The 114,657-nt window shown below is 38.6% G+C and overlaps 3 protein-coding genes across 17 annotated transcripts; 2 read left to right on the top strand and 1 right to left on the bottom strand.

Annotated features, from left to right (window-relative positions):
• The first annotated feature begins 2,235 nt into the window (after positions 1-2,235).
• Positions 2,236-28,435, top strand: ide (insulin-degrading enzyme). Of its 4 annotated transcripts, none has more exons than XM_083538311.1 (25): positions 2,236-2,383; positions 4,450-4,628; positions 5,164-5,371; positions 8,871-9,040; positions 9,613-9,735; positions 11,282-11,394; positions 11,625-11,787; positions 11,983-12,075; positions 12,277-12,368; positions 13,052-13,132; positions 13,758-13,861; positions 17,542-17,644; positions 18,017-18,139; positions 18,346-18,428; positions 19,702-19,846; positions 21,602-21,712; positions 22,266-22,386; positions 23,255-23,346; positions 24,230-24,341; positions 24,728-24,895; positions 25,153-25,425; positions 25,537-25,598; positions 26,881-26,953; positions 27,059-27,126; positions 27,222-28,435. In XM_083538311.1, exons 2-25 carry the CDS (start codon positions 4,469-4,471, stop codon positions 27,315-27,317), a joined length of 2,937 nt encoding a protein of 978 aa, XP_083394437.1. In that variant the 5' UTR covers positions 2,236-2,383; positions 4,450-4,468; the 3' UTR covers positions 27,318-28,435. The 4 variants fall into 4 exon arrangements, with proteins under 4 accessions (XP_083394437.1, XP_083394436.1, XP_083394434.1 ...); XM_083538310.1 differs by lacking the exon at positions 19,702-19,846 and adding an exon at positions 18,912-19,056; XM_083538308.1 differs by lacking the exon at positions 19,702-19,846 and adding an exon at positions 18,912-19,056 and having other exon boundaries at positions 2,350-2,504.
• A 1,508-nt stretch (positions 28,436-29,943) lies between these two features.
• On the bottom strand, positions 29,944-63,858 carry marchf5 (membrane-associated ring finger (C3HC4) 5). Of its 2 annotated transcripts, none has more exons than XM_083538465.1 (6): positions 63,404-63,858; positions 45,960-46,162; positions 35,217-35,347; positions 34,938-35,121; positions 32,777-32,928; positions 29,944-31,878 (listed from the first exon to the last, which is right to left on the bottom strand). In XM_083538465.1, the coding sequence occupies exons 1-6, from the start codon at positions 63,439-63,441 to the stop codon at positions 31,762-31,764; spliced, it is 825 nt and encodes a 274-aa protein (XP_083394591.1). In that variant the 5' UTR covers positions 63,442-63,858; the 3' UTR covers positions 29,944-31,761. The 2 variants fall into 2 exon arrangements, with proteins under 2 accessions (XP_083394591.1, XP_083394590.1); XM_083538464.1 differs by having other exon boundaries at positions 32,777-32,943; positions 63,404-63,839.
• A 647-nt stretch (positions 63,859-64,505) lies between these two features.
• Positions 64,506-109,988, top strand: cpeb3 (cytoplasmic polyadenylation element binding protein 3). Of its 11 annotated transcripts, XM_083538356.1 has the most exons (12): positions 64,506-64,737; positions 66,511-66,730; positions 67,033-67,859; positions 73,930-74,083; positions 86,362-86,415; positions 90,091-90,114; positions 93,734-93,901; positions 95,226-95,315; positions 103,269-103,387; positions 105,344-105,458; positions 105,599-105,780; positions 109,319-109,988. In XM_083538356.1, exons 3-12 carry the CDS (start codon positions 67,044-67,046, stop codon positions 109,544-109,546), a joined length of 1,950 nt encoding a protein of 649 aa, XP_083394482.1. In that variant the 5' UTR covers positions 64,506-64,737; positions 66,511-66,730; positions 67,033-67,043; the 3' UTR covers positions 109,547-109,988. The 11 variants fall into 11 exon arrangements, with proteins under 11 accessions (XP_083394482.1, XP_083394483.1, XP_083394477.1 ...); XM_083538357.1 differs by lacking the exon at positions 66,511-66,730; XM_083538351.1 differs by lacking the exon at positions 90,091-90,114 and having other exon boundaries at positions 73,930-74,014.
• The last annotated feature ends 4,669 nt before the right edge of the window (positions 109,989-114,657 follow it).

Here is a 114,657-nt window from a genome sequence, read left to right as displayed (position 1 = left end):
TATACAGTTTATATATGGTTTGAGGCACCAACCAGGAAATAGTGGAAGAGGACTATCCAGGACCCCAGGTTGAATGGGGACCTGAACAGACATGGACTAGAGGATCGGTATTTTTAATATTTTATGAAGAGATCCTATAGAGAATGCATTTGCACAAAGCCTAGACGTTGGTAAAACAGCCTGTATGTGATGTTGAGTAATTACTCATTCAGTAAATAATTAAAAGGGCGTATTGATGACGATGTTGTTCAAGTACATGGCTAAAGTATTTTTCAGCAGTCTGGTGATAACTGTGATGATTAGCAGTGTTAAATCGGTTTATTTTTAAGTTTAGTTTGTACAATCAGCATATATTTTTTATAACACAGTTATTTTAGCACCAGCTGTGTAGAAATGTCACAAACAAAAGAACATTCCCAAGTACTAAAAGCTTACTGGAGAAAAAACAAAACATGCTGTGATACTATAATGCTCCATGGCTGGGTCATGTGACTCGGCGTGACTCTGTTGCGATCCTTAATTAGATTATTTATATGGTTTAAACCGATGATTTAAATTGCAGCTCATCATTTATTATACAACCACATGCTAGACATTTTATTTGTGGTACACTAGCATAGATATTTTAATGTTGATGTCATTTTGGTAGAGCATATATGCTAAATACATCAGTTATAACAGATATTAACAGTCTTTAGAAACCACTCTTTTTTCATTTGTGAGTTTATAAGACAAAAAAATGCATCTTGACTAAAAAAACAGACATACATTTTATATATTTTATATGGAGTTTCCACTATACAGGTTTCTCTGTAAGTTGATAATTTAAACACAGTGACATTTGTAAGACACCGTCATCCACAGGGTCTTTTAATTGTCTCATTTATCCACTGAGCAGTTGAGAGTTCAGGGTCTTGCTCAAGGGTCAGGAGTAGCAGCTTGGTGGTGTTCGAATTTGATCTCACAACCTTCCAAGCAGAAGTCCAAAATCATTAGACACTGATCCACCACTTCCCCAAACACACTGAACTACTGCCAGAGCACTCTCCAAAATCCCCTATATATTAAATGCTATTTGCTTGGGATTTTGGTTTTGTTTGCTTATTACACATATTGCTATTGTTCTCTAACTTGTCTTCTAATGCATATATGGAGACAGGCTTCCTTTCTCTGTCCAGCTATTTGAACACCTGTGAGCGTGTTTGCTTTGGATTTACAATACAATAATGAGTTTTGGCTCGTCAGTCCAATAAGCCGTGTTATTATAGCTCATGATAATGTCACGGCAGGTGAGTTTAGTCTACTGTCAGCTACCTGCTCTGTGGAGACAGAAATGAAAGCACATGTCCTTTGTCTCGATTTGGTTTTAGATCAGTTTATAGTAGGAAATGCTATTGATTATATAAAGAATAAACACACAGGACATGATACTACAGCAAAATAATAAATTTTAGGCATTATTTTAATGTTTGTGTGTAATAGACCACTGAGTAACACAAAGCTGCAGTTTAAACAATATATTTATTTTGCTTTTACAGGAAAATATTTGTCTTATTTATTTATTTATTTATTTATTTATTTATTTATTTATTTATTAATCGTATATTTTGATTCTATTTAACTGTTTTTATTGTAACTATTTATTTTAATTATGCTTGTTTTAATTTTATTGTGCGAGTTAAAAACATCTCTTCTTTCTTTCTTTCTTTCTTTCTTTCTTTCTTTCTTTCTTTCTTTCTTTCTTTCTTTCTTTCTTTCTTTCTTTCTTTCTTTCTTTCTTGTGTTTTCTTTCTTTCTTTCTTTCTTTCTTTCTTTATTTCTTTCTTTCTTTCTTTCTTTTTTCTTCTGTTTTCTTTTATTTATTTATTTCTTTTGTTTTCTTTCATTTCTTCCATTTTCTTACTTTCTTCCGTTTTCTTTCTTTTTTTCATTCTTCCATTTTCTTACTTTCTTCCGTTTTCTTTCATTTATTTAATGTCTTTCTTTCTTTCTTTCTTTCTTTCTTTCTTTCTTTCTTTCTTTCTTTCTTTCTTTCTTTCTTTCTTTCTATTTCAATAATACAGCAAAAGCTCAGTTATACATTTATCTCAACCAAAAAAGAAAGTGAAATGATGAGTTCAGTTAATGCACTTTGAATGGAAATAATAAATTTAGTATCAAATTGACTGATAATTGATTTTTTAATAATAACAGATAAGTAAAACTCTGTTGCTCCGCTCTGCACCTGGGCGACACCTTCAGCCACCCGGTCTGATTGGTTAAAAAGGTGGACGCCCAAATGAAGTCCAAAGTGCACTTTGTCTAACACCCTACGTAGTGGCCTCGGCTCGGGAGCGGACACCTATTTGGGATTGAGCAGACACAATATGGCGGCTGGACGGTGGTACGTATGCGTTTTTGTTATCGGGTGCTGCAGATATGCTACGATGTATTAGCGAGGCGACACGCGTAACTACACGCCTCGCGGTTTTAACAGACGTTTTAGATTCTCACACGCGGTCCAGGTGAGTCGGGAATCCTCGTAGTCTGGTTTTATTTCTATTTTCCGCCTCGGTAGCGTTGTGACAGTCGCTGTACTCGGACCGGCTGCTAAGCTGCTCTCTTGACTGCGCGAGCACGCTAAAACCGGCTAGGCTTGTTTGCTAGCTCGCTAGTTCATTTTGTTTCGAGCGTTCGCTGTATATAATTATTTAGCTGATTTATATAAAACACACACAAGAGTACGCCTTTAAATACTAATAACTGTATTTTGGTAATCATCTATGAAAGTTTTGTTCGTTAGTTGTTGCTCGGTCGGTTAGCTAGTTACATGACTTAGCTATTAGACTGAGCCGAATGCTGAATACCGGCTTCAGACGCGGCCGTGAAACGCTTCTGAATCTCTGAGTCCTTCAAAAACGTGAACATGGATACCCCAACATTTTTAGACACTGATAAATCTTCCCGTAGTCAGACATTTTGAATGAAAATATAAGCCAACGTGGTTCTACAGTGATTTTACAGTGAAATTATTGTTAAGTTCTGTGCCATTGAGAGGGGGGCCAAAACTTTTGCTTAAAATTTCAGCTGGCCGCACACATTGCTTTTAGATTGTAGAAAAATGTTTCGTGGTGTACATAGCCTAGTATATTAATATCAGTTTTTTGTTTTAAATTGGAAACGTCGATCGATTTTGCATAGTTTTGTTTTAAAGACACATTTTCCCCCATTTAACCAGTTGTTTCATTGACTGGGATTACGATTTAAGAAAAAATCTAGTATAAATGTCAACACCAATAATTAGTAATACAACCCGATCATAAACAGATGAAAACGTAAAAACACGTCATCAACTCGTCATCAGTATAATGGAGTGAGGAGACATTCTTATCATTTTAGGGTGTAGCAACATTATCTTCAACAATAACAAACGTCTCAGAACCTGTCTTGAAGAGACATGCAGTGAGGACTCACCTGTTAGTCTTATATATATATATATATATATATATATATATATTTTTTTTTTACAAAAAATGTAATATAATTTTTATTATTTTTTTAATCAAAACTTTATCAAATTTTTTTTCTGATCTGATTTTGATCCTTTTTATTGACAAAATTATCCGAGCTTTCTGCCTCACCTCGGATTCTGACTCTCATGGTAAATAAACGTGTATCTGTGTGAATATCGCAAGTATACTAGCTAGTTTATTCCCGATTTTTCACATATCTGTGTACAATATTCAGGCTTGTTGCTGTCCATAAACCTGGCATAAAAAAAGTACTATGAGAGGTAGCCGTTATCCTGGCCACAATCACAAGGGTGTGCGAGAGTCCAAGTTCTGGCTTATAACATTTAATAACCTCGCCTGATCAAACCAATTTGTTGAGAGTTTTTATTTCTTTGGGGTTTGTTTATGTGTAAACCTGGCTCCGTCTGTCCAGTGCCTCATTTGCTATTAACTTCACTACACGTCATTGGTTTTTACCACTCCAGTAATTACAGAACTTCTTTAAACACTTTGTGCAACATGGTTCATGTGCTAAACTTGTTCTTATTCTTTTGGCAAACTCAAAATGAATCTGGATAAGGTGTGTCATCAGGAAATGTTGCTCAACGGATACTACAGTGTCTGAGATTTGTTTGGACGTACTGCACCCATTTATTAATTCCCTGCTGTGCTTTCACAAGGTTTTCTATTTGCTAATTTCAACACTGTATTGAGTGATTATTTTTTTTTCTGTTATGGCTGAGCTTGATTAAATATTATAGTGAAGCACTAATCAGTTATTCAGTGGAAGTCTTTAGCAGCTTCTAGCTGGCTAAAATTGATGTCCAGCATTTAGTGGCATGTTTGCACAGCAGGGAATTTGACAATGCTATAAATATAAATGAATGCCGTGCTGCTGATACATCCTCGGGTATGTAACATGTTTTGCAAACACTGTGCTGATGTCTTGTTTTTCCAGAGTATTGACAAACCTCAAAATGAATGATCCAGCAGTGAAGAGGGTGGTAAGCGACATTATTCGCTCTCCAGAAGACAAGCGGGAATACAGGGGACTGGAGTTCACTAATGGCCTCAAAGCCATTCTGATCAGTGATCCCACTACAGACAAGTCCTCAGCAGCACTCGATGTCCACATAGGTAAAAGAAGAGAGTCTTCTCATCTTACTGATTGCACTGAGATGCAAATTTAGTTTTGTTTAATGTTGGTCGTGTACAGAGAATAGAAAGAGGGTGTCCATTTGCTTTAATTACAAAAACTTTTATTTATTTATTTTTGGTATGTTGCATTATTGCATTAAAGATAACTGCGTTGATACTGACTCATATTGTTTATTCAAATTCCTATAAAACCAGAGTTTTTTTTCTATTATCTGGTTCTGTAATTATAATGCTAAAACACTACTGTGTAATGTGCATTAAAGGCAACTTTGACAATGTAGGAGTGCTGAAAAAAGCAGAAACGTTTTGTTTTTCTTTACCCTTTCCTCTATACCTATCTTTTTGCATCTTCCATTAAAAACGAACACGTCTTATGTACATTGACGTTTGAACAGTTTGGCTAGAAGTCTATTTAAAAATGTATATAAGATTTATTTATCCTTGTTACTACTGGTACAAGCCTTTCTGCTAATGTATTCTTTTTGCCCACATGTCCTCTTTATAACTATACCAGGTTCATTGTCGGATCCTTCAAACATTGCTGGTTTGGCTCATTTTTGTGAGCACATGCTGTTTTTGGGCACAAAAAAATATCCCAAAGAGAACGAGTACAGTCAGTTCCTGAGCGAACATGCCGGGAGCTCCAATGCTTTCACCAGTGGCGAGCACACCAACTACTACTTTGACGTATCCCACGAGCATCTGCAAGGAGCGTTGGACAGGTAAGAGTATGGAAGTGTGAAAAAGATGCGCTGTTTGTCAAAGTACTCATTGTAAATCATCGAGTTTATGTCTTGCATTACATATTCCCGTCTGTAGATCGCTCCTAGAAGGACAGTTTATTTCAGTAAAGCTTATGATCCCACTGTTTTGTGGAGCAAGAGAAGTAAAAGTTTTACTGTTTGCTTCTACTCATGTCATTCTACCTTTTAGTTTAGGAAAATGTATCATCTGCCATATGTGTAAGTATAAAATGGTACAGAAAGATATTTGAGCTTGTTTTTTTTTTTACAGACCCCAGGTGTGAATCTATTCCTCCTGTGAATTGAATTTTGAGATCAGGTGTCTTTGGCTGGTGGTGTGTGAATACTTGTTCCAGGGAGAATCATGTTGCTGTCTGAGTAGAATAAATTAAAATAAAAGACCTGCAGTAAATGTTATTTATTAATAGATCTGCAGCTTTGAATAAATACACCAAGTGGAGTTTTATTATGTGATTATCACATGAATTAGTTCGGACCCCTTTTGGTGATCCCTGGCAAATCATTGGCCACTTAAGGAAGAGGCAGTTCTAGTAATTTAATTAACACACTTGAACATTACAACAGCGATGTATTAAATTGTGTTTTAAAGTTGCATTCATGCAATATGCATCTGTTATTTGCATTTACTTGCCATATAGTCACCTTCTTGGCTATTTTTTCCCCCCACTGACTTTGTCATTTCAACAGTTGTTCTAGCATTTGCATGGCAGTTGGATTTCAATCTTTTTGCATAACTTAATTTGCATATATTTGAACTGCACATGAGTGCTTGTAAAATCAGATTTAAGGTTGCATACAACCAGAATGATCTGTGATAGTGATTTATTCTTATGCATTACATGTACGTTTTATTGAATGATTAAGTTGTTTCATTATATCACAAAATGGATACAAAATTGCTAGTCCTGACTAAACCACATATAGAATATATAATAAGTTATAGAAATTAAGATTTTTGAGAGTTTAAAGCCAATGTTGCAGAATAGGCAAATATTACTTTCAAATAGAACACAATAACATTTCAAATAAACTTGATGAAGCAGTTGTCTCCATTGACTTTTCCTTAGAGTAAAGTTGAAGGTCTCAAAAGGAGCTTTCACAATCCCTAAGAGAAATCCCTTTGGCTCCAGTGCATGTTGTAAACAGAGACAATACAAAAACACAGTGCAGTTCTTTTTTGTATCTCATAAATAGAATTTAGGACTAATTAAATTTTTCAATCATCTGTTGCGCATAGACTATTAAAATTGTGTTCTCTAGATTTTATGTGCAGTATTACCCTGTATAGTATACAAAATAAAATCTTTTGACTGTTGCCGTTAGGAGTCGCCACAGCAAATCATCTGTTTCCATATCACTCTGTCCTACATGCCTGTCCTCTGCTTATTTCAACCCAATCACCTGCATGACTTCACACACCACATTTCATCAACCTCTTCCTTGGTTGTCGTCTTTTCCTTTTGCCTGGTGACTCCATCCTCATTGTTTTTCTAATATACCCCATGTCCCTCCTCTGCACTTGACCAAAGCATCTCAATTGCACCTCTTATGTTGTCTCTAAAAAAAAACATCCTCCCTGCACTGTTCCTCTAATAATTGCCTTTGTTACTCCCAATAAAAAAGAAAAGAGGAGACCAGGTGAAGATGGATGGCGAGCAGACCGACACTGAACTGGCAGCCAAATAAAAACTATATGGCGATATTTTAGCTTTAAAATTACCAACACTGAGCAGAGAGAGGAATTGTGCAAGATTTGCTAAAATAAAGTTGCTACATCACGTGGCAATATATGACAAATCTGTAACAGATCTCACTGGTTCCCTGGTTGGATGAAAGAGACGACGGTGATGGTTCAACAGAAAGAGCTCTTTCTTTTACATTCACTTTTGCTCCGCTGCTTTTCTTTTCCTCGTGCTCACGCCGGGACACACACCCACTCGCGGTAATGCACATCTTTTCTCAACGCTAACGCTTCACCCACAGACAGTCGTGGATTGGCATGCCTTCACCTGGCATCCTTCTCTTTCCCACACACATCCCCATACACACAGTCAGCTCTGCCCTGTCTCTCGCTCTTCGGTGTCTGTTTCATCCTGTGTAAACAGGGCCATTTCTAGACTTTTGGAACACTGAGTAAGATTCCTATCGTCACCCCCACCATGGCTCTGTGCTCCCACCACAGTGCTCCACTCCAACACCATACAAATAATCCTCCATAAAGAAGGTTACACACATTCAATAATAATTGCAAAATGCCAAATTTCAAATATGTAAACATTCAGTATATCTTGAACTTTTAAATAATTTAAAAGGGGGCATGGCAGCAGCAGGGCAAAAGTATGTTTTATTTAATTCAGCTGTACCTTGGAGAAAATTTTTACATTAATGTAAATGTTACTTCATTTTGTAAAAGAAAAAAAAAAGAAACATTTTAAAACCGTAGTCTACATAAATACATTATCACTAATGTGTGCAATTTCCATTGATAACCAATCAGTGTGGACTCATGAAACCATTTAATATCGCAATCGATATAATGACATTTGACACATTTTTCCCCAAATCGTGCAGCCCTAGCCCCCAGGTATTTAAACCTATCCACTTTTACCACCTCTACTCCTTGCAACTGCACCATTCCACTTCCCCATCTCTCGTTCATGCACATGCACTCCATCTTGCACCTACTGATTTTCATTCCCCTTCTCTCAAGCACATACCTCCACCTCTTTAGCCTGCTTCTTACTCCCACCAATATCATCTATGAACATCATATTCCATGGAGATTCCTGTCTTACTTCCTCAGTCAACCTGTCCATCGCCACTGCAAACAGGAAAGGGCTCAGAGCTGATCCTTGATGCAGTCCAACCTCCACCGTGAAACAGTCTTTCGTTCCTACTGCACACTTCACTGCTGTCACACTGTCCTCATACATGTTCTGTGCCACCTTCACATACTTTTCTGGTCACCTCACCTTTCCCATAACTTCATGGTGTAGCTGATCAACTTTATTCCTCTGTAGTTACTGCAGGTCTGCACATCTCCCTTTATTTTAAAAAATGGGTGCCATTACTCTCTCCCTTCATTCCTCAGGCATCCTTAAACAATCTAGTTTAAAAACTCTCTCCTGAACATATCAATGCTTCTGCTGGTATGTCATCTGTGCCAACTGACTTTCCACTCTTCATCCTCTTAATAGCTGCTCTCACTCTTCCTCCTTACTAAACCAGTGTACTTCCTCCTTCATAATCTCCACACCATCCAACCTCCTCTCTCTTTCTTCATTCATCAGCTGCTCAAAATACTCCAGCCTTCTTAACACAGTCGCCTTGCTTGTCAACACAAAATGTTAAAATACTCAAACTAATGATTAAAATATTTTATACATAAACTGTCTACATACTTTGGTTTCTGTTGTCTGCTTTTTGTGCTTTTGCTCATTACACCTTTTCTGTTTAGGTTCGCTCAGTTCTTTCTGTGTCCTCTGTTTGACGAGAGCTGTAAAGACCGAGAAGTCAACGCTGTGGCCTCGGAGCACGAGAAGAACTTAATGAACGATGCATGGAGATTATTTCAGCTGGAGAAGGCCACTGGGAACCCTGATCATCCTTTTAGCAAGTTTGGAACAGGTATCATGCTGACATGAGATCTTGCACTAAACCTATGATATGAAATTGCCAAGTAAAGTCATGATAAAACTGATACATTTGTTTTGTATGATAGCAGATTATTATTTTTGTTTACAAGAAAAGCTAATTAGTTATAAAGGAGATCAAAAGTTATGAGATCAAATGCTTTAGGGGCCCTAAAGCATTTGTATTTGGTGGAAATACAATTAAACATTATGGATGAATAATGTCAAAGTGAGGAATATGCCAAAATGTTGAGCGTTTTTTTTTGTTTTTTTTTGTAAACGATGTGTTTCTAAAAGCCGTGGAATGAAATAAACAGTTTAATGTTGAAAATAAATGATCCACCACCCTAAATAAGCCAGATGGTGGCAGTCTTGAGCTTTACTTGTTGGAAAAGCTTTTCAGGTGCAGAGTAATGACCTTATGAAAAATTATGCCCTTGCCTAAGCTTGAAGAAAGACCACTAAACTGCTTATTTTGCATCTGTGTGTATGCATTAATCTGTTTGTCCTGTCTATTTTTGGAGATAAGTAAATGACTGACTGTTCTCACCCTTTTTATTTTTGTAGGCAATAAGCTGACCTTGGAAACGCGACCATCCCAGAAAGGCACTGACATTCGCCAGGAGCTGCTGAAATTCCATTCAACATTTTATTCTTCCAACCTGATGGGACTTTGTGTTTTGGGAAGAGGTGAGCCAGTTTACAGTTTTTCCAGTAGAGAATGCAGACTCTTTATTCACGCCATCTTTATATTGTGATTGACGTATTTATTCATTTAAAGGGTTTGGTCTTACAAGATTTTGTTAAATTACTGGGTAACAGCTAACCTGTCCCCTTTTTTCTAAGGACTTGAAATTCTTTTGGAGACAAACAGAAAGTTAAAGCATTGAGTTAAGCAAATTGCATTGTGGTGTGGGTGCCTGACCAGCACATCCATTTGTTGGTTCTTCAAGTTGTAGCTACAAAGATTCTTTGTATGGTCACGTCGCAGAGCAATTATTCTGTCCCTTCAGAAAGTCAGTGTCAGTATGCACCAAGCAATGCCCATGAACTCATGGTATATAAGAGCTCTTGTGTCCTGCATAGAACTTTTGTGTCCTGCCAGCTGTATCCCAGGCCTTCTCACCTGACCTTCATATCTGACAAAATGCTCTTGTGATAAAAAATAACACAAATCCCCTTAAGCAAGATATAGGGAGACTCTTCTAAGAATGGAGGTGGATATACTGGCAAATGAGGAGCCAATCTCTAACAAGATTTAAAAAAATTACACATGGATTTGATTGTCATGTGTCCACAAATTTGTGATGTAATTCGTATTGTTATTTGAAAGACACTTTTGTAAAACATGGTATTTTGAACAAGATATTTGTCCCACGGTTGAGTGCATATTGTGACGCTTGATGTACATTTACAGTTGTTCCCCAATCCCTCAATGTACATTAACCATCATACCTCCTCTGTTAGCCCTTTGTCATTCAGCTCTCCTTTGGAGCACTGCCTCCCCCTTGATGTGCCTTTACTATTTGCATTACAATTTAAGATCTGCTTTCAAGCACACTTTTAAAAATGTTTCTTTTATATTGCACAAGTGAGTTTGCCTCCTTCAGAGAGGCAGGGTGGCTTCACACTGGGACGGAATGTATTTAGTTGCTTTATTCTTTTTCCTGACCAAAACCAGGCTGCAAAACAAACTAGTTTTCTTAATTAATCTACACTTAATGACAATTTCATGTGTTATAGCTGCTGTAAAAAAAAAAAAAAAAAAAAAATCTGTATTAACTTATTCTTGCAAATATTGCTGGTGTGTTTATTTATGATTACGTGTTCTTGTCACCTCTTTTGATTTTTGAAGGCATGACCTCATTATGAATGTCTCTACTGTTTTTCTTTGCACTGAGTCAGTTCAATCTTTTTTTATTGGTGAAAAGAAAGTACTAATACAGACAGATTTAGCCAGAAGTGACCTTTTAAATGTTAACATCACTACTCTTGGTTTTAGTCATTTGTTTATATGTTGTGTTGTAGATATTTTCACTGGTTTTTGAATGAATGTGGGAACAGCAAGATATAAAAATATTAAAATTATTTCCTCATCATATAATTAGGCATGTGATTTTTATAAATGTGCAAAAATTATCATATTTAAAATTATATATTTGTGTGAATGTAATATGAGCAATCACAAATAAAGATCGAGTGGTCCAATATTTATTTTCCCTGTCTCTTTTGTCAGAAACTCTAGAAGATTTAACATCTATGGTGATTCAACTATTTGGAGAGGTTGAGAACAAATCTGTGCCTATCCCAGAATTCCCACAGCATCCCTTCCAGGAAGAGCATCTTAGGGTAAGACCAAACACAGACAAGGTCACATTTTAGCACAACGTTAACACTGTTGTTTTTTTTTGTTTTTTTTTTAAGATTAACGTTTTTACCACAAATGAGACAAACCCATTCAGAATAAGCTTCTTTTTTATTTTATTGCAAGTTCAAGTTTATTTCTATAGCGCTTTTCACAATGTACACTGTCTCAAAGCAGCTTTACAGAACTTAACTTTGTATATTGTCTTTTCTAGCAATTCTACAAGGTTGTGCCCATTAAGGACATCCGGAACCTGTATGTGACTTTCCCTATACCCGACCTACAGAAGTACTACAAGTCAAACCCTGGCCATTATTTAGGCCACTTAATAGGGCATGAGGGTCCAGGGAGCCTGCTGTCTGAGCTAAAATCTAAAGGTGAGAATGGATATAACTGATAGATCTGCATAGAATGTACCCTCTACTGGCAAATACTATCTGCTGTAGTAGTATTATTATTATTGCTACTTATACTGTCATTCAGTATATTGTTTGTCTATATTATATGCTTGTTTAGAATACATAAATATATAGTTTATAGATGCTCTACATGAGTTCATATCTTTGTTTCAGGTTGGGTAAATACTTTGGTTGGAGGTCAAAAAGAAGGAGCCAAAGGATTTATGTTCTTCATCATTAATGTGGATTTAACAGAAGAAGGACTATGTAAGCACTGGGAGTAATGGGTGATATATTCCTAGAATGTTTAAAATCATATACTTATCCGAAATTGTATGGCTGCATATACGTTTTAATGGTGTTGTTTTACATTTCTAGCATACTGAAACCCATTCATTAACCTTGCCAGGGATCAGAATGGTTGTGTTGGTTTGAGTGCCCCTTATTGTTAATATATTTTTATTTCAGTGCACGTAGAGGACATTATCCATCACATGTTCCAGTATATTCAAAAGCTACGCACAGAGGGCCCACAGGAGTGGGTTTTCCAGGAATGTAAGGTAAGCCAGAAAGCTGTTATCAGTTTGTTTCCATTTGATTGAGAGACTAATCAATACATGGATTGTAAACATATTGAAGTAAGAACAAAACCTGAGCAGATATGATTTAGGCATTACTATGCACTTTCTCCTGGTTTTCTCTTCACTTAGTGGCATGAGTGTGTCTTTAATACAAACACCTTTTCTGTTACTTCTAAGATTTTTTGTAGGGATGGAAATGGAACAATATTTACACGTGTAATGGTAGTTCTGTTTTGCTCCTCCCCTAAGTTTAATAGCACAGGTATCACTGGTGAAGCATTTGCATACACATTAATAGCAAATAAAAACCACAGACATTTTAACTGTAACAAAAGCTTTTTTTAATTAAGCATTTACAATGACCAAAAATGCGTATTAATGTGCATTTAAAAAAAAATGGTTATTGCATTAATTACAGCTATAAAATAAAGCACTCTGTTAGGTGGAGGTAGAACTGTGCTGCTACCCACAAAACCACAGTCAATAAGGAGAAGAATGTATGTGGGATTATCCAAGAAAAATAAAGCTGTAGCCTTTTTTTTTTTTTTTTTTTTCCCTTTCTTCAGGATAAAAAAAAAAGTGGTTAAGTAACTTATGATAAAAGTAAGGTTAGTGATGCAAATTACTAAATTTCTAAGTGTGCAATTTTTATTTCTTTGCAGGATTTGAATGCTGTGGCCTTCAGATTTAAGGATAAAGAACGCCCACGTGGATACACATCTAAAGTAGCTGGACTTTTGCACGTAGGTTCTCTCTGCAGCCCTCCAACTTTAAGTGTTAAATGCCATAACCATTATGTCCTGTTCAGCTACTGTTGCCTTCTGCTTGCTGTATTTCTGTTATTCAGTTTTATTCATGTCTCGAATTTTATGCCAATGGCGATACTCTACATTTCATTATTTGGATAACAGATGTGATGATAAACACCTGGCCTTACAGTTAATTCATGCTTGCCACTTTTTTCCTTGCTTACTGTCAGCCGTCTCTCATTAAAAACTAAAAAAAACATGACTTCATTCCCATGTGATAAGCATTTTTTTAATTGAGGGGACATATGTATTCAGTTTCCTTGTGTAACCAAAACAGCTTATGAGCTCAGCAGTATTTCTCAGTGCTCTAACTATGTCTTAATGATCTGTCACAACTGGATCAATGTGGGATTTATTTATTTTTTTTCTTTGTGGAATAATGCCTTCTATTCTAAGGGGCCACATCTTTAATTGTCTGCTTAGAAGTTGCAATTGTGCAACTTAAAGCTGGTAAGGTGCTAGGCCCTGTAAAATGATTAATGCATTTTATTATGATTCTGAGTAAAGTGTTACTATAATTAATATTGTAAATTGGTAGTTATTGACATATTTCTTTCAGTATTATCCATTGGAGGAAATCCTTGCTGCAGAATACATGTTGGAGGACTTCAGACCAGACCTCATAGAGATGGTGCTGGATAAATTGAGACCAGAGAATGTGAGGTGAGTCAAAGATTGCTCTGTACACTTAACCATGTGTTGTCTGTTAAATAAGTTTCTTGGGTTTTGGGCCAGTATGTCCTTATAGCATTAGGTCAACCCTGCTAAAATCTTGACCCTCAGCCCTTGTTTTGGAAACAAGCTTAGTACACTTTGTGAAAAATATAAGATTTATTTCTTGGGCACAATTCATGTCTTTTAAAAGTAGGTCAGGCAAAATTGCTTCTGCTTCTCAGGGGTGATTGAGTTTGCCCAGACTTTGGACAAATGCCTTGCCTTACTTTAAAGAAGAATCTCCTCATTTGAACTCTTTCATTTTGAATGTTGGTGAACTGTGTTTCTTCTTGCCATGATGCTTTGGGGCAAAACAATACTGTGTCTGGTTATTGCCTTGAATTTGCTACAGCGTGTGTTTGAAAAGGAAATGTTTTTTCTTATCAAACTTTTTTGACATGGCAGAGCCTTGTGAATTTCTCTGAAGTCTCAAAATAGATCTGTTCAGTAGTGAGAATCAAAATATGGCATCTTTTTTTCATTATTGGATGCATGTCTAAAAAATTTGTTATAATTTTTGTTTTGAGTGAGCGTTATGAAGTTTAGTTACAAGACAGAAGCTGAGAAAAATTGAACTTTGAAATGGTTTAGCAGCCATATTTGGTGATCAGTCTGTGATTTGTTCTTTATAGTTCTTGTTGTGCAGTGGTGAAAATCCATGCCATAAACAGCCATTGAGCCATATATGTATATAAAAATGGGCTGTCAATTAATTAAAATATTTAATTGCATGATTGCCCTGAGTTAGCTCGTGATCAATCGCAAAATTGAAAGTGCATACCTTAAACACTTCAAGTTTTTGATCAACATTGGTGCAGACAAATAAGGATTCTTTATGCAAATATATGTTCATTAGTGTAACCATACTCAACATAGAGCATTAAGACAAAATATTCTTGTAAATGTTTCGAAGTAATTATGGTGTTTTAAATTGTGTAAATCATCAGGACACCAAACTGAACTTTTGCTATGTTTCCACATATCAGTGTATCAGTAAAACAAATGTGTAATGATAAAAAAAAAGAAAAATTGTGGTGGAGTTTTTTATATATATATATATATATATATATATATATATATATATATATATATATATATATATATATATATATATATATATATATATATGTGTGTGTGTATGTATGTGTATGTGTGTGTATGTATATATATATATATATATATATATATATATATATATATATATATATATATATATATGCATATCTACAGACAAAAATTATATATCTATACATACTTTATATAAAACACACACACACACACACACGCACAGTGAGGAAAATAAGTATTTAAACACCCTGCTATTTTGCAAGTTCTCCCACTTAGAAATCATGGAGGGGTCTGAAATTGTCATCGTAGGTGCATGTCCACTGTGAGAGACATAATCTAAAAAAAAAAAATCCAGAAATCACAATGTATGATTTTTTTAAAATATTTATTTGTATGATACAGCTGCAAATAAGTATTTGAACACCTGAGAAAGTCAATGTTAATATTTGGTACAGTAGCCTTTGTTTGCAATTACAGAGGTCAAACGTTTCTTGTAGTTTTTCACCAGGTTTGCACACACTGCAGGAAGGATTTTGGCCCACTCCTCCACACAGATCTTCTCTAGATCAGTCAGGTTTCTGGCCTGTCGCTGAGAAACACGGAGTTTGAAAAGTTTAAAAAGATTCTCTATTGGGTTTAGGTCTGGAGACTGGCTAGGCCATGCCAGAACCTTGATATGCTTCTTACAGAGCCACTCCTTGGTTATCCTGGCTGTGTGCTTCGGGCCATTGTCATGTTGGAAGACCCAGCCTCGACCCATCTTCAGTGCTTTAACTAAGGGAAGGAGGTTGTTCCCCAAAATCTCGCAATACATGGCCCCGGTCATTCTCTCCTTAATACAGTGCAGAAAAACACCCCCAAAGCATGATGCTACCCCCCCCCTACGCTTTACAGTAGGGATGGTGTTCTTGGGATGGTACTCATCATTCTTCTTCCTCCAAACACGTTTAGTGGAATTATGACCCAAAAGTTCTATTTTGCTCTCATCTGACCACATGACTTTCTCCCATGACTCCTCTGGATCATCCAAATGGTCATTGGCAAACTTAAGATGTGCCTGGGCATGTGCTGGTTTAAGCAGGGGAACCTTCCGTGCTATGCATGATTTCAAACCATGACGTCTTAATGTATTACCAACAGTATTACACTATTATTTATATATATATATATATATATATATCTATATCTATATATATATATATATATATATATATATATATATATATATATATACGTCCCTTACGAGGGAATTATCAAGGCCTGTGACGTCGGAGTGACGTGGGGCCGCCTTCCCGTGGGCTCACCACCTGCAGGAGGGACCGTAAGGGACGGTGCTGTGAGGATTGGGCAGCAGTCGAAGGCGGGGGCCTGCTTAGACTGCTGCCCCCGCGACCCGAATTACGGATAAGCGGGAGAAAATGAATGAATGAATAAACCTTGGAAACGGTGGTCCCAGCTCTTTTCAGGTCATTGACCAGCTCCTCCCTTGTAGTTCTGGGCTGATTTCTCACCTTCCTTAGGATCATTGAGACCCCACGAGGTGAGATCTTGCATGGAGCCCCAATCCGAGGGCGATTGACAATCATGTTTAGCTTTTTCCATTTTCTAATGATTGCTTTTTTTCACCAAGCTGCTTGGCAATTTCCCCGTAGCCCTTCCCAGCCTTGTGGAGGTGTACAATTTTGTCTCTAGTGTCTTTGGACAGCTCTTTGGTCTTGGCCATGTTAGTAGTTGGATTCTTACTGATTGTATGGGGTGGACAGGTGTCTTTATGCAGCTAACGACCTCAAACAGGTGCATCTAATTTAGGATAATAAATGTAGTGGAGGTGGACATTTTAAAGGCAGACTAACAGGTCTTTGAGGGTCAGAATTCTAGCTGATAGACAGGTGTTCAAATACTTATTTGCAGCTGTATCATACAAATAAATAGTTTAAAAATCATATATTGTGATTTCTAGATTATTTTTTTTTGATTATGTCTCTCACAGTGAACATGCACTTACGATGGTAATTTCAGACCCCTCCATGATTTCTAAGTGGGAGAACTTGCAATATATATATGTATATAAATGCAGGGTGCTTATTGTTGATCACGACTGACATTTAAAAATCACAAGACTGAATTCTTATCTTTGAATTTGAGGGTTTTTGATTATACTTTGTTTTACATACTCTTTGCTCAGGTCTGTAGACATTGACTATTTTGGGCTCTGCTTATGCAAATGATTGATGGGGACTCAGAATAGAGGGTCATTGTTCTGAAAGTCCTCCATCGATCAGAGCAGCACCAATTGCCCTGGTGCATTTCTGTCTAGATGCAGAGCCATCGATCCATGTCTTGGTACTCCAGATTGAAGGAAACTTAAGCTTCCTACATGTAATGCAATAATCCTGATACTGAGAGCCGCTTACTCTGGAGCAGATTTGCTAAAAGCTAAATTCTGCTGCTCGGCTCCCGTAGGAATGCTGTAAGAGATGGGAAGTGTCAGTCTCTGTAAAGTGAGAGTGGCCTGATTGTAGCACAGGTATTTATGTTTGTCTATTCCTGTTCCTTTTCAGGGTTGCTGTGGTTTCCAAGTCATTTGAAGGACAGACTGATAAGACAGAAGAGTGGTATGGAACACAGTACATGCAGGAATCTATATCTGATGAGGTTATTAAGGTGAGATGCTCTTGGATTGCAAATGGGATCAGTTAAAGTAACTGGCTCATATGATTGAAAATCATTATCATTCTTTAGAGACGCATGCATCTCTCTCAAACTTTTGACAGGCTCTGTATAAAATGAATGCATACATTGCAGCTACTTATCAGATTAATACTTTAATTCTAATGTTTTTTGTTTGTGGTGAATTTTTAAAATGACTTATTTTAAATTTATATTAACAATAATGTAAGAAAGATGCCTATCTGTGAATGGAGTTATTAAACCTTACTAATTAATAATTTGCCCCAGTTGTATGTCTTGTTTTGCATCACCCTTGTTCTGTGCAAGTTTTAAACCAGATCAATAATATAATTCATTTTATTTTAGAACTGGCGAAATGCAGACCTCAATGGTAAGTTCAAACTGCCAATGAAGAATGAGTTCATCCCCACCAACTTTGAAATTTACCCCCTCGAGAAGGACTCCCCATCCAATCCCACTTTGATCAAGGTGTGTTTTTAGCTTACTACTTTGCTCTGCTTAACAAAATTTTGTATTTATTGTATTTATATAACTGATGGTTTCACATTTTTCTGTTCCAATTAAATTCAGACTCTAGTTTCAGATGCAAAAAGATTTGGGAGATGGCCAGTGTATGTGTGCTTGTGTTTTTTATTCACAGTGCTACCTCTGCTGAAAATGTTTTCTTTTTATAGGATACTGCGATAAGTAAAGTATGGTTCAAGCAGGATGATAAATTTTTCCTGCCCAAGGCCTGTCTCAACTTTGAATTCTTTAGGTAAGTTCTTATAGTCTTCACACTTTGCAATTTGAAAAGTTAATGGTGTGTTATGGTATTTTCTATAATTTCTGAAAGGAATACAGTCATTGCATTTTAATTCCATGTGTATCACCCTAATTATCCAATGTATCTGTTGGAGGAGGTGGAAACTAACCTGGCTTCTGTAATGGTGTCAATACATTAGATAATTCCTTTATTAATGGCATTGTAATTGGGCTTTTTGTAATACTATTCTAATTCTTTAAATTAGTATTTTTTTTCTATTTTAAATGCCTTCATTTATGTTGTTATTTGTACCTTTTTATTAACCCTTTCAATCTTGGTTCAGCTTCTTGAGCTGCAGGGGCTGCAGAATAAAAATAGTTCTGCTGAAATGCAAACTGCTTTAAGTCACACCGTTGTTTGAGTGTATCTGTGCCTCACATGCCCTAAGATGCAAAGCTATGATGTTTGGATTGATCACTTCTGTTGTCTCCACAGCCCCTTTGCGTATGTGGACCCATTGCATTGTAACATGGCATATTTGTACCTTGAACTTCTTAAGGACTCTCTCAACGAGTATGCATATGCAGCCGAGCTAGCTGGCTTGAACTATGATCTCCAAAACACCATCTATGGGATGTATGTAAGTATCCAAAAAAAAAAAACCCTCGTTGCTCTCATTTTGCATCCCACTTCATGACTATCATACCACCATTACATTACCCACCATTGCAATGCGATTTGTTCCTTCTTTTCTCCCACAAAACACTGTCTAGGAGGCCAGGTGGTGGTTTGAAGTTTTGACCACATTTAACAACTTAACCCGTGTGCTAAGTTAGCTAACGTGACCCATTTTAAATGATTGAACAAAAACTGTGTGGCTGCCCCAAATGCCAGACCTTTTCAAAGTGCATACTATTGTATGTAGACGCGTTCAAAATAATCTGTACTGCCCGTCATGCTTGCCCAAGTACTCGATTAGTTAAATTGTGTGTGCATGTCTAGCAGGGAAAACTTGAAAGTATGTGGGACAGGGAATGCTCTAGGACCAGTGTTTGGGAAGCAGTTTAATAGATGGTAGATTCTGCATTAGCCCTTTTTGCCAGTGTTGCGGCTGCATATACATACTCTTAGAGACACCTTTTTATTTTATTTTTTTCCTCCCTTCTTCCTGTCTTGTTTTTACCTGTTTTACCTTTCCATCTGTCATTCATGTCCTTTTTGTTTTGACAGTTTTAAGTCATCCTTTTCCAACAAACATGTCTTATTTTTTCTATTTCTTTGTTAGTCGCTACTTATATACAGATCCCCTGCACTGCAACATGACATACCTGTTTCTCAGGTTGTTGAAGGATGATTTAAAAGAGTATACATATGCAGCCCACCTGGCAGGGCTGAACTATGGCATAGCTTCAGGAAAGAATGCTATCCGTGTAAGTATGGCACGTCAGCTAATCCAAAACGTGTGGCAGGGCAAGGGTGTAGGGATGCTTGATTGGTTTCCCAAATCCTTTTCTTATGTTTGTGTCTGTGCTTAAAAGTTAAGTAGCGAAGCCCTAACCACCTGCACATCTGTGGACATGGCCACCCCTGCTTGATGACTGCTCCTCTGCCTGCAAGCTTCTGTTCTTCTTTATTACGTGACCTTGTAACATAGTTTGACATGCTGATGTATAGCGTCCTTGTTTAAAGACATCTTGTAGGGACAAACATTTTCATTCCATTACTCATTTTTTTAAACACACCCATCAGTACAATCTCTCTGGCCAGAGAAAGTTCATTTATTTGCGCGTTACCTGCTGACTGGAGTCTTGCCATATTGGCTGCAGTTTTCTTGTGTTTACTCTGTTAAAAAAACATCTGGACTTTTAGAGTAGGTTATGGATAGTAGTCATTCGAACACAATAGTTGTGTCTGTAAAATTGGAATTAATTTTCTAATTTATTTGCAGGCATGAAGTACAGTTCAAGACTTTTAGGCTTGTACTCAATGAGCAGATTTTTTAGAAAGGATTCTGCTTTTTTTGTCCTTCGTGTGTGTTTGTGGGCTTTTTTTTTTTTTTTTTTTTTTTATTATAAATTTTTTTTGGTCTTTTCAGTAATAAATGCTATAGAATACACAGGCTTATCAAAGTTGATAAACAGCCAGTTATTAGAAGTTCTGCAAGTGAAGCTCGACTTGAGCTTCCCTTTATTTCAAACCCAGATGAGCGATTTGTCTAATCTTATGTCCAGCTGTGGTGAGCCTGTGCCTACTTTTGCCTTAGATTCTTGTACTTGCCTGAGAAATTGCAATCTAAGGGGTAAAACCCGATGCCATGTTCTGTTTTTGTAGCCTTCTCTGACTTTAGAATCAACCTGTGCTTCATTAGAAGCTTTTCTATTCACCATGGTTGTAAGGTTACAGCAGTCGTCCTTTCGGCTTTTTTAACATATAAAAAATGATGAATCTCTTCTTTTTAGTGGTCATTCATTGGGTTTATTAAACCGTTGCAGATTTGCTTATTCATCATTACACTTGGATTTACCTTAGATCCACTTGCTTTATTAACCCTTTTATATTTCATATGTGCTCATTGTGTCTCACTCTTTACCAAACTGTAGAAGAAAATTGTGTTTCAGTGAGATGTGTCTTCTTGATTAACTTGCCAGTCTAACACATTAACACTGCACTTGTAACTGCTCATTTAGACCATATTATAATTGCAGCAGTGTTTGGGCATAATATATTTATTTGCATAGTGCCAATGTGGCAGGTTTGTGATTTTGTTAGTTTAGCAAACAGTCTATAAATTGTTTGCAGTTTTATGGTTATCTGAAGTATAGTTTAAGGCAAGCCAGTCCAGTGCAGGTGAAGAGACACTTTACTTTTTTTGCCTGCTTTTCTTTCACTCTCTTGAATATTACTTTTCTCAGTAGTGGCATTGTTACTTATTATATGGCCCCATTTCTTAGCAGTTAGTTGGGGCCAAGTCAGTAAATTCTGTGTGTAATCTTTTTGGGTGCACGGTGTATCGAACAGTTGACATTTTGCTAAATACAATTATTCTTTTCTGGCCACGTGCCAGTCTGGAGCCTGTTAATGCTGAGAGCAGCTAGTGGTCAGCTTTCCTATATTGTCCCCTGTATACACATGCCCACACATTATTTAAGCAATACCTGTCTTAATATTTTGCTTTTCAATGTCAGCTCTCAGTAAAGGGCTACAGTGACAAGCAGCACATCCTGCTGAAGAAGATCATCGAGAAAATGGCCACATTTGAGATTGACGAGAAACGTTTCGACATCATCAAGGAGGCGGTGAGAAGTGCACACATCTACCAAATAAAACCCCTCCCAGTCAATACATAACATTTAAATGTGTTGTGGTCCATGATCCCTCTCAGAACCAAACAATACTTATAACAGTTACTTATTAGCATCAAATCTATGGTTTATAAATCATTAGAAAATTGTCTAGTCCAAATTAGCCAAGATAGGGTTTCCAACCAGTATAATTTATGCCACAATCCCCCGTTTCAGTTTAGTGAGCAAAATCAATGTGTGGACTGTAATGACATTTATTCCAGCTGGAAAATCGAACCGATTTCATCATTTTTCTTATTTTATTAGTGGAAGCATTTCATTCAGCCATGCATAGAAATAATGTCAATTTGGATCCATGGATTACACATTCAGAAATGTAAAAAATATTAATAAAAAAATCAGGCTCTAGTAAATAGACAAAATATTATGGAAAGGCTGTCAAGAGTTTCTTGTTTAAAAAAAAAAAAGATTTATTAGATCAAATTTTTTCTGGCAAGATTTTTTGGCTTTGCTGTATATTATATAGGCTCTTTTTTTGGTTTTGCAGTATATGAGGTCTCTGAATAATTTCCGGGCAGAGCAGCCTCACCAGCATGCCATGTATTACTTGCGTCTCCTGATGACTGAGGTGGCTTGGACCAAAGACGAGCTCAAAGAAGCACTGGATGGTGAGTTAAATGCAAGTACACACTCGCATAGTTGCAAAAGTATGCTTGCGTGTATAAATCATCAATATGAATACTAAGATGGATTGTGATGTTAAAATGCAACATAACAGTACTAAAGCATAACCCAGAATGTGGCTAATTTTGCAACTAATAATTTGAATAGAGACTTATTAATTAATCAGTGTCTTAAAATTATTTATAGGGTTTTTGGTGAGATGGGTGTTTCTAAAGATATGACACAATTACTTGCTTTCGGCTTCCACGTTGAACAAGAATGCCACAGGAATATTGTTCTCACAAACTCTGAACTGTCCAATGCCCAGTGAAAGCCGATGGTCATTTTTGCATACAGAAATGGACGTTTCACTAATCATTAATTATGATTTTCCTCTGTTCCGTTTTGCCAAGTGCAGTCATGATGTCTTTAGCTGTTACTCAAGATCAGATTTCTGCAATTCTATCTTTCCTTGTCAAACTTTTTTTTTTTTTTTTTTTGCCCTTGGGTTATTACTACTATCCATTAATGTTTTCTAATTTGTCCTTCCTCACTTTCTTCCCTGGTTATATACGAGCTTGTTCTGTCTCTTGTTGATTGCTCTTGTCATGCTACTCTGGTCGCTCGTCTCTGTCTGAATCTGGGTCAGACGCTGTGTGAATTTAGAGTGGTCATTTTATACCGCATGTGTGTGATGCTGTGAATTATTGCGTGCGGAGGAAAAAGGTTTTTTTTTTTTTCTTTGAAAAGCATATATTAAGGCATCTGCCGTCTTTTGTCTGTGTACTAAGTACCAACCCCCAGTTTTGCTGCTGTTAGATAATGTCTGAGAATGGCACATTTATTGATCTCGTATGTCTGAATCTGTTTTAGATGTCACACTGCACCGCCTCAAGGCCTTCATACCTCAGCTGTTGTCACAGTTACATATAGAAGCCCTGCTGCACGGCAACATTACCAAACAGGTGGGTTTGAAACGTGTGAAGGTTGATTGTGTGAGGTGTGTGTATGAGTGAGCAGAGGTAAGATTGAGGCAGCTTTTCACTGCATTGCAGAAGGTCTCCTGAGATGTGACTGACATGAACTCAACCCGTGATCTAGATTAATTTAAAAAATGCAAATCTTAGTGAATAAATGCAATTTATTTTTGTATTTTAAAATATTACAGAAATCACTAAATATTTTGTGCATTTTGACCATCTCATGCCCTTTTTGTTGCTATAAAACCATACTTCAGAGAGTGTAATCATTAGATTTTGGAGTGCGGCTGTAGGAATGTGTGTAAGTGGAATTTAGCCACACCAACTTCAACAAACCATTCCTTAAATAGAGCTTTTTTTGTACACGTGAGCAGTGTCATTTTTAAACATCAAGGACATTTGTAAAGCTACAGCATACATCATCTTATACAGTTGTGTACTCACACTTGTGGCAACATTTGGGGATGTGCCCCACATTGGTATGATGGTCTGGTGTCCAAAAGTATCTCGCCAAGTAGCGAATGTGATCTAATTTGCTAGCAGTTAGCCAGGCATCTAACAATTGTGTAATGGTAACGCACAATTTCTAATTTGCATATTGGTATATTTTATGTAAGAGAAGGTTGTGGTTTATAGAAAAGATGATTTGAAATGGTATATAAACAATCAAATATTTATGGATCCTTTGTTTTAGTAATTTGTGAAAAAAAGCTGATGGTTAAATCCAAATGCTGATTTTGATAGAGGCCAGTAATTTGATCAGTTACTCTCGGTCCATCTATCATGTTATATTTTTGCACAAAGATAGATTGAGATGGACGCTTATGCATCTGCTAATAATAATTTCTATCTGGTCCTGTTTCTGTAGTCTGCGCTCAGTATGATGCAGATGCTGGAGGACACGCTAATTGAGCATGCTCACACCAAGCCCCTCCTTCCAAGCCAGCTGCTTCGCTACAGGGAGGTGCAGGTGCCAGATGGTAAGTGCCGGAATGTCTATTTCCACACGCACATCACACACACTTTTTGTATAACCGCACAGCAGGACACACATGCAAACCTTGCCTAAATTTCTAACATTACTATCAAACTACAAACTTGTGTAACATATCCTGCAGCTGTGTAACCCCCCCTAAGAGAGAAACATTACACAATCCAAAGTCAACATCAGCTGGACCACACGCAATTCTTTTTCTTTTGTGCACACAGTCAAAAATGCCTATTTTCATGTTATTGTTGTCTTGAGAATTCACTGATTTTGTGTAAAATGTGTACAAAAGGTCTATGATTGTGTGTGTTTTTTTTTGTGTGTACGTTTGTGCTTGTCATGACTCCTTGTCTAAATCCAGTTCTCTGTGGTTATCAGGTGGTTGGTATGTGTACCAGCAGAGGAATGAGGTCCATAATAACTGTGGCATAGAGATTTACTACCAGACGGACATGCAGGCTACACATGACAACATGCTGTTGGAGCTCTTCTGTCAGATCATCAATGAGCCCTGCTTCAATACACTGCGCACCAAGGAACAGCTGGGTATGTTTCACACAATAGAAACCAGTGTATTTTGGGAGAGTTGGAACTTATTTCACTAACACACAATGTGAAATGTATTATTTGTGTATAGAAAATATGAATAAAAAAATTATCGGTAACTCTGTTAGATGGACATTTTGTTAATCTTAGTAGTCTATTACTATTGTTTGTAATAATTTCTTTGCTGCTGGTTTAGACTTTCTATTAGAGTTTATAATTCCAGTATGCCTTTAAGCCCAGTCTCTCTGTTTCTTCAGGCTACATTGTGTTCAGTGGCCCACGTCGGGCTAACGGCGTTCAGGGGCTTCGTTTTATCATCCAGTCTGAGAAAGCACCTCACTACCTCGAGTCACGGGTGGAGGCCTTTCTCAAGACCATGGAGAAGTATATTGAAGATATGAGCGACGAAGACTTCCACAAGCACATCCAGGCCCTGGCCATCCGCCGCCTTGACAAACCCAAGAAGCTGGCAGCTGAGTGCGCTAAGCATTGGGGCGAGATCATTTCCCAGCAGTACAACTTTGACCGAGGTGAGCAGCACACACTCGACTGTACTGCGTTCAAATGGACCCAGTTAAGTTGTAATGAAAGTCCTGAGGCAAGGAGCTACTAAATGGTTTAACATCATACTCTCCACACAGATAATATTGAGGTTGCCTATCTGAAGACTTTAACAAAGGACAACATTATGCAGTTCTACAAGGTGAGTTTCTTCATTTCTTATTTATAATCTTCTTTCGGCTGCTCCCGTTAGGGGTCGCCACAGCGGATCATCAGTCTCCATACCCCCTGTCCTCTACATCTGCCTCTTTTAAACAAACTACCTGCATGTCTTCCCTCACCACATCCATAAACCTCCTTCTTGTCCTTCCTCTTTTCCTCCTTCCTGGCAGCTCCATCCACAGCATTCTCCTACCGATGTACCCAATGTCCTTCCTCAGCACAAGTCCAAACCATCTCAATTGCGCCTCCCCCACCTTGTCACCGAAACATACATGTGCTGTCCCTCTAATAAACTAGTTTCTAATCCTGTTCATTCTTGTCACTCCCAATGAAAATCTCAACATCTTCAGCTCTGCTACCTCCAGCTCCACCTCCTGTCTTTTACTTTTTCACATGTACTCGGTCTTACTCTTGCTGACTATCAATCCTCTTCTCTTCAGCACGTACCTCCAACTCTCCAGGCTCTTGTCCACCTGCTCCCTACTCTCACCACAAATAACAATATCATCTGTAAACATCATAGTCTACGGAGAAAAACGCACCTCACCTGTGTTCTGAGCTGCACGGCATCGGGAGAAAAAAAAGTTTTTATTTTTTTAAATGCACGACGATGCCAAAAGATAAACTCCAGAGAGAAATAGTTGTGAAAGGAAGGAGGAAGACGGTGAACAATGACTTTCTTGGTAGGCTACTGTTTAGATACAAGCCGTTGTAGCGCGTTGAGTCTGTCATGGCAGAGCTCGCTAACTCCAGTTGCAACAAAAATCATGTAAGCACAGACAAATTTCCAAAACTCGTGCTTTTTTATTTACGGGTTAGTCAAAGAAACTTAGAAATGAGCATCAGAAAATAATAAGGACATAATCCTCAGTCTTGCACACACGCAGTAATACCGGAAAATGCGGCAGCAGGCTATTCCCAAAATACCGCTATGTTCCTAAAGGAAGCGCAACATATTTCACCCGTTACACCGTGTAACAGACACTGTCTTTCGTTAAAGCCTGTGTAAAGTTCATTAGTTTCAGTGTAGACCTGCGGCTAATAGACAGGTGCGGCTTATTTATGTTTAAAATAAAAATCTTTGTCAAATTCAGTGGGTGCGGCTCATATATGGGTGCGCTTTATAGTCTGGAAATTACGGTACATTTGATGGCGTAGACTTATTGATGACATGAGTTATTGATGAGATTTGACCGTTTAATGCCACTGGTGTCCAGTTCTACATGTGCTCACCATTTCTCTTTCCTCATCTTGCTCAATAGGATCTGTTGTCTATCGAAGCTTCTAAGAGGCACAAGGTGTCCGTGCATGTTCTGTCTCGGGAGATGGACTCCTGTAAGTACTCGTCTAAATTTGTGTGTTGCACAGAAAAGTGTTTTGTACCATGTGTGTGAAAAGCAGTCAGATTATTCAATATAGTGTTGCTTGTTCTGATGCCAGGCCCAGTGGTGGGCGAGTTTCCAGCTCAGAACGACATCAATCTCGCTCCTGCTCCTTCTCTGCCTCAGGTAAACACCCTTCCATCATCAGCACTCTTGTGTGTGTGCACGTAACCCAGTTATTGTTTCTACACTGAATATTCTGTACGTTTTTGTGTTTGCAGCCGGTGGTGGTCCAGGACATGACCGAGTTTAAGAGGAGTCTGCCTCTCTTCCCTCTCGCTAAACCTCACATCAACTTCATGGCTGCCAAACTGTGATCCACACCATTTAAAGACTTCGCCGGGTTCGACATGCAGCACCCCTGATTTTAGAGCCAGTAACACCATCTTTTGTCTGTTTGTGTGTGCGTTTGTGTTTGTGTGTATGACTTGGTTAGAAGTGCAGCAGTGATGAGTCCCCCTGTTGGCTCCGCTGTGCGATCACAGCCTGGTCACCTAGGAGCCATTTAAAAATCACATCTCACATAGCTGTTTTAGTGAATACGAAAAATTGATTTAATCAGGAATAGTTCATGTAGGCACTGAGTGCTGACCACAGGGATGTTTTACTTTCATTTCAGACATGCTGGAAATACTTTCTTTACTCTGCTTCTTGAATCAACATCTTAGCAATCAAAACCATTTTGCCCTCGATATTTACCCAGAATCTGCGCAGTGATTAATTTTCTTCGCGTGTTGGTTAAAAAATTCTGCAGTTCAACTTTTCAACATTTTGTGTTTTTACTCCTATTTATTACTTTTAAGACCAAGGAACAATTTTTGTTACATTTAATCTCGTCACACAGGGTTAGCGGTTTCGCTGCTTTCTTCTTTTAATCCCGTCACCATCACCATCAGCAAGTTGACGTGTGATCGGGTTATTCGAATGTCACCTTCAGCTTCCGAACACTACAGACGGCACACAGCATCTGCCTTATGGAATATTCCGCTCCATGTTCATTCGCTAATCCTGACGATTTGAGTTTTACATAGTGTACAGTCAAAACGGCTGCCATTGGAGTCATCAGATTTTGGGTAAATGGAGATCATATTGAATTGCTAGAACATTGACGTATTGAGCTCATTCACCCAGAACTGTATCACTTTGAGTTTGAAAATCCTCACAAACTGTCTACACATGGTTTCTGTACTAGAGATATTTTGGCCTTAAGTAAAAGAAAACTATTTTAAATTCAATGATCAGGTTCAAAAAAAAAAAAAAGGAAAAAAAAAAATCTATTTAAGTGTTGGAGGAGCTGTTTTAGGCTACAGAGTCGATGGGCATGAAACAGTTTTATCAGATTGTTTTCTTAAGTATCATACTCAAAGTGATTGTTATGGCTTTTTATTTTATTTGAAGTTGAAGGAGAACTTTAATAAATCATTTTTAAATATGATTTTAATTTTGTTAATGTTTCTTGGGGGGGGGGGTCTTGTTAGTGTCAAAACACTGTCACTGTTTTCCACCTTCTGTAGTTGGTGTGGTGTTTGTGTTACACTGATGAGAAAAATCACTCACTGCCTGTTGGTTATTTTTTTTGTTTGTTTTGGACTCATTATTGCTTGAATGTGAACGTGGGACACGGCTGTGTGGTTTAATCCACTGGATATAAATATGCACCACTCATTCAGAGCAATAACACTGGCAGGGCGTGTGTCCTTAACCTGACTTCTCGTGTGATTTTGTTAGGTCTAGATCAGGTTTGGAAGCACTTCAGAGCAGTTTTTCCCCCCACGTCCCGTTTCCTCTGCATGGTGCATGTGGTGGGAGATGAGCATCTCAGGTCTCGACATGCCTTGCCAAGTGTAACCACTGCACTGTTGCTTTCTGTCTGGCAAAAACCAGCTTTATTTTTGATCTCTGGCACACACGCAGGCCTGCATTTATAATGCTGCATTTACTAGATAAATTCTACACAGTGACTGCAGGCTGGGGCACAGGGGTTTCCTCTAAGGATCATACGCTTTCTCACTGTTGTACAAGGCTTATCTGCTCTGAGTGAGAAATGTGGAAATCTCACGTTTCCAGTATTTATTTTTGAAGCCCCAGACTCTTAATACGTTACTGTACAGCGCTTTTAGCCAGCAGTAGGGAGTGTGGAACGTTTGGAATGGCTCCTTTAAATAGTTAGAACAATTGTTTCCCAGCATAAATGTTGAAATTTGAGGGGAGGAGAAAAAAAGCAGTTGGGTTGCTGAGGGAAAAGTTGCAAATTACAGCAAATTAGTCTGTTACAAGGTGACATCAAATGCATAATGATTTGACTAAGAAAGAAATCTGAAACGAATGATGAGCTTCAGTCAGCATGTGAAAGAACTGCTGGGACGTAACTCTTTAAAAGCCCGTAGACAGATTTAACAGTTTAACTTCTTCTGAATGGTAATGCTACGTGTGAGACTGTCATACAATTAAAAATGATCAAATGAATCCTGGGTTGCTTCTTGTTACAGATTTGCCATGTACCATTTATCTACTGTTGTAAAAGTGCACCATCGGCAACACGCGTGAGCGCACACACACACACAGGGTTAACACATTTCTCATTTCAAAATTCCACTCAAATCTGCAGTCTTCCCTGAACACTTGAAACCATATTTAACGTCCGGAATGATTTTTTTAAATTGTTAATGTTTTCCATAAGTTTAGCATTATGCGGAAATGACGCAGACGTGCAGGCAAGCTTTTTTTAATTCGGCGCGTTTTTAGATGAAGTATAGATGTAGCTTTAGTTTTATTGATTCATTTTATGTATTTTTATAAAACAGAATATGGCAAATGTAAAGAAACATTTTTCAATAGTGTTCTTTCCAATACTAATCCAGACCTGGAAACTCAAATCAAATTCCATACTTTTCCATAAATTTTGGGTCTAATTTTAATAAAGAAAGACCATAAACCATGTCAACCATTGGAAAAATACATTTATTCACAAATGAACATAACTGTAAATCCATAAGCTGTATCTTTATATACAAGTCATACATTTATACATCACTGCATGGTGTTTGGCGTTTATCATTTCTAACTTGTTCCAAGAACACGTCAGACACAGTGATTAAATGGCAAGCGGCTGGGTTAAGATACTCCAGTGGCTTTGATTAAACTCTTGTTTTCTAAGTAGATTAATATTTTCTACATGTTTTCTAAATTAAATTAGTTAATTGTGTAAGTGCTGTAACTTTTTAATATTAAAACCTGCCAAAGCAGCTACTCAGGAGTGAAATGACTGCAGCAGGTTTTAAAAGCACAGGGTGGTCATTTATTGGCATGCTGTTTGTCCCAAAAAAAAAAAAATATATATAATTTTTTATGAAATACACTGATAGCTGTAGCAACACTTCCTCTGTTCCGATCAGATTTTATACAAATATCAATTACAAGGACAAGAAGTTACTTATCAGACACGGTCCTAATTCCCAATTTTCAGTATTCGAATGATTTCAGGCCACATTTTCTGAACTAAAATGCAGAAGTGCATCTCATTTATTCCTCCTTTGCCTGGAGAAAAATCCAGCAGACAATTCTTCACATCAGAGGGAGAGCTTTTGTTTCAGATGTACCATGGAGAACTGGATTCACCACTTCCAGCTCAGAGTAGTCAGGCTCTGAAAGATCGGAAGTGATGTAGCGTGCGCAAAAAAAAAGTCAATACATCAGAGGCAAAAGCTTTTCTGGGAGCTGGATTTTTTTTCCAAACCGCACCGTGATGCAAATCACATAGTCGTCATTCACTGGGGACCATTTTAAGGTCAACAAACAACACCAGAAATGAGTCAGCTTGGTGGTGCTCTAAATCACATCTTATATCTGAACTTTAAGCAAATTATTCTTAAGAAAATAAAGCTTTTTGGGGTGAGCAATCTTATACCTCGCCCCTTTTTGTTTCGTCTCGCGGGTCTCTCGAGTACCAAAATAGATGAGTAAATCCGCATTTTCCTCATCGTTTAATTACTGTACCAAACTGATGGAGGCTTTTTAAGCTTGAAGAAAGATTTTACATTAGTCATGGTGTAGATACTCCAGCTCTCATAGCACCTCGCATTATTTTGCGTCTGAGACAGGGTTCTGGATGCACGTTAATACTAATGTAATCTGAAAAGACTGCAGTTTTACACCAGCCTCAATGTGCAGCCACAACCCCATTAAAATGCAATGCATGCTGAGCATTATTACAAGTACACAGTTCTACAGCAGAGTCACTGATTAGTTAAAGTGTGAAAGAACAGTCACCAAAAGGCAAGATTTTGGATCCTACCAGCAGAGTAGTGTTTATAAAATCAGTCATTTACATAAAACTCTTTTAGAATTTCACGTGTCCTACTCTTCATTTAAAAATACCACAACCTATAAAATACAGAAAAGAAGGAACCTGGCCCAGCTCTGATTAAAACAGCGGAGAGGAAGTCATCTGGATCTTGTACATGTTGAGAAAGGAGAGAAAAAACAAAAAAACAATCACATTGTCAGGGAGAGACACGACTGAACAGCTTACATTAATCATCGTCCACCACTCTGTCCACTCCTCTCCTCTCTTACACATTCCTCACGTCGTAGCAGCTGGGAGAAAGCCTGTTCCAGCAACACTCATCTGTATCTGCTCTGCAGCAGGCGCGCGTGCGCGCACACACACACACACACACGAGAAACATTTTGCAGATGGCATGGAGGTCTCTTTGATGTCTCAAAAGTCTGTAAAGGGCTGTGGACATTCGCTTTGGCCTCTCAGGCCTCCTCCGGCTCGGGGAAGTCGAGGATCTTGCGATGGGCTTGGCGGAGATACTGCTGCTGTTTGAAGTAGACCTTAAAGGCACCCTTAATGGCCACGAAAGCGATGCCACCCTGCAGAAAGAGGACCCATTGTGATGCACTAGAACTGCTTCAGTACAGGACACAGGACACTGATGAGACAACTGTTTTCAAAACTTCGATTTACATTGAACGCCTTCAGTAAGTGTCTTTCTGTAAGCAGGTACTATAGAAATATCGTATTAAAATGTATCATGTGCAGCTAGGACTCCTGCCAGAGCGGCCTAATTAATAAGGAGAAATGAATGAACAACTCTGCACCAATCAGAATCGAGGATCATATTGCCAAAAGTTTGCGGACACCTGGTTACAAGTACGGTATGTTCTTTTTGAGCATCGCATTCCACAATTACTACCAATTCGTTTTTTTTTTTTAATTCCTTTCACTCATCTGGGAAGATTTTTCACAAGGGTGTTAGTAAAGTCGGGTACTGACGTATGTGAGTGTTTTAGAGCTCAAGATCTTCCTCGACAAAGCATGTAAACCTCATCTTCACGGAGCTCACTTTGTGCACAGGGGTATCGTCATGCTCAAACAGGTTTGGGTTTCAAAGTTCAAGTGTATGCAAAACTTTATAACAAAGCTTTGTGGTAACAGTTTAGAGTAGAACCACATATGGCAGGAAAGGTCAAGCGTCCCAATACTTTTGTCCATATAGTGTGTGTTTAATCCGCTTTCTGTGAGCGTTACATCCTCCCTATTTTCATAACACTAGTCATGAAGTAGCTCACCAGTTGTCTTTCACTAGAAACATTGAGCACTGCAACAGTTGTTTTCTTATTTTATATGCCATTTCGTCCAGCTTGAATGAAATCACATTTAGTGAGACCCAAACACAAGTCCAGCTGTCCTTATTAACTGTCCTACTAGCAAACCTGGACCAAAGTTTAAAAGGAAAATAAATAAATAAATAAATAAATCCCAGCCTACCAGGATGGTCCTCTGCAGGTTGGAGTTGACGCGGCTGAACATGAGCTTGCCCACGATGGTGGCGATGGTGGGAAACACCAGCGCTCCACACAGGATCCGAGTGGCTGATACATGATCGGCTAAGGGACTTGCCTCAGCAGGAATTCTGGGAACTGGACAACCAATCCCTGCAAAATGTGAGTGGTCCAGATACAATATACATAAGGCAACAACAGCTGGAGGAAGGATTTACTGATTTACTGATTACTTTCTAAGTATTCGTTGGAGGATTCTGTAGTGTATCAGTCAACTTGTCTGATTCCCCTCCCTGCAGTACTCGGGTGTATACGAGAGGTCAGATGGAGTGTGTGGAGTGAAGTGCTGACCGATAGTTAGAATAATTATAGCACAGAGCTGCTGAATTCTCAAATCACGCAGTGTTGATTAAATGTTCTATGACGGCACGGCGTGCATTCAATTGACACGCTCATAATGATGTGCTTGATGAAATGCTAACAGCTCATTCACAGGGACTCGTGTGGAAGACCAACTACACAAAGGAGGCTAATTATCAAAAGAAAAATAATAAAACACTGATATAGCAGTGTATATGGTTTATGTAAGGGGGCGATTATTTCAAGTCAAGTCAACAGAGCACTCGGTTGCACTCGATGCACTTTATGTAGCTTTATGTTGCGTGCTGTAGCTCTACATTGTTTGGTGTAGCACCAGGGTTCTGGAGGAACGTTGTCTCGTTTGTACCGTGTACCACTGTGTATAGAAGAAAATGACAATAAAAGCCTCTTGACTTGAAATAATCGCCACCGTACATAAACCATATACACTGCTATATCAGTGTTATCCTTTTCTTTCTTTTTTTTTATTTATTTGATACTATTTAACCAATGTATCACACAGGGTTCGAATGTCAGCACTTTTGTTTTTGGTTCTAATGTTAACATGCTGTGGTTTTCATTTATTCCTCACATTCTGCCACCATGTAAAAATCACTGTGACACAAGAGGAACAAGAGAAACGTGTAAAGACCTCGAGTCAGACCAGATCACCCTGCGCTAGACTGGTTTCCTCTAACAGCACAACCAGTCACGTTCAAAGTATTTCTTATAAGATAACCAATTCTTCCTAATAATAATCTTCCTAGAGCTTTTTAAAATCCTACAAAAGCAAATGTGTGTGTGTGTGTATTAGGGGTGAATGATATATATTTGTCTGCAATAATATCGTGAGTGCTGTTTTAACGATGTGCGATTTGGGCCAAACCCGAACAAAACACACCTACATCACGTGACGCAGTAGTCAATTATACTCGTGCGCATTCAGAGTGTTCTTTCACTGCATGGTTCAGTCTATTAAAATGCATTTAGATTAATCTCAATTCGTGTGTACATTATCATTTCATTTATTTAATCGGTATCACACGAAAAGTGCTGTTCGTACAGTTTTCTCCAAAAGTCAGCTATTCAAATGGATTATAAAGCCCCCCACCCCCAAAAGTGTGCATTTTTTTTTTTTGGTCAAATTCTTGCGTTTAATCGATCAATTGGAAAAGTACGACATTTTGTTTGTTACCAAGCAAATGTAGTCTGAATTTTATATTCTAATATAAATTGTATAAAGGCAAAAAAATGCCCATAAGGTAAAAAGTGATTGGGAACTGACCACCACACAGAATGTGAAGAGTATCAAAAAAATTTAGGAGTCAGATGTCCACAGCAGTTATTAAGGTACCAGCAGCATAATAACGCACACAGCAAAATATTGTCTAATTACCATTATTGATCAAACCACAAAAAATAGAGAAATACATAAACACACATTTCAATAAATATATGATTCATTTATTTTCTCCCTTGAAATCTGTCTTACACAATTGGTACTAATAGCTGGTTGTTTCAGACTATGGTGAGAGCCGGCTAACCGTTTCCCATCAAACACTTACACCATTTGCGCAGCACTAAAACGAAAATGATCAGCAATGCAGTAGTTTTTGTTCAGGCGGCTCTCAGGTGATAAGTGCATTAAAGTTGTGTGTAGGGAGGCAGCTTTTAGGTTCAGTAGTCTTTCAAATGAAATATTCGATCCAGCACTTCCCAGATGTTCTATAATCCACAGTAAGGAAACACAGAGCAGACACTCATGCAGTCATGGATGGGACTCTTACCTGGGAAGATGCTGTTAAGGATCTGCAGCTTGTTGGAATATTTTCTCCACAGACGCAGCACGTAGTCCTCCCAGCGTATCATCTTTCCCAGAATGAGCATAACTGGGATAGTGGGCAGTCCAATAAGAAGGAACAGTGGATCAGCTCTCTCCATCACGTCCAGTCCCTCCTTATGACCAACCACCTATGAGAAGCAAAAACACACAAGTCCATTCCATCTCTTTTTTTCCCCCCATCCTGAGAGCAAATTTAAACAGGTTTTTGTCCGTGAGCGCTCACCTGCATCACTGTGACGGCTCCATATGTTACCGCAGTCCAGTAGATGGAGCCCACCATGATGCCAGCTGCAGCAAACGGGCATGCCTTGGAGATAAGTCTGTCTGCCAGGTCCAGCACATACACAATGGGCCCTGCACAGGGGGAAAATAAGAGATACAGACGTTAGAGTCCTTTTTTTTCCCCTCAAAAATTCGACAGCAAAAACGTTTACTCAACAAATATATAAAGCGGAAATTCAGTTGTTCTTTAAGGTGTTTATTACAAATGTATTTAGATGACTTTAGACTGGACAATGAGCAGGCTATGTAGGTATTTATAGGACATGATATTACAAAGAATTAGAGGAAGATAAAGAATTACAGAACCAGATGACCAGACGGTTCTGCCTCTCCAGCAGGGGGCAGCAAATCATTTCTGGCACATAGCAGTTGACACATGCTCAGTAGATTCACTTCTTGTTTACTAGCTGATGCTAAACTTATTCACTATACAAATTTCAGTTCTGGCAGGAAGCAGGAATGCCCAGTTCTTACATAAGCTAAACCATAAGGAAAAATATCAGAATTCAGAACTGAATGCTGCAGCACTGGGGTTGGGAACAGAATACAAGAATCACCACCACAATACATTACTATATTGTAAGTGCCTACCAGGATGATGTTTGTGAGCTTCTGCGGTGTGTTTGCGCAAGCCGATCACGTGAAATTCAGGCAGTTTCACTACTGCATTCTTTAGACTAATGGTTTCTAACCTTGCCCTGCATAGTTTATGGTTTCCTTCGATAACATATTTAATCAGAAATATTAGCATGTCTTACCTAAGTTGATGTGGGTGTGTTAGAATATGTAAAGAGACAAATGATTAGACATTCATTACATTACAGTCATTACAATGTAATGACATGCATACTGACGCAATGGGGAAATGTATGAAGCCTGTTTCTGTCTAAATTCCACACAGTGAATCGCATCGAATGGAATGTAAATTTACTGGTACCAACTGCAGCTAGGGCTTAAGCTGATTGACTGTTGCTCCATGAATGTCTAATTACTTTGCAATTTATACACGGGTATAATAAACGTTCTCACCAATACCGTTGGGTGGAACCCGACAACTGTAAAACACTCGGAAGCAAAGCTGCAATCAACGAAAGATAAATTAATCCAGAGCTACACTTTCCATCGCTTTCTTTCTGACACACACTCACTCAGTAAGACATATTCCATGTTACCAGCAGGCAACCTGATTTCCTACCCTGATCCTAACACATTTAGAAATGTCTAGAAATGGCACAAGACTTGGCAAGCAGGCTGTGAAGAGGCTGCTGAAAATTCACCAAGTAGCGAAGCAAGAGTTTTTGAGGAAAAAAAAACAACATTTATTTTTCAGACCAAGTCAAAGCAAGGACGTGCTGTGATTTACTGAAGGATGGAGCTATTAATCCTACACACACTGGTCTTAATGAAACTCCCGGCTGCTTCTTCCCTTTTAAAAGCAGATTGTGTGGCACCGTTGCCATAGCACCGCAGACTGGCAAAGAAAGAATCAAGTGCTCCAGACACTAGTGAGCGCCTCCCTTTCAGTTCATATCCTTCTTTTCACAGACAACAGTGACAAAGCGTCTAGCAGCATTAACTCCACGCACATGCCCAAGTTACACATTACAGGTTTAAATAGGTGATTGCAGCCCTCTAGACAGCACTTGGAAATCACAGCTATATTCACTGCCAGCCACAGTAAGAACACAAACATATTCATCATGTCCAAGTGGCTAATTATGAGCATTTACCATGAGTGGTCAAATACACTGACCACTGCCATGACTCACTTAATATATACTGGAACAAGCATGGTAACTTGGGAAACTATGAAAGCATGTGTTACAAACAAGTTATAAGAAGCCCTTATTGAATAGTCTTTTAAAAAAAAAAAAAGAAAATAAATTCATTAAAAACACCCAAAGCTAACAGTGTGTGCTCCATTTACAATATAAATGCTCTTCAGGAAAAAACTAACAAAAATGTAATCTCCTAAGTATTTTAAAGCTTGGACAGCTTTTGCATTTGGACGTCAACAATGCCGCTATTTTGCAGGCCAGTGCTTTAAATGATACCTGCCTGTGCCAAGCTAATCAATATCCCTCACTGGAAGATCTATTCCTCTCTGATGACAGCGCCGGAATCTCTGCTTCTTTCTCTCCATCTAAGCATTACGGCATGGCACTGTGGGCAAGGCTGGGGGTGAGAGCTATCCCTAATGGCTATTGGAAAAAAGGAAAAGCTGAGCCATTTGTTTCTACTGCTGGCCAAAGATGACATATTTAACAATTTTTTTTTTAAGTGGGTTCAGCACCACCCTGAGCTAACAAAAAAAGAACAAACGATCCAAATAGAATGACAAAGAAATTCAATACAGTTTCTACCGCTCTTCTATAAATGTACCGTTCTTGAGTCAGGGTTCCTTAACTTTTTGGAGCCAATAAATTGCATGCAAATTTTATTACAATTTTACTATTAACTATTATTGCAGCCCGAGGGCTTTCCTCATCAGAACTTTCCACTTACAATACTTGCAGATCCACTTGTTTCTGGGTTAAGGTTTGCATTAAACTAATTTGATACACCCACGTAGTCATGCAGGCTAAAAGCATAAGAAATCAATAACCTTTGATAATTCTCTCCACTAAAATCTCTCAGATCCACTGGTTAAGCTTCATGCACACCACTTTGAGAAACACTGATCTTGATGATGGAGCATGCATTCAAAATTTATGTACAACCCGAATTCTGGAAATGTTGGGACTTTTTTTTTAAATATTTGAATAAAATGAAAACTAAAACTTTCAAATCTTATGAGCCAATATTTTATTCACAATAGAACACGTTTAAATTGAGAAATTCTACACTTACGCACTTAAGGAGCTCATTTCAAATTTGATGCCTGCTACAGGTTTTAAAAAAAGTTGGCACAGGGGAAACAAAGGGCTTAAAAAGCCGGAAATGTTTAAAATATTCAGTTGGAAGTACATCTAGCAACTAATCGAGGTAATTGGCATCAGGTCTGTAACATGATTAGCTATAAAAGGGATGCCTTAAAGACGCAGAATCTCCCAGAAGTAAAGATGGGCAGAGGCTCTCCAATCTGTGAACGAGTGCGTAAAAAGATTGTGGAATACCTTTAAAGAACAACGTTCCTTAACATCAAATTGCAACAATCACCTAAAGTACATATCATCAAAATAATGAGAGGCGGGAGAAATCTCGGTGCGTAGGGGAGGAGGACAAAGACCTTTGTTGGATACCCGTGGTCGTTGGGCCCTCAGTTGACACTGCATCATTTGTTGGCATGATTGTGTCACTGACATTACTAAATGGACCCAGGAATACTTCCAGAAACCACTGTCAGTAAACACAATCCACAGTGCAAACTGCAGATGCCAGCTAAAGCTCCATCATGCAAAAAGGAAGCATGTGAACATGGTCCAGAAGCGGCATTGTGTCCTGTGGGCCTAGGCTTATTTACTGTTTTAAATTGGAGAAATGTTCAGACGAGTCCAAATTTGACATTCTTGTTGGAAATCACAGACACCGTGTCCTCCAGGCTAAAGAGGAGGGAGACGTTCCAGCGTGTTAACTGGTTCAAAAGTCATCATCTCTGATGGTATAGGGGTGCATAAGTGCATACAGTGTGGTCAGCGTGCATGTTTTGGAAGGCACTATTACTGCTGAAAGGTATATAAACAGGTATTTTAGAGCAACAAATGCGCCCCTCAATTTGCTGTTGCACAGCATTGTGTATTTCAGCAGGAGATTGCAAAACCACATACTGCAGCTATTACAACAGCATGGCTTCATAGTAGAAGAGTCCGGGTGCTGAATTGGCCTGACTGCAGTCCAGATCGTTCACCTATAGAGAACATTTGCCGCATCATTAAACAAGAAATACGCCATAGACGACCACACATTCTTCAGCAGGAAACTGATATCAGGCAGGAATGGGACCAAATTTCAACTGCAAAACTCCAGAAACGCATAACCTCAATGCCCAGATATTTTCAAACTGTTTTGAAAAGAAAAGACGCTACACCATGGTAAACATGCCCCCGTGCTAACTTTTTTGAGACCTGTAGCAGGCACCAAATTTAAAAAGAAGATAATGTTGTGCATAAAAGTGTAAAATTTCTCAGTTTAAAGATTTGTGTTTACTATGTTCTACTGTGAATAAAATATTGGCTCGTGTGATTTAAAAGTATTTTAGTTTTCATTTTATTTAAATTTAAAAAACGAAAACCCAACAGTTCCGGAATTCTGGATGTACATAATGTTAGAACCTTAAAAGCAGACAACAAAAACAAATATATAAATAAATAATATCAGTTTTAAAATAATTAACATACATATACAGTGGGTACGGAAAGTATTCAGACCCCCTTAAATTTTTCACTCTTTTTTATTTTGCAGCCATTTGCTAAAATCATTTAAGTTCATTTCTTTTCCTCATTAATGTACACATAGCACCCTATATTGACAGAAAAACACAGAATTGTTGACACTGTTGCAGATTTATTAAAAAAGAAAAACTAAAATATCACATGGTCCTAAGTATTCAGACCCTTTGCTCAGTATTTAGTAGAAGCACCCTTTTGATCTAATACAGCCATGAGTCTTTTTGGGAAGGCTGCCACAAGTTTTTCACACCTGGATTTGGGGATCCTCTGCCATTCCTCCTTGCAGGTCCTCTCCAGTTCTGTCAAGTTGGACGGTAAACGTTGGATGACAGCTATTTTTAGGTCTCTCCAGAGATGCTCAATTGGGTTTAAGTCATTGCTCTGGCTGGGCCATTCAAGAACAGTCACGGAGTTGTTGTGAAGCCACTCCTTCGTTATTTTAGCTGTGTGCTTAGGGTCATTGTCTTGTTGGAAGGTAAACCTTCAGCCCAGTCTGAGGTCCAAAGCACTCTGGAGAAGGTTTTCGTCCAGGATATCCCTGTGCTTGGCCGCATTCATCTTTCCCTTGATTGCAACCAGTCGTCCTGTCTCTGCAGCTGAAAAACACCCCCACAGCATGATGCTGCCACCACCATGCTTCATTGTTGAGACTGTACTGGACAGGTGATGAGCAGTGCCTGGTTTTCTCCACACATACCGCTTAGAATTAAGGCCAAAAAGTTCTATCTTGGTCTCATCAGACCAGAGAATCTTATTTCTCACCATCTTGGAGAACTCTATGCGGGTTTTTCATGTGTCCTGCACTGAGGAGAGGCTTCCGTCGGGCCACTCTGCCATAAAGCCCCGACTTGTGGAGGGCTGCAGTGATGGTTGACTTTCTACAACTTTCTCCCATCTCCCGACTGCATCTCTGGAGCTCAGCCATAGTGATCTTTGGGTTCTTCTTTACCTCTCTCACCAAGGCTCTTCTCCCCCGATAGCTCAGTTTGGCCAGTTGGCCAGCTCTAGGAAGGGTTCTGGTCGTCCCAAACGTCTTCCATTTGAGGATTATGGAGGCCACTGTGCTCTTAGGAACCTTAAGTGCAGCAAAAAAAATTTTGGAACCTTGGCCAGATCTGTGCCTTGCCACAATTCTGTCTCTGAGCTCTTCAGGCAGTTCCTTTGACCTTAATGATTCTCATTTGCTCTGGCATGCATTGTGATCTGTAAGGTCTAATATAAACAGGTGTGTGGCTTTCCTAATCAAGTCCAATCAGTATAATCAAAAATTTCTGGACTCAAATGAAGGTGTAGAACCATCTCAAGGATGATCAGAAGAAATGGAGAGCACCTGAGTTAAATATTTGAGTGTCACAGCAAAGGGTCTGAATACTTAGGACCATGTGATATTTCAGTTTTTCTTTTTTAATAAATCTGCAAAAAGGTCAACAATTCTGTGTTTTTCTGTCAGTATGGGGTGCTATGTGTACATTCATGAGGGAAAAAAATTAACTTAAATGATTTTAGCAAATGGCTGCAATATAACAAAAAGTGAAAAATTTAAGGGGGTCTGAAAACTTTCCGTACCCACTGTATACACACACACACACACACACACACACGTGAAAAAGTGTTTGCCCTCTTCCTGATTTCTTGTTTTTTTGCAGGTTTCTCACTTTAATGTTTCAGATTATCAAACTAATTTAAATATTAGTAAAAGATAACAAGTGAACACAACATGCAGTTTTTAAATGAAGGTTTTTATTATTGAGGAAAAACAAAATTCAACCTAAAAGTTTTTGTGGTGGTAGTTTGATGGTCTGGGGCTGTTTTGCTGCTTCAGGACCTGGAAGACTTGCTGTGATAAATGGAACCATGAATTCTGCTGTTTAACAAAAAATCCTGAAGGAGAATGTTCGGCCATCTGTTCGTGACCTCAAGCTGAAACTATCTTGAGTTCTGCAGCAGGACAATTATCCAAAACTCACCAGCAAGTTCACCTCTGAATGGCTGAAGAAAACCAAAATGAAGACTTTGGAGTGGCCTAGTCAAAGTCCTGACCTGAATCTTATTGAGATGCTGTGGCATGACCTTAAAAAGGTGGTTCATGCTCAAAAACCCTCCAATGTGGCTGAATTACAACAATTCTGCATAGATGAGTGATCCAAAATTCCTCCATAGCGCTGTAACAGACTCATTGCAATTTATCGCAAACGCTTGTTGCTGCTAAGGGCGGACCAAACAGTTATTAAGTTTAGGGGCAAACACTTTTTCACACAGGGCCATGTAGTTTTGCATTTTGTTTTCCCTGAGTAATAAAAACCTCAATTTAAAAACTGCATGTTGTGTTCACTGATTATCTTTTATTAATATTTAAATTAGTTTGATGATCTAAAACATTAAAGTGACAAACATGCAAAAAAAAAAAAAAAAAGAAGAAAAGAAATCAGTAAGGGGAAAACACTTTCACAACACTGTGTGTGTGTATGTGTGTGTGTGTGTGTGTGTGTGTGTATATGTGTATGTATGTATGTATGTATGTATGTATGTATGTATGTATGTATGTGCTTGAAATGTTCCCAAACTTTAAAAACTTGTTTTCTTTGGACCGAATCTTCTCCTCACACCTCACTGTTTTCTCAGTGTTGCTCCATTTTTTTATTCTGCAGCGTTTTCTATTTTGACCTGTCCAGAGCGATCCAGAGTCTAACGGGTGGTGCGTCAGTAATAATGGTCCCTAAGGAAACAGTGTTCTGTGTGTAAGACTAAACGAAGCAATTTTAATTAGTAAAGAAATGATATGCCTCGATGCTTTTTTATTATTCGAATTATTCAAGTTGCTCAAGAGATCATTTTAGCCCTAGTATACAGTGAACACATCTCTGGAGCTGCTGCAGGGAGTCACTCTGTACACACAAGGAGTGGAATACCAGTCATCCTGCTACATCTCAGTTTAAAATTAATAAAAATAAAACTAATTCTGTAAATTTTAGGTGTTGTTACTGCTGCATGTATACCAGCTCTTGAAATATTTTACTCAGCATATAATTAATGCTTTGGGTATACTTGGGGCTGTAATAAAGCATAAAGCTGACTGCACTATACACGGTCCTTTCTCTTTCTGTCAGCGCTTTGATCAGTAAGGTCAGCTGTGTTTGCTGACTGCTGGGATGCTGCTGATTATTTTTAGGCTTAAATTTGAGTGGTTCATATAGCAACTACGCAGGAGGTGGAGTTGCTCGCGGGGACCCTTCTTACAACAAGCCCATTATTCTTCTTTGCCCTCACACCAGAACATCTGGCTAAAAAGAAAACGAGGTGAGCAAAATAATTAAAACCTGTCAGATTGTCAGCTTTAAGACCATGCTTTTTTTTTTTATATATTTTCTTACACATGGTAGACACAGTTATGATCAGAAGGTGTGCATCTTCCCTTTATTAAGCCTGAAGCTGCATATTCCTGCAAAGCAACAGGAACTCACTCTCAAAATTTATCCCAAATCAAATTTTTTTTTAGCAGAGATTAAAGTTTGAAGAAGGAAATGTTTAATGGCTAGGGAAAGATTCATTATTAAAAAAAAATAATAAACTAAAGAAGCCTTTATACCCATTCTGTCTCCCTCGTCCCCCAGCCACCGCCTTTCTTTTGCAAGGTGAACATGGTACACATGCAGTGCAATTTCACAGCTGGCCACAGACGAGGAGGTGAAATGATACAGGCAGAATTGTCCAGAAATAAACCAAAATGAGCCTGACACAGCCAGACAAGTAGACAAGAATAAAGGAAAATGGAGAGTGAACAAAAAGTAGGGTTTTAATAAGGCAGTCTGAAGGTTATTCGATCCGTTTGCATAAAGCCACAAAAGACTGTCTGCAACACACAGGGGGAAAAAATTGATGGAGAGAATTCAAGCAGACTCATCTAGGGGCGTAGGGGATTAATGGAATCAGTGATAGCATCTGTGCGGTGCAGTATAAAATGTCCAGTTTGTATTTAGAGTAAAAACATTTCCATAGTTATCCATAGTGTATCAATGTTTTCTGAAAGCATACATGCCCTAATGTGTTTAAATGAAAAAAAATCCAGCACAATTGAGAATCAACCGAACCATGAATAGCATTTAACCATGAACATGAGTTAGAAAGGCATGATTCATATAACCTTGGTACATATCTTATGTCCTATCATTTAGTTGTGTATACACAGACAGAGTCACTTAATGAGAATGACGGAATGTATATGCGTGGGGCGGCAGACAGAAAAAGAGAGAGAGAACAAAGGGAAAGTTAGAAAAAGTGAAATTGAAAAGAGTGAGAAACATTACAAATAAAATCAATTAAGGGATAGAGCATGAAAGAATAAATTATAAACAAAGGAAGGGAGGTAGAAAGAAGCAAACGTAGTTTTAAACAGTGCATCAGGATGACCGGACCACATTATATGCAGGTATAAGTTGTGTCCACCAGATACAACACATCATGTCAGGCAGCACAGCAAACACACTATAAATAGCTCATTGCATGTTTACTGCCACTACAGACACACACTATCTTCTGATCAGCGCCAAGTCTGACCAGGGGCTGCACAAACCTCAAACCAACAGCAGGGGTGGATTAAGTAACCTCGCCTGAAGCTCTATAATTTCCTGTTCTACTATAATCTCTCTGAAAAAAAAAACCCCACCTGTGTGTATATACACGTGGTGGGATTTCAAAAGTGCTACCAGGTTTATTGGTTGTTTGATACAGACCAAAGACAGGTACAGACCATGTTGTGTCAGCAAAGACTTCACCATGGACACAAGAGATTACTCTTTCCTAGGAAGCTTTAGTGTTCCTGAGTACACCCTAACAACCATTTTGGTTAAGGAATCAAACCGACAACGAAGCAAAATGAGAGGAAAGTCGTCACAGGAATAAAACGACTGAATATTATGGAACGTCACATTCCGATTGAAGCTGTAGAGGACTGGAGAACAATTAGGCTGAATCATGGGACAACATTCTTTACAAAAGGATAAGGAAATGAGGCACCGGTGCACATATAAAACCTCCCTGTGGGAAAGACCCTGAACCCACAGTGGTATGGTTTAAAGCTTCATAACATAGCAAATATCCCGTACTGCTCTAGTGTGCTGCTGTGTTGAAACCGCAAGTAGCCATGAGCATTATTGTTAAAAGTTGCGGAGTTATAGTCTTAATCTGTCTTTCCTTCATATTTCTGAAAGCTGGTTTAATACCTGCACACATCCTGACAATATCATAGGACCTGTGTTTTCTCCACTTTTGTCTTCCCTTGTCTTAGTAGCAAGATTTGTAAGGTAAATTCACCTCATCCTTGGCTTTCCATTCCACTGCCAAAATATTTTAAAATTACATGCCTGGGTTTACTCATTGCAGGTTGTGTTGGTCTTCAAATCATTGGTCTACACGTTTGGCCAAAATAATGGTTTAAACATTCAAGTCTCAAACATGAAGCAAATCCATTCCAGGGGAAAAAAGATTTCAAAATAATGTTTTTATTATCAGCAGTCATCTATGACTTCATGCTTTATTAAGCTCTAAATGAGGTTTGATAGAAGCCAAATTCTTCTGCATTACTCAACCAGCAATATATTTTGTATACTGTGTTTTAGCTAAATTTGGCTTTAAATGAGGCTCTCCAGGCTCTAATTATGTCTTCAGCATGCAGGCAGTGTGTGAAAACTGGAGGTGGCAAGCAAACATACCAAATATAACAAATCACAAAAATAAAAATTATAGCACTGCAAAAAAATTTGTTTTTAGTTGTTTCACGACAGGACTTTAGTCCCTGACGACAGACAAAATTATACCACTGTAATGATCAGGAATATCCACAAAATAACCTGGAAAGCAGCTATTCTAGATTTTACACAGAGAGGCACTGTTTGGAGAAAACCACAGTCATAAACATCTCTTCTACAGTTAATGTACAGAGTAGCAATGAGTCAGAGACCCGACAAGTCCTATGGAGTCAACCACCTATCCAAGTTCTCACGTGGCTTTGGCGAGGGGAACTGCGGTAACATTTCTTACCTGCCTCTTTTGCACTTTTCTATTTACTAATTAGACACATTACACAGTCATAATATCTGACCAAATGGATTGTGTAAAGGAATAGAAAGCTGTTTGTATGTCACTCTGGATAAGGACGTCTGCTATATGCTTTAAATGTATCAGAAATATCAATCACTAAAATACAAACAACAAAAACATACCGAAGTAAAAGTGACTCTAACAGATGTGTATTTGGGTAATGGATTGTGCTCTTTAGAGGGTAAACAGTAGAATCATACCCAGTTTGGGGAATACAATGAGGTACTCGGCGTTGCACTGAGGACAGGCCACACGTGCTGTGCTGTTGCCCCGCTGCTTTTCATCCACCCAGCGTTGCAGGCAGGTTTGATGCACCCACTTGGTGGAGCCACGGCATCGGCACGGCCGCACCCACTCGGCAGTGCGATCATCTTCATCTGTGGCGAAACACACCCAGCAACTCCTGCACAACAGAGGGTTGAGACAACAATGAGAAATGCACATTCTGTTACAAGGTCTAGTATCCTGTCAAAATGCTCCAGAGCAAGAATCAGGTCCAGTGATAGTAGCAATCATTGAAGACACACCCCAAAGCAATGCAAGAGGTTTATTTTTCAGTTTGTTCCAGTAATTTTTTTTTTTTTACCAGAAAGTGTTTGAAATCACCTAGAAAACTGCATACTGAAAAAGGAAAAATTTTAATGGATGTGAATCACTATTGGCTATTATTATGAATAAACCCTCGGTGATTCGAGTAACACAGCCAGTTTGGGAGGAGAGGGAAAAGTACTGTCTTGTGGGTGTGTTGATATTTTGGCTCCACTCCAGATGCACGTTTCCTTAAAAACCCTGTAGAACTAGATCTTAAGAATACGATACAAATGACAGTTCAAAGGAGTTCAGCGTTTGCACTTTGCGAAACTTCCAAATGACCTCGCAAAAGTTTTGTATGGTACGTCTTTAAACACAAGCATTTATTTCAGAATGAGGTAAGAGTGAAAAATGCAAAAAAAAGCCATAACCTTACAAAAGAAAAAAATGAGTCAACTAATAGCTCACTTAGTGATTGCAACATTAAGAAAAAAAAAACAAGAAACAAAAACGATCGTCATCTGCCTAACAAAGTATAAATACAAGGGAGGAGCACAGGAGCAGGAGGAAGCAGAATGAAAAAGAAGACGAAATGAGAGCGAGAATCATTACAGAGCAGCACTGGAAGGACAGCCCAGGATTCTGCGTCAGTGACTAAGCACAAGTAAAAAAATAAATAAAAAAATAAAAAGAAAGCATAAGCTCAGCATCACAAAGAGAAACTCCGTAGAGTGAAAAAACAGAAGAAAGATGTGAGGAAACTTGAGGACACAAAAGAAAACCCATTAAATTCATCAAGGCAGATTTGGCCAGCACTGTGGCCTGCCACTTCATAAGTGCAATTTCCTGCCTTAACAAACATCCATCAAATAAAAAATAAAAGGAAATTTCCACAAAATAACCCAGAAAGCACAGCTATTCTGGATTTTACACAGAAAAGCACCATTTCCAGAAAACGTTATCACGAACTGAATTCTACATTCAGTGTAGCAGAGACCTGACAAGTCCTTTGGAGTCAAACCCGTGGCTCACATGGCTTTGGAGTGGGGAACTGAGGTAACATTGCTTACTTGCCTCCTTAGCTCTTTTTATTATTAACTCATAACACAGCAATAACATCTAACCAAATGGATTGTATAAAGGTACAGAACGCTGATTTGGCAACGTTTATATCTGGCAAACCAAAGAAAAATAAACTCTATAAACCATCATTAAAACTTCTAAACTAATATCAACCAACAGTACAGAGGATTACACAAACTGCTTTAATTCCTTTTAAACAAATTCAATAGATGATATCATTTGGGAGGAAGAAAAACAAAAATCAAAAAACATCCACACTTACACTAACTTTTACACCTCACATTTCTGCAACCATCTTAGTAGATCTTCTCAAGGGACAATACTATAGAAATAAAACCTGGATATATTTTAAAGTACCGTAATTTCCGGACTATTAAGCGCACCAAAATATAAGCCGCACCCACTGAATTTTAACAAAGATTTTTATTTTGACCATAAATACGCCGCACCTGTCTATAAGCCGCAGGTGTCTACACTGAAACTAATGAACTTTACACAGACTTTAACGAAAGAGTGTCTGTTACACGGCTTGTATCTAAACAGTAGTATACCAAGAAAGTCATTGTTCACCGTCTTCCTCCTTTCTTTCACAACAATTTCGTTATGATGTTGAAAACTGCGGTTCAGCCCAGTTTCTGAAGGGAGGGCATCATGTTTTGCTGTTTATCCCTCAATAAACCACAGCTCCCCAGTACCAGCAGCACTTCTGCAGACCCAGTCCATTATGTTATGCTACCATCAGCATGCTTGACTGTAGACAAGACAATTTTCTTGGTACTCTTTACCAGGGCATCAACACATGCTGGACATCATTTAAGCCCATGCTGGACCACAGGACATGGTTCCAGTAATTCATGCTCTTGGACAGGTTTAGCAGGCTTTCTTGTGAGCCGTATCATGGCTGACCCTGCGCACTGACCACAGCTTCCAAGCAAAACTGGGATATGCAAAGAACAAATGTCACTGTGCTGTAATGTATGTGACAAATAAAGGCTATTCTATTCTATTCTATTAAGAAGAGGCTTCCTTCTGGGATGACTGCCTGCAAACCGACTTGTTGCAGCACTCATGTGTGTTTTTTAAAGCCAGATTCTGCACCTAACGCACAGCATGAGGGCTCAACTTCTTTGATAAACCCTTGTGAGGCCTGTTCCGAATGGAACCAGTCTTGGAAAACCTGACCACTATATTTTAAGTTTCAGGGTGTTACATATCTTCTTATAGTCTATGCCACCTTTGTGGAGGGCAACAATTCTAATTCTCAAATCCTCAGAAAGTCTCTTTGCCCTGAGGTGCCATGTTGAACATCCAGTGGTCAGTATGAGAGAATTGTACTCAAAGCACCAAATTTGAACTGCTTTAATACATTTTTATGGTCCTGTCAAGCAGACAAAAACATGAACATGATAAATAGGACATGTAGCTTTGCATGGTGAACGGTGTGGCTAAGGGTGTGCTCATTTTTGATGCCTAATAAAATTTTCTTTAGGCTTCTCCAGTTAGGGGTCGCCACAGCTGACCATCCGCATGTTTGATTTGGCACGTTTTTACGCCTCCCCATTTATCCGGGCTTGGGACCAGCACTAGGGCTTGTGCAACTCTAATGGCTGGGGTTGGTTCCTAATATCTTGTTTATTTTCAGAGACAGTAAATCTGTACTGCAGTACAAACTGCAAATTGACTCAAATATATTAAAGTGTTGTTTCTATAGTATCGTCCCTTGAGAAAATACACTAAAATGGTTGCTGAAAAGTGAGGTGTGTGTAGTCACTTTTCTGAGATACTGTAATCCGGTCATGCTATTATGTCAGTTTCACTGTAGGTTGTGGTGCATGAAAGGACGATTACTTCAACAGTGCCATTTCATAAATTCTGATTAAAATGCATTTTCAAATAGAACTGTCCAATTTTTTCACTCCAGTAATCCTTTTTACATCATGCTGCAATTCTTCCAGATATTGCAATCCCCACTGTCTGGACTCCCTGTTTCTCAGCAGAGAGACACAGGCTGCATTCAAATTAACCAAATTGTGAATAAATTTGAAATAAATCTTCTTACAAAATAGATTACTATCCATCTACCACTGCTGCAAGCACACCTTATTTCTACCCCTGTTGCCGCATTATGGCTTACTGATCGAAAGACTGGCAGTTGTTTAGCAGTAATAATTAGATTTTAGGGGTGTAACACAATTTACGGTTCGGCATGCATCTTGGTTTTTAAGTCACGCTTCAGTTCAATTTTGGTACCGTTAGGGGAAAGAATTGCAAAACAAAATTGTCATTTCTTATTAACGCAGTTTATCATTATTAACATTTGAACAGTTTACTTTTTTAAAACAATTTCAAATAAAATGCCGGCTTGGTTAAATAATAATAAAATAACATTTTATAAAGAAAAAAATCTAATCAATCAGATTTATGCAACACATATTGATTATAATTTTTTTGTTGATTGTTTGCTCATGGCCTTTTCTTTTAGAAACTCTCAACATAATAATGCTGTTATAAAAAAAAATGCAATACTATACCAGGGTTTCTGCATGTCAAATTCAAGACCGTTTACAACCCTTTTTATATCATTAAGAATTAAATTTTAAATCTTTTTCACAACATCAAAAACACAGAAAAACCTTGTTAGCAACTGGCCTGAACCAAGCCTTAAATAAAAGATTTTTAAGCCAAGTATTGTAAAATTTTCACTTAGCCATAGCTGAAAAATAAAATCAGTTTTACGTCTGTGGTACAGAATGCTGAATGGCTGCTGTCATTTGGTCGCATTTGTAGTAGCAATAATAATAATAATAATAATACAGCAAATTATATTAGGACTGGCGAAAGACAGAACCACAACACTACAGAAACAAACAAACAAAAACAGTGCTGCATGAACGTTTCAGTGAGCATTAGAGGTAGTTACATAGTCCTCGAAAAATTAAGACCCGTTTAAAATTATTTAGGACCCAGAACAAAGAATTTAAGAGTTTAAGGCCTAAAATATTTCCTTTAAAATTTGTGACTTTTTAAGACCCCGTGGAAACCCTGTGTACTAGTAAACGTTAAGGAACTTGTTTCCCCCTTGTTAGGTATATTTGAATCCATCATGCCCCAGTTGTGTGCTGGCAGTCCAGTTTTATGAGCTGTTTGTTTTCATTCCCGCACCGTCACATTTAGATTCCCGTTTCTGTAATTACACTGAACCTTGAGTTGGTATTTCACTGGTTTATCGAAACAATGATTAATCTCCAGTATGTGTACAATATCCACCTAAACAATAATTACTGGAGAGCGTGGGAACAGAAAACGCAAATCAAAATAAACGCGATGTGTGCAGATACGCAGGAAGGCAGACGCTATTTTGAGCTCTTGTACGGATGTGGCCCACATGACCCCAATTAAGTGGAAAGTATCCAATATGCAGAATACCTCGTTTAATGATTACACATAAGCTGGAGGATGTTTAAAAATAACATCATGACTGTGCATCACAACTCTAAAATAAAGACAATGAAATTCTGAGGTAGGAATGTTTATCGGGAAACGTTTGACTTGTAAGGTTTAATTTTGGATTTAATTTCAAAATCATATGACAAAAAAACAAGTGGTGCAAGTGAAAACCTTTATAAATGTACACAGATACATGCTTTTGATTTTAAACTACGAGTCACATTCTCTCTCTCGGGCCATTCCTCAGCGGGGAGTCTCCTTTCTCTATATGCTCTCCGCCCACACTGGGGTGAGGTTTCACAGCCTGCTACGGGATGTTAATGGAGAGTCAGACATGCCGCAGCCCAATCGCATACTACTCCATTTATAATTCAAAGCTCAGCCTTGCTATAAATAATGCAGGGCAAATCTCTGGTTCTCTGTCAGTATTGTCCGCCCCAGTTGGTGCTGCGACAGGAGGACAGTCGCTGCACTCCATCTCTCATGAACATTCTCTCAGGTGATTCTTTCCATCCAATGCTTCTGAATTAAACATGAACAGCAGAGCCGCTCAAATGACTTAGCACAACCCGAGTCTTATCTGACAAACTATTAACCTCTAGTACTGCTGGGTCCAAAGGCCATGAGGTGACACCATGAGACCAAATAACAGAAGTGTTGTCATCTGACTAGGATTCAATGAGCCATCATGAAAATGCTTTCTAGAACATAAGATCATTTAGAGAAAGTGTAAATGACCGATGTTTGCAGTTTCCCCCCATGGGAAAATGAAGTCATCACTAAACAAGCTAAAATACTGGCACTCATATGTCTTGGGATCTGCATCTAGTCACTGAACCAATCCATAAAGCACCGGAGGGGGGGGGTTCAATGGCAGAAAATCCTTCCGGGCAAACAGCTCTCTAAATAAACAAACATGGGAGTGAACGGTAAATTTTGCTAGATACAGAATGAGGAACAACACAAAAAAAAAAGGTCCTTGTCCCCCAAGCTTCTCTTATGTTTGTTCCCGTAACTCTGCCTTCCTCGTGACAACTTCTGGACAGAGAAGAGCAGAAATGCAATCCACGCTGTGAAATGCAAACCTCTGTCAGAGAACACACAGACGCCATACAATACAAACATCATATACTGAGAAAGGACATATTTTAAAAGTCTTATAGGTAAATGTTCTGAGACATTTTGCCCTGTGACAACATTTCTGTTCCCTTATTGAATTTCACGCAACATTTTCAGAAATGTAAAACCAATTCCGCACCAGTCTTAACCATGAACGCAAAAACTATGTTCTAGGATTTAAAACAATTATACATTTATATATGTATAATTGGGGATATTTTACTCCTTATTATTAATAGAATGGTCCAGACTGCCACAAATCTGAACTGGGTAATTCTTTGCTAGGCAAAGGTCATTTTCTGTTCCTGTTCCTTTTCCCAAAAATTACCTCAGGGCACTTCAGTTCTGAGGGTTAACTGAATGATGAACCTCATGTTCAAAGAAAAGCTGACCAGTAAGGAACATTCAAAGTTTCTGTGCTGAAAAACTCCATGGCTGTCACAAGTTGGTCAGATGATAATGACTGATTAAGTATAGCATTAAAGAATCTTCATTATACAATCTCGCATGACGAACACGTTTTATGATTTTATTGTTGTAATCTTTAAAATCGGCTGCAAGAAAACAGTCTAATGAAGACTTTAGATTTTATGTTTTATCACAAACATTTCACAATTTAGCCTCATTCTGTATTCTGGTACTTGTTTACTAGTAAAGGAAAAAAAAATAACCCAGACATACAAAAGGCAATACTGCATAGATGGGACACACCACAAAGCCTGTAATACAATTCTTCTTGCCTCAGAATTAGGAGTAAATTCACACACAAAAATGCCAGCTCCTTTAGCCCAGTACAAATCATAGTAAATTAAAAGCCAGTATCACGGTGTTAAATCAAAAGGTACAACTTTAATGACTGTGGGAACTTATTCATCTCTGTTGAATTTCAAACAGCAGGGCAGATAAGTGGCCCGTCTTGCGGTTTCCACTCAATACAGCCGAACAGTACGATCTAAAGACCTGAACAACTATAACTAAATTCTCATAACATGAGTCAGAAAGCTAAGGCTTTTCGAGACAAGACTAAAGTCGAGTTTTAGATTAGCAGTAAAGTGTATTGTGTCTCCCCGGTGCAGATCTGAGCCTGTGGAGCAGCTCGGCACACAGTGTTCTTCTCAGGAGCGGGATTGGTTACAGCAAAAGTACAAGGGGAGGAATGAGAAAAGAAAGGTAATGTTCTCTCATGTTCAAAGCAAAGCTGAAGAACAGTAATCCTGTATTACACTAGATGTTAACATTTATTAGATTTATTAAAATATAAATTATTTTTTAACAAAGGCTCTAAAAATGGAGTTTGCCCATTATAATAGTGAAAGATAAGTTCCTAAAGTCATTGTTTTTACTACATATAACTGTTTAGTCTGGGCCCTAGTTTGATTAAACAAGCAGCGTTCTGCTGATATTCATTAAAACCACACTGGGACTCGGCTTATACACCAGCACTCCCACTTACAATATAAAAAATTCCAATGATTCCAAAAATTCTTTTTGGTCAACTAAAGTACATCAAATCATTTCAATATTGTTTAGCAACTAGGTGTCTTTCTGAAAACGTTGACAAACGCACCCTATATTTATATGCCTTCATAGATTTCACATGTAATGAATAATGAATGGGTTTAAAAAACAGTGTTAGGACTTTCCCTGAGATCTGTGATGCTGTGTGGGGGGGGGGGGGGGGGAAACAACAACAAAAAAACACTTGCAGTGTCTATTAATGTACTCTTTTATAGTACTGAGCGATTTGAAACCTGTTTTAAGTTCAACTTTTCAGAGGGCCTTTTCAGGGTTTTTTCTCCACGGAGAATTCAAAAGTGACTGCCTCTCGCAAACTGTGCAACAAGCAAGCTTCCAGTAGTGTTGGGTGATTTCCCTGCTTAAAGACATTTGATTCGACTCAGCAGGTAATTAGCAGGTTTGGCGAGTGCCTGTGAGGAAAAACACCAAACTATACTGAACTCTGGCCCTTTATTTGGTTACTATTAGATGACGGCAACAACCCCTCAAAAGCTCTAGCTCCAACCTTCATTCTGCCGATAGGGTAAATACCCTTTATTTCCACACCAAACCAGGGGGTTTATAACAGAATATTGCATCATACCTTTAAGCATATCACAGACATTTTGCATATCAATAACATTTAATGAGAATTTCCTTAATTTTTTTTTAGTTCAACACAGGATTAATCATGGTTTCCCTTTGCCACCATTTATTTTTGTTGAGCCAGGTACAAAAAAAAAAAAAAAACTGATCAGGAGGCAAGAACCAAGAACCACAGCCTCTAAAATAATCACTGTACCTGTGTGTTTGTGTGGGGGGGTGGGTTCCCACTGGAGAACAATTCTACTTTCTATTTTGACACTAAACCTCATTACAATCAGCATTGTTAGTAAGAAGAGCGATCTCACTCTCGCATTCAAAATTAAGGTCCCAGACCTCTAGATTACCATTAACATTTCAGCATGTGCAGGATATAACCCTAAGGGTCTATTAGATAGCATCTGCAGGCCAGAAAAATGATCCTGCTCACCATTTTTTTTTTGCTCAGCTGCAGCCAAGTTACACTACACAGATAAGAGTAGCTACATCTTTTAGGTCTCTGGAGCAAATAGCCCTAAAAAACAACAGCTCATATTTTATATGCTTTAGGATGTTACCTGAGGAAAATTGGGAGCATAGTCACAGAATGTAATCATGATTTAAATATAAGGGTCCACACAGAGCTGAGCAGTTGAGCTATAGGGTGAATGGGGCTCAACAGTGGTTCTTTGTCCGTTGTGTGATTTGAACTCACAACCTATAAATAAACCACTTCTTATTCTTAAGTTGCATCTCTGAAGAACCTCATCAAAAGGGCTTCCCTAAATCTCCTGCTCTCTCTGACATATCCCTCAGGCAAAAACACAATCCACAAGAATTGAGATCTAAAGTCTGCTCTGAACTTGACCTGGGCAAATAAAAAGTTTACAAAACCGACTGTGTAAAGCATTTGGCATATTTGAAGAACTTACAAAACTAAACCAACAAGGACAGCAACCCAAATAATCGGCTGAGTGTAAACATCCAATGAAAAACTTAACGTCTCAGCATATGAATAAACAATCTGCAGAAGTAAAACAGTCGCATACAAAAAAAAATCTTCTAATTGCTGTCACATAAGCAAATCAGGGTTGGATAGTTGGCTACAGTTGACTTGTAGAGACAGCTGTGCTCCCCTCAAGAGCCCAACCCCCAAAACCCACACACGACCCCACAGGAATGTCACAAGACCCTCTACATATCACGTTCTACCTGCGAGGCAAAAGTAATATAAAATTGGTCTGTCATAAGAATTGAGAAAAAGGTTCAATCACTTAATACTTGATTTTATCCTCCAAAAAGTGCTACGTTTTTATAAATACACAACACCGAGTGTTAACTCGGGTGCGTATGATGTATACTGCTACCCTTCATACAGTCTAATATTATACAGCCTAAATAGAATCAAGGATTTTTCTTCTTTTTTTTTTACAAAAGACAAATGTATGACCCATGCAAGTGAGTTTTATGTGACTGTATTTATAGGCATTTATCTGACATTATCCCTGTAATTTCTTCACTTTCGTTCAGTTTAGATGGGCATGAAATTGTAGATGCTAAATAAAATCAGTGTTCTGTAAAAGACGTTATACAATGCTTTGCCTGTTCTGGCGCTTCATTCTTCTTGTGTTTGATTGGTTTTTTTTATTTATAGCGGGATGAAACTGGCTGGTTTCTCAGGACTGTTACTGACACACCTGGGCATGAATAACATCCTGTTCCTTTCATGTATCCTGTATGCGTTTCAAAAGCTCAACTCAAAAGCCTGAACAGGTGCATGGTTTGATCATATAGAATCAAATAATTGTAATGACATTTATCAGCAGAATATATTATAGAGAGTTTAATAAAGGATAGTAGAACAAAATCAATCATTCTTGTTCCATCATAAGGGATAAGTGCCCTTATACAAAACCCAATTACAACCATTTCCAGTTTATTTTCTAGACTGGAACCATGCTGCAATAAAATAAAAATAAAAAATAAAACATGCCTCCCCAGTAGACGCAATTTTACTGTGATAAAGCAGGTGCGTAGACAACGCAAACCTACAATAAATGGCCGCTAGCTTTCTAAATAAAGGAAAATAAAGACTTGTGTGTGAGGAGTGCTACTGTGAAAGGTCAGAGAGGATTCAGGCATGGCTCTCTCCTTCCTGAAAGTGAAAGTCTGCATTGCAGAGGAAAGCAGCTGGAGGTGGCAGGCCTTGATACAAGCTCTTCTCAGCCTTCTGCCCTGAGCTGATGGAGTCCATCTCACATTAACCTTTTACTCACTGCCTATGACATAGCACCCTGCTGTTATCAGTTGTTGCACGTGGCAGGGGTTAGTAACGGGGCAGTACAGAGAGCGTTGCACTAGGATTAGCACACATTTTATTTAACACTGTGAATCTATTTTGTCAAGTTTTATAATGGCAAAATATAATTCAACTCTATAAAAGGGGTCGTGTTAAGTAAAGACTTATAAATCTTCAATGCAGGACAGTTTTTCAGGACAGAGGACATCATGTTGACAAGTTTCATTTACTTGTTCTGTTGATGTCAAAGAGGAAAATAAAAGAGGTGCTGACATGGGAATGACTTAAGAGCATTTTTACATGACTGACTCACATTCGCTTTAAAGAAATGAAGGCCGTAAAACACAGTGAAGTCACTAGCTGACCTGTTGATTATGCTAGCCAGCACAGAATAATGAGAGAATAAATATACACAAATCTGCTCAATGCTGCGCTTACACATATTTTAGCCACGATTTGGGTTGTCTGAGAAATTTAGAAAATACTAAAAAGTTCCTATAATCCGAAGCTAAAATCGAACCAATAAAGAATAGGAGGACTGAACATGATGACGCGACGTTGAAATGAAAATGAAACTCCGCTGAAAATGTTGAAACGAGTCAAGTAAACAGTACAGCAAGTAGAGAAACGTATTGAGTTTTGAAGGAAAAAACAGTGTATTAGGGTGAAAAAAAAAAAAAATGCTTCAGATAGTTTTTGCTTGCTGCTAGTTACCATTAGCGAGAGAACACAAGACTGAACGTGTGATGCAACTTCTGAGTCTTTTTCTTGTGCGTGTCAGTTTTGACTGTCGTACAGTCCAAAATTACGTCAACTTAGACCCCACAGTGAGACGTGGGGATCATGTTTGTACAGTCTGACAAGCAACAATTGCAAAAGACTAATAAAAATCGAAGAGTGTGAGCCCAGGATAAGTCAAATGCACCACAAATGGCAGAAACCGTTGGACTTGACTGAATAAACAAAATATGAAAAACAAATACAGACAGTAATAACACACAACAGGTAAGCCAAACAGCTAAAACCAACCTAACAACTGGGCGATAATACAAATTATCTTTGCTAAGAAATAATATAAACTCCACCTGTCCTTTCTTCTTGCCATTTATATTTACATCAATTTACACATGTACATTCTGTGGGTCTTTGCTTGTTTAATTAGAATTTTTAAATAGAGACTCCCTGTGTCCCCTGATTGGCTGCTGGTTCTCGCCGGCCACCACTACCTTTAGGTCTAAAGCTGGTGTGACGCATCTGATGTGGAATATTAGGTACCCATAAGACAGCCCCCCCCACCCCACCCCACAAAGATCAGGTCAGCTCTGAATGTAAATGACTGAAAAGACCATTACAGGCTTTTCAGAGTGACTCACAGCAGCAGAGGAAACATTATGCTCAGGAACACTTTTTTCCACTGTTAACAGAAAGCCGTGTGCACAAAACCTTTACATCAAGGTGAGAAGCAAAGGCTTGCACGAAAGTAGAACAAAAGGGAGACAAGAAAATTTGTATTTATTCTCTGCCAATCAGTTAAAATAATCTCATGAATTTAATATCTTGAAATGCAGATGTGGGCAGGACACTTGTGCTATGCACTGCAGTACAAACTTGGCTTTTCAAGTGGAACAGTAAACTTTATTATTTTTTTTTTTTACTGTTTGTACACTCTAACCAGTCCCCGGCTCGGCTGTTTGGCTTGTTTTGCAGAGCACGGATGTGAACATGGAGCATGCGGGGGGAAAAATAGGACTCGGTGAAAAAGAGAAGAAAAAGATTAGAAAGAATAAATAAACCCAATGTGGAGACAAGGTCAGGATGCAGAAGTGTATTGCAGCACCACAGGCCGAGAAGACGTGCAGCAAATCGATAACTCGTTGCTGCAACATGACCGGAGTCACAGCCCTTGCCAAAGGCCTGCTATATTTAAACAACCCAAGATGACAAACAAGAAGGCAGAACATTCGATAATGATGTAGCAGTAGGGTGGCTACAGTAGTGGTGCATTTTAACCTGTCCACTTACAATGTTTATCAAATGCCTTTGGAGTTATTTAGCACTGGACAAACATTGTTTAAAATGCTCACCAGCCAGAGCACCAGAGTACGATATTACTGTATAAACTTATTCACTTCTGACTCGTTTAAATATGGAACATTAATTTACAACCCATAAGAGGTTGGTTTAAAATTTTAAATTAAGTAATTTAACATTTCATGCATTAAATGCCGCTGACAACGCAAGCTGTCATGCTGATTAAGGATGCACCAATGTTAGTTATATCCTGTACACTTCTTAGTTCTATATTTAAATAAGCTTAACTGAATAAACATGGAAAACACTGCAGAACCTGTCTGGTTGTGGGGTTGCTAACTGCCACTATGCACAGTTTATCAATTTGCTGTGTTGCAGGCTTTACTTCAGAAAGGATTACAGAATTTTCCCTATAAAGGATAAGGCACAGCATGCAAGTGCCTACGTAGAGCACCTAAAGCTAAAATAAAAGTGAGACGTGAAATCAGGGAGGACCTAAAAACAACAGGTCATTCTTTGTGTTGACAAAAAATGTAAAATCTATTGGTTAAACTTGAACAACTTTTTGCGTTAGTGTTTCATTTGTTGTTGACATCATAGAGACATCATAAAGATGAAAAGATAATTTAGGCTGTGTTCACATGCAATGCCTTTCTGATAGAAACAGCAGGTTATGTCATAGGATCTAAATCTAAAATACACTTGCGATTGAGAGCATCCCATAAGGAGCTCAGGGCATTTTTTTTTATAGAAAAACACAGACCACTCCATAAGATTATTATGTAAAACAGGTGCTGACCACTTCAGAAAAAGGTGTGTGAACACAGCTTTTGGTTGCTTCTTCTCCAAATACTTGCGGGTGGTGTGTTATTTCCCCGCGACTGTCCCTGACAGAAATAGTTTCTTTCCGTTCCTGTAGTGTAGTTTGAGAACCAGTCGCAGACACTGATGCAAGTCCTCATCTGGATGGTCACGCAGTGCGAGTTGTCTTGCTTGCCTACAAAATCTGCATTTCGTTTTTATGAAATAAAGTGTAGCAGATTGTGTCATAACTTGTTTGTTAAATATGATTTGGTTGAAATATTATTTAAAGGTGGTGTATTGTTATAGGGAATAATCTCAAACATGCTATTTGGTAAAACTAACAGATTTTTGACTCCCAATCAGCATTTTTTTTTTCACAAATATGGTAATAACAAAAAAAAAAAAATTATTATTTATTTGCATATTTTAAAAACTCCCCAAACATCACCACACCCCAGACAGCATCTAAGCCTTGTGAAAATTTAGGGAAATTTTGGCAGTGTGTATAAGATATATAGGATTATACTGAATATAAAAAGCCACAAGGGCATGATGTGCCTCATGCTGCATCCAACTTCTCAAAAGTGGGAAGCCAGAACTTCAAGGACACTAATTTTCTTCCACTCTAACCTTTACAAACCATGTCAACATACTGCAACTAACTTTCAGTTTATTGCTGTTGACACCAGTTAGGGAAAGACCCTCATATTGGTGTGGGAGGCAGAGGTGCTACTTTGTTTACTGTTTATACTCTAAGCAGCCATGCTGAATTTACGTTACTTGCTCAGGGATGAAGAGACCATCTCAACTTTCCAAATGGGAATTCCAATTTCAAAGGACAGTCATCTGGATTTTTTTCATATTCAGAGGTTATAAAGTACAAAGTTACAACCTTAATTAAATTTTTTTTTTTTTTTTTGTGTTCACTAGCAACCAGAGCACTGGAAATAGAATTACTACAGAAGGTTGTGTAGTGATTGGTATGAAACATGACCATTAACCTTCAAATGCTTCATGTCTTAAAAGCATTTTGATGACAATACCTTAGTTATTGGGCAACATTTGGTTACGTTAGCGCTAGATTGAACAGATTTTTTTTTTTTTAGGAACACTTATAATACACTTATATCTACTCTTGAATATGTTTCACTTGTTCATGTTGCAGTTATAGTGGCGACTTACCCAAGTTCTCATGTGTTATGTAATAGAATGCAGTCGAATTTTGGACACACCCCCACAGCCCCTATGGTACCTCAGTGAATTCAGCTAGACATTATGTCACTTTAATACAATAATGTGTTTCCAAAAAAAAAAAATTTGTCCGTGAAAACAGTTTAAAATGTTATTCCTAACGTTCCTGAACATTCGGTCCCTCTACAGATTTCCGGCGAATTTTACGATAATCCACAACTTGCTGTAAATTAGGTTCCAAATGAGAACCCACTAATTTTCCGAGCCGCGAATTTCGCGGATTATAGGGGGTTGACTTTATACTTAATTGTTATCAGTAAGTAATTATCAATTTTTGGAAGGAGTATGCAATGGAATGAATGTTTCTAAAAGGAGATTCCAGTGTCAGTGCTTTATAATGCTAGAATATAGAAAAGTTTTCTAGAGAGATGACTTTGTTCTTTCAGTTTTTTTTCCCACTCAATAACGTGAAAAGCTGTTTATTAACCTCAGTACACAATCAAGGAGGACAGATCAGTGAGAGAACAATTGATAGTACTGATGTGGTCTCGGGAACTAAATTGCTCCTTAACATGACGGGAGGTGGTAGCTCAGTGGTTAAGGCATTGGGCTTTGGATCAGAAGATCACAGGTTCAAATCCCACCACCACCAAGCTGCCACTGCTGGCCCCTTGAAAAAAAAAAAAACGCTCAGTTGTAAGTCGCTCTGGATAAGGGCGTCTGCCAAATGCCGTAAATGTAATGTAAATGACATTAATTCTTACTATAAATTGTTGAGGCATATTGTGTCCATTATTTCATAAAACAATACAACTTTTGCCAAAAGTTGTATTTTCACAGAAGACATAAAATACTACCAGGAGCACCACCACTAAATGACTGAAATTACTTCACAGTCCATAAAAAGCAGGTTGTGCTGTTAGCAGGTAGTCGCCTTTTCTGGCTGACGGAGCAATGAGCCAGTAAAGGTGACCTTAAACTGCTTTGGCTATAAAATTAAACCCTGACCGAATTCTATGCCACACAAGTCTGGCAAACGGTAGACTGTAACTGAGATAAATGTGTGCTCTATATGCAGCTGCTGCTGTTGTGTGAAATGCATTTTAACAGCCTAAAATCTACAAAAAAGAAGAAACGTGTCCCTGAAAACTACAGACAGACTGACCTAGTCCCTAAAAACAATTTAAAAATAGTGGAACAGGTGTACCTTAAGGCAAAACAGGGACAAGAGCTTTCTGGAAGAGCAGTTATATAAGCAAAGCCAGAGCCCTGGAGGAGAGCTGGAAGTGAGTGCGTTGGAAAGGGGGGGGGGGATACAAGAACCTAGTTTTGTTCACAGACACTTTCAAGAACTCATTGCTATTGTCAAACAGCATCCTTTTTAAACACTACTTTCAGATGCTTAAGACCTTTTTGGGGATTAAAAGCTCTACTCAAACCCCGAAGTCTTGACATCAATATGTACTAATACAAGCTGTACATTTATGTTTCATGTGCATTTTGCTACCAAAAGTGAAAGAGTGGAAACATCCCTCGCACGTCACATGAGGAGACTGCATTTCTGCAGATCATGCATTTGATGGATGACAATTCAAACAAATGACAAAACACACTCAATAGCTTTGAATATAAAGAAAGCCAATCACAGTGTAATGTACTGGATTAAAATGACCTCTGTTCAAGACTTAGCAACATTGCCCAAAGTTGAGTCCCAGGCCATGTATCTGTTTATTCAAATACAACTGCATTATACACATTTAAATAATAATAAAGTATTGGCACACCTGACTCTTCCAGTCATATGTGGTTCTCTCAAACTCTAACTACAGAGTTGCATTATATTTTCCCTTCACTTAAACTAGAAGACCCAAACCTGTTTCAACATGACAATGCCCCTGTGCACGAAGCCAGCTCCATGAAGATCTGCTTTACATGGGTTGGCGCGGAAGATCTTGAGTGACCTTTTATAGAGCTCTGACCTCAACCTTACTGAACACCTTTTGGATGAATTAGAACGTCGCAGGCCTTTCCACCTTTCCTACATCAGTACCTGACTCTACTAACACCCTTGTGGCTAAAAGAGAATAAATCTCCACAACATCAAGTGGACAATCTTTCCAGAGGAGTGGAGATTGTTGAATTATTTGAGAAGGGATGCTCATAAAAACACATACAAATCTTATAAGCAGGTGTCCACAAACACATATATATATATATATATATATATATATATATATATATATATATATATATATATATATATATATATATATTTATATAAAACCTGACGTAATGTAAAGGTTTGACACACACATTACATAAACGGAAAAGTGGATTTTTTTAGTACAGTTTTGCTTAAGAGAACTGATGGCTGTTGAATACGGTTCTTTGAATTCTTTTTTTTTTTATAATATTTTTTTTTTAAAAAGGAGACACGGTGGTTTCCAATGACACTAACGATTTAAAAGATGCACACCTGACAAACTCAGAACAGATGTGTCAGGAACAACTGGGGAAAGTGAACTGATTCAAAGTTGCTTGTACCATCCAGAAAACTCATTTGAATAGTTGTTTTCAGACATGGACACTTTTGTGTAAGTACTTTCTTCAATTACTTATTGCCCAAATACTTGGTGTATAGTCAGTATATACATAATACATACACACATATATTGCAAAAGTCTGCACACCCCTTCAACACCAAACAAATAAATGTGTTCAATATATATATATATATATATATATAAATAAATAAATAAAATAAAGCCTCCCTGTTGGTTGGTCTGAGGGGTGCACAAACTTTTGTACTCAGCTGCCTGTATCCATTAGTGACAATCCCGAAAATAAGGGGACACTTTTTTTTTATGTAATGGATGTTAGTAATAACACTTTTGGGTATATTTCAGATAATAGAACAACCCAAGATATTTCACCTCCATCACTGCTACATGTTGCCGGAAACACGCTAAATTTAACGTGAAGTTAACGGAAAAGGTGGTGTGGAGTCAGTTGCATTATTATAATATATTATGATATCATTAACTGGAATAAATCACATACCTGTCCAACATTTGCTGCATTGCAACGGCGTCTGTCATGTCTGTGCGTTTTGGCCTTCAGCAGAAAAAAAACAGTAGTCTGTACAAACTGTTTGCTAATGAGCGGATACTAAACTAAGCTAAGCTAAGCTAAGCTAAGCTAAGCTAAAGCCAGGCCTCTGTGAGAACGAGGAGCCCGAGCCCACCTTTGCTGTAGCGTTCTGACAAACTAACCACGCGAGAAAACCCACACCACAAGGCCTAAACCTATTCCATGTCAACCCACAAACTCCCACGGACAGCGTTCTCACCCCGCACCTCTAACACACGAATAGCGCGTGCTTTCCCGCGTCACCCTGAGCGCCCGACTCCATTTACAGCGCCGGACTGCGCGCTAACACAACGCCCCACCGCGCATGCGCCAACTCCTCAGCCCACAGACTGCACGCTGCCTCTTCTGGGATATGTAGTCTGTAACCGCAGCGCTCTTCTCCTCTCTTTTCTAAAAGAGGAGAATAAAGCTAAATGTTTAAGTTATCAAGCGTGGATAGAGAGGAAATACCGTACACATATTACTGCAAAACACTCCGTACTGTGGTAATAAACTTCGCCGAATTGTTGTTTTTATTTTTTTTATAACACCACTCACAATTACAGTGCCTCTAGATTCGCATTTGCACATTCATCATTTAAGGGGAAAAAAAAGTGGGAAATGAGAATTAAGGGACGTTGGATGCAAAAGTTATAATTAATCATAATGTGAAATATTAAAGAAATTGTGCGTGTAATAGCTTTGGTGTGGGTTTTATATCCTTACAATGTGTTTACAATGATTCAGTTGTTTGGGTTTTTTGCTGTTTTGGGGGGTCAGTGCTGGCCAAATGTCTGATCCACAAACAATAAATAAATAAATAAATATGAGCCTTGTCTAGATTTGAATGGATACACTGGCTTATATATATATCATAATTTCTTTTCAAACAATGCTACAGCACTTTGCATGCTGCCGATCATTTATTCAGCTTCATGTTTTTGGGACCCCCCCAAAAAATAAAAAAATATATATAATAATAATAATAATAATAATAATAATAATAATAATAATAATAATAATAATACTCTGTTAAAGTCTGGTTCAGTTTCTGAGGGTCAATTACGCTGCAAAAAAAAAAAAAAAACTACATTTCCCGTTGGGCTCCTGTGCGGCGTCCATGCGCTGCAGTCAATCAGCTGTTAAGGCAACTGCTGACTCGACCTCGCTGTAGAAAGGTAGCTGGTTTGTCCTTATCCCCAGCCAGACGAAGCAAACAGATATTGCCTTGTTTACAGAATTCACACAAAACGGTGAACGACAAGGTAAAGTCTGATCGTGTAGTTGACATGCGCAAAAAAAAGAAAGAAACGTAAAGAAAAGCATGCATGTGCAGTATATATTTTTAGCATATGTTTGTGGCTCGCTGTCGGTGCAGGAGAGGATTAGTGGAGCAGGATGCATGCCTTTCACCCTCCTTCCGATTGCCTCCACATGATATGCGTGATCGCTTGAAGCTTTGACGCATAGGCCATGCACTTTTCTAGACTAGAAAGTGTCTCTGTGCGCGCGCCCGAGTGACTGACTGTGTGTGTGTGCGCGCGCGCCCTATACTTTGCCCAGCTGCCAGCTGTATTGATCACTCTGTTGACCTTGAAGGGGGGGGGGGGGGGGTCTTGCGCAGTAACGTGAATAGGTTAGGATTACCTGCTGTGTACACACTCATACGTGATCATTTCTCGGATAAATGAAACGCAACCCCCTGGTGTAGAAAAGGCCAGCGTGCTCTGAGAGGTGCAGCTTGCGTCCACTGGGCTGGAGCTAAAATTGTCGCATAGCGCACTTGGCCTACTTGAAATCTTTTCTTTTTTTTCCACGGTCGTATTTTTCAACTACACATTAATATCATATAATAATCGATATGCTCCTTTCTATTTTAGCTTTGCCCAACAGTATCATATGATTAAAACAGGGTATTAACTGCACCTATCCTTCTCAGTGAGGTGGAACTCATACAATTTTATACATGTTTAGTTCAATCTTTTACTTGAAAAGTAAAAACAAATGTTGTAAAGTACATAATTTGTACCTGATTTCACTCTAAATGAATCTTTAACCATGTCTCCAGGTCAAATATGCATATTCAGGGTACAGATTATAGTATTTCTAAAGAAAACTTGACATTTAATCTTTAATTTAAGATCTAATTCTTCTACATTTACACAAGGCTGGTTTTATGCCTGATTGTGAAGCTCTGGTTATGTTATAATCAAGCATATAATATAGTATATCAATTTATATAAAGCATATATTGTGACTTCAGTGCAGATCTCTGTAAATAGAGCCCAATTAAATCATCTCAGACTTTTTAAACACAGGATGTCTGAATAATCAGGTACCAGTGACATTATATTGAGCAAATGCCACAAAAATATGTGATACAGTGGTTGAGGAAATGCATGCAGCTAAAAGGTGAACATGTATGCTGGAGCTCTCCATCCACCCGGTCTCGATCCAGTATTGGGCCGTGAAAAGGGTTGTTCCAGGGTTGCAAGAAACTTCTGGGGAACATTTCAACATATATGACTGTATTATTAGATTAGAACAGATTAGATTTCACTTTATTGGCATTGTGCAAGGTACATGCCAATGAAATGCAGTTCATTGTGCATTTGGCCCTTTAAAAGCTACTGTGTACATTTACATATGGTATGATCTGATTTCTATCTCTCAAAGCTGGCCGTTCTCAAAAGTGAACTGGGCTGTGAAGGTTGGAGACCCTTGATGTAAATGTATGTTGTTAAGAATATACCCAGAACATTAAATATGTTCATGTCTTTACAGATTCCTTGAGATTTACTATTTGTTTAGGGATGTTTTAAGCTAAAATCCTGGAGTTTATGGAGTGGTCAATGATTTATTGAGGTCATGTTTAAACCTTGGCTTATTATTATTATTATTATTATTATTATTATTATTATTAGTCCTTTTGATGCGTTTATCTGAGGCTGAAGCTGTTAACATATGTAGGAAATGTAATTCCATGGTAGCACAAGCAATAAAATAGTGTTTATTAGATTCATATTGTTTTTTTGCAGGATGGAAGACGGCATCTGAGACTGAGGAACGCTGGAGAACAATGTCGCGCGTCTCCTTTAACCTTGCTGAAGGACGCGGCTATATTTATTGACGTATGCAAATATATAAGAAAGGGGCGGAGTCACGGCGCAAAAAACAGGAACAAGAATCACTTTCACATTGCAGTCTGGAGTTCCGGTGAGAGGGGAAAAAAAAAGAGACGTGGCGAAAAACAAATCGGTGAATATCGGTGCCTTCAAAAGCACTTTCCCCCCCCTTCATTCGCGTTTGGAGCAGTGGCTGTGTGTGTGCGTGTGTGTGTTGAGACGAGTGAAGGAGATCCACTTTGCGCAGTAACGCCGCCGGTTCGTGCTAAATGGGTGATTACGGGTTCGCCTTACAGTCGGCGCTCCTCCACAGTAGCGGCAGCTATAACAGCCTCCCTGTCGCGTCGTTTCCATCGCCCAAGCACCGTAGCAGTCCGACGAATGTGGTGTACGATATCCTCAATAATAACTCGTCTCTGTTTCTCCCCCTTGCAGCTCAGCAAACCATGCAGGATGATTTACTGATGGACAAAAGCAAAGCTCAGCCTCACCAACAGCAAGACCCAGCGATCGTCGAGCCTCCTTCCACGCCGACTCCCACGCCGTCCGAGCCGGCGATCTCCGAGGACAGCAGCCCGTCGAGCGGGAGCAGTCAAGCGCCTTCGGTCAAAGAGAAAGTCGCCATGGAGTCGCCGATCCTGCCGGGTCTGGGCTTCCCGGAGACCGGAGGCAACTCCTTGTCTCCGTCGTTCGCCAGCACTTGGTCATCGGGAACGGCGAACCCGGCGGACGACAGTTTTTTCCAAGGAATCCCCTCGGTGAACGGCACTATGCTTTTCCAGAACTTCCCGCACCACGTCAACCCGGTTTTCGGCGGCGGCTTTTCGCCGCAGATTGGCTTGGCGCAGTCGCAACAGCAGCAAGTACAGCAGCAAGTACAGCAGCAGAGGAGATCTCCTGTCAGCCCCAACCAGGCTGCTTTTTCTCAGCGGAACGCATACAGCCACCAGGGCGTGGTGAACAGCAAGGCCTCGCCGTCTTCGTCCTCCTCACCGTCGTCGTGGAGCGCGCAGCAGAGCGCCGTGTGGAGCTCCGGCACGAACCCCTGGAGCGGGCTGCCGGCCGGCCGGGACCCGCGCAGAGCTGTCGGTGTAGGAGTCGGCCTGCCTTCCGCTCTGAGCCCAATCTCACCGATGAAGAAGCCCTACCCGACTAATGTCATCGCCCCGCCGAAGTTCCCCCGAGCCGCTCCTCTAACTCCAAAACCCTGGCTGGAGGACAACGCCTTCAGGACGGACAACGGCAACATGTTACCTTTTCAGGTGAGCGACTTCTCCTTGATTTCAAGATCTCATAGTCGGTTACATGTGGTGCTCACTCATGTTTATGGAAGATGTAACGTTATGTAGAAGAAGATGAAGGTGTATGCAGGCAGGAATTGGTGTCAATACTATATATAATGATGTTCAGGGCTTATAATAAACTGTGAATTTGTACAAACAGGTTTGGTTTCATTCTCCAGGATCGTTTCTTTATTAGTTGTATATGTGTAAATATGTAACCATTGCTCTGGTACTGATAAGAAAATGAAGTGTTACACTGGGGATGACCTTCAGTGCGACGTCTAAAACGACGGCACGGCTTAACGATAGGCTGACCTTTAGAGACACGAAGGTCAAATAACACACTCTGTTCGGTCTCTCTCTCTCTCTCTCTCTCTCTCTCTCTCTCTCTCTCTCTCTCTCTCTCTCTCTCTCTCTATCCTCCTTTCTTTAACGCATATCATTAGTATTCACCACTGGGTCTTAGTGAAGCTCTGACGCTTTCATGACATCGACCTGAATGTTTTCCTACAAATTTGCACCTTTTACAGCGTGTATTTGAATACACGTCACCCTGCAAATCGTTTTCACAAATGCACTAGTTTGCCCTCCTTACAACCACCTTTATTCCTTTCTTTCTTTATAAGTGTATATATAATATAATATTGTGTGGGGTTTTTATTTATTTGATAAATTTATCACAGAGAATGCACGATCTGTACCGGCTGAGTGTAAATAGTTAATTTCTATCAGTCTTTTTCTGCCAGCTCACTCGGGAGGCGTTTAAAGGTACCAGTACGCGAATTTGATTGGTGGATTGTAAAGAGGGCGGGGTATACAGACCCCGCCCCGGTCATGTCAGAGCTGTTTGTCTGTGCTGTCATGAATGGAAACATTGGGCCTCACTGATCTGCCTGGCCTGTTATTCTCAAATGAAGTTAAATATAGATGTTTCTACATTTTGGCTTGTACTGCATAAAAATAATCTTTATTTCCGAATGACTTTACGACGGTGCGGTTGCTTGTGAGGGCAAATGAGCATTTTGAGAGTTATTCTATGTACTGGAAACTTTACTATACCACACAGCTTAGAGTATTCCCAGTATTTTTTTTTTTTTTCGTTGGTCTGTTTCTGCAGAATTATAAACTCTCTGTTCAAACCCTTCCCTATTTTATGTAAGGGCTGTATTGTTTATTTCTGCCATATATGGATTAGCCCTGGTGTAGCTGCTCTTTTATACCAGTGGAAAAGGTCAGCACTGCGGCAAAGAGAAAACCGATGAGTCATGTAGGTGGTTATCCACCAAGCGACAGGTTCTGTCTTGTGTCTTTTTTAGTGATGACCTGGGTGACTTGTGCCTTCTTCCATTGGTGCAGAGTTCGAATGTTTTGGGCATTAAAAGCAAAGGGCAGAACTAGTGTCATATGAACACAATCATATCTAGAAACCATGAATATTTCAGTTACACTTTTCATGAAAGATGCACCCGATAAAGTTAAACTGTGTCTTTTCTTGCCTCATTACCCTGAGAAATCACCCTGCGTGTATGGCGAAAGAAAAGTCTGTGCTGGATAAAATACTAGTGCACAGCTCATAGCAAAATTCCATCTTGGTGCATCGGTCCAACCCCTGGGTGTGTGCACAGTCTTTGAGCAAAACAAAATGCAAAATGAACATTAACATGCTCAATTCATTTCAACATGGAAACATTTGCTGTCATACTATTTAAGCTTCCTAAAGATATACATATTGACTTACACCTAATTCATAAATGTTAACTCCACTTGGGTGGCTGAATTACATTGATATTATTATAAAGATTTGGGAAAAAATAGACAATTCTGCATCATGGAATGGCAAGGACAGCATGAATACATATAAGTATAGACGTATATATTTCCAAATGTTTTCAGCCCAATTTATACAGTTTCTTTGTCTTTGATTGTTTCTCATGGAAAGTTACTTTCATTTATTGTCATCTTATTTAACTTGTTCTTTCGTCGAAGTTCCCGGGTTTGTTAGAGCAGATATACTCTCCTATTTAAACAAAATGTTATTCTTAATGTTACTCTATTATTAACCGACCTCACTTTTTCTCTATTTGAGTCTAAGCTAATAGCAAACTGGTTTATAGCAATAGAAATGGCATTACAAAGTAGACTAATGGTAACAAGGCCAGAGGGGATTGTTCAGCAGTTTGGTGTGATGAAATGAGGCAAAAAAGGAGGAAGAGTGGGGGAGGACAACCAGACAGCAGTTAGAATCACTAATCAGCTACTGGACCAGATCCCCCAACAGACAACCACCAAGCCTTATGGGCAACACTTTCATGGAACTGTGTCCTCCACCAATTCTGTGAACTAGTACAAGAACTGGAATTTCCACGCAAACACACAACAGTGCAGCTTTGCAGTCACAGATCTGTAGTCGTTCGATATTCTGACTAGCAGCCTTATTTCAGCTAATGAAAAAAAACACCTTTGGATTTGTAAAAAGGAAGTGTGTTTTACTGTTAGCACAGGAACCATGAAGGTGGTTTTTGTCTGCTAACTTTAAGATTTGTTATCATTGACTTCAGGAGTGTTATCGGATTGCTCCTTCCTTATACCTTTACTGGTTATTTTATGATATTTAAAACAGTGTTCTTGATTAAGGTGGCTTTATGTTCATCAAAAACAATTTTGGTTAGGTGTTGCAGTTCACAGCATGTCTATATTGTCTTACATTGTCCTCATTATCTTGTATAGTCTGTTTTTGCCTTGTCTTGTCTGTTTTGTCTCATGTAGTCCAAGCTAAATGTATAGTTTTATTTATGTCTGTACTTTGATAGTCACTAACAGCTGGAACCGAATTCCTTGTGTGTGTCAACACACTTGGCCAATAAACCCGATTCAGATTCTGATTTCAGCAGTTCTTTCAGTGGTATTGCTTGTTCTGATGCAAGCAATAAAACATTACAGAGGGTGCTTTTATAGGAAAACGGACTCAAAGTTTTATTTACTCTCAAGCCACGGTGATTTGCCAATGGATTTGTATTAGCAAAATGTATATATATTTTTTTTATCAGTTTATAGTTACATTTAATGTTGTGGACCGTTTGTGAAACAAGTGCTGTTATCAATTACTTTACGACAGCTATAAAGCGATGTTTCATTATCAGCCTCTCTTTTTTTAAAGTTGATGACACAAAAACATTCCTTTTTTTTTTTTTATTTACCTCACACTTTGTGCACAGACATGGTAAAGCTGAGATGTTTGATTAGAGTGGTTTCTATATTTTCTTATGGGTATGTGAATTGCTGCCATACATCTTGGTTGTTTTAGACATAGTTATCTATTAGAATGAATGTATTATTAAAGCCTTCCAGCCAGGATTACTGTGACCTGAAAATGAATACCACGCCTCGAATCGGAACAATCGAATTAAAAAAAATCATCAGTGCAAGACACGAGAGCAATTTTCCCTGACTGAATTTGTACGAATGCAGATTTAGGGTGCTTTTTGTAGCTTTAAGTGATACCGTTCTTTCAGCATCTGTTGTGACCGCCAGTCGCATGCTCACCTCTCTATATACTGGAACTTTACATTCAGATGCTTGTCTGATCTTCTTCAGTCAAACCAGGCAGGATGACTATGTAAATGTGCTGGAACTCCCAGTAGCACGTCTCTGTTTTGAAATGCAAATCTTCAAGGGGTGTGAATACTTTGTTCTTAAAAGATAGGTGAATTTAAGCTGCCTTTCATGTTTGTTTTTTTCGCCCTCCAAAATTTTTTGTAGACGAAAGTGATAATGTAGTGGTCAGGTCGACGTGGGACATGCATCATTTTACTGCTTACGTGAGCGTTAAGATGATTGGAAATCCTATCAAAATCTTTCAGCCTGACAGTATTTAAGGAAATGCTTCTCATTCTAGAACAAGAGAATGTGATCGGTTAATAATTAGGGTTTCCTGACACTGCAGCCATCTGCAGCATGTGTTGGCAGGATGTGTGCGCATGTGTGTGCGTCGTAGCGTTTGACCGAAGTGAGAAGCTCAGCGTTTTAAACGCTTATGATTAGTACAAAGTGGGCAGATTTCTATCTGAGCTCAGAGAGGGGAAATAACAGTTTTTGAATGGCTCTGTCAGTTACATGACAATAGCTGTGGTGGTAAGTAAACTGGTTTGCAGGTCAGGGGAGGCTTCAGCCAACTCTCTCTTTCTCTTTCACACACACACAGACACTTTCTATCCACCATTTGAACTCACTTGTCCATCCATGCCCTACAATTTCCTTTAATTAGGATCTTCTTGGGTTGCATGTTTAGAATTAACTCATGCATTTTAATAACCGGTATGGATGACCTGATCAATCACGGAGTATAAATATCAGGCGTTGATATTTTAGGCAAAATTACTGTTCACAGATTTTCAAGGCGTTCTTTGAATAACATTGAATTATTTAACCTGCCATCCACATGCCCATGAAAAGGGACATGTATGCAACAGAAAAGCATCAGATGTGCCTAGTGTGTGTTCACAATATGAGACAAACATTCTGTAGTCAGTGCATTCCACGTGTAAATCTGCGTTTATATTGTCCGGTTACACATTCAGTTTTATTGCATATAGATGATGTGTCAAAATGGCTTAAACATCTTATTCATTCACTACAAATGTAAAATTACAATGATATTTTAGCTGTGAGAGTCACGATACACTGCCAGGGTCTGCCATATGATTATTTTGTCTCGTATTGAGATGTTTTCACAGAATTCTGTCAGGAAGAAACAGCTCTTGTGATTTTAATAATTTTTTTTTACCACAGCTGCAAGTGTTGACTGGTGAAAAATAATAAGGGGCAATAAAAGTTGTATATGTATAAATAGATTTGAGGGATATGAAAATGTGAAAATCATTAACCCGTTTGGTTTATTATCGCGGAAGAAATATGAACAGCATTTTACGCAATCATGCTATGCTAACACCGAATGGCAGGTAGCTTGTTGGAGACACTCGCCCTGAGGGAAAACTGCCCTGAATATACTTGACACACGGTTTGTTCTTGTCCTTCTAGTGTTTTTTTTGTCTGAGACTTTATCTTTAGACTTCTCAAAACAAAAGGTAAAAATAAAGGAAATTTGCATAATGTTTGTGTGTGTTTTTTTTTTTAGTTTTTTTTCCCCTTCGCATCACTAGAGCCTTATTGCTAATGCTGTTAACATGTGGGGGGAAAAAAGTAGCAGCAGGCAAATTGTTTGCCAAAATCCTTACACACGTTCCTCAAACATGAAAAGGGAAAACTAGCTTATGTGCCTTTCTGAAAGCACTGCATTAAAAACTATACTACTTTTTCAGCATGTAGTTTGCTACCAGTGTGTGCTATCGGTTAAGCATTAGGCATGAATAGAAGAGACTCATTTAAGTAATATCGTTAAAATTTTATTGTTCATTTTAAATATAGAAAATTGACTCTGTGCAGTTGAATTAATCGTGTACACATTACTGAGTGAGCTTAAGTTGAGGATTTGAGGTGAAGCTAAAAAAAAAAAAAAAAAAAACATTTGTCATGGGTAAAGTACTAAAGCATACCGTGTCTGATTTGACTACATTTGATTATCACTTTACTTATACACATGGATATGATATGGGTTAAGTGTCTAGTATTTGACACGATTGACTTTTATCTGCTCAGACATGCCATGACCTAGCACTGATGTCGCATATTTCCTTTAAGGCATACTTGGTTTTGTGTGTTTAAGGCTGAAATGTCAGCACTGTTGCCAGTTATGACAGATGAATACTTGTTTTTGGTCTCATGCCCTTAGAGACAATTGATTTCCTTTTCCGTTCATGTTCCCTCTTGTGCATATGGTTCATTCAGATCTGGTTTTGTGCGCTTGAAACGTCCATTATTTCCCATTTTTTTCTTTTTTTAATTATTCTTAGAGAAACATGTCTGACCGGTCACTGATGTAATTGAGAATGAATACGGCGATGTGATTGACAGCAGTGAATTCCAAATAAGACAGAATCACTGAGCTTTTACTTTGTGAAGTCTAAAGTCTCTCTTTTTTTCTGTCTTTCAGGACCGGAATCGGCCCTTCGATCCATTTAACTTGCAAACTTTGGAGAATTCCTTAATGGATATGATAAGGACTGACCACGACAAAGGTAAACACCACCCTGTCGGGGGCCCACCAATGACTATCGCTGATATTGTATGGAGGAATCATTTTGCAGGTTAGGAATATTCACACACCCATGCTTTTTTTTTTTTTTTTTTTTTTTGCTTCTTTTTAAAGCTTCAGGTAGATCATCTCAGATTGGCCTTTTTTCTTTTGACTTTTTCCACACTATATTTTGACTTTATTTTGTTAATGAACCTTACCTGCAAAATCAGCATATCTATATGTATAATTATTTGTATAAGTTTGGCTTGTGTGTGTGTGTGTGTGTCCATCTGTCACAATTGTTTGCCTGCCGTTTTTTGTTCATTTTGTCCGGTTTTAAATGACTGCTTTTGTTTTCGCAAAACGCAAAATCTCTGACTGTGTTCATTGATGTGAGCTGATTATTGGTCTTGTGACAAGCGCAGAGAGTGGGAATAAAGTCTTGCTAGGCTCCAGAGACTTGGAATTCAGTGCAACTAGTAGGAGGAAAAAACTAGTGCAAAGGGTGCTATGTTGTAGCCTGAGGTGAAGCAGTGTAACTGTTAAGGGTATTTAAAGCAATGTCACACGAGCAATAGTGTACTTATTCTGAATACTGGCACAGCTCTGATACAGCGCAAACACGAAGGCACATGCTGAGCAGATATTCGGTATAACCACATGACTGTGAGTACAATATTGCTTTTATACACTGGTTCAATTAACAAGAACTGAATATAAGTGATATTTCATACACAGTCTGGCCAAATATTCTATGTATTTTTGCGAAATGGATCCCAAAGAAGCCACACTCTCTTTAAAGCCTGCCGACTTGCTTGTTAGCCAGCTCACACTTTTGTACAATTCCATTAAAGCTGCTTCCCTTCTGCCCTTTTCATCTTCCACTGAAGATCTTTCATATTTTAAGGCAAACGTTTTATAGATGATGACGCTAACACTACTGAAGTAATGATTTTGAACTCGGAAGTGGAATTTTATATGTTGAATAAAAGTAAGATGTCACAAATAATAATTACAAGCACTCGTGGAACACTGTTTGACCAATCATGTTAGTAAACAGGTGGGAACTGTAATATAATTCCCAATAATAGTGTATTCTGAAGTGTGTCATTCCTGTTATACACCAGAGCAATTTGCACCCGGCTAAATCTTTATTGATTTATTTATGAATCAGCCTTTTAAAAAAAATTAAATGTATAAAATAAGACAAAAAAAACCGTGTGGGATTTTCTTTCCCGAGGATCCTCCTTTTCTCGAATCCTCCTGTTAACTTGTGTTTTGAATTACAGCAGGTATTTGTGTCTGAGCTGTACCATCTAATTAGAAATTGAATTAACACCAGCTCTGTAATACAATCCCCGATCTTATACAGTCCCAGCAGCTGAAGCATCGCAAACAACTCTGAAGTATGATTTGAAGTGTGACTGTGAATTAGCACTTGGTGAGAGAGAATATTTTTTTTAGTCGGCCTTTCATGCAAATAAAAGGCAAAACTGTTGAGTGTGAAGCCAAAATCTTGAGCAAGCTGCTTTCACACGTTTGAAGAGCACTGTGTGAAACAACATGGGCATTCACGAGCCTCGTGATGTGCTTATTGCGGCACCCTTGGCTCACTGAGAGCCCTTGATGAAGTAGATTTTTAGGCAAAATGTTTGTCAAGAAACTGTTTGTCCACATGAACTCAAATTTTAGATGCAAGTCACGTCACTCCAGTTGAGTTTTAATCTCTTGATACAGCAATATATACAGAGTTGTTGTTCTTATTATTGTTTTTATTATCAACAGATTATTCGCACATAGTTTAGCATATCAAACTGAAACTTAGCACATGCATACAGTGGAATTGGAAAATGTCTGAGACTGCATTGAAAATATGATTTATTTTGGTTAGAAATTGGAAATAAATAGAAGGTTTAATCCCTTTTATTTCTTTAAAACAAAAAAAGTCAATATTATATATTTAGTATTCAAGATTTTGCAAAATTTCTATATTGAAACATTTCTGATAGGAGTGGTCTTTTTCTAAATGACAATTCCCACATGCACAGTGTACTCATGGATGACATTAATGTAGATCATTTCCAATTACCTTTACAGTCAGCAGATCTCGATCCACTTGAACACCTAAATCGATTTTTGAGCGATTTATAGATGTTTTGATGGAATCTCTTTTGGAAAAGTGATGTTCATTTTCCTGTTCAGTTCTGGAAACTTGCCATGGTGCATGTGTTGAAGCTGTTCTGGCGGCTTGCGGTCGCCTGAATATTTACCTAATGTTGATTTTTCCACAGAGGCAGTCTGTGCACTATGAGCTTTTGTTTCTGTTTTATGGAGCTGTTTTTCTAGTCCTTCTAACATGATTGTGATCGGTTTTACGATTCGGTTTCGAAAGAGCTACTTGAAATTTTTTGCCAATCTAAGGTAACCCTCTGGTATTACCATTATTTTAGCTGAAAGGACTTCAATAAGCCAGTTAATTGCGTCTGTATGTGAGATTTGGTCAACTGCAAAACTATATAATGTATCCAATTAGCTGCTTTCATGCAGATGCCTAAGATTCTAATGCTTGTTAACCATCAGGGTGTTGACCAAAAAACAAGACGGAGACTTTAATGTCTGTAACGTCATCCATATCTTTTACTTTCACATTCTTATCGCCAACACCCTTTTCTGCTCTGCATGGTCCCTTATGGATACCTAAAAACAGGTTATGGCCAATGCTTAGCCTTTCTTTAGTGCATAATCTCACCCGAGGACTGTAGACGTACACACTTTCTGTAACCCTAAAGATTGTCCCAGTCATAATCTACTCATACCGAAAATCATTTCAGCACGTTACAGTTTCTAATTTCTCTACATAGCTCTCTACTGCAATTAATAGTATACTATGGTTTGTAATCTTTCTATCAAGCATCACCCTTGTGTTCCCTTTTGAATCTGCTTTCTCATGGTTTTTTTGGGACTTTCTCCCTGCGGATGTCACTACTGGCTTTCTCATTAGGAAATCCGTTTTTTTTTTTTTATTTTATTATTATTGTTAAAGGACTATATCTATTGTTCCAAGCACCATAGACATAAATGGAAATTGAAAATTAATTCTTCTCTTAGCGATGGATATATGCATTTAAAAAAAAAAAACCCAGCATGTTTACAGAGTTGTAATTTCCCTGCAAAGGGAAACTCCTTGGACTTCCCATTACCACCAACTCTCTATGTTTATCAAGTGTCACCAAAAGTATTTGTCACTTGCTGGTCATTAGTAAACAGGACGTATTTGGGGTAGCAGTGTGAAAAGGCTATAAGGTCCCCTGGTGGTCTAGTGGTTAAGATGCAGCGCTCTCACCGCTGCGACCCGGGGTTCGATCCCCGGTCAGGGAACCATCCCCAGCCACTCTCAGTGCCGGTCCAAAGCCCGGATAAATTGGGGAGGGTTGCGTTAGTAAGGGCATCCAGCGTAAAACATGTGCCAAATCAAACGTGCGGAGGATCCGCTGTGGCGACCCCTAATGGGAGAAGCCGAAAGAAAGTTAGTGTGAAAAGGCTATAAGATGCAAAGGCCACATCTTTACACTCATTTTACACATTTCAGGTGTCATTTTTGAACCGTAATTAAATTTTAGTTATGGATTTAAACTTTTGTGTTTGACAGAAATAATACAGAGAAATAATGAACAGAACTTTTAAACATGCAGCCAAAATGTTTTTGTTGAATGAATGTCTGAACCCGCTCCTGTCTTCATAAAATCTGAATAATGGGTATTATATCATATAATATAATATAATATAATATAATATAATATAATATAATATAATATTTACACACTGACAAGGCATAATATTATTACATTATAACATTATGACAGGTAAAGTGAAGAACACTGAGTTTAATAGCACCTGTTAGTGGGTGGGATACATTAGGCATCAAGTAAATATTTTGTCAAGTTTTTCAGGAAAAATGGGCGAGTGTAGGGATTTAAGTGAATTTGAAGACTTGGTCAGAGCATCATCAAAACTGCAGCTCTTTTGGGATGTTCCCAGTCTGCAGTGGTCAGTATCTATCAAAAGTGGTCCAAGGAAGGAACAATGTTGAACCGGCAACAGGGTCACGGGCGGCCTGTGTGGTCCGATTCAACAGATGAGCTACTGTAGCTTAAATTGCTTGAAGAAGTTAATGCTGTTAATGCTCGACAGGTCAGGAGTGTTTTGGCAGGAAAATTGGGAACAACGCAATATTAGGCAAATGGTCATAATGTTATGCCTGAACGGTAGCCATAAAGGTAATGCCTTGTCGGTGTATAAACAACCACACTACTACTCTATATAAACAAATGTTTGGGAACACCTGACTATAAGATTTAAAATATGCCTTTTGAACATCTTTATTTATTTCATAAATATCCATATCTGCTTTAAGACAATATCCGTTGTGAAAAGCGCTATAGAAATAAACGCTATAGGATTTAGCTGTTATAATAACCTCCATATTCTGGGAATATGTTCCTGCGAGATTTTAGGGTCTGATTATAGAGATTTGTGGTCTTTCAGCCACCAGGCTGTTCGTTAAGTCAGGTACAGATGGAGGATAAGGAGAGGTTTAAAAAGTTTGTTAAACAGTGTATAGTATAAAAAGCTGATCCTTTAAGTAAAATAAAACCCATGCTGGATCTTTAAACTTGGAGAAGACTGGAATGACTCATTTTAGCTTGTCTAGTCCTTTAGGCCCTTAGCTGAGGTGCTATGAAGAACGAATCCTCTTGTGTTAAGGGTTTTTGGCTATATGAGCTAGAGGAGGGTGGGTTTGTTCTCACCCCCTCTCGTGATCAAGCTCTCATCGTTAAACGCACGTTAATCTGATTGAAATGGAATGTGCACCGATGTCACGTTCTGAATGGCAGAGTGGGCTGACAACGAGGAGGAGGAGGACTAAAGAGGGGATTACTGAACAAACATAGTCTTTTTTTATTTTTTGCACGCCTGCAGCATTGGTCAGCCCCCAGCAATGTCGGGTTTAATGTCTCACTGCTGCTACAAACAGGGACACACAGTCGGAACGATTCTGCTGCCGAACACAAAGATGCCTTGTGCGGCGGCTCATGTGTTTACACGCGCGCACAGGCTTGCGCTTTCACACACAATGACAACACACTTGCACTTTTTCACGCACGCACACATACACGCACGTACACACTCTCGCACAACCCCTCTCTTTCTCACACGCCGGCCTCTCACATGATCCACCTTCTGCCCCCAGGGCGAAAGAGTTAAACTGGAGCAGTTATTTCTTACTCAGCGCTCGCTTGGAAAATAAGCTCTGACTTGTTGAGTCCTTTATGAAATTCTTTAGGCTCTGAGCACAACGTTTTTTCCAATTAGTTGTTGACCAAATCAATAGCATTGACAGACACATCACCATGTTATTTTAGTCACAGTTTTGTGGAATAGGCTTGTGTTTAGCCTCGGACCGAAGTTAACACACACCCGTGAAAGTCCAGTTTTCGGGAAAGATATCTGAATGCTTCTGATTAGTTTTTTCTTTCCTCCATTGTGCCTTTAAATCAGCAAAGGGTGACACCTAAGACAAAACACAGTGGCAACCAGAAGTGGTGCAGCAATTATGTAATAACTCTGGCAGTTGTCATTATTCCTCAGTTCAGTTGATTGGTGATATGTATGAGAAGCGTTTTCGACTGTTAACTGCAAGCGAAAGTATGTTCATGGAGCCAAACTGACAGTTTTGTACAGTAGAAAGCACAGCTGCAGGGTGTGTTCAGGTGGAAATGCCATTTGACAGCTAACTCTGCGTTCCTAAAACTGTTCTAGAGAAGAAAAATATCCAGGGCTAGTTTGACATTTACTTTTGTCATGCATATGGGTTTGGTTTAGTTTGTCCTGACCCCACAGGGAAAGACTGTGTGTGTGTGTGTGTGTGTGTGTGTGTGTGTGTGTGTGTGTGTGTGTGTGTGTGTGTGTGTGTGTGTGTGTGTGTGTGTGTGTGTGTGTGTGTGTGTGTGTGTGTGTGTGTGTGTGTGTGTGTGTTTGTTAAATGAGCTTTAGCAGCACTCCACACCGCCATCAACAAAACACAAATTGAGCAAATATTATTTGAAAGAATGGTTTTTATTCATACAGGGTTTTTTTTTATTTTATTTTTTTTATAGTTAATTAGAAAAATTCCAACAAATAACGTTTACACCTCGGGAGTAATACAGAGTCCATTTTGTTGTAGGAAAATATTCCAAATCATTACCACCCCAAAAGTGGATAATTTTTTTTCCCTTAACAGCATGTCCTGAAATGTTTTCGCTCTTATACGACATCTGCATGCCAATGAAGACGTTTTTTCTGCATTGATCTACAAGTCAATTTTACTGCACACCTTTGAAGCTGTTTTAGGTTCATCCGTGAGAAGTTTTTAGTCCCTCACAAGCCCTCATAATTCTCAATTTCTTAAAATTCATTCATTAAGAGACCGAAACCCCACTGTTACTCCAAATAATGATTTATTAGGTTTTTTTTATTAGTTTATTAGAATGTTGTGGAACGTCTGAAAGAAAATCTTGTTATTGCCACAATACGTAGCCGATTCTCTCTCGCTTGTTTGATCATCTCTCTTTTTCCCCTTTCTATTTAAAAAAAAAAAAAAAAAAAACTCTACCAAGGAACCAGGAAGCATCAATGCTTCTGTCCTAAATACTTTAAACGTATGAATATTAATGGCAGCCGTACAGCCGTACACGGTAATTTCCAAATCGTGCTGCTGGAGAAATGCACGCAGGCTTTTTGTCTAATCAGATTTAAGCATTCAGCCATGCTGTGGTATAAAGAAAATGAGCTGTGCTCTGCTAAAATGTAGATGGATGTGATCATGATGTGATTTTATAGGAATCTCTTCATCAATGGCTTTTAGGCTTGATGTCTTTACATGTGCCCCAAATCTAGCACTTGTGACTGTTAAGTTTCAAATGTAACTTGCTGTCAAACAGCCCCCCCCCCCCCCCCCCAAAAAAAAAAAAAAAAAAAAAATTAAAATAAATAAATAAATAAATAAATATATGGGTAAATATATAATACAATGTTAACTATACAGGAATTAACCTAGGCCTTTTCGCACAGTTTAAGAACATCATTACTGCCTAGATGTGAGACTGAAGAACGATTTTTTTCCTTACTGGCATTAAAGCTGAGGGATACCAGTTGCACTTTAGAGAGGAGTTGGAAAATCTGTAGAGTTGCTCCGTTTCTCAATTCTCCATTAGCATGATTGATGTAATTCTTCAACATGATATTCCCAGGTTTGGCAGTTCATACCTTTTTGCTTTTGGTGTTTAAATGACTTTTTTTTTTCTCTTTTTTTAATTTTATTTCAGTGAGTTTATTAGTTTTTAGGAAAGGAAAGATAGTGTGTGTGTGTGTGTGTGTGTGTGTGTGTGTGTGTGTGTGTGTGTGTGTGTGTGTGTGTGTGTGTGTGTTGTGTGTGTGTGTAAATCAATGGCCTAATTCATAATTGGAGTAATAAATCGAGAGCTCCTTGTGGTGCATAGTAAGTAATATTTATTGCTTTCTTGAATTAAGTAGCTACCTGAGGCTTGTGGATGAATTTGGACAAATATCCAGAACCGCACTCCAAAATCTAGTGGAACATCTCAAAAGAGTGGAGGTTATTTTCACAGCAAATGGGGACTGAATGTGGAGTGTATGTGTGTATGTATGTATGTGACTTCTTACAAGTAGGTTTTGTTACCCAACTATTAAACAGGGGCATTTGCACTTGATTCATAAAGACAATACAGTTTGCTTTCACATCCAGGAATATTCTTTTGAAGGACACTATTCCTGACAGGGCATTATGCAAAAGGAAAAGGGTTGCAGATTGTCTGCTGTAATCTGCTCAAATATCGAGAAAGAGGAAACTCGATGAGGAAATATCATTGACATACCCGTGTTTAGTTCATGCCCAGATCTATATAAGGACGATTTCGAGAATGTGAAGTATAAAAAGCTGCACATAAAAATTGGCCAAATCTTTAATGGTCTAAACAACAATACATTGGTCAGGAAATGATCACGAATTATGTTATGTTTTCTGTCTGCTTTACTAATCCTGCTTCTATCTTTCTAAGCCCTTTCCAGATTGTCAATATCAGGTGTGACCGATTTCAGATAGTCAAAAAGCTTTTGAGACAAAAAAAAACAAAAAAACATTTATCAGAAATACTTTTGAAGATGTTTGTACACTGAAGTGATTTTTATTTATATTTATATATATATATATATATATATATATATATATATATATATATATATATATATATATATATATATATATATATATATATTTGTTTTTTTTTTATATAAAAGTGCAATAATATAAGTGAATTCTCCTGTATCTGTCTGGCACAGGCAGGTTTCAGGAGTACATTTGCTTCATTCATGCAATTTTACTTTAATTTGCTTTTTGTGTTTATCTGTTAACACCAGTCTGAAATCTGCAATTAATTCAAAATTTTTTAGATTGGAAGGTTCTGGAAATGAAATAAACTTCAGTTTAGGCTAGAGCTATTGGGACACCTGTATTTTTTTCAGCCATATGTAGTTTCTTTCCCAAACTGTTACCACAACATCAGCGGCACACAATGTTGTAGGATGTTTTTGATTAAATTTCCCGTCACTGGAACAGAGAGATCCAAACTTGTTCCAGCATGAAAATGCCTTTGTGCACAAAGCAAACTCCATGAATATATGGGTTAAAGTGGAAGATCTTGACTGGCCTGCTATAGAGCTTTGACCTCAACCTCTGGGAACGCTGACTGCACTCCAGACCGCCTCACCCTGTATCAGTACTTGACAATACTAACATCCTTGTGGCTGAATGAGCACAAACCTCTGTAAGCACCCTTCAGAATGTAGAAGACTGGGGGTATTATAACTGATGTGCAATTTGATGGTCAGGTGTCCACATGCTTTTGTCCATATATTGTATGAGGAAACAAAAATTTATTTGAAAGAGTGCATTAATATAAACTTTACAGCTGGAAATTCTAAAAGTCCATGCTGCTGTAGAAAATAAATCACTACTTGTAAGCATCACTTGAGCTTTTGGCCTGGAGTGATTAACTCCGCTTCAGTCATTCAGCAGGGTTTAAGAATCTCTTAATGATGATCTATTGATAGACCAGTAGATCTGATAGCTTCTGGAACACATGGAGCAATAACACATGCACGCTTTAATTTATTGGAATTTAATTGGATTTACTGGAAATTTAGATAAATCAGTTTCTCTTTGACCTTAGAGCCATTTTCGTGAGGTGATTCTGCTTTGGCCTGGACTTGAAACAATAAGTAAAATAAGAGCACAACTGGCTCTAAATGTAGATGCAACAATGACTGTTCAGTGCTGCAGGCTTTATCACAGTTACAATGACTGTAGTGTTCAATACTGGTCGGCGAGCAGGCTTGTGGTAACAGAGATTGAAAAAGGAATTTGTGTTCTCTAGAAAAAAAAGGATGGCGTTTACTTTCAGAAAACATAGAGATATTTTAATCTGCAAGTCAGGTGTTTGTCAGACATTTTTTATATATCATTCTAATGACTGCTTGTAACCGACCAATCATCATATATCATGGTTAAATATACACATACACTACTGGGCAAAAAGAAAAGCAATTTGCGATTGCTAAAAAATTCTTTAAATGATTAAGCTTTGTGGGCAAACGTTTTACAGAAGTCAAAGTTGTTTTTTTTCCAATGAAAAAGTTGTTTTTTTTATGAGCTGCACGCCGTTGATGAACTTTTTTCTCTAAATCTATGCTAGTTACATTTTATATCGAACATTTGAGCATGCTTTGCATACTTGCTCATTTTCTGATCAATGATTCGACCATAAAAAGCTTTATATTTGCCATTTTTGTGTTTGTATGTACCTTCTAACTCAGCACTGATTATAATGTCTTATGTCACAGTTATAATGGTATTCATTGCTTGGATTGTTGTACAGTGCAACCTGGATACTCGTGGGGGTTACGTTCTGACCCGTCGCGAGTAACGAGGTCAAATCAAATCAAATTTTATGTCACATACATACGGGGTACGAGAGGTTTTGACTCTCTCCTTTTGATGGTTCCTTTTTAAATAAAAAATTTGAATTACTTGTCATAAATGTTATATGTACTACTTTAAATTAATAATGCAATAATAAAATAGTTTTTTAAACGTTTTATGTAATTTATTAGTACAAACTCTGTTTTACTCCGAACTTTCGAGCTTTTCGTGGACGATCAGATTTTCCACCAGGTACTCTCAGTCCGGTTCCTAATGAAAAGTCTAAACTATCGAGGTTGCGAGTGTCAAGGTCGCGAGTAACGAGGTTCCACTGTATATGTTTCTGCTCATCATGATTGTAAAGAGTTGCTTTGTAAACTGCTACTTTTCATGTTCACACATAAAAACAGCAAAAAAAAATACCAACAATCTCGTCATTTTTCTCCAACCAATCTTATTTACACAATGCTTCCCCATGCAGAATGTTTACATATTGGCTGAATATTCACTGTAAATAATGTTGTATGCATAAAAACCAGGATATTAGCTGTTTCTGAAACACTCAAACCAACCTGTCAGGCACCACTAACTAGAAAATCTGCATGAATTTCTGCACTGTGTTGCTGTCAAATGAGTGCTGCTGTCACAGAGCTTCAAATAAAGTAGCTAGTTAACAAAATAACCTTTTTTTCTTTTTTTTTTTTTTTTTTTTTTTATATTCTTTTGAAACGAAAATAAAGTGAATAGGCATTGCACAGAGGCATTGCACATATTGAGGGTGAATACCATTTCACTAACGTGGGCTCCAAATCTCTACACTACAACCGCAACTGTGCACCTACATCATCTGGAGTAGTTCAGAATAAAATCTTTTGACAAAAAATTGTCAAAAACCTAAAAATGTAAATAAATTACAACAGACTTAAAAAGGCCAGCACTACTGGAAGCACTACTGAAAGCACTACTGGGCAGATTAGATTGACATGGCAGCACGTAGAGGCTGAAATCTGATTGGACAAAAAAATCTAACATACACATACTGGAAGCAGTGCAGTCAAAAGGATACGCTACAAAATAAAAAGAATGAACTGATGGGAATAAAATAATACAGTTTCATGGATCAAATATTAGAATTTAGGTTGTAAATGTAGGTCAGTGTTTCTGATAGTGTTTAGGCCAGTAGAGGAGGCTTTGCTGACCCTGACGCCTAAAACAAGTGGAAACTCAGGGTCATTTAGCCAAATGCTGTAGACCCTAGTGAAGTAAAATCCTACAGTTCTACTACAAACTTGGGAAACCAGAACTTTTATTGCTTTCATTTGTATAGTTGTTAAAATGCAGTAAAAATGCAGTCAGTTTAACCTGCCGTATGTTGCACAAGAGAGTTGGGCATGTCAGAAGTGTCAGAGTAGAAGCTTGAAGGCTTCATCTGTGGGAGTGCCCGTGTGCCCTGGTGGCCTGACTGTGCAAATCCACACAGGAGCCTTATCAACACCTGTGTTTGCATACAAGCCAGTCAGAGCCAGTTGAAGCTGCAGGCATCCCTGTGAGAATCTTGCAGGACATCACAGGGTGTGTTGTTAACTCTGTCACTTGGCCATGACGATAGCTGCAAGGCAAAGTGCCAAGCCTCGAGAAGAGATGTGAACAGTTCAGCTACAAACATAACTTAGCACACTTTACTATTGGTGCGCCGTTTGTGATGGTTTGTGTGTGTGAGACAGGAAAAGTTTATTCCTGCTACACGTGGCACATCTCTCTCACTGGATGGGATGGGATGGGATGGGATGGGATGGGGTTGGGTGGCTGAGCCAGGCACAGAATGAATTCTCTGATAAATTCCCAGCATTCTCATCTCCATTGTCTGAGCCATGAAGCTCTCTTTATGCTGCATAGTTCCATGCCTTTGCCTCAGCCTTGACAGACTATCTGTTTATCAGCATATCCGTGCAATACTGTCGCACTTGTGAAACTTATGATTTCCCAATCTGCCTCGAAATAAAAAACCTTAATGCTGCTCTTCACTTGATCTTCTTTCTCATTCCAACCCCAACGGAAATTGATGTACTTCCTTGCACAACCAGATAGCATTCAGTAGCATCATGTGACGATGTTTTGCATGTCCTTGCGATTTACCATAAGCCTTTAATTCCTGGCTTACTCTCTTACTACATATTTGTGTGACTTGTAATGTGGCGTGTCTTTAAATGAAATAGAACTCTCACCTGATCTGTGAGTTCTGTTCTGTGTCATTTTGTCATTTTGCTTTGTTTTGACCTATGTTTTCTTCTTTGTTTGTGTTTCCTTAGGACGCATGGGTCTGAACTTTCATCACCCAGCAGCAGAACACATAATGCCACTGAGTGAGTGCTTTTGTGTTCATTCCTTTCGTTCTGAATTCAGGGACACTGTATTTTCACTTGAATTGTAATTGTATTCATTAATGTCTATAGTTATATGCACTCTTCCTAATGGCAAATCTGCTCCAAATAGATATACACGGACTATTTTAAAACGTCTGTCTATAAATATCGGTGTTGCTCATTTCCCCATTTAGTTTCATGTAGTTATTTTTTAGAACAGCTGGCTGGAAGCCTGGCTCATTTTTGCCTGTCGGTTTGACCTTTACATACCCCGAACTCCCCGCTGTGTGTCTCATAGTTCACAATACTGCCTCATGGCTCTGTTTCTGAGCACTTCGAATAGATCCAGCGCCAGGCAAGCAGAGCTCCTCACAGCCTGCACTCAGGAGCACTAAAATAACCACCTTGGAACATTAGATATCCTTTCTGTCCCCTTCAGCAGGTGCCTCATAGCCGCAGGGGGCTAGAGAGGGATGCTGCTTAAAAAATTGGGAACGGTTCCAAACGTATGGCTGTTTTTGATCAACACACCCATGTATGCTCAACACATTTTAGCACAGGGCATGGAATGCATGGCGTTGCCTGAGGCACCGAGTAGGTGTCTGCTGTTTACTATTAGAAGTTGTTGTATAAGTGTGTGAGTGTGTGTCAGTCAGGCAGAGTGGATGGAGGACATTTTTGTGCCCTGGTGCTGCAACCGTCTGGTTTAGGACTAATGTTTAGTGGGTGAGCACAGAGCCAGTTCCTCCCACCACCATGCCTACAGAAGGCACCTGACTGAAAATTTCCCCATAGACGCACTGCATGCAGGCAACTGGATAACTTTCATCAGCTAGCAATAATTATACTCAGAAATAAGTTCCTCATTGGTTCCCTTAAGGAAATGGTTGAGAATATTCCAGCAAGTAGCTCACATTTCTCTCTTTTATTAAAGCTGTTATTAAAAGTTGGGTTAAATCAGTACTCTTTCCAATCAAACATAAAATATACCGTTTTCATACACTATATAGATAAAGGTTTTGTGGATACCTGACCGTAAGATTGGTATTCACTTTTTCCACGCTTTGTTCCAATTTGCTTTTATAATAACCTCCACTTTTCTGGGAATATGTTCTGATGTAGGGTGAGGAAGCCCAAATTTGATCTATTATGTAGATTTTTAAAAAAGCATTACTGATTAGCTAAACATAAAAACTGTATACTAATGCAATGATTTTACAAGTCTATTGCTTTAATGCCAACTTATACTTAAATGGAAATATTTAAACAGGTGAATACTCTGGCGCTAGTGCGGTATTGCTAGCCTGTGTAATTACTTTCCCCTGATTCTAATTGTGTTTGGAGTTAGAAGCGTGCCGAAGGACATTTCGAGCCATCGAGATGTCCGTGAAGAGCCTTTCTTAAGTTACACTGTGACTTGCACTGTCACTGTTGGTAAAACCGTGCCAAGATCAGGCTCTGTGTTCAGTGCAAATGTCTCTTTTTCATGGGTCCTCTTAAATAGTGGCAGCAATTTTTCTCAGAGATAAGCTCATCGGTCGGTTGCCTTAACCTCCCACCAATTGCCCCAAAGCAAATTCCACTTTATGAAACACTTAAACTTTGGACCACATCCCCCCCACTCTCTCACAGTCATTGGCTTGGCTAATATTGTTTCACAAGACTCATATCTCTTACTCCCTCTCCTTCTTTCTCCCTCTTGTTGCTAGGCACTCTAGACTCCTGACCTCTTCTCATCAGGCGACTTATGTCTGCTCTTAGCAGCTAAAACACACAGACACTTTAAATGAAAAAAGTAGATAAATGAAGGATGCTCCAGTCTGGAGTAAATATTGTCCTCCTGCAGTGAGAATGCCACACAATTGGCCGATGTTGGAGGCCTTGCTTTGAGGAGTGAGTGTTATAAGGAAGCATGCTGAGAGACTCTTTAGCTCATTGGAGTTTCTATCCTACGAGAGTCAGCGTGAGCTTTAATTCAAGCCCGGCGCCCTGCCTGCAACACTAACAAGATGATGTGATCCACACGGTTGTGTTGCGTTGGTGTTTAGAAACCGTGCAGAAGTAATACATGCACTATTAAAACTCTGACACTGTCTAGTGCCTCAGCGTCAAGTAAAACGTGTTTGTTATTCCCTGTTACAAAGAATCAAATGGACAGAATCTATTTAGTGTGAAAGAGGTATAAGTGCAACACGCAGCCCAAAAGGTGTCAACGCAGCCCAGAGCACAACGGTTCAACCACCAGCATTTTCACAGAATTTGCAACATTTTTCTGAAATGCAAATCAACCTCTGGGAGTGTGCTTTTAAGGTTTCGCCTGATCAGCAGGAGGCCGTGAGTTTTAAGGCCACACATGACCTAGAGTACATGAGAGCATAACTTTCTGTTTAAAAACGATAGCCACCTTCTAACTCATGTCAAGCAATGTAGGGATGTGCCACATGGATCTATCGGTCTCATGCATGTGATTAGCCTTTTCTCTTCCAATCTGATGGCGTGTAATAGGATAGGCTCAATTTCTGGGATAGAAATCGTTTCGGGCCCATTGTGTCTTTCTTGGCACTTATGGGGTTCATAGGCTCTGTATGCTCATAACCTACATATGAAGTAGTGTGGTCATACAGTTTAATCAAACATCCAGTCATCGGTTGTTTAGTAATAATTTGTTTTTGTATTTGTTCGTTCTCAGTACGAGTAGGCGTTCGGGTCGACGACCTTTTTCCTTGTGTAGTCACGAGGTCATGTGGTAGAACACGGGCTGTAAGCTTTTGGTCGGAGTCATAAATGAGGAATAGTGCTTTGTTTTTGCGCGTTTACATTTACGACATTCGGCAGATGCTCTTATCCAGAGACTTCTGTTTATAATCATCAGTTGAGGGTGGGTCTCTATGCATCGGGTGCCTGAGTGGGGGCTCCTAAGTGGCATAAAAGAAAAGCATTCACACGGTCACCCTACGATCGCGTGTTTGAATCCCAATGATGCCATAGCAGCTTGTGTCCTGGAGTCCAAGAGAGACAGATTGGCCATACTATCTGTATGGGAGGGAGGGATTGCATTCTCTCTCACTTTCCCCTGTCAATCACAGCGACACTAGCCAATTGAGCTTATGTATGTGAAAGAGGTAATTAAAGATAATTATCTTAAGGTAATTATAGATAATTATCCAGTCCCACTTTTGCCACGCTGAGCCTGATATAATCACAAATGTGGGTGTGTGTGTGTGTGGGTGTGTGTGTGTGTGGGTGTGTGTGTGTGGGTGTGTGTGTGTGTGGGTGTGTGTGTGTGTGGGTGTGTGTGTGTGTGGGTGTGTGTGTGTGTGGGTGTGTGTGTGTGCGTGGGTGTGTGTGTGTGCGTGGGTGTGTGTGTGCGCGTGGGTGTGTGTGTGCGCGTGGGTGTGGGTGTGTGTGCGCGCGTGTGTGTGGGTGTGTGTGTGTGGGACAGACTGAGCCAAAAACAACAGAGCTGTGCTGTTTAAGGGCCTGTGCTCCCACACTGTTGCCTTAGTGACTGTTCCCAATGTCTGCCCACAAAACCCATGTCTCTGTTTCTCTCCCTCTCCCCTCTGTCTCTCCGTCTCTTTCTCTCCATCGTTCCTTCTCTGATTCCCTCTTTCTTTCCTCCCCATCCCCTGTATGTTGTCCTTTCTCTCCCTCTCCTTTTGTGCCCCGGAACAGCCAGGAGTTATGGTCGCAGAAGAGGTAACACTCTCTCCTCTTTGTATCTGTGTTTGCTCAGGTTAAGCTGTCTGTGTACCAGGGTGGGGATGAAAGGGGTGGGGTGGGGTATAGCTTACTGAATGTCTGTCTTATTTTGCTGTGGTTGGATGATGTCTTAATAATTTATGCTTTTTTCTGGATTATATTTTATAAGATCATCAATACATATAATCATGTTGGTGGGAAGGAAACTTTTAACCAATCATTTTCTAACATGGGCCTTCAGTGTTTTATTTCCTGTTTTTGTGTGTGTTTGTTTTTTTCAATAAGAAAATAATAGTTGGACAATCATTTTCCTTTTTGCCATAGTCATTGTGTTTATCATGCTTAACAATGTGTTTTGTGATTTGGTCTCCTTAAAACACAAACACAGGTCTGAGTGTCACTCGGTCATGCTACAGTATCAGGGACAATGGGCCTCTTTTATCAATTTTCTATATATATTGTATGTAAATGCCAAACGATATTAAACTATTTCTGAAACCATTTTCGTGTTCATGTATGTGTGTGAGATGAATGCTAACGACCTGTAAATTACCGACTGATATCACTACACAGCGGATTTGCAGCTATTAAACTCCATAAAAGACCACACTTACAGAGATTAAAGCACGAGTTAATGGTTATGCCAAAAGTATGTGGGCACCTGACTATAACTCTTATACTTTTTGAACATCCAATTTTAGATTCAGTCCTCCTTTGCAGTTATAATAACCTTCTCCCTTTTGGAAGAGATTTCTGCTCGATTGGAACATAAAGATGGTCAAGGAAGTCCAATCCATCCGAAAGGTTTTCAGTGGGGCTTAGGTCAAACAATCTATAACTAAATCCACACCAAACTACTTCTTCATGGAGCTCACTTTGTTCAACATATTTGGACCCCTTTAGTTCCAGTAAAGGCAAAGAGTGTGTATAAAGCACAAAAAGACATCCTATACAATTGTGTGCTTCCTGGTTTGGAGAAGAACTATATGGGTGGTGATGTTCAGGTGTCCATATACCTTTGGCCACAGAGTGTATATTATTTTGCAGCACATGAAAAAGGTTTAGGACCTCATGCAGGAATTTTAAATTCAAAGCAAAGTATCTCTGGGACATTTGCTCAGAAATCCCCCCTTTGCCAAAGTCATGTTTGAAAAGCAGGTGTGGGTTATGAGTTACAAGTGGGATCGTTCACAGCACACTACAGATCATGTGGCACATGGGAGCTTAAGGAATACCAGATCAGTCACTTGTCAATCATTTTGTCCAAATAGCTGTGGAAGGAGTCAGTTTATATATTGAGCCATTGCCCCGTGTCCTCATTTTTTGCGATGGCATTTTTTTTTTTAATACCCTTTTTTTTTGTTTTTGTATAAATGCTCTTAAGGCTCACAAATGGCTCACAAATGCTCCTAAGTCACAAAGGTTTAATCATATACAACTTGATAAAAGAGATCCATTGTTGGTACCTTACCTGTGTGTGTGTGTGTGTGTGTGTGTGTGTGTGTGTGTGTGTGTGTGTGTGTGTGTGTATAAACACACACTCACACTCCTCTTTTATATTTATATATACTGTGTATATATATATATATATATATACACAGTGAGGAAAATAAGTATTTAAACACCCTGCTATTTTGCAAGTTCTCCCACTTAGAAATCATGGAGGGGTCTGAAATTGTCATCGTAGGTGCATGTCCACTGTGAGAGACATAATCTAAAAAAAAAAATCCATAAATCACAATGTATGATTTTTTAACTATTTATTTGTATGATACAGCTGCAAATAAGTATTTGAACACCTGAGAAAGTCAATGTTAATATTTGGTACAGTAGCCTTTGTTTGCAATTACAGAGGTCAAACGTTTGCTGTAGTTTTTCACCAGGTTTGCACACACTGCAGGAGGGATTTTGGCCCACTACTCTGCACAGATCTTCTCTAGATCAGTCAGGTTTCTGGCCTGTCGCTGAGAAACACGGAGTTTGAGCTCCCTCCAAAGATTCTCTATTGGGTTTAGGTCTGGAGACTGGCTAGGCCATGCCAGTCTCCAGACCAACATTACCAACAGTAACCTTGGAAACGGTGGTCCCAGCTCTTTTCAGGTCATTGACCAGCTCCTCCCGTGTAGTTCTGGGCTGATTTCTCACCTTCCTTAGGATCATTGAGACCCCACGAGGTGAGATCTTGCATGGAGCCCCAGACCGAGGGAGATTGACAGTCATGTTCAGCTTCTTCCATTTTCTAATGATTGCTCCAACAGTGGACCTTATTTCACCAAGCTGCTTGGCAATTTCCCCGTAGCCCTTTCCAGCCTTGTGGAGGTGTACAATTTTGTCTCTAGTGTCTTTGGACAGCTCTTTGGTCTTAGCCATGTTATTAGTTGGATTCTTACTGATTGTATGGGGTGGACAGGTGTCTTTATGCAGCTAACGACCTCAAACAGGTGCATCTAATTTAGCATAATAAATGTAGTGGAGGTGGACATTTTAAAGGCAGACTAACAGGTCTTTGAGGGTCAGAATTCTAGCTGATAGACAGGTGTTCAAATACTTATTTTTAGATTATGTCTCTCACAGTGGACATGCACCTACGATAAAAATTTCAGACCCCTCCATGATTTCTAAATGGGAGAACTTGCAAAATAGCAGGGTGTTCAAATACTTATTTTCCTCACTGTGTGTATATATATATATATATATATATATATATATATATATATATATATATTATGTGTATATATATATATATATATATATATATATATATATATATATATATTATGTGTATATAATGTATATATAATGTATATATAATGTGTATATATATATATAATGTATATATGTATATACACACACACACACATATATACACATATACACACACACACGCACGCACACAAGCACGTGGGCAAAAAAACGTAAATCACGTTGAACTTTTTCCCATCCGTGTTAATCATGAAAGCACATTGATTTCATTTGTTTTCAAGTGCTTGAAAAAGCGAAGCTTAATTTCTCCTGCTGAACCTACATTATGCAGCCTTTTTTATTAAGGGATTTGCAAGAAATTTTCAAGACATATTTATATAAATCAGCACTGTATGTGTTTGTTTTATTTGTTGGCAGCTCTCTTTTAGTTGTGCTTTTGATTAAATTGGGTTGGAGTAAAGATTTGCTTTTAACCAGCACCGCAGTGTTAATCACCTCCTGGCATAACCCAGTTTCCCAGCCTGCTGTGTCATTTTCCTGCTCGCACTGAACCTCAGTGGACTGGCCCTTTTCTCTGCTCTGCTTCTTAGCTGAGGACTCTGATGTCGTGTTCAGTGTCTAAAAGCTAGCAGTCCCAGATGAAAAGCAAATAAATAGAATCCAAAGCAATTCAGCACACTGGCATCTCACCCAGCTAAATCAGCGCTGTGTGTGTAATTGACATTCGCTGGCTTGTTATAGATCTCTTTGTCTAGGTTGTTTTTTTAATAAACAGATCACAAACATGATAATTAATCGCTATGTTCTCCCTCTGTTTTTCTTTCCCTCACACTCTTTTATAATCCTTTGTGCTCTCTTTCTGTTTCTCTCTCTTTCTTTATCTCTGTTTCTCTTTCTCTACCCATGTGTGTAGGTCGCTCATCACTGTTTCCTTTCGAGGATGGCTTTTTGGATGATACTCACGGTGATCATTCTCTCACTCCGGGGCTGAACTCCCCCACTCGCTGTCAGAACGGTGAGAGGATGGAGCGCTATTCCAGGAAAGTCTTCGTTGGTGGACTGCCTCCAGACATCGATGAAGGTATTTCCCATGCGAATCACTGTTATGTCATGTAAAATAAAGTGCTTTGTGGAATACTCAAACAAGTGGACTTTGTTTCCCTTTTTAAAAGATAAACAATTAATTATTCATTCTTTTAGTTAAAAGAGTACAGGGCTTTTATGTAGACTAAATTTGTAGCTCATTTCTTATTTCTATATACCAAATCTTACAATCTGATTAGACCATTTACTCTATTTCATTGTAAACATCAGTAAAAAGCTATATAATAAAAACTATATATGAGCCATCTGACCCGCAATACATTACTTTAGGCTGCAGTTGTGCATCCTGCCTGTTTTTAAAGAAAGTCCACAATTCCTGTAAGTAGATAATTGCACTATCCTGTGTCTCCCAGATGGAAATGGGTTCCCTTTTGAATCTGGTTTCTTCATCTCGACACCTCCAGGCGTTTTGACAATGCCCACGGTTAAAAGCTCTATAAACAAAACGGAATATAATTCATTTTGTATATTTCGATTTCACCCTCTTGACTACAAGGACATAAGAATCACCTAAGTATCCTCCTGTATGCAGAGTTGTTTTGAACACAGTTGCGTTAAACTGACTGGATGCAACACAGTTGCATTAAACTGACTGGATTCAGCTAACTCAATACTGAGCAAGTTGGGATTCCTTCCAGTCACCTCATTCCCAGCTTATTATACTCCTTTCAAAGTTTCCTGCTAATTCTTTCCACATTGCAGAGAATGCAGCAAAACACCAACAACTACGTACCGACACCACCTGGCAGCAAGACCTTTCTTTTCACTAATGGACAGAATATCTTGACCGCTGTCTCCCCAATTAGATCTGCTTTCCCATAATAGCCTGTAGATTTGGTCTTTTGGAGAGAATTGATAACTAAGTTGGACCTGAACACAAGGCGCACATTTTCTAGATTCTACAAGTTCATTCCTATTAGGACCACAATAACCATGTCTCTAGGGTCTCATGTGTTTCTGAAATTTCTTTGTTTTGTTGCAAAATTTTCATGACAGCACTTTGTCTTAGCTGATTTTGTGTCCATATTGGTTTTAAGCTCTTGGCTCTACACTCTGTGTCTCTGACAGCACATGTGATACATTTCACTCGAACAGTGTGAATAGTGACACTGGGAGCCGAGTTCTGAGAAATTTCTCCTACAGAGAAATCAGGTAGTTATGTTGTACTTTGGTCAGAGAGGCAAGAACAGGTCTTATTTATGCCAACTTCCCAGACATGGCTTCCAAAGAAACATTGTTTTTTGATGTCTACGTCATGGGTTTTGTCGTTAATTCTCCTTTTATTTTTCCCTCCCACATAGATGAGATCACCAATAGTTTCCGTCGCTATGGACACCTGGTGGTGGACTGGCCCCATAAAGCAGAGAGCAAGTCCTATTTTCCTCCTAAAGGTAAGAACAGTTATACATGATTTAATCCTTCCACTAGAGCCTTTTATCAGCGCTTAAGGTCTCTGTGTTTTAAACTGCCTAATGTCGAGGTGATGCTGAAGTCTCCCTGAATTATGTTTGACCATCTCAAGTATACCATACCTTCCATGCACTTCTCCAAACATTTGCATTTGTTCAGATTTTTATCTACCAGAGCCTTCTGTCCCATTATACCAAATATTTATATTTTTAGGAGTACCTCCAGTGAAGAACATCTAAATGTCTTTCTTGTTCTGACATACCCATTTCATTCCTCTATATTTTATCTACCTTAATCTACCATACCTACTAGATACTACCATCTCTACTTCACTGTTACCCATCAGGGCTTATCATTCATTAAAGCCTACCATTGACACGTTCTTACCCAATAAAACCTGCAATCTCATTAAAATATTTGTATTTTTAGTATTTCTCATCTCTCTACAACATGACCCTTCAGATACTCTGTTCTGTCTATTCGATTATCCCCAGAGATGGATCTAGGGTTCCTCCCATTCCTCGACACCTTTAACTATTAGAGCCCACCATCATGACCTACCAAAGACAGTCAACAAGCACAATTCTCCAGAGCCTTCCATCCCTCTTTAGCATGACCCTTTTATAGTTGTACCCCATGAAAATCCTGCTACATGATTATCCACCAGAGCAGAGTTTCAACCTGCAATCAGTCTATATAGTTAGTCCCTTCCTGCCCTGAGCGCTACTGTAGTTTTACTCAATCAAATACAATCATATTGTGCACGGCTGTGGTTCACTATATATCGAGTTAAAACCCCCACTTTATTGCTTACTGAAGCTGATGCCTCTACATCACAAGAAACTTGTGCCTATTGTCCCTATGTATCTTTACAGACCCTTACATACATTTTAAGGACCTCGTATTTAATCATATGACAAATTGTACTGTACTATTGTACTGAACTCTAATGAAACTGATTTATTCTCCTGTTGCTGCAGCATCGGTTTAAAGAATTGTTGCTGAATATGGAACTAATGCGAACACGGCTGTTCATTACTGAAACAAAAGAAAAAGCAAATTTCTGTTTTTGACAGTTATTAATGCACCTTGTGTATCTCTGAATAAAAAAAACATCTTGCGTTGTAGCAGCGGCATGCCCAGGCACTTCTAGGCAAGTATGCTGAGAAGGCAAAACACAGGCTGTCTGTCTCCCAGCCACAAACGTCCACACCCATGCTGCAGGTGTAACTGGATGAGGAAGATTGTTTGCGCTGAGTACCTTGAATGATTGGTTCAGTGGGAGAGAGAGTTTGGCTTGGCCAAGCGATCAGGGCTCAGCTCTTGTGCCAGAACCTGCGTCATCTCCGAGAGAGCTCCTCCATAACACTCCATGTGTCATATCAAGGAAACTATTAACACAGTCCTGGATGTGACTCACATTCCTCAGCCTGAGGCGAATGTGCTGCATCTGGGCAAGGCTTGAGAAGAATTCCCGTTCCTTACCTTCACTTGCTCCTTTTTTGGAATTCAGAAACATGCGGCCGAAATAGGTGTCTGTCTGGAGCTAAGCAGAAATCTGTGTCCTTCTAGGGGGAGTCATGTGATCTGGAAGTGTGTGTGACAGGAAAACGTTCTCTCTCTCCAGAGGCTAGCAGCGAGGCAGTCCACTGTGTGATGAAGTTGTACCTCAGCTTAAACACTTTTCTCCTTCAGCACTGCTTTTAGTGATTTACAATGAGCACTTTGTTGTGTGACTAAACCCATTTAGTAGTCTGTCCCTTGCAGACGAGGGAGTCATCCAACTTCCATTAATCTCTTCTCTTAATAAAAAGGGCAGGCTTAGCGAATGGAAGATCCTGCACACTTCTCCATGACTTGCAGTGTAAAACGATCATGACTATCTCTCTGCCTGTGTGGAGCTGCTCCCAGTGTGACTCTCTGACTCATAGTGTGGCTCTGACCCACTTGTGGGCAAGAAGCAATACTCGACTTGCCATACGCGTCTCAGATACGCGTGTATGTGTTGTGAATCACTCTTGGAACAGATTGCAATGTTCAGTAAAAGTGTAACTGATTTATTCGCTATACACAGAACGAACTGAGACTAACAGGAGGCTACTTCAGGCTGTGACGCCGTATGTTGTGCCTGTGGCCCTGGCAAAGATGGCAGCATTTCCAGAACTTTCTTTAGAGGTTCTCGTACTACATATTTATCTTTGGCTTTCCAGTGCTGAGTTTCTTAATTCTCTCTTCAGGTCCAGATGGTTAGATTAGCATTACTGTATGTGCTGTGTCGAAGCAACTAAATATTAAAAACCATCTTATATTTACATACGAGTGGGTAAAAGCAAACAGAAAGAAATAGTATTCACAAAAATCTTCAGATATTGGATGTTAGAATTGATTGTTTTGATTCTGAATGATGGTTTAGCAGTTTAATACTTTTCCAGTAATGCATTAATAAACCCATGGAATGATAATAATGCGTAAATATTCCTTTTTTTTTTTTTTTTTTTTTTTTTTTTTTTTTTTTTAGCAGTACTGGGCAAATCGTAGTCGCTCATTATTTATGAATTTTTATAATATGGCTTTATTGTTTATCTTCTGCAGTAATGGTTCAGAGAAAGATCCAGCTTTACTCATTGAATCATTAATTTTTCAAAGACAATTTTTTTAATGTATGCTCTTAATTTAATACACCGTTTTGCTTTGAATGGTTACGATTTTACCTTAAAAATGTAATATACAAAAAGTATATTATTTAAAAAAATGCAAGTACTTCAAGCAAAGTGTTCAGAAGAACCAAAGCCCAAATTCCAAGATGTTTGTTAAAGTACTTCTCACATTAAAAATGTACTTTGTTTTGCCACAGTACAGCTCTGTCTGACGGTGTCCCTGCTGCACTGCTGGCTGTCTTCTCCTCTTTTAGACACAATGTTTTATTTATCAGTCTGTTTGTGTAGTCAGGCCATGCTCACTCGCTCTGTACTTTGTCAACGTGGCCGCATGCTTTATAACAGCCGTGTGATCAGGATGTCTGCTACGGCGTATTCACTTTATGCTTTTTGCTTTGTGTTGCTTTTGTTCCACTTTCTGCTCCACGATATCAATCTGAACAGATGAGTAGAAAGACAGCATGTCTGTTTTGAACTAATTTACACAGTCAGACTGAATTCCAAACAGGTTCCTATTAAGTTTGCTGATGATATTGCAAACACGTGCTCCATATTTCTATTCGACTGACTGAATGCACAGAAATCAAGTACAAGCTTATTAGGATAAATCAGTGATAAATGTACTACTGATATGGAAACATGCTTTTTCTGGAGACATGTATCCCATAGTTAAATGTAAAATGTTGTAAATGAAGACTGTTTATTGAAATAGGTTTGGTACGCTTGCTTTAGAAAATATAGAACATCTTGAACATTTGAATGTTTCTTTTTTTTTTTTTTTTTTTTTAGGGCATTTAAAGTATCATGAGAATCTGAGTGCCATGTAATCTGTTATTCCCCTAATGTGTATGAACATGTGTGCACCTGAGTGGTAAAGCTGTAATCTCAAGCATAAGCATGAGCTGCCATATCTGTGTGTGTATGTGAGAGAGGGAGAACTCTGTGGTTGATCATCTAACCAGCCTGCACACAGTAGCACAGCTGTTCTCTTAAACCAGTTAGCCTGTGATGTTCATGTTAACACATCTAGAAGCTTTAGCATAGCCTAAACCTGCACACAGCTTTGAGACACACACACACACATACATATATAATGACACACCGCGTTCCAAATTATTATGCAAATGACTCCCCCCCCCCCCCCAACAATTATATTACAATGTGGATGTTATTACATGTAAATGAACTGATGGTGTGTCCTGCATAAAGATCATATTATTTTGGGAGGCACAATTTATTTATTTTTTTTTTTTTATACCATGGCAGAAAATGTTTTTTTTAGGAACTCCACATATCATACAAAGGTTGTTTTGACACCATCAGGGATCCTAAAGGGACCTGCCATCTCACTTCCCAATATTCCAGCCCAATTCATCACTCTACCCCACCTCCTTACTGATGTCGCAGTGTTGTTGGAACAGGGTGGCCATTCACCAGCCATCCAGAACTCCATACATCTGGACCATCCAGTGTGGCACGGCATTTGTCATTAAACAAAACCGTTTGAAAATTAGTCTTAATGTATTTCTGTGCAAACTGCAAACATTTCTCTTGTGAGGTTTGGTTCAAGGTGGCCGAAATACAGCTTTATGCACAACTGCCAGGCTATGAAGGATCCTGCATCGAAAGCTTATTGGGACTCCAGAAACAGCAGCAGCTTCAAACATCTGTTTGCTGCTTAATAGTGGCTTTTTTTTAATTTTTTATAGCTGCCCTTTTAATACTATTCATTTGTCTGACAGAAATCTTTCTTAGTAAGCCCTTATCTGATTGCATTCTTCTGTGATGTGAATCACTCACAAATCTTTTGATAGTTTGATGATCTCTGTTCAATTTCTGAGATTTATCAGTTGTTTGCATGCCTTTGGCAAGACATTGCACCATTTCACACTTTTTATCTTCAGAAAGATCTTTCTTCCTCCTCATATTGCATCAGAACTGTGACTTGCTTAATAATGTGGGACAACCTCTTTAAGTAGGTTTCCTTTTTTAACTAAAATCACCTGGAAAAGTAACTAACAAACCTGTCTAAACTTGGTACCCTTTTTTTTTTTCAAAATATATGAGAAAGAAATACAAAAACAAATGCTTTCTTTGGAAAAACTTAAACCTAAATGTTTATTTGACTGAAATCCTACTAAAATGGTACGGATATACCGTATTTTCTGGACTATAAGCCGCTACTTTTTTCCCACTCTTTGAACCCCGCGGCTTAAACAACGAAGATACAAGCCGTGTAACAGACACTGTCTTTTATTAAAGCCTGTGTAAAGTTCATTAGTTTTAATGTAGACATTATAGGGCTTATAGACAGGTGCGGCTTATTTATGTTTAAATAAAATCACAAGAGTGAGTCATAGACAAATGTGACAGAGAGAATCCGGTCATTTTCCAAAACAAAACATCGTTCAGAATCAGATAATAAATAAAACAGAAATAATGTAAGTTATGTATTCTTTCTGTGCGGCCCGGTACCAAATGACCCACGGACCGGTACCGGATCCCGTCCCGGGGGTTGGGGGACCACTGACTTAGTTGCTTGACTGATCATGTCCAACTCTGCTGACGGCAGAGTGAAGTCACTGCATTGTGTGCGTGTGTGTGTGTGTGTGTGTGTGTGTGTGTGTGTGTGTGTGTGTGTGTGTGTGTGTGTGTGTGTTGATGAGTTTTTTTTTTTTTTTATCCCAAATTTAGTCACTGCCAATACTCAATAGTTCATATCTTACAGTGGTTGCTAAATACTGTTTTTATTATACATGATATCACAGAGGCCAATAATTGGTGTCACTCTGATTGATAGGGAGAGCAAGTTGGTACCTCTTTCTTATTCCTCTGTGTGTGTGTGTGTGTGTGTGTGTGTGTGTGTGTGTGTGTGTGTGTGTGTGTGTGTGTGTGTGTGTGTGTGTGTGTGTGTGTGTGTGTGAGAGAGAAGAGTGCAAATGTATTTCTGTTGCACCACTTGGGACTATTTGACAAAACACATCACTGTCTAGCTTCACTAACCCAAACACACTTTCAGCTGTTTCTATTCTTATACAGCTCTGTTCCTTTTGTCGTTTTTCTTTCTGCTCCTCTGTACATCGTTATAAATCTCTTGAGCTTTGGCTGATTTTAGACTCCATGCCACAGTCTGTTTGACTTATATAGAACTTGCTTGTATTTTCTGTTCATTTTATTTCTTCTTCTTGCCCTCTTTCTTGTTTGTACAGAAAATGGTGTTCCTTTCTTCCCAAGTGGCTCCCTGCTGCCTTGGCCTTGATCCCCGCTCTCAGACTGCAGGCTTTGAGAGGATAATCGCATACATACACCCAAGTCTCATTCTTGCTTCCTTTCCTGGTTTTTCTTTCACTTTTTCTAGCAAACTCACTGCTTTGTTCCAATCATGCTTGAGCTTTATTTGGCATGGACTGGGTTTTCCCGGGGAAGTTCAGGAATGGCAGTTTTGTGGAATTTGGCAGGACTTGGAAAGCTTAAAATATGTGAAATCTGCTCATATTGCTGAAATATTTGATAGCCCAGATGCACATCACTGACACTTGAGCAGTATTGCTGCATCTCAATCAGAGGTAATTGCATTGCAATAAGGTTGATTTGATTTGACACAGATCTATGTTCAGCGACATACATCATTTTGCCATTCCAAGTATCCCACGTACACGATTCGTGTTGGTAGGTTGCTTTGATGAAGGAATAAAACCTGACGAGACATGCTGTTACAGGAAAATAATTCACGGGACAGCGATGTGATGTGGCCTGACATGACCAAGAGACTTGCAGTTAATTATTTGTGGTAAATTCTTCCAATGATTTTTGTTAGAAATGAATCTTAAGTTCATTTAATGTAAATTCAAAGCATTTCATATTAAGGAACATCTGCAAGGCAAGTTAGTCACTTGACCTATAGCAGCTATCCATTACCATCCTCTCTCTTACAAAAAATGTTATCATGAAACTAGGAAAAACACAGTAACTGGTAGGAAGCACTGACACCCGAGACCTTCCTCGTTACAGAAAGCTTCACCATATGAACTATGCAAGTTTTCTTCTTAAGCAGCACGGGTAACATTCAACCATTAATTAGGTGGAGATGATGTACTTGTCCATCCGTCATCATTATTTTCTTTGGCATGCCATTAAAAAATTTATTTTCTTCTCTTCTTTCTCTCAGCTCTGTCTTTGCATAGTGACTCCTTGGCTGACTCTGTATTTTTCTCCCTCCACTCTATATGTGTTTCTGCATCGCTGGTGGTTCGACTGTGGAATTCAGAGAGTAAAACATGATGCTTCTGCATTCCTTTTCTAGCCTGTTTATCCTGAACATAGACTCCCCCAAAAACCTGCAATCAGCACCTTTAGCCCTTTTACATGCCTTGCTGTTTGTATTAGCCCCCTAATTCTCTGTATAACACTTCGTTTGGAATTATGAAAATATGATTTGTTGCCATTTCTCTGGAAAATAAATAACATGGATCACTGACGTTTCTATTTGACTGAAAGTTTGCTACAAAGTTTTTTTGTTTTTTTTTTTGTTTAAAAAAAAAAAAGGACTTTTTTTTTCTCTCTTCCTTGCTTTTTTTCCTCTTTTATTAGTATCTTCTCGGACTGCTTTAGGAGGATTTGTCTCATGTATATAATTTGTTTGTTCACATGCAATATATTTAAATATATATATTTTTTCAATTAAGACAGGACTTAGAAAGGGGTAAAATATGTGAAATTTGCTCATATTGCTAAAATATTTGATAGCCCAGATGCACATCACTGACACTTGAGCAGTTTTGCTGCATCTCAATCAGAGGTAATTGCATTCCAATAAGGTTGATTTGATTTGGCACAGATCTATGTTCAGCGAAATACATCACTATGCCGTTCCAAGTATCCCATGTACACGATTTATTTGTAGGTTGCTTTAAAAACCTGAAAAGACACATATATTTGTTTGTGCATATACAATATATATATATATATATATATATATATATATATATATATATATATATATATATATATATATATATATATATATATATATATATATATATATAGTGATTTTCTTTCTGAAATGGCCATCATGAATGCAGTTAAAAGAAAAATCTTAAAAGTATTTCACTGCAAAACCTAATGTTTTTATAATTTTTTTTTTTTTTACATGTAGATTTGATATAATTAGAAAATCTTTGTTGGTTTTCGTGTTTTAAATGCTTTAAATTGAAACTTTCTCGCTCTTGCTCTCTCTCTCTCCCCCTCTCTCTCCCTCTCTTTCTTACACCTATTTAGGTTACGCCTTCCTGCTTTTCCAGGAAGAAAGTTCAGTTCAGGCTCTTATTGATGCCTGCATTGAGGAAGATGGGAAACTCTATTTATGTGTCTCTAGCCCCACCATTAAAGACAAACCAGTAAGTGATAAATCACTGTACACACACACACATTTTGTATATTTATAATAATAAACATACATTTGCAAAGAGCATCCATATTTGTCCATGCCCATATTGATTAGTGTATTTTATTATAGTGTATTATATTTAGTGATTCAACATAATTTTTTGTTGGAGGTTTTTTTTTTTTTTTTTTTTTTTATATACCTGTGTGTAAAAATATTACAATTTATATATATATATATCTGGGTAAAGAGAACCCAGCCATCAGGGTTGCACAAGCCAGTGGATCTGGTAGAGGGAGAAAGATAGGTGATATAATAGGTGAGGATAGAGAGAGGTAGCTGATATGATGGAGCGGAGAAAGGTAGATATGTTGTGTGTTTAGGAGACCAAGTGGAAAGGGAGTAAGGCCAGTTACATTGGAGGTGGGTTTAAACTGTTTTATCATGGTGTGGATGGAAAGAGGAATGGTGTAGGGGTGATTCTGAAGGAAGAGTAAAGTAAGAGTGTAGTGGAGGTGAAGAGAGTTTCTGACAGGGTGATAAGGGTGATGCTGTATGTTGAAGGGGTGATGATAAATGTCATCAGTGCTTATGATCCACAAGTGGGTTGTGAGATGGAGGAGAAGGAAAAATTCTGGATTTAGTTAGATAAAGTGGTAGAAGGTATACCTAGGAATGAAAGATTGGTGATGGGGGCAGGCTTTAATGGGCATGTAGGTGAAGGGAACAGAGGTGATGGGTAGGTATGGACTTAAGGAGAGGAATGTGAAAGGGCAGATGGCAGTGGTGAATAAGTATTTTAAGAAGAAGGAGGATCATAGGGTGACGTATAAGAGTGGAGGAAGGTGCATACAGGTGGACTCTGTTCTATGTAGGAGATGCAACCTGAAGGAGATTGGAGACTTTAAGGTGTTGGCAGAGGACAGTGTAGCTAAACAGCATTAGATGGTGTTGGAGGTGAAGAATAAGAGGAGGAGAGTAAGGACTGAAAAAAGAATAAGATGGTGGAAACTGAAGAAGGAAGACTTTAGGATAAGATTCAGATAATATTGTGATTTTGTGGTGAGAGTAGGGAGCAGGTTGAGAAGAGCCTGGAGAGGTGGAGGTACGTGCTGGAGAGAAGAGGAATGAAAGTCAGTAGGAGTTAGACAGAGTACAGGTGTGTGAATGAGAGGGAGGGCAGTGGTGTGATGTAGTTGCAGGTAGAAGAGGTGGAGAAGGTGGAGGAGTTCAGGTACCTGGGGTCAACAGTGCAAAGTAATGGAGAGTGTGTTAGGGAAGTAAAGAAAAGAGTGCAGGCAGGGTGGAGTGGGTGGAGGAGAGTGACAGGAGTGATTTGTGATAGAAGAGTATCTGCAAGAATGAAAGGGAAAGTTTATAGGACTGTGGTGAGACCTGATGTATAGAGACAGAAAATAGTAAAACCTAAATGTGCGCTAATAAAATTAGTGCCGTTAAAATGAATTTTAATGAGCGTATTATTAATGCATTAATTTGTGTGTGTGTGTGTGTGTGTGTGTGTGTGTGTGTGTGTGTGTGTGTGTGTGTGTGTGTGTGTGTGTGTGTGTGTGTGTGTGTGTGTGTGTGTGTGTGTGTGTGTGTGTGTGTGTAAGTGAGTCAGTCTGAATGCTTAAATCCGATTGACTGAACAACATACTTTTAAACCCCTTCAATAGTAGTAAACTACCTTAAACAACTGTAACCAGAGTAACATACAGTCACACAGTGTGGGTCTCTCTCTCTCTCTCTCTCTCTCTCTCTCTCTCTCTCTCTCTCTCTCTCTCTCTCTCTCTCTCTCTCTCTCTCTCTCTCTCTCTCTCTCTCACTCACTCACTCACTCACTCACTCACTCACTCTTTCTCTCTCTCTCTGAAAACCATTTATAAACAATAAAAAAATAAAGATTTTCCTCCAGAAAGTGTTAGTTTTGCGAAATTGAGGCTCAGTGAAGACTTTTGCTGTTGTTCAGGTCCAGATCCGCCCGTGGAATCTGAGCGATAGTGACTTTGTGATGGACGGCTCTCAGCCTCTGGATCCTCGCAAGACCATTTTTGTCGGAGGAGTCCCACGACCTCTGCGTGCAGGTTAGGGGACAAGTTCAGATTTACTTCATAATGCTTCAGTGTTCATTCCCTCACAGGCTGGTGGATATTGTGTACTCCTGTAATCTTGAATTTTTTTGTTGAGGGACTTTTAAACGTTTATGTTGTGTTTTTGTGTTTAGTGGAGTTGGCGATGATTATGGACCGGCTGTACGGAGGTGTGTGCTATGCTGGTATTGATACTGATCCTGAGCTGAAGTATCCTAAAGGAGCAGGTCGAGTGGCGTTCTCTAACCAGCAGAGCTACATTGCTGCCATCAGCGCTCGATTCGTCCAGTTGCAGCACAACGACATCGACAAACGGGTGAGTGCACACATGGTATGAGGTGCTTCTCTGCTTCTTCTGCAAGGTTACAGAAAGGACACCGTGAAAATCATTTGGTAAAATTCAGTGTATGAGGTAATTTTCACTTCCATGTGAATCAGAAACATGTGTTCAGAGCTGCATTAAGCTCATGTGTGGTATTATGGGAAATGGCAGCAGTGTTCTTGGTCAGGGTTGAACATGTCTGATTCCATCTTTATAATTGTCTAATCCCATCTCAATCTTTCCACCCTTCCTTTCTTTGATTTTGCCTTCTTTTTTTTGTTATCTTTCCATCAATCTATCCATATTCTCTTCTTTCCTACCTTTCTTATTTCCTTCCTTCCTTTCTTCCTTCCATTCTTTCATTCTTCCATTCTTTTTCACTCTTCCTTCCTTTAATCCTTCCATTCTTTCTTTCTTCCAATTATCCATGAGTCATTCTTTCCATCCTTCCTTTTTTTTTTCCTTCACGCCCTCCTTCCATCTATTCATTCTACCCTTGTTCCCCCCTCAGTCTTATTAGTTGACGTCACTGCATCTCAGTAGATAATGTTCCAGTGACAGGGTTAAATGGCTCAGATGGTGCTTTGTGCTTTTCTTGCTTTGTGAATCGCTCCCAAAATTTGAACACATACAAACTATAAAGCTTCAGTGTAACAAACCCAAAACAAGTCTGTTCCACAGAGGATCACGTTTCTTTTATTTTTTATTTTTTTTAGTTATTATATATTTAAATTTTTTAAATATATTTTGACTTTTTGATTAGAAGGTCATATTACATGAATGACACTATTATGGTATGTTATGCATGTATTTGTGTATGTGTGTATGTGTGTGTGGTAGTTTAAGCTTATACATGATTCAAGACAAAGCGCTACAGTTCCAGGAAATAATTCAGCTACACTCTCATCACCTCACGATCATTTCCTATTCCAGCATTACGAATGGACAGCATGAGGCAGGCATGTAATCAGTTTGGCCATCAGCTTCTAGATAACTAACAACCATCTAAAGACACACATACACACACACACACACACACACACACACACACACACAGTGTCAGGCTAATTATAGTTTTGCTTTTGCTTTTACATGCATATGCAGTGGAGTCATTTCCTATATTCAGCGTGTTGTCCTGTAGGATAGAGCTGATGGGGTGCAGAAGAAGACTGGCAGTCTGCCTGACCAGATGGAGTGACCTGTGTGTGTGTGTGTGTGTGTGTGTGTGTGTGTGTGTGTGTGTGTGTGTGTGTGTGTGTGTGTGTGTGTGTGTGTGTGTGTGTGTGTGTGTGTGTGTGTGTGTGTGTGTGTGTGTGTGTGTGTGTGTGTGTGTGTGTGTGTGAGAGAGAGAGAGAGAGAGAGAGAGAGACCTATCTAAACTCATTTAGAAATGACTGTTGTGCTTTTATCCTACACTACACTCAGTTTCTCAGCCCGGCCTCACTTTATAATCCGCATCTCCTCAGTTTTTCCTCACTTATTTCTGGTTTCGGTGAGTCAGTGAGGGTCTGGATTTGCTCTTCGAGGTGTGATATTTAAAGAAAGGCTGGGCATAATTAATTTAGCATCTGTGTGGCTTGGGCCTGGAAATCGGTGTTGGCTATGGTGGTTACAGGCGGGAAAGCAGCAGTGAATGTTAAAAGACAAATCGTTGTTTGCTTTTCTGTAATTATTAGTCCTTTTTTTTGTTTTAACATTAATGATGCGCGTGAAGGTCATCCGGCAGCGTAACACCGTCATCCAAACTGTAGCTTTCTCTTCGCTCAGATCCGCTCGCTGTGGAATTCACACTTGTCTAATTCGAATAAAATGAAGTGAAATAAATGAATTGAAAAAAAGGAAATGTCATTTGTAATTAAATTCAATGTAAATAAAAGTTTAGATTATGCCTGAATGAATTATTATTCCAAGTTATAAATAAAAGAAACAGAGCAACAATGGGAAATAGTAAGAAACATATGTTCTTTGAAAAAGCACCATTGTAAAGCAAAAACAATAAATAAAAACTATATGTTTATTTATTTTTACATTATTATTGTATTTATATGCACTGCCTGGCCAAAAACGTCACACCTTCTCTAATATTTCCCTTCGATTACGCCATACATTCGACATGCCATCGTTCAATAAACTTTTATTTTCTTCCAGAGTTGCATTCATTTCTCACCAAGATTTGTATTGTTGATTTCTGATTAGTCTCAATGTGTGAGTTTCTTAAGGCTACACTGCAGTTTAATCCCAGTGCCTTGAGTTCTGTTGATACTGTGCATGTGGAAATGCTCCTATTTTTAATATTAAAGCTCCGCTGGGTTTTTTTTTTGACGATTTGATGTCACCAACAGTTTAAATGAACGCCAATCGCGATCTTTCAAGCTTTTTCCCCGACCACATTTCTTTTTCATAAATGAGGGGTCACCACTATTCGTCAATGTGTTAGACATTTCTGGACCTTATTTTAAGTAGTTTCAGTTTAATTTCAACTTGGTTGTTTTCTTTACTTGATGCAGACCAGCGATTTGACTGTGTTATGAAAGGGTAAAATCTTTTCCATGACCCCAGGATAAGTGTTCTGACAGTTGTTTTAGACATGAGAAGCTACTTACTGTATCAGTTAGGGTTAAATGACTTGTTGCAGCTGAAACATATTAATCACTGCAGTGATTATCCAGTGGATTATGCAGTCTTGTCTATTTGCTTAGTTACAATCAGGCAGCAACATTTTTTTGGCCCACCAATATATTCTATAACAAACTTATAAAAAATAGTTTATATTCTCTTCCATTGACTCTATTGGGCTATTTACTAAATCGTTTATTTATTAAATTGATTGTAAGTTTAACTGTATTTCTTAATTACAGTACAATCAATTCTTTAAAAATAGATAGACAGATGAATAGATAGACAGACGGATGGGCAAACGGACACAGATAGATAGACAAATGGACAAACAGACAGATGGATAGATGATGGACAGACAGGCAAATGATGGACAAACTGACAGACAGAATGACAGACTGATGGATGGACACACTGGCCAGGTGATGGATAGCCAGACAGATGGATAGATAGGTAGACAGATTGATTTTTTAGACAGACAGACAGACAGGCAGACAGGTAGACAAATTGCTTTTATAGACAGATTGGCAGATAGATGGACAGACAGACAGATGGATAGATAGGTAAACAGATTGATTTTATAGATAGACAGACAGATGGATGGAAGGATGCACAGATAAAATGCTAAAAAATGGAGTTCATCCTCATCTATATTCCAGTGTCTACATTCAAGTCAAATTACAGCTTTCCGGAATGTTCATGAATTTTCTGGATCGGCCGCATGCGCTTGCTCTGTGTTGAAAATGTGAAAGGGAGAAGCAACCAGCATGACTGGAAAACTTCAGCTGGAAATATTTTTGTTTTTGAACCAGCATTTATGAGCACAAATTCCTCCCATTGCATACGTGTTTCCTTTTGAACCTGCTCTCCTGATCCTTCATGTAAATCTCACAGTAACTCTCGTGTCTGGCTGCAGGTGGAGGTAAAGCCGTACGTGCTGGACGATCAGATGTGTGACGAGTGCCAGGGCGCACGCTGTGGAGGCAAGTTTGCTCCGTTCTTCTGTGCCAATGTCACGTGCCTGCAGTATTACTGTGAGTACTGCTGGGCCAGCATCCACTCGCGCGCCGGCCGCGAGTTCCACAAACCGCTGGTGAAGGAGGGAGGAGACCGACCACGCCACGTCTCCTTCCGCTGGAGCTGATGGAAGAGTCACTCGTCCTCCCCAACCCTCACTTTTTCACCTCCATCATCCCCTCCAACCAACTAACCACCATCACCACCACCACGACTACAAGCGAAGATAACATGGGTCTTCTTTTATCTCTTCTTTTTATTTTTATTATTATTTTTTTATTTTATTTTTTTTTAAATCACAGCTCTTAATATCTTTGTCCCTCACACACACTCTGCTAATGAACATTGGGTCGAAATAAGAATTTTGAATATTTCTGCTTAGAAATTTGCACTTTGGCTCACGTGTACACACGATGTTAGCTAGGTCATGACAATACTGTTCTTCTGGTTTCAAGTTTACTTCAATTTCCTCTTAATTTAGTCAGTCAGTGTTTCCCAGTAGGACATTAGACAAGAATGAGACTATATATATATATATATATATATATATATATATATATATATATATATATATATATATATATATATATATATATATACACACACACACACACACACACACACACACACACACACACACACACACACACACACACACACACACACACACATATATATATATATATATATATATATATATATATATATATATATTTAAAAAAAGATTCTATTTTTGTTTTTGTTTTTATCTGTTGACACATGCATAAATAATTCCTTTTAAATTTTTTTTTTATTTAAGAGATTTTTTTAAACTGAGCATGCACTTGTTTTCAGAAAACCTATATAATTTTGCCCCGAGTAGAAAATGAGGAAACAAAGTCACCAAAGGTAAAACAAGAAATCCTATATTTCATAACCTTTAGTAAGGGTAAAAGAAAACACACAAAAAAAGATATCAAGAGAATCAAAAGAATCTTAAATTTGAACACACCAATTTGCTCTTCATTTTGAAAATTGTTCAGTTAATACCTCATGAGCACAATCAGATTTTGTTTCCTTTGCTTATAATAATAATAATAATAATAATTTTTTTTAAATAATATTTTTTTTTAGTGTTATGTACATGTAATGCTGCAATAGCTTTTGCTGCTAAAGCCGTGGTATATAGACGTATACCATAGTACTTTATTCAGGCTGGGGAGTGAATGAGAATCATTAGGGCACCTGGTTGGGTGGTGAACAGGTGGGGCGTGAAAGCCGGGCGTCAGCCTCAGCGTTCGCCCCCTGAACTGCATGTTTATCCAAAAATCAGGTCGCTGCATGCAATAGAGTTTTCAGTATCGAGTCTTTTATTCATCTTGGCCCAGTTTGCACACGTGGACGCAGAGCAGGAACGCAGACGGGAGACACGGCGAGAGGAAATAAGTCATCTCGCCCGATGGCTCGTATTTTGTCTCACCGAGAGTAACGCGCGAAAAGATGACTAAACCGCAATTCTGATTTAAAAGGCCTAGATGGTAGGATAAGCCTTCAAACAAACTCTTGTCTAGTAGGTGAAGAACATTTTTTTTCTCTTTTTGAGTGATTGTTAATATAATTGTGCAATTTTTTGATACCGTATGTAGTTAGGTTTGAGTATATGCCTAGAACTGTGATTCGCTTTAACTGTTCTTGATGTCTAACTAAGTCCTGTGAAACCTTCATAACCAGTGTATACAGTATACACACACTTACACACAGACTTCCCTGTCCCTTTGTTCTATATACACTGACACACACATACTTTTGATAGTTTTCACTCACACAGGATGTGTTTAAGAAAAAACAAAACAAACAAAAAAAAAAGACCCCCTTTCCTAAATACTACCGACACTATTCACTAGAACTAAAACCATGTCGGGCATCATCGCTTCTGCCTGACTAGTGAAGTGATAAGTAGACAAAAAAAAAACTGCAGTGACGTGTTTTTTTTTTCCTTCAAAAGACCCACATAAAGAGTTCAGACAGTGTGACTGCAGCACATTGGATTAACATCACCAGAACAATGTGTACTCGCTGCATTTATATATCTCTATATATATATCTCTCTATATATACACAGATTTTCCTGCAAAGCTTGAAAAATAGAACCAACCTGCTAAATAATGATGGTGGATTATTTTTTTATGACTACGGTTTGGGCTTGAGAGAGAGGACAAGCGGGAGTTGAGGAGAACACAAGTATTGGCTGCTGATGTGATGTGTTTAAAGAGCGCGACAGGGTTTGATGAGGCCGCGACAGTCCCGAGCTCGGGTGTAAAATTGCCCTATTTTGGGGGTTTTTTTTCGCTCCCCTGTAGCACCTTTCGTCACACGGGGGGGGGAGCCTGTGGCTCTGATTTTAAATCCTAAACCATCATCTTTAGGATGGAACACTGGTCGCTCCTGAATAAAAAAAAAATTCGGGGAAAAAAAAGAGCTACCTTTTTTTTTTTTTTTTTTTTTTTTTTTCTTTTTTTTAAATAATGGATGGAGAAAAAAACAGAAAACTAATCATGAATAGCAATGAGGATCCTTATGGATGTGAATTTTGGGGGGGGGGGGTGGGTTTGTGATATTTCCTTCCCAACCTAGGAGGGTTTTCTAGATCTGTTCCTTTTCTGTAATAGACATTTGTTATGCACTACTCTTTGTATCTAGATGGTTAGCTATCAGTCAGCTATTTTTTTTTTTTTTCATTTTTGAGAGAGAGAGAAAGAGCAAGCGAGTGCGAGAAAAAAAAATAGAAAACGTGTGCTTTCTGACTGACGTGATCTTTTGCAATACCTCAATTTTGAAATATAATAGGAGAGAAATCAATATTTTCTAAGTAAGTTTATTCAAATACAAAATATATATTAATTTAAAAATTTGCAAGAAAATGATTTAACAGATGGTTAATTTTATTTTTTTGTCATGTTTATTTGCTTTTATGTTTAATTTTATTTTTTGGAGAAAAAAAAAACGCAGAAAAAAAAAAAAAAAAAAAAGCAACTGAAGGAGCTAGAGCTTTATAACTTTAATAGAGTATGATTCAGCTGAAGTAGAGAAGACTTTAACACGGCGTAAACAGAGAGAAAGTGAAAGATCGATTCGCCACCATTGCGCCACAGTGTTAAAAAAAAAAAATTAATTAAAAAAAGTTCATACAAGAGAAAATAAATCTACTCCAGGAAAAAAAAAACAGAAAAACATGGAGCCGACATTCATTAGGTGCTTAAAAAGTCAACTGACGATACTTCCCTTTTTTGTATGTTTATAATCAGTCATTCACTGACCAGTGAAACTAATTTTTTGTTAGATTTTTTTTTTTTTTTTTTTTTAACAAAAAAAAGAAAAAAAGCTTTTTATGTTTGTGTAGCCTGTTTGTTTTGTAAAAGAAAAATTGCCCTACTTTATTAATAACCTGACTTAATTTAAGCTAAACAGATCCTCAAGGGTTCTTTATTAAAAGGAGAATAATGAATGTTTTTTTTTTTGTTTTTGTTTTTTTTAATAAACACACAAAGATTCAAACAGTTTTGGCTGTAACTTGATCGAAAGTCCCCAAGGTGCATCAGCAGCATGGTGGCCGCCTTATTCACCTAAGACTTGAATTAGTCCCATTTTTTTTTTTTTAAGGCTATAACCTCGATTCTTTGTTGTAATGTGCAATACTGTTTGTACTGTTTGTAAAAAAGGAAAAAAAAAAGAAAAGAAAAAAAAATACGAGGCATAAATCTTTATTGCAGATTTATTTTCATTGCAAGCATTGTGATTCACTAAAATCATTTTCTACTGTGTATTTACCTACTCTACATGCTAGTACCTTCCAGTGGTAATGTAGCCTTTATACTGAGAAATTTTTTCATTATTTTTTAGAGATTTTTTGCAAAAAAGAAAAAGAAAAAAGAAAGAAAGGAATTAAAACATTTGCATATTTTTTGGGTTTTTTTTCTTTATTTTTTTTTATTTCATATTTCTTTACAGACTTATTTCTCAACCATTAATATTGGCTATTTCTGGGGGAGACTTTCATATCTGGTCAATGTCGTTAATATTATTTTGTATTTTTACCTGGAATAAATTAATTTTATGATGCTAATTCTTAAAAAAAAAAAAAAAAAACACGATTTTTTTTTTCCTTTTTTGTTCATTTTATTTGATGAAGCTGAGAACCTTTGTAATGTTACTAAAGTGTCTAGATTTTTGAAATGCGAAGCTTTGTGTTAACTCACTGATGTTGCTTACATTAGTGTGACAATGATCTCAAGTAAAGGAGAGGTGAAAAAAACTATTTCAAAACTAGGTCTTGATGCTTGGTTATGGAAAATGGTGATGTATCGACTGAATGGGCAATAAAGCAAAATGGCAGAAAGGAGCGAATGTGAGGTAAATGTTGTGAAACAGTGGGAGCTACACAGTGATTTAACTACTTCTACTCCAGTCACTGCCACTGATATACATTTATATTTCTAAAAAAAAAAACGGCCACTATGTGCTGACATTTGAGCAATGTGCTGCAGCTGAAGAGTCACAACACCTTTCTGAGAGCATTCACTCACTAATACTGTGTAAAAGATATATTTTGCTGGATTGTGTTTTATTAGTAAAGACTTACTATAGAGAAAGCAGTGGTTAAGGATATGTGGTATGCCTGAGACACACTACAGGATAATCAGGTTTAGAACTGTTTTCCAATTTCTCTCCAAATCTGGTCTTGTCAATGATTCCCACTTACTACATAACCTTCCCTATTACACACAAGAGCTCACAGATTGGCCACTGTCACTGTGATTGGTTGGGTTTATTATCCCTCCAGCCAAAAGAATACGGCCAGTTTAGCTCGCTTGGCTCTCGGATCGTTGTGGGATTGTGTTGGGATTCGAACTTGTGTTGTTTTCTCGATTTTGCTTCAAGTCAAAAAGGACCGAATCCTTCTGACCATTTCGATCACACACCATTTCAAAAACAGAAGTATAATGGTCATGTGGTGTGACCCAGGCATTAAGAAAGGTTGTAGAGGTCTTGAACAAACCTGCTTGACCCTCCTACCAAACATTTGTTTTTACCCTTATGTATTGAAATTGTGATGTCACTGTGCAACAGTAGTCAGTGACTGTAACTCAACTAATCCACCACTTTCCCGCTTTTATTAATCTCTAATCAGCTTATCTGATCAGTTTTCTGTAAATCAGAAGTGAAACGTTTTCTGAGTGTGAGTTTGAAACATCTTTTAGT

Source organism: Silurus aristotelis (genome assembly GCF_946808225.1).
Source record: "Silurus aristotelis genome assembly, chromosome: 4".
In the NCBI taxonomy this organism is placed as follows: Eukaryota; Metazoa; Chordata; class Actinopteri; order Siluriformes; family Siluridae; genus Silurus; species Silurus aristotelis.
This window is presented reverse-complemented; position numbering and strand designations above follow the sequence as displayed.

Coding starts and splice junctions, on each gene's coding strand:
- marchf5 (XM_083538464.1), bottom strand. CDS start 63,441: ATGACAGACGCCGTTGCAATGCAGCAAATGTTGGACAG. Junction 35,348..45,959: donor CATTGTATTCCCCAAACTGG/GTATGATTCTAC, acceptor CCCCCTGTGCAG/GGCCCATTGTGTATGTGCTG. Junction 31,879..32,776: donor ACCTGCAGAGGACCATCCTG/GTAGGCTGGGAT, acceptor CTCTTTCTGCAG/GGTGGCATCGCTTTCGTGGC.
- ide (XM_083538308.1), top strand. CDS start 2,419: ATGCTACGATGTATTAGCGAGGCGACACGCGTAACTACACGCCTCGCG. Junction 18,429..18,911: donor CTCAACTTTGAATTCTTTAG/GTAAGTTCTTAT, acceptor TTGTCTCCACAG/CCCCTTTGCGTATGTGGACC. Junction 23,347..24,229: donor ACGGCAACATTACCAAACAG/GTGGGTTTGAAA, acceptor CTGTTTCTGTAG/TCTGCGCTCAGTATGATGCA.
- cpeb3 (XM_083538349.1), top strand. CDS start 66,867: ATGGGTGATTACGGGTTCGCCTTACAGTCGGCGCTCCTCCACAGTAGC. Junction 90,115..93,733: donor GAGTTATGGTCGCAGAAGAG/GTAACACTCTCT, acceptor CCATGTGTGTAG/GTCGCTCATCACTGTTTCCT. Junction 105,781..109,318: donor ACAACGACATCGACAAACGG/GTGAGTGCACAC, acceptor GTCTGGCTGCAG/GTGGAGGTAAAGCCGTACGT.